Genomic DNA, 121,896 nt, shown 5'->3' with positions numbered 1-121,896 from the left:
CTCGTGCTCTACCTCAGTGGATGCACAGAGCTCCACTTCCAGTTTTTGAGTGGTTAATTTGAGATTAGAGTCTCACACGGACTTTTCTGCCCTGGCGGGTGGGATCCTCAGATCCTCAGATCTCAGTATCCTGAGTAGCTGAGATCACAGGCATGAGCCACAGGCACTCAGCTATTTTTTGTTGTTGTTGCCTCCTGCAAGTCTGAAGTGACAGGCAGCTTTTTATTGGTTTAGATGTATTTCACTAAACTTTTGAATGGGTTATCCTCAAACTACACTCCTCCAGCTCTCAGCTCCTGAATACCTAAGATTATGAGAGTGAGCCGTAGACACTGGTCTGAATATATTATTGTTTGGAAATCACAGGAAAGAATGTATAGTATAAATCACTTGATTAAAAAATCAAACAAGTATATATAATATGTAAGACACAGATGTTTTATATGAAGATAATATGTAACATATATACATATATATGTGTGTGTGTATACACACACACACACACATGCTGGTCTTGGGAGCTTGAGCCTGGGCACTGTCCCTGAACTTTTTGTACTCAAGGCCACTCCTCTACAACTTGGGCCACAGCTCTACTTCTAGATTTATTTTCCCACCCCCCCTCCCTCCGCCAGAGATCCTCCTCCTCTTCCTCTTCCTCCCCCTCTTCCTCCTCCTCTTCTTCCTCCTCTTCCTCCTCCTCTTCCTCCTCCTCTCAGCTTCAAATTTTTTCCCTCAGGAAATAGTTTATTTAAATCTTACAAATCATTCCCCAAATTAAAAGTGGACAGTTTAAAAAGGTGTCCAGTTGCTAATAGTCCATCCTTCTTTGTCCTCTGTCCCAGCTACAACAGAGCAGGGATCCCTGAGGATACAGTGTCCAAGGGCTGCCGGTGACAGTCCATAGGTGCATCATACAGCTCCTCGCTCTGCTCCATGAATTCTTTGTTGGCCTCTGTCATGTCCAGTTGTGGCATGGGATCTTCCAATGCAACATCTCTAACTTCTTCATATGTCAGCATGGTGCTCTGGGTATAGCCGTACTGGGGGTAGCTGTAGCTGTAACTGCCTGTGTTCTGGTCATAGCCCCACTGGGCATCGTAGTCTGGTACTGCTGGTAATACTGGTTGTAGCTGTAACTGTACATCTGACTACACTCCACTGGCTTTACACCGCTCTTAGACACGCCAGTCTGGTCCAAAACCATCTTGCCCCCCCTGCAGGAGGGGTAGACTGACGAAGAATTCATACAGCATTCTGTCATCCACCTCTGGGGTCTGGTTCCCCACAAAAAGGGAGTACTTGGGGCTGTTATCTGGTTGTTTCCCATAAGTGGCATAGTTCAGTTTAAACCGTTTTGCCTGGTCTGTCAAAGATAGCAATGCCTACTGTACCGGCTGTTAGAGGATTGAATTAAATGATCAGCTTCAATTTATATACTAGTCTTCAGTAATGAAGTTCAGAATGCCAAAAGTGCAGTGAGTTGGATCCAGCTATCTAAGACCAAATGATGGGGTTGGGAGTGTTCAGGGATGGATACATAAATTGTTTTTGCTGGGGATTTTTATTACCACTGTATTAATCACTCAGACAGCTGACCCTTTAGTTCCACTAACCAGAGGACACTTGCTGCTAGACACAACTTCTCCATTTGATGCCTGTGACTCCGAATCAGAGCCCATTTTACACAAGCAAGAGATTCAATCGGCAGGTTGCAGGAGATAAGAGTCCAGAGGCAGTTTTGTCCTTCATCCCTGTGACATCAGCTTATTTCTCAGAAGAGCTCGCAGCTTAGTTGTTCTCAGAAATGATGACCATCTAATGCAAAAATGTGGACTCCAGCTCCTCCTTTTCTGGTCCACTCTTGCAGACAGATTTTCATATGCCAAGATGACTTTTGCAACAGATTGCAACAGAATTTAAATTCCATAGATCACAATCCATACAGGGTCCTCCTTAGGATGTTCTTGCCAGGCCTCTGTTTCCTGGGCACCCACAGCCCCTGCTGACTTTTTCTTTCCAGACAAAAGAGGGATGGGGAGGGGGGGCAACAAAGATAATAACCCAGACCACAGTAGGTGAGGTGGGATTTTCTGCTGCAAAAGGAGAAAGACGAGATTTATGGCATTTGAACCACCGAAGTGTACGATCACTTCACAAGGAGCTTTGCTAAGGGAAACTGTTTCATTGATGGAAAATTACTGAATTGCTTCCAGTTCTTTGCAGTTGTGTTTCTAATTGTGTTTTAAAGCCCCAAGGCTTTGTGGCAAGGGTTGCAGCATGCATAAATAAAGTCACTTCATGACATAAAACCTTGTCAAACGCCAAAATCTGGAAAGGAAAGAAGAGTCAATTCAAATGCCACAAAGAGGAAAATATGTTGTTCTAGGACAAAGGATAACAAATGATTGAAGTGCATGGCAATTTTTAGTCTTATTTTCACGCATGTAACAAATAATCCTTTTTAAAAATTCTCTTCAGCACATGGGTACAAGAACATGACGTACCCAGGAAGTTCAAATGTCGATCATCATTATTAATACCCTTGGTTTCCTTGCCTGATCACTGCCAAGTAAAACAACCCATTAAGCACAAGCTGGCTGATGCAGAATAATGACCAGAAGCACAAGAATCCCAGATAGAAAAGGTCCACTCAGCTTTTCCATTTCCTGTAAGGAGACCTTCTCCACTGGCTAGGGCAGACCCTTGGAGGAGGCTACCTACCATAAGGTGTCCTAGTGACTGCTCTGTCTCACAAGCAAATATATTCCCTACCTTCTCTTGAATATGATGAAGGCAGACACTAGCACTCCTAAAGAGGTAAGGGTTATCTGCTCAGCCCTGAACAGACAGAATAAAAGGAGTCTCAAAGGGATGCTCCCAACTCAGACGCTGAGGTTTTCCTCTGGAAATGCAACCTCTATGTGGGGCCAGATGTGGTTTGGTGGTGTTTTCTCTGGGGTTTTTACACAGAGTCCTCCTATCTTTGTAGACAGTTCTCAGTCAGTTCTGAGACAGGAGACTGGAGCAAGAACGCTTTAGAGCCAGAGGTATGCAGTTTTTAGCTACCGTAGCCAAAGGAATGTTCCAACGAGGCATTTCTACCAGTGAGGCAAGCTAAGGGATTTTTTCCCCTACTTTTTGGAACTTCACAGAGCTGTGGAAGGAAGAAATGAGTATGATTTCCTTTTTCTCCTCAAAGATCAAACTCAGAGCCTTGCAAATGCTAGTCAAGTGCTATACCACTGAGCTATATCCCTCTTTCCCTTTTTGAGCCTGAAACAGGAGTAGGATTGTAACTACTATGAGATGACTTAAAAAAATATTTTAATGGCACCAGAGCCTTTAAAATCCTTGGAACACTTCTGAGAACTAATGTTTTTATTGGGACCTTTACATTAGCCAAACAGAATGTGTGTATGTGTATATGCGTGTGTGTGTATGCAAATTACACACACACAGTGCCAGCCATCTGCCTGGTTGGTCCTCATCTGAGAAGGATAGGAAGATGGAATCATTCTATTCATGGTTTAGAATAACTTAAGACTGCAGAGAAATAGACTTCAGTTCAACAGTCTGAAAATGGAAGAATCAGAATGAGGTTTATAGCAAGCCCAGGAATGCCCTTGACATTCAAACCATGTGCCATAGCCTTGCTAACTACCAGACTGTAATTCTACTCCCTCTGCCCTGCCTATGCAAGTTTTGGGCAGTGCAGTATTCAGCCTGAAGCCCTCACACCCAGGGAGGATTTTATTTTTTGGAGATAAGCCTAAGACCTAGTAGTACAGAGCTGATTTCAATCTCCCATAGCAGAGGCCACAGCATTTAAAATACAGAGTTAAAAAGCCAGGTACCCCTGCTCACATCTGTAATCCTAGCTACTCAGGAGGCTAAGTTCTGAGGATCACAGTTCAAAGCTGACCAGGGGCAGAAAAGTACCTGTGAGATTCTTATCTCAAAAACTGGAAGTGGGGGCTGGGAACGTGGCTCAGTGGTAAAGCGCTTGCCTTGCATGCATGAGGTCCTCGGTTCGATTCCTCAGCACCACGTAAGCAAAAGAAAAAAAGCCGGAAGTGACGCTGTGGCTCAAGTGGTAGAGCACTAGCCTTGAGCTGAAGAGCTGAGGGACAGCACCCAGGCCCAGAGTTCAGGCCCCACGACTGGACCCAAAAAAAAAAACAAAAAAAAAACTGGAAGTGGCACTGGGGTTCAAGTGGTAGAATGCTAGCCTTGAGCACAAAGAGGCTCAGGGACAGAGCCTAGGCCCTGAGTTCAAGCCCCATAACCAGATATATATTTGGATTTGAAGTTCTACTTTATCAGATTTATACAAAAGTGACTTAGCAGTTAGCCAGTAATTAGTTTCCATGTCAAAATATTTTTAAATGAATCTGTGGATCAGTTCACTGGAATGTACTCTGGATGCTCTTTTACAACAGTAAAACATTAAAGTGTTGGGCCAGTTTATCTATGAGTTAGGAAGTCTCAGTGTTACTGTAAAGTCATTAACACAACCAGAAAAATGTTGAAAACATTGACTTCCTATAATAGATTACTTGGATCATCATCTTCCCTGTGAGAAAAATAGTAAGCTATTGTCAGTCTCATTTTTAGAAAGTGAAAAACAAGATCCTTAACAGAAGCATTTAAGATCCTTAACAGAAACATTAAATGTAAACATTTAAGTAAACAAACATTTGTTTGTTTACCTTGTTAATTGGGGTGCCATCAAGACGGTATATTCCCTAGGAAAATTCTCCCTAGGAGAATTCCAAAGATTGAGAATATATATCTATATATCTGTACAATAGCTATCTATCTATCTATCTGAGATATGTATATGAGATACAAAGGATTTAAAAAATAAGAGTGCTAAATTAGATTTAGCAAAGAAAAGCCATTGATGAGAATGTAAACCATATAGTCACTTAACAAACTAATCAGCCATTTCTAACAAAGATAATTATATTTACCAAATAATCCAGCAATTATGCTTCTAGAAATTTTCCCAAATGAGCTGTAAATATGTCCATATAAAAACATGAACATGAAAGTGTACAGCTGAATGCAACCAGTATGTCCCTTGATAAGGGCAAAACCAATTGCAATGTAGTCATACAGGGAAATCATATTCAATATTAAAAAAGGAAAGAAGGAAAGGGAAAAGAAGTACCAAGGCACAAATAGATATGGAAGAATCTTCATCTTTCCTCCTCCTTTTCTCTTCCTCTTTTTCTTCTCTTCCTCCTCCCCATTGTCTATTTTGAGGTGCTTAGGGCCTTGTGAATGCTCTACTACTGAGCTACATTCCCAGCCCTGAGATGGAAGAATCTTCTCCTTTTATGCTGTTTTATTTGTCATTTATCTTTTTAGTTCTGGTCCTGGGGCTTGAACTCAGGAACTGGGCACTGTCCCTGAGCTTTTGTGCTCAAGGTTAGTGCTCTACTCTATTTTCTTAATTTTTAAAAAATGTTCACCTCTCCATTACTCTTTCTTATCCAACCGCTTTTGTTGTTCTGGAGAATAAACCCAGGCCCTCATGCTTGAAAATTACCTCTGAATCATATACCCAAGCCCTTTTGTTTTTCTGTTTTGTTTCTGTGATAGGATCTCATTCACTTTATCTACATGCCTCAAATTCATAGTCCTCCTATCTCCACTTCCTAAACAGCTGGAATTATGGGCATGCACAACTATGTCTAGCATGAATCTTCAGTACATAGTGCTAAGTGAAAAAGCCAGTCTAAAATGGCCATATAATATTATTTAAACTATATGATATTCTGGAAAAAGCAAAACTATAGTGACAATAAAAAGATTAGTGACTGCCAAGAGTTCAGGGTGGAGAGAATAGGTTCCTGAGTCACAGGGAACTTTTAGGGCAGTGAAACCTATTCTGTATGACACCTATTCTGTATGACACTGTAATGGTAGACACATGACATTATATTTGTTATAACCCATAGAGCACTACAATAAATGTAATATATTATGTCATTTGTAGATGTTAGTTAATAAAGCTGTAACCATCTTGGTTCATCAATTATAAAAATGTACTACACTAAATCCAAGATATGAATAGTAGGGGAAACTGCAGCATGAAGTAGAACACAGGATAGATAGGAACTGTCTATAAATAGAACATGTGCTTAGTTTATTAGCAACCTAAAACTTCTAAAAAGTGAAAAACTTAAACACACCTGTCTAATGTCCCATAGAGTAATAGTAACCTTTATTATTCCATTTTCTAAGTCAATTTGTAAATCATCTACAAACTTTAGGAAAGTAATTTGCCACCTACAATTCTACTGGTTTATATGTAAGCTCACCATGTGGACTCTAAGCAATAACTAGTAAGTGAGATGAAGGTTCATTTCACTGTGATGTGGTATGTGAGTAGGTCTCTTAGGCAATGCCAGTTAGACACTGAAAGTCATGCATGCAGTCATGTGCTGCTTTATTTATGAGTTTTAGTTTTTTCCCCAACATAATTACAGATCTTCTTTTCTAGAGTAGATGCTTTTGCTACATTTTTGGTCAATCATGCAAATAAATTTCCACATTATGATGTAGTCACTCAAACTGTCTCCAACTAGGAGACAGAAACCATATCAACTATTTTAACAGATAATATTCAATATGAAGTATTGCTGGAGTGGAAATGTAGTTCAATGCTAGAGTGCTTTACTGGGTATGTACAAGGCTCTAGGTTTTAACCCTAGTAACCACTAAAACACACAGGGAGAGAGAGAGAGAGAGAGAGAGAGAGAGAGAGAGAGAGAGAGAGAGAGAGAGTGTTTACCAAGTAGTAGGATTGAAAAGGCAAAAATAAGCATTGCGATACCATAGAAGGACTACCCAGGAAGTAATTTAGGTGTAATTAAGGGAACAGGCTGGATTATTGAACGTTCAAGCCCTGGGAATAGAGCTAGAAGATCTAAGATGCTGTTTGCCTGATGGCCTATGACTCAGGTTAGGGAGCCAGATAGCTGGATAGTGGTGGTACCACTGAGAGCTGCAGTAAGGCTAGTTTGGGGAATATGGATAATCTTCACACTGGCATCAATTGTTATTAGAAGGATCTTCCACTGCCTGAGTCAATAGCTATTTCAGAATGACGCACAAGAAGCCAATGGGAAGGAACACATACTTTGTTCTTAGCACCTACTTCCATCCCCCCTCCCCCACCAATGGCAGGAACAACCAAGGAGAAAGACAACAAGAGAATTGTGATTTAAATATGAAGCAGTGAAGACTGAGATGAAGTTGAAAAAAATATAGTTTAACAACCAGTCCATTGCTCTAACTGGACCAGTCGTACTCATTTGCTGCTGTGGAAAAGCATGGGTTTCGAGTGGTTGTTTTAACTTAATTTTATTGTCCATGTGATATACTGAGGGCTTACAGTTACATGCATAAGGTAGTAAATACATTTCTTGTTACCTACTCTCTCCTTTTCTCCCACTTTGTCTCCCCTCCCCCAGCTCCTCCCCTCCCCCAGCTCCACCCCTCCCGCCAAGTTTTACAGTTCATTTCCTATATATGGTCTTGTGAGTAGTGCTGTGGTTGGTTCACCCTTTGTCCTTTGTCTCACCATTTTGTTGTTCCCCTTCCCTTTCCTAAGTCAGATAAACGTATATACAATACCAGGGTACCAAATTCAAACAAAGTGACAACGGGTGATAAACCATAGGAAACAAACAAAAAAAACACAAAAGAAAAAAGAAATCACATGGTACATTGAAAACAACACCACCAAAGAAAAACTTCCTGTTTCCATGTCTTGGAGTTCATTTCGCTTAGCATCATCTTATATGGTCATATGTACATAGCTATTGAGCTATTCTGCTCATCTGCTAGGACTCTCCTAGACATATACTAATTATTACAAATGAGGGAAACCATGGGATCTATGTTTCTTTGGGCCTGGCTTACTTCACTTAATACGATTTTTTCCCGAGTCTTTCCATTCCCTTATGAATGGGGTGATGCCATTCTTTCTGACTGAGTATGCTCCATTGCCACTTTTTGTTTTGTATTTCAGTTTGAACCTCTGTTAGTGTGTTACTCTGGCAAATACTATTTTTTTTTTGTATTTCATTTCTCTAAAGGTCTGTTGCCTCATAAAAATAAGGACAAGAATGACTATCTCACAAGGCCCTTTACAAGCACTAAATAAAATCTTGAGTGGGTGCTGGACAGGTGCCACTGGTCCCAGAGACTTGAGAAGCTGAGGAGGAGGATCACGTGAGTCCAGGAGTTAGGGTCCAGCCTAGGCAACCTAAAGAGATCCTTGTTCTTAAAACTGGTTCCAAACTACATGGGGAACTGATGGTGTAATGCACAAGGGATCTTCGTGATGATGAAACTATTCTATATCTTGACTGTGTAGTAGTTATACAAACCTACTCAGGTAAATACACTGTGTAACACATTGTGTAAATATACACACAAACACACGTGCCTGAGTCAAGATGGGGAAATCTGAATACATTCATTGGATGACATTAATATCAGTATCTTGATTGTGATATTGCACCATAATTTCCAACAACATTACTGCTGAGAAAACCTGGAGGAAGCGTACCAGAGATTTTACTGTTATTTTTTACAAAAGAGGAAACCTACAGGTATCTCAGTAAAATTTCACATTAAGAAAATAGTACAATTTGTCATTGATGCTGAGACTACATTCAATGGTACACCTAACACATCAATATTGGAAAAATATCAGCTAAGGATATATTCATGTACGTTTTACACCACATTCCTGAGGACATATAAATGAATAGTTTGAGGTTTGAGGCTTGAGGCTAGTGGGTTTAATTTATGAGCATAAGTAAAAGCTGTATCACTTTCCAATGACATTTTAACGGTATAAAACTTAGTAAATCTGATATTTTGAAAGATTTGGAAAACTATTTCAGACCATACATGCAGACCTTGAAGCAACTCAAGTTATTTAGTCCCTGTCCATTTTAACCCATTTATTCAAAGTGAAACAAAGGAAATGGGCTCCTAATTACTACAAGCCCAAGTCATCCAGTGATTCTTCTAGATTCTCCCCCTCAGCTTGTGTTTGCACACAGCTAATAACCAAGCTTTCGTCCTCATTAAGAATGTCAAGATGAAGTGACATTTTAAGACACCCAGTTGGTCTCACAGGTAAGAAACTTTTACCCCCCAAAAATGTACTTCAAAAAGATCATGTGGAACAGCTTGAAAACTACTGAAATCCAGCTAGCTTCCTGCATAGCCCTATCTTCCTTCTGTGGGTTTATTCTTACACAAGTGTGGGGCATTTACTTAGCTTGAGGCACTTTCCTGATGACTGACTGGTTGAAACAATCACTTGTTTCCTATCAGTTGTCTATTATTAAACTAAGTCTGTGACTGAAGAGGTATCTGAACTAATTTCTTTGTCTATAGCAGGCTTCCTGGCTCAAGAAATGACTGAGAAGAGTAATAGAAACCAAGGCCAGGCTTTGTTTGTTTGTTTGTTTGTTGGTGGTGGTGGTAGTGGTCATTGGGCTTGAACTCAGGGTCTGAGTGTTGTCCCTGAGGTCTTTTGCTCAAGGCTAGTGCTCTACCAATTTGAGTCACAGCTCCACTTCCATTTTTTGAGTGGTTCTTTGGAGCTAAGCGTCTCACAGGGACTTTTTGACAGGCTGGCTTTGAACCACGATCCTCAGGTCTGAGCCTCCTGAGTATCTAGGATTTGACATGAGCCACAAGCACCCAGCTAGAGCTGGTTTTTATATAGCCAAAAAGAAAAAATTATCCTGAGAGTTTATTACTCATATCTCCTGTGATGCTGCATTGTGTGCCTGAGACTTTGCACATCTTTCCACCTCTAAAACTGCTCAGCCAGAAGCTGGAGAAGGCAAGGGATGGAGAAATTCTTTCCTTAATAGTTTTGTATTATATTCAAATTCATTTGATAGTCAGTTGCAGACTTCTGATAAACCATGCCCTATTAAGCCACATCTTTTTTTAAAAATTTTGGTGCTGGTTTTAGAGCTTTAACTCAGGGCCTGGGCATTCTCTTTGAGCTTTTAAGCTCAGGGCTGGTACTCTATCACTTTGAGCACTACTTGGAGTAACTAAGATTACAGGCATGAGCCATTGCTGCGGGATTAATGCCACATAATTCTAACATCGATATTAACAGATGGCTGTTACAAAATGGAAATGACATATTCCTTTATTGGACTTATGGAGTTAGCAACTTGATTTGAACCTTAAACAATGGCAATTCTATTATTTGCTCTGACTAGAGTGGGTGTTCCACAAATTCTTGCTTACAGAGCTATATGATAAGAAGTGAGAAGAAAAAACTCACATGGAGATATCTCCATTGGAATTCATTGAGAACAATTTGGCTTTTAAGAGACCCACCTCCTTTTCAAAAATACATTTCTATGATTGCCTTTATTTTAATTAGAAAATCTTCTGTCTCTACTGCAAGAACTATGAATACATCTCAGAACTTTCCAAAATACCTTACAATTGTGGCATGATGTCAAACCACTGTTAAAGACAATGGGGTGAGTTGATGCACCGGGAGAAAATCACACGCATGTCTGGGCTTCTTCCTCCCACAAGCTCTGTGAGAAGAGGCTGCCAAAGGTGTACAAAGGTCTGCAAATAACTGTGCTATTCTAAGGACACTCAAGCCTCTCTGTAAGACAACGAGACCTGTGCATTTGTGAACTGAATTCAGTGGTAAAAGAATATCAGGATCTAGCAAAGATGTTCCTAGAGGAGTAAAGTAAGTCATAATGAAATCAGAAATATATGGGTGTTTTTAGAAGTGTATAACTGTGGAGAGTCAGCAACATGCCAGAGTTTTCTGCTCAGTGCCACCCTTCCTCTGAACCCCACAGAGGCCTTAGTTTGGCCCTGATCCCAGCATGTAAATTTACCTCTCTACTCTTAGCGAGCTGTGTTTACCAATGACAGTTGTAATGATGGGTAGAGAGGAGGCAGAAATATACACACATACAACATTCCTAAAAAATCAATTGTAAGCCTGCCAGCTATATAAACATAATTTTAGCTAGTAATCATAAAACAAGGACAAAGTTGTCTTATGTAAGGATATAGAATTGGTTGGCCCAGTTGTGATTATCTGGAGGAAATGGTTTTAAGTCCCCAAGTTTCATGATGTCTTGTTTTTACTAATGGTATCATCATCCCCTTCCTATCATTAGTCAAACCTCAGAGATTCGTAAGCAGCTAGCCAATATGATCAATCAATTACTTTTCCTTCCTCACAGTCTCTCCTATCCATACCTGTTCGTTTTGGTACCTGTTAATGTTTCTTTAAACCCAAATATGGTGTTGGCCTTTGCACATTGCAGTTACTCCCTCTGAAAACTTATCCTCCTGATACCATTTCATCACAGCACTCTTTTGCTCAGAAGTGTTAGTGGCACATGCTTGTGTACTACTAGATAAAGGTCTAAATTCAACCAGGAATCCACAGGCTATAAAAATCTGGCCTGGAGTTGCACTTCCAAACTTATCTCTCCACATGAATTATATGCATTCCTCCCGAATGAGTCTATTCAGTGTCCCCGAAACATTTAACTCCTTCCTATTTCCTTTGCCTTCTTAAGGCTACGACCCTTGTCTGGGATGTCTTCCTGGCCACTATTTTATCATATACCCCGTATTCTCTGGGAAAAGCTCTTGCCTCCCCAGTTAAATATTACTCAGTACCTGGTTGGTCCTGTATTTGTTCTCTTAGCTTTGAACAACTTCTTCATTACATGTATCTAAGCTGTTACTTTTAAAGCTTAATAATTTGAAATTATGGCAGAAAGCTACACAATCCAGACTGTGACTAGTTACTGACCTTCATCCACTCATATATACATTCTGAAATCTGGTAGGGTCTATATGATGCATGGCTTCTAAATATTATGGAATTTGGTCTTAGGTGACAATACAGAGATATGCAATAATTAAAAAGAATTTAAAAGGCAGTCTTATACCTTGTTGTTCAAAGTGAGTTTCACAGACCAGTGGCATTGTATCATTAGGAGCTTGTTAGAAATTAGTAGTCTGGGGCTCTACCTTCACCTATGATTACGACTTGCATTGTAACAAGATTTCCAGGAGATGTGTGCATACTAAAGTTTGAGAAGAACTGAGACTATCCCTGCCTTTGTTCCACAGCAATTACATGACAAGGGATAGGAGGTAAAATGAGCTAATGGAAATTATTCCTAAATGTGAGCCAGCAGCAGTATGATTCATGTCATTTACCAGCTGGTCATTCTGGAAAAATCATTTAACCATTCTGAGCCTTGTTTGATGGGGGGGTGATTGTGAGGTTCAAAATAAGCAAAAAAATAAAAACAACATATGAAAGCAATTTTAAAAGTCATGTAAAGTTTATACATTGTTATATCATTATTAGTGCGTTTTAGCTTTTGCTTTGCTTGGGGCCACACAGCTGATTTGTGGCAGAGAGACCAGGACAGTGCTCTTTTGCCTTCCAGTCCCATTATGTGAGTGAGGCTTCACAGCCGCAGGCTCAGCCCTGGGCACTGCAAGGAGCAGCTGGAGCAGCGTCCTGAGAAAGGGATTCTATCATATGTCTCAGGAGTCTTCAAATGCGTCAGTCCCCTATGTCCCAGAGATTTCTGTACTAGAAATCTGTCTTAAGGAAATAAACAAAAATACAGATGAAAAATCTTAAGCAAATTATATTTACTGTGGATTTACCACAGTAAAACAATAAAACAACCCTGCAAAACAATCTGAATATCCAACAATAAGGAATGGTTAAATAACTTAGAAGATATCCTTAGAACAGTACATTATTTAACAAGAACTTTTCTTTAAGAAGAGTTTTTAGGGACATGAGAAAATATTTGATGTAACAGTAAGCCAAAAAAAGAGGTGAATCATAAAATTATATATTAAGTATGATCTCAACTATGTTTTTGAAAAGTTTGTGGGGAAAAGGCTACAAGGAATCCTAGGAAAAAATGAACAGTACTTGTTTCTGGAGAGCAGAATTTCTTGCTGTCTTTCATTTTATAAAATGGGGCTGACTAGGGAAGTGGCGCTGTGGCTCAAGTGCTAGTGTGCTAGCCTTGAGTAAAAGAAGCTCAGGGACAGTTACTCTAAGAAATGCACACCAAGGAAGTCAAGTTGTGTTTGTTAATTGGTAGCTGTGGCTACTTTAAAACATATATATATATTTTTTTATTTTATTATTATTTTTTTTGTCGGTCGTGGGGCCTGAATTCTGGGCCTGGGTGCTGTCCCTCAGCTCTTCAGCTCAAGGCTAGCGCTCTACCACTTGAGCCTCAGCCCCAATTCCTGCTTTTTCTGCTGATGTGGTGCTGAGAAATCGAACCAAGGGCCTCATGCATGCAAGGCAAGCGCTCTACCACTAAGCCATCTTCCCAGTCCCCTTTAAAATAATTTGTCTTGCTCTTCCTCCTTTTCCTCTCTCATTTTGAATAGAGAATACATGCATAAGATTAGATGGATAGATATACACATAGATTGCCCCACAGTATAGTTAAATATACAATATAAGCCTCCTTTCCAGGTGATTCACCCACTAAGGGGACTCACCTACTGGTTCAATTTACTATCAGTTTCTTTTACTCCCTTCCAGATGGAATGCATGTGTTTCTCTACAAAAGTAGCACAGTATGAGACTATGAGACTGTTTTTACCTCTTCCCTTTCTTTAAAAATTTTATTGTTACCTTTCTTTTTTTGTCAGTCGGTTGGCTTGAACTCTGGGCTTGGGTGCTGTCCTTCAGCTCTTCAGCTCAAGGCGAGTGCTCTACCACTTGAGCCACAGCACCACTTCCGGTTTTCTGAGTGGTTTATTGGAGATAAGGGTCTCACAGACTTTCATTCCTGGGCTGACTTTGAACCACAATCCTCAGATCTCAGCTTCCTGAGTAGCTAGGATTACAGGAATGAACCACCGGTGCCAGGCTTTTTGTTTCTATTAATGTGTTATACAGAAGGACTACCATTTCATAAGTCAGGTAATAAGTACATTATATTTTTGGACAATGTCACCCCTTCCTTTACTTTCCCCCAGTTTTCCCCTTTCATCCCTGCCCACAAGTTACATAGGTCATTCTCCACATAGTGTATACTGAATAGCATGATTGCATTTATTCATTCTTCCTCCCTCCCTTCTCCACAGGAGAAAAACCATGAAGCAAAAACAAACACCACGGCCACCACCACCACCACCATCAACAACAACAACAGAGGAAAAAAAGTCCATGTTTCCATTTCCTGGAGTTCCTTTTGATAGTGTTTTTAAATGTTCAGAGAATTTACACCTTTGTATTCCTCCCCTAAAGATATCCTCCTTTAGTGTGTCGTGTGTGAATACCTACAGTCCTGTATAGATTATTATGCCCAGTTATATTTTAGATTTTGCTTCCTCATATGAGAGAAAATATGCACCATTTGTGTCTCTGAGCTTGGCTTACCTCACTTAGCATGATTTGTTCTAAGTCTATCCATTTCGCCGCAAATAGCATAATCTTATTTTTTCCAATGGATGAGTACAATTCCATTGTGTTTATATACAACATTTTATTAGGCCACTCATCTGTTGAAGGGCATCTGGGCTATTTCCGTAGTGTGGCTATGGTGAATAGTGCAGCAGTGAACACGGATGTGTAAGTAAGTGTCTTTACTGAATCTGACTTGTAATGATCTGGGTAGATGCCCAGGTGTAGTATTGCTGGGTTAGAGGGAAGGTGTATGTTTAGTTTTTTGAAGAACCTCCAAGCCTCCTTCCAGATTGGTTGTACTAGTTTACATTCCCACCAACAGTGCAATATTACCTCTTCTTTTTTAAACTACTTTTTTAAAGGAAAAGCTCAAGAGAATGTGGAAACAGTCCTTGAGTCCAGATGATACCAGTGAACCTACTGGGGAACAATAGTTCTAGGACTAGGTTGACCAGGAAGTGGGAAAGCGGCATCTATACTCTTCCACAGACCCTCTCAGACAACATTGGGAATCCTCAGAGGACACACTGATTTATTGGTGGTATTTTCTCCCTCAGACTCTATCCCTAATGTTTGTGGAAATTAGGGCAATACCACCAATGTGACCGTCCAAATAGCAACTGTCTATGTATTTAAAAGTTTAGAAATCAAGCAAACATATGTGTAGGTAACATATTTATTCCTCTTACATTTATATCTTCCTAATGCCCTACAAAGTAATTTTAAATTTATTAAATATATTAAATTTTAAATTTAAGTTCACATTTTCAAAGTAACAGAAGACCAGTCTCTGTCCTGAACACTAAAGTCCCACTTCCAGCAACACCCTATCTGTTCCCTCTGGAATAGATACGGACCTGGCATGTATATTTTAAAGGTACAGTTGATACTCTGGAGATGAGACTTGGTGAAGAGATCTTTGCTGGGAGCAGGTGCAGGAAGCAGGTGCAGGTATCTCAGTTTCCACATACTTGGGGTAAGATCTGGTAAAAGTGAACTTTCGTCCTTGGATTCCTGGCCCCATGGGAAGGTTCTGTAGAGAGAGTATAGCTCTCCATCCCGCCTTGTGCAGCAACATGCTGCTGAAAAACTCCCAGCAACTTTTCTTTTATGTTTTCTTTGAAGACATTTTTGGCAACTCGTTGAATTTTCAATATTAGCATACATTAATTGTGCCAGTGAGGTCTCATTATATCATTTACACATGTAAAGAATGAATTCTGATCAAACTCACCCCTGATGTGACTCACCCTATTTCCACTCCTCTTTTCTACCTTCCTTTCTTTTTCCTTCCTTCCTTCCTTCCTTCCTTCCTTCCTTCCTTCCTTCCTTCCTTCCTTCCTTCCTTCCTTCCTTCCTCCCTCCCTCCCTCCTTCCCTCCCTCCCTCCCTCCCTCCCTCTCTTTCTTTCTTCCTTCCTTCCTTCCTTCCTTTTGTGCTGATACTGGGGCTCAAACTCTGGCCTAGAGCTCTCACTTATTTTTTTATTCAAGGCTAGAGCTTTATACCACACCTCCACTTCTGTTTTTTGTTTTTTGGGTTTTTTTTTTGCTGGTTAACTGGTTAGCTTTCAGGTTTGTCAGCCCAGAACTTCTACCTTCAGATCTGAGCCTTCTGAGTACTAGGAGTACAGTCATGAGCTACTATCACCTTGCCTTGTTTTCTTTTCATATATGCAAGTATATTTATCCTCATCCATCCTCTTCATTAGCGCTTCCCTCTAACTTGTTGAGATTTATCTCACAGCAAGTGGCTACAGGACTTCAACAAGTTATCCTGGTAAGTTACATAAAAGTACAAAGTAATTTATTTTTCTTTTCTATATATACATTTCAGTAGTTCATGTATTGACAGCAAAATTTTTGTTGTTCAAAATGAAAATATTTATGTTATTTTTCTGATCATATGAATATTGTATGTTATAGCTGGGTGTTGGCAGCTCATTCCTGTAGTCCTAGCAACTCAGGAGGCTGAGATCTGAGGATTGTGGTTTGAAGCCAGATCAGGCAGGAAAATCTATAAGACTCTTATTTCCAGTTAATCACCAGAAAAGTGGAGTGGAGCTATGGCTCAAGTGGTAGAGCAATAGCCTTGAACACAAAAGCTTAGGGACAGCACCCAGACCCTGAATTCATGCCCCATGACCAACAACAACAAAAAAGAATATAATTTTCTTTATTTTTAAAACCTAAATATTTAATTCTGAAAGATATAAATAAGAATGTTGGCTAGGTGGTACATACCTGAAATCCCAGATTCTCAGAAAGTTGAACTTGGAGGATCACAAGTTTGAGGCCAGATTTGGCAATTTAGCAAGACTCTGTCTCAAAATAAAGTTAAAAAATGGCTGGGAATATGGTTTAAGTGGTCATGTACCTGCCTAGCAAGTAAGGCTCTGAGTTCAAACCCCAGCATGGCTAAAATAAATAAATAAGTAAATGAATGAATGAATAAATAAATAAATAAAATTAGGGATATTAGCTCAATGGTAGAATGCTTGCCTAACATTCATAAGATCCTAGGTTCAAACCCCACCACTCTTGAAAAGAAATACATAACTTAAAAAACATATATGCATATAAGAAGGTAAAACACCTATGATTTCCCCATTTAGAAAGGAGCACATTTTATATTTTGAAATATGTCCTTCTAAACGTGTTTTACACACACATATGTTATGCAAAAGTGAGATGATTCTATCCCTGCACCTTTGTAATCTCCTTTCTCTTTTAACAATATATGGCTATTTTCCTTTTCTATTTTCTTCCTTCCTGTCTTTTGTTTTAGCTAATGTTGCCATCAGTAATGCCTATTGCTCCATATGCCACTTGAACCACAGCTCTACTTCCAGAGTTTTGGTAGTTAATTGGAGATAAGAGTCTCATGAACTTTCCTGCCCAGGTTGGTTTTGAACTTCAGTCCTCAGAACTAAGCCTCCTATGTAGTGAGGATTATAGGTATGAGCCACTAGCACCCAGCTTGCTTCAGTTTTTGCCAGTACTGAGTATCAGTGAGCTTTCTCATTTTTGCCAATCTGATAGGCAAAAGACTGGTAAAATGACAGCTCATATATTTTGCCTTGAGATAGTACTTTTGTTTCTTTTTTCTTTTTCTTTCGTTCTCTCTCTTTCCCTCCCTCCCTCCCTCCCTTCCTCCCTCCCTCCCTTCCTTCCTTCCTTTCCTTTCTTTCTTTCGCTAGTCCTGGGGCTTGAATTCAGGGGCTGGACACTGTCCTTGAGCTTCTCTTTGCTCAAAGTTAGCACTCTACCATTTGAGCCACAGCACCACTTCTGCCTTTTTGTTGTTGTTGTTGGTGGTGGTGGGTTCTGTTTGTTTGTTTTTTTTGGTACTGAGGAATTGAATCCAGGGCTTCATGCATGCTCAGCAAGCATTCTACCACTAAGCCACCTTCCCAACCCAAGACAGTCTTTTACTTAGTGATGTATTCAAGGAAATTATCTTGTAATTTATAACCATTTTCCAATTTTTGTTTGCCTTTGGACTTGGTCTGTGGGATTAAAAAACCATATTCATGTTTTGGATTGAACAACTTCTTTGTGATGGTTCTAATTTTGGGGGGAGGTATCTAATGTTTTAAATAATGATGGTTGATGACTATAGAAAACATGTTAAATTGAAAGTGTTTGACACAATCATGATACAGTTTTTTTGTGTCAGCTTGCAGATCTGTTGAATGACTGGCAGGGTGAGACAGGAGGCCAAGGGAGCGCAGAGGAAGTACTGAGGTTAGGGGAACTGGTTTCTCCTGGGTAGAAAGTGCTAGCTGAGAGATTTAGAGAAAGGGGTGGGGAGAGAGGTAGCAGCCAGTCTGGGGAGGAAGATGGAGTGGAGAGAATGAGATGTGGTAGATGAGGTGAGGGATGGAAATTTGAGGAAAGAAAGAAGTTAAAGATAACTTTTAGGAAGTTTGTCACAATGACAGCCAGTTCTCAGAAAGCCTGCAATAAAAACCACATTTCTACACCATGCTTGAAAGCTGGACCTGGACCTATTTTTGGATGCCAAAAGTGAGAGAAAAGCCACAAAGCTGGTGTTGATAAATTCAGGGCCAACCCAATCAGCCCTGGGGTGGTCCTGAGGATGACTCCCAACATTCACATCACTCTTAGATAAGGAATCTCAGTCATTTGGGTTAACTCTTCCTCTCTTAGCAGGAGTCAGAGACTGGTGCCAGTGAGCTGTCAGAGGAGGCTGGCTGGGGAATTTCAGAAAAGAGAAGTCATCTCTTTCTTACTTTGTGTGGGTGTGTGGGTTGGAGAGAGAGAGAGAGAGAGAGACAGACAGACAGACAGACAGACAGACAGACAGACAGATAGACAGAGATGGAGGAGAAAGATCCACCTTTAAACATGTAATAAAGTTACTTTATCCACCGTCTCTGCAGTCTTACCCCACTCTTTAGTCTTCCTGTTTTAGGAAATAATGAGTCTTTAATCATTTAGCATGTGGGAGTCAGATTTTCTTTTACTTGCAACTGAAGATATTCTGACACCCAAAGGAAAAGTTCAAACGTGAGTTTGAGCAAGTTGGAACTCTGGCAAAAGTACTGAATTCCTAAACATCAGAGTCTGGACTCACTTCATGCCAAATGTTTAGATTGGGTCTTTTCTGAAGAGCCATTCTGAACTGTTATGGTTCCTGGAACATGTTGTGTCCTCTCTTTCCTTAGGGTCTTTGCACACGCTGTTCCTGCTTCCCGGAATACTCCTCCTCTGCTGTGGCTTTATTAGGAGTCCAAGGCTCCAGAGAGATTCCCTGAGCTCTCAACTCAGGACGCGTTTATGTGTTCACACAGAGGCTGGTGCTTTTCTGGGCACAGTTCTTTTCAAGCAATGTGGAAACTACCCACATCTCTCTGGGAAGGCAGGGAGTTCATCAGCACTAGTTTCTCCATTTTCTCTGCAGTCAGGCATCTTGCCCTACTACAAGCTCAGTATTTGTTGAGCCCCCAAAGAAACTCTCACCAACCCTCCTATTCTCTACTCTACCCAGGCTGTGGACATCACTAGTCCATTTTCTGTCACTATGGTTTAGCCTATTCAGATAATTTCAAATAAATGGAAATATACAGTACATGTGTAGTTTCTGTCACTTTGGCTAATGTTTACAACATTCACCCAAGTTGTCACCTGTGTTAGTATTTCTAAATGTGACAAATCATTCTGCTGCATGGACCATCCCATTTCTTTATTCTTCAGTTTTTGAACATTTGGGTGGTTTCCACTTTGGGACTATGATGCAGAATGCTGCTATGAACATGTGGTACACATTTTTGTGTGAATATATGTTTTCTAGTCTGTGGATTTGATAATTTTTTTCAAGTTCTTGGGTTTGACCTTGTACTTGCTGAGCAGGTACTCCACTACTTGAGCCACACCTTCAACTTGTGTTTTGTTTTGTTTTAGTGATTTTTTTCCTATAAAATCTGTTTTTGCCTGGTGCCAGCCTTGGACCAAAATTCTCCTAATGATAACTCCAATATAACTGAGATTACAGGTACACACCACCATTTCTGTCTTATTGGTCGAGATGGGAGGAGGCTTACTTTTTTTGTGTGTTGGTTGTGGGGCTTGAACTCTGGACCTGGGCATTGTCCTTCAGCTCTTCAGTTCAAGGCTGGAGCTCTACCACTTGAGCCACAGCACCACTTCCGGCTTTTTCTGCTTACATGGGTGCTGAAGAATCGAACCCAGGGCCTCATGCATGCAAGGCAAATACTCTACCACTAAGCCACCTTCCCAACCCCGTGTCTTACTTTTTTTCTTGGGCAAGGTTTAAACCATGATACTTATGCTCTCTGCCTTCCAAGTACTTAGGATTATAGCATGTGCCACCAGAAACTGCTTATAAGAGGGACCAATAAACTTGGTAGAAAAACTCACAGATCAAAACAGAAAATCTTGCTAAGGCAGCTGGTATGCGACACAGTATTAAATCCTGGCCTTCCCAAACTCTAGTCTTGCCTCTCAGGTATTAATTTCCAGAGAGAAAGGCCTTTATGTAAAGATGTGGAAGCACCAGTTTCATCAAATGCTTGAAGACACAGGCTGCAGGTAGGTTTGTCTCTTTAACCCATCCTGTATCACACAAAAGGGCTTCGCCCATATGGACAAGAACTTCCATGACATTCAGAATATTTACCTCCCCCTGAAGGCCTCGTGCATCAGGGTGGTGGCAGTGACAATGAGCCTGAGGGTTTGGTGACTGAGGACATTGGAGACAGAGGACATTGGAGACAAACTTGAAATGCCTTACACAATAAATGAACAATGAAGGCTTGGGCAGTTGACATCACTAAGGGGGACCAAGCAGAACATGGGGTGATAACCAGTGGTGGTTCTGAGCTTTTTGGTAAGCATGGCTGATAAGATCTCTGGGATTCCCAGGAGACATTTTGGTGGGGACTACGGGTTCCTATCAATGCAATAAGAGCATGAGATGAGCATATCAGCAGTATTTGTATATTAACAGCTGGAAAATATTGTGTATTAATGAAATAAAATTGTTTAAAAAAACCGCTGGGTAGCTGAGGAATGAGGCAAACAAATTTCAGTTGAATGACTTTTAAAAACACATTGTTCTGCGGGGATGAATAACAGACCTATTAAATGAAGTTTTTCCACCTTAAGAGTCTTTGTTATTGTCATAGCTGATATATTAAAGCTGTTTAGTGGCCTTTCCCACCATAGGTTGTGTGTTGTTCTCACAGTTAGGAAATTTCCATTGCTTCAGAGGTTAGCTTTCCCACAGTGTTCCATGAAGTTTGGAGTTATAGATGAAAATGTTTTAGCAGCCAATGACAGGAAGTAAGCAGCTGATACAGCATGAAACAATAAAAAAATGAAGCAAGTTCAATGGGATCCAAGATGTTGAACCAACATAAAGCCCCTACAATAGATTGGGTGAAGAAAACTACATCCCGAGGGTCTCAAATGGACCCATGAATTCTGCCTTTTCAGCATCAAAAAAATGGGATCATACCTATATTTCAATTGGATTAAAAGCATCAAGCTCAGGCCAAGGCTGTTTGTTTGTTTGTTTGTTTTTTGGGTCCGGTTGTGGGGCCTGAACTCTGGGCCTGGGTGCTGTCCTTCAGCTCTTCAGCTCAAGGCTAGCGCTCTACCACTTGAGCCACAGCGCCACTTCCGGCTCTTTTCTTTTTTTTGCTTATGTGGTGCTGAGGAATCGAACCCAGGGCCTCATGCATGCAAGGCAAGCACTCTACCACTGAGCCACCTTCCCAGCCCCCAAGGCTGTTTGAAGATATTATGAGCTATTCTTCTCCCATCAAAGGACACTTTCAGACCTGTAAGAAATAATATAGTATTATTGGATACATTCTTGGTATATATTGAAGCACACTAACAGCTCAGGTGAGACATTGGGTAGGAGGCACACAAGAAGGCCTGATCACGGGGCTGGGAAGGTGGCTCAGTGGTAGAGCACTTGCCTTGCATGCTCAAGGCCCTGGGTTCGATTCCCCAGCACCACATAAGAAAAACGCCGGAAGTGGCACTGTGGCTCAAGTGGTAGAGTGCTAGCCTTAAGCTGAAGAGCTGAGGGACAGCGCCCAGGCCCAGAGTTCACCCCACGACGGGACCCAAAAAAAAAAAAAAAAAAGAAGGCCTGATCAGCAAAGTTACTATATTTCCTCTGTATTTAAGGAGGAGAGACTGAGGCAACCTATTTTTTTTAACCCTGTTGCCTATATCCTTTTTCTGTAGCTATCTCAAAATATCTAAGGCTGGATACTTTATAAAGGAAAGAGATTTATTTAACTCATAGTTCTGGTGCTAGCATTAGCTTAGGTTTGATGAGAGCTTCATAGTGAATGGTCTCAAATGGTAGGAATGTGTACCAAAGAAAAGACAACATGGCAACATAAAGAAGCAACAGACCAGGAGCCGGGCGCCAGTGGCTCATGCCTGTAATCCTAGCTACTCAGGAGGCTGAGATCTGAGGATGAAAGTCTGTGAGACTCTTATCTCCAATAATCACTAGAAAACTGGAAGTGGCGCTGTGGCTCAAACCATAGAGCGCTCGCCTTGAGCTGAAGAGTGCAGGGACAGCGCCCAAGCCCAGAGTTCAAGCCCCACGACTGACCAAAAAACAAAAACAAAGAAGCAACAGACCAGGAGGGCCGGGCTGTTTTTAATAACCATTTGTTCTTTCAGAAATGAATTCTTTCCTACTACAACTGGCTCCCCTCCTATTGGACAGCAGTAATACTATCATGAAGATGGAATCACCATAACCCAATTCTCCTTCTCTAGGCCCTAAAGCTTCACCATCTCAATACTGTTACAGTGAAACCCACCCATCTAGTGCTTTTGAGAGACAAATTACATCCAAATCTCAGAAGCTGGTTCTGTGAAGGGCCTGATGATATTTTGAAGGTGTCCTGATCTAGAGTTACTGGAAAGGGCTATGTAGGTCTATAGCACTCTCCCCTCAATAAAAAAAATCAGACAAGCTGAGTTTTGATGTGTTCTATATATTGTTTTTTTGCCTCTACTTGAAAGATTTGCTGCTTTAAAAATAAAGAGAGTAGCTGTGCACAGTGTCCCATGCCTATAATCCTAGATATTCAGGAGGCTGAAATCAGAAAAATTATGATTCGGAGCCAGCCTAGGCAAAAAGGTTCACAAGATCATCCTCAACCAGTAGCTGGGCTTGGTGGTACATACTTGTCATCTCCACTGCTGGGGAATCTGAGATTAGGAGGATTGCAACCAGGCCAGCCAGTGCAGAAAAGTTCACAAGACTATTTCAATTAAAACAGTTGGGTGTGATGGTACTTGGCTGTCAATCCAGGTACAATGCAAAGTAGAAAGTAGGAGGACTGTGGCCTAGGCCTGGTCCTAGGGAGAAAGTGACCCTTGTCTTGAACTAACCAGTATGAAAAGAGTTAGAGTTACAGGCTCAGTCATGCTTAGAAAGCATGAGACCCTAGTTCAAATCCCAGCACCACAAAAGTTAAATTGATTTTTAAGAGAAAGCAAATGGAGAGAGAGACAAAGACAGAGACACAGAGAAAATGAGAGAGTGGGATTGAAACCCACTGGGGTTTATCTTGAATACACGTCTGCAAGTGTTATGGTTTCTCAGGAGGAGCCATCTCCAGGCTGAATCCTGCACATTAATCATAGCCGCAGCAAACTCAGTTGCTGTTTTCCTTACTCACACCAGGAATTCATCTACTCCTGGCTTCTGACCCATGGTCCTGGCAACACTCGTCATGGCTGCTTTGTGACTGAGCCACATGGTGGAAAGTGAGCAGAGCTCAGTTTTGCTGGATCCATTGCATCAACCCCTGGCTGACCTCCTGCAATGTACATCCCACGTATGGGGGAGAAACTCTGGAGCCCAAGGAGAAGCAGGTTAAACTTCTGGCCTGTCCATTATTTGGGAAGCTCTGCTCAGCCAGCATAGCTGAGATGAAAAGAGCATCAGGAAGGAGAAATCAGCAGTTTCTCAAGGGAGGGGCCAGAGGATGCCACAGCCATCGGGCTTGGAAGCCCGGTCACCTTACCACTCCATGCTCTGAAAAGACCTTTGGAAACTGTGTGTCACGTTAAAGGTGCAATACTTGCCTTGAAACATTTTTTAATCTTTATAATCACACATTTTAACTCACTTTAGAATTTCTAATATTTTCCAAAACTCATAATGGAATAAAACCAGGTGAGGAACAAGGACAACCAGAAACAATTACTCATAGAAAAATAGAAGACAGGAACAACGGAAATTAGTGGCATTTGTAAGCTTAATCAGCAATGTATTCTGGCAATGCAAAAATCTAGTCAGTGAAGGCAAATCGAACCCAAGTAAGACCCTTGCCTCCTGACCAGCCTCCTCCACCCACACCTTGGGCTTTTTGTCCAGCTAGGGCAGCAAGCAGATGCATCAGTTCCTACTGGCTTCAATCCTGTCTGGCCAGTTCGGCACTCAGTATTTCCCAAGTCTCAGGCCTCCAAAGATCACACGTGGCATTACTTTGCCTATCTCTGCCTATCAGTGGATCTTGTACTTGCCTAGGTTGCACCTTGGTCCCCAGGTGCTGCTGCTGATACAAGGTACCAACCTGCGGATTCTCAGATTCTGTGTCTGCGGCTACTCTTTGTCTGCTTCCTGGTTTTGGTTTTTTTGTTTTTGTTTTTAATGGGTCTAAGTCCTGGCCCAGAGTCATCACACTACCAGTGGCCCCCCCCAATCTACTCCTGCCACTTCCCCTTCTACTATCCATTCATCTGTCACTATATAATGCTAGAATTGTAGACTTATTTTGAAACTTTTCAAGCCTAAAACCAAAGGCGAGAAAATGGTACAATGTCTACTTCCATATTTCACTTAGATTTACTAATTGTTAGCTTTTGCCACACTTTTTTTTTTTTTGGGTCCGGTCGTGGGGCCTGAACTCTGGGCCTGGGTGCTGTCCCTCGGCTCTTCAGCTCAGGGCTAGCGCTCTACCACTTGAGCCACAGCACCACTTCCGGCTTTTTTTTCTTTTTGCTTATGTGGTGCTGAGGAATCGAACCCAGGGCCTCAGGCATGCAAGGCAAGCGCTCTACCACTGAGCCACCTTCCCAGCCTGCTTTTTTCTTGTTCTGCACGTGCGCATGCACACACACACACACACACATACACACACAATTATAATGTGTCCTTTACTGTTATACATTTTCAATCCTAAACCAACCAAGGCTCATACATTGCATTTAACTGCATATGTCCTTAGTTGTCCTTAATCTAGACCAGCTCCATTGCTTTGAAAAAAACTTTTTGATATTGACTCTTTTAGTGGTGTTTTATGGTTGGGTCTCATAATGTAGTTCCGATAGCCCTGAACTTTTGATCCTTCTGCCTTAGACTCCTGAATGCTAGGATTGCAAGTGTATTTCACCATGCCGATCTCAATTTACCTGGGCAGTTTTGAAGAGTCCAGATGAACTGTGAAATACCCACAATGGAATGTCTATCTCCTTGCAATTAGATTCAGTTAAGCATTTCGGAGAAGTACTCTATTGGTATGACTGCATCAGGGGCAGACTTTGCTGAGTATCTACTTCCCTTCCTCTGTCCAGCACCACATGCTAACTGCTTCCACCATCCTTCCTCCCTAACAAAAGGCAAGATACAAAGGGTGGCAAAGGACTTGTACTTGACAGAACTGGGCTCCCAGATCATCTGGCAGAGCTACTGCCAACAGATACTACTCTTAATGATTCAGTTAGACTGGATGATTCTCACTGGACTCCACAGGTGAGCACTTAGATATACTGGGCTCTTGAAACTCACTGCCCAGTGGTGGTTTGGCTGAGGTCAACCTAAATAGACATGAATAAGACAGGGATTGCACAGAAGTAATGTCTCAGGGGCTCTTGTAGGCCAAAGGTTCTTATGTCTAACCTTTTCTATGTAGACAGAACTTCTAAACTCAAGTGGAAACTCCAAGCAAAGGGTGTTATTGGGATTCAGAAACAGGAAGGAAGAGAAACCAAGACTGCAAGTCTGGTTGAGGACAGGGATTTGGCAGACATTCATACTCTGTTTCAGCAAGGAAGTCAAGTTCTTCCTTGAAAAGGAAGTATGGGTGCAATTCAAAACGCTGTTGTCAAAACCCAAGTCCAGAAGTCCTCCAGGGTCAGGAGATAGTAGGCCAGGAGTTCCTCTGGGGCAGGAAGCCCTTCCTGCTGTCTGTGCATCTCTAAGCCTGAGCCACATGACTCATGATTGAAGTGGAACACACTCTATCCTTGCTTTGGAATGAATGGATAAATCATTGATTTTTAAAAAGCCAGGTACCCTATCTAAGAGTCGTATTTGATAGATAGGAAGCAAGAGTCACTATCTGTATATATTTAACAGGAAGAGACAACAAAATATGACTTTCGTTTTTGTTTTGTTGGTTCTTTGTTTTTGTTGTTTCAACAGGTTTTACAACAGAGCCCAGACCGGTCTTGAATTCATGATCTTTTTGTCACAGCCTTCCAATTGCTGATTGCAGGTATATATCACCATACCTGACTACAATGTAGCATTTGAGAAGTATAAATTAAGAATAACTCAACTGAGGAACATTAAAAGTTATTATAGTTCAGCCTCAACCCACTGACACCAGACTTTTCTTTTCATGGTGAATTTACCAGTGTCCTGGTTTTGTGTATGCAGTGACCCTTTGTTTAGTCACAGTGTAGCCAGGAATCTGCCTGCTTCATCAGTTACATGTTTGGCCTCAAATAGCGGAGATGAGGCTACAGGGATAGCCTTTTACCTTCAGCTGCATGATTGTACATGGTAGAAACAGGGGAAGACACGGACATACACTTATACAGTATCCAGTCCAGGCCTCTCAAAAGCCAGAGAGCAGATCCACGACTCACTTTTTAATATTATAAAGGCTATAAAAGTCCCAGAGTAAAAATCTACCCAGTTACAAATACAAATTGTATGGAAAGAAAGCCAAGATGCTCCTAATGGCACAGTTTAAGCATCAAGGTTTGGCACAATCTTTAGGAGGAAAGTTGGGTTGAATAATAAAGCTATAGACTGACTGCATTCACATTTGGGGAGCTGGAAGCTTCCAGAAAGATCTATTAGACGGACGAAGTGGCTCTGGAAGATCTCTTGCTGGTTATAAGCACCCTGCAGGGACAACATAAAAAAAGCTTGTCAGGTGATTCAGAAGAAAAGTATTTTTAAGTGAAGAGTGCAATCGGATTACCATCTCCACATTTAGAGATGAATAAAAAAGGCACAAAGAAAGGAAGTGGGCTGTACTGGGCCTCTCGTTAACTATAGTCCAGCTCTGCTTCCTTATATAGGTTTCTTTTGCACACATGCTCTTCGTTTAGGTTTCTAAAACCGATGGTTTTATTTATAGGTAAGCAAACCCCAATTTTTCTAAATTCTCACTAACGATGATGCTGGCCAGACTTTAATTTGTGTGATTTGCAGCCCCTCCTTTCTCCCTTCCTGTCTGAGTCCCTTGAAAAAACATGTGACCTCTTTACCTTCAGCTCATCAGGTCTGTAAAAACTTTTTTTTTTTAAATTTTATTCCTCACCTCCCATTTTCCCCCTCTTTTTTTTTTTTTCTTTTTTTTGCCAGCGTGTCAGCACATCTGAGCCCTCTTGATCCCTCTTGGCTGCATGGGCTCTGGTCCAGTTCTGTCCTTTTCCTGCTGTCAGCCTAGCTGGATTGCATCCCAGTAACAGTTCTGTTGCTAATGAACTGGCCAAGAGAACAAAACACTGCAGCTCTCCTGGAACTATTTTGTCATCCATGGTGGGTGCACATAAAACCTTGAGCTTTGGAAAAGAACTAGTATCACTGGTGTCTGCTTACTTATTGTAGGGTATCAGGACCCCTATTTCCCTTATGCCTCGAATGTCCCATTACAGAACTCATACAAATGACAACAAGTTAAAGGAAAACTCCACCCTTGTAGCATTTCCTCAACTTATTTCCCACTCCAGGACTGGCTGGCAGGACCAAGGAGGGAAAATTCTTGTATTTATAGCTGAGTGGATAGTGGAGCCAGGCTTGGCAGCTGCCAAGGGCTCTGCAAATCTTGGAACAGTGGGACTGAAAGAGCCCTTAAGGAGGAGTAAGGCCAACATTCACCTCGAAAGATTAGGAAGCCAGAACCAGAGAGGTTGTTTGGTGTTTTGGGGTAAATTGTGTCTTTCCGATGTTTAGATATTAAGATCCTAATATGGATTATTCTTCGATACCACAGAATGTGGCCTTATTTGGAGATGGAGTCTCTATAGAGGTAATTAAGTTAAAAGGAGGTCATTGACAGCCTGGCATGGGTGGCTCACACCTGTAATCCTAGCTACTTAGGAAGCTGAGATCTGAGAATCATAGTTTGAAGCCAGACCAGGCAGGAAAGTCCATAAGCCTCTTATCTCCAATTAATTACCAAAAAGCCCAAAGTGGAGCTATGGCTCAAGTGGTATAGTACTTAGCCTTAAGTGGAAAATATAAGGGGCAGTGTCCAGGCCCTGAGTTCAAGGCTAGGACTGGCGCGCGCGCGCGCGCACACACACACACACACACACACACACACACAGGTCATTGAGATGAGCTATAATTTAGTAATATTAGAGTCCTGAACAGAAGAGAAACTTGGGAACTCAGGGCCATGCATATAGAAAGAACATTGGACTATCTACAAGCCATAGAGTGAATGGGTCTTTTTCACAGCCTTCAGAAGGAAGCAAGCCTTGACTACAAGAACCATGAGACAATACTATTTAAGGCACTCAGTTCCTGGTGCTCTGTGACAACAGCTATAGTAATAGCCAAAGCTGGAATCTTAGTTCTACAGTGGCCAAGTGAGTGGGGTGTCCCAGAAATACACTGTGAAATTACAGAAAATAAGACTGCTTTTTGTGTGTCTGGGTGTGTCGATTGCGGGGCTTGAGCTCAGGGCCAGGGCACTGTCCCTGAGCCTCTGTGCTCAAGGCTAGGGCTCTACCACTTGACCCACAATGTCGCTTCCAGTTTTTGAGTGGTTAATTGGAAATAAGAGTCTCAAGGGAATTTTCTGCTGGGTCTGGCTTTGAACCAAGATCCTTAGATCTCAGCCTCCTTAGTAGCTAGGATTACAAGTGTGAGTTACTGGTGCCGGGCTATGACCGCTTTTTTTTTTTTTTTTTTGGGGTCCGGTCGTGGGGCCTGAACTCTGGGCCCGGGCGCTGTCCCTCAGCTCTTCAGCTCAAGGCTAGCACTCTACCACTTGAGCCACAGTGCCACTTCTGGCTTTTTCTTTTTGCTTATGTGGTGCTGAGGAATTGAACCCAGGGCCTCAGGCATGCAAGGCAAGCGCTCTACCACTGAGCCACCTTCCCAGCCCCTATGACTGCTTTTTAAGAGGGATAATTTGCCTAAGAATTTGGATGGTGAGGTATCAGTCTTCCATGCTGGTACCTGTGAATATAAACAGAGGCAAGATGATGCACCTAATCCCATCTAATCAAGTTTTGAAAACAACCCTATTGAGCTCATTTGACAGGGCCTAGGAAATAGGCATTTTCTTTTTACATTATTGACGTCATCATTAATTGTTATGGTCAATTCCTTAAAAAAATTACCTGGGCCTTTTATTCTTTCAGTATCTGAGAATATTATTAGCTTAGCCATCTAAACTTCTGTTCCTTATTTCTTATATAAACTGCGCTCCTTGTTTGTTAACAGTGACACTGATTTGGTTTTATTTTTTTATTTTTGGCAGGGTTTGAACTAGGGGCCTCTTGCTCCCTTGGCTTGCTTGGTTAGCTAGTACTCTACCACTTGATCCATGCCTCTAGCCCTGCTTTTTGCTGGTTAAAGATGGAGTCTTGTTGACTTTTCTGCCAAGGTTGTCTTCAAACCTTGGCTTTCCCATCTCAGCCTCCTGAGTAGCTGGGATTACGGATGTGAGCCACCTGTGAGTGTCTCTGATTTTTATTAAGTTAAATTCATGAATCGACTTGAATTTCATTTTTATTCAAACAATGGCAGTTATAGAGGAATATACTTTAGGAAAAGAGTGGCATGGATACTTTGCAGAAACTCTTTTGAGTAGAGTAAGATTCTGACCTCAAGGGAGTTAAAACATACCACCAACAAGGACAGCCTTTCCTTTTAAGGAAGGCTTTCTTCTAAAGTGAGACTCTTCAGGGTTGGGCATTAGAAAGTCAGGTGACTTGACAGAACTTGAGCAGTTCTGCCCTCTCTCATGTCTATATGTTGGAGGAGGGGTAAGCACAAGAAAGTATTTTTTTTTATTTTTTTATTGTGAAAATACTGTACAGAGGGGTTACAATTACATGAGCAAGATAATGAGTACATTTCTTATCAAGCATTGTAGCCTCCTCCTTTGTTTCCCCTTCCCATCCCTTCCCATCCTCCCCCCCCCCCCCCCCCCCCCCCCCCCCGGCCCACAAGAAAGTATTTTAACTCCCTGGCACAAGCTTAGGAATTTTATGGAGGAATCCTACTGGACAGGTGAAGAGCCGGAACAGGCACTGGATACCAGGATAAGGATTAGCCAACTGGTCCTAGGAGATTGTTCCATGAGAAGTCTTATGTTTCTGTTATGGCCTCACAGAAGTCAGGTTGGAGGATGTTGCCAGAGGCTGGTCATGCCCTGGCTTTACAATGTACAGCTTGTATAATTCCCTGTGCCACAGAGGGTGTTCCATGTGGGCGTATGACTAGTAGCTCCCAAGTTTGGTTTTTCATGACCTCTGTCACAAAAGAGGGACACTGAAAAGTAGCTTTTGCTAAATCAGAATATTAATGAAACCATGCCTTCTTACTTGATATGCATGTATAAAAATAGAACAATGAAATCTATTGAAATTGTTTTAAGAGAAGGAGGAGGCATTTCAGAGTGGGTGAATTTAGAGAAGGGGAGTACTTGGGTTTGAACTCATCGATTTGTATTTACTGAATCTGCAACTTGAGACATGCCCCAGTCCTTTTTCACTCTGGCTAGTTTTTTGTTGCTGTTGTTGTTTTGTTGGGGCCTGAACACTGGGCCTGGGCGCTGTCCCTCAGCTCTTCAGCTAAAGGCTAGCACTCTATCACTTGAGCCACAGTGCCACTTCCAGCTTTTCTGCTTATGAGGTGCTGAGGAATTGAACCCAAGGCCTCATGCATGCAAGGCAAGCACTCTACCACTGAGTCACCTTCCCAGCCCCACTCTCTGGCTAGTTTTGAAATGGAGTTTTCATTTTTGCCTGGGATCAGCTGGACTATGTGCTGAGGGAGTGAATTTGGAGTGAATTTGATTGGGGTACATCATATTCATGTATGAAGTAATACGATGTTGCCCCTTTGTAAAACTGACATATGCAAAAGCAGAATCAATTAACATTTCTTTCAACTGTGACTCTTTTAATATTGTTTTGAATTTTAAAAACCTAAGAATGACACAATTTCTATCAAATGGCATTTGAAAATCTCCAAGTTACTTTTTTGTCAAAAGGAGGATACACACACACACACACACACACACACACACACACACACACACACACACACACACACACACACACATTTCAGTACTGGGGATTGAATCCCTTGAACCACTTGAACTACTTGAACTACTTTTTGTTTTTCAGACTGACTTTCCAAGAACTGTCTTTGAACTGTGCTCCTGTAGTCCCCACCTCCCAAGTAGCTGGCTTGTCTGTGCCACCATGCCTTATTCCCTGTTTTTTTTTTTTTAAAATAAATATAATTTTATTGTTTTTTTTTTGGGTATTGTTATTATTTTTAAAACTATAATCTTATTGATATTATTAGGGTATGAGACAGAGGGTTATTGTTCACAATGCAGGTAATGTGTGTATTTCTCTTTTGGAAAATGTCACCCCTTCCTTCACTTTCCCCAGTTTTCCCTTCCTGTCCCTGCCCACATAGTTGCATAGTTTCATAGTTCATTTCCCACATAGTGTATACTGAATACCATGATTGCATTTGTTCATGCTTCCTCCCTCCCTTTCTGCATCCCTTTTTTGCCCCCTTGAAGCAGAAAAAGAAAAAAAAACTAAACAATCCACACAGACAACAACAACAACAACATAAATAACCCATGTTTCATTTCCTGGTATTCATTTCAATAAATAGTATTTTACACGTTAGGAGAGTTATGTCTTTGGTCTGGTATGCTCCTTTCATCTGGTTGTGTTCAAATATCATGTAGCTTCCACACATGAAAGGATCTAGCTTCCACATATGAAAGGATACATGTACTATTTGTCTCTTGGAACTGGGCTTACCTCACTAAACATGATTTGTTCTAGGTTTATCCATTTCCCTGTAAATGACACAATCTTATTCTTTTCTAATGGAAAAGTAAAATTCCATTGTGTATCTATATCCAAATTTTTGATCCACTAGTCTACTCTATGCTCATCTGATAACATTATCCTATATGTATAATAATTATTGCAAATGAGGGAAAACCATGGGATCTAAATTTCTTTGGGATTGGCTTACTTCACTTAATATGTTTTTTTTTTTTCTAAGTCTTTCTATTTCCTAACAAATGGGGCAGAGTGATTCTTTCTGATGGAAGCGGAGAATTCATATCACATTACTTGATCCATTCATCTATTGAGGGGCATCTGGGTTGGATCCATATCTTAGCTATGGTGGATAATGCTGCGATAAACATAGTTGTGCTGGTAGCTTTAGTATAGCCTTGTTCATGATCATTTGGGTAAATGCCCAGAAGTAGGATTGCTGGGTTGTAGGGTAGCTCTATGTGGAGTCTTTTGAGGAACCTCCATACTTCTTTCCAGAGTGGTTGAACAAGTTTACACTCCCACCAATAACGCAGTAGGGTTCCCTTTTGGCCACATCCCCTCAAGCATCTGTTGTTATTAGAGTTCTTGATTATAGCCATTCTAACTGGGGTGAGGTGGAAGGGCCTATTTTTTTTTGAAAAACATTTTTTTATTGTCAAGATGATGCACAGAGGGGTTATAGTTACATAAGTAAGGTAATAAGTACATTTCTTATCAAGCTTGTTACCCCTTTCCTCATTTTTTCGGCCTGTTTTGTACCCATACAAACTGCTTTTGTGATTATAGCTCTGTAGTAGAGCTTGAGGTTTGGGATGGTGACACTAGCAGCATTGTTATTGTTGTTTCCCCTAGAATTACTTCAGCTATTTGTGGTCTTTTGTTATTCCATATAAATTTTTGGATTATTTTCTCTATCTCAGTGAAGAAGGTCATTGGGATTTTGATGGAAATTTCATTAAATTTGTAGCTCACCTTTGGCAGTATGGCCATTTTCATGATATTCTACCCATCCGTGAACTTGGGAGTTCTTTGCGGTTTCTGATGTCATCTTTGATTTCTTTCTTCAGATTTTAATAGTTCTCATGGAAGAGGTCTTTTGCTTCTTTGGTTAGGTTTATTCCTATTTTTTTGAGGCTATTGCAAATGGAATTTTTCTGATTTCCCTCTCTGCTTATACACTGCTGATATACAGGCTACTGATTTTTGTGGGTTGATTTTGTATCCTGCTACTTTACCAAAGCTATTGCTTAATCTCTCTTAATAACATAATTAGCACTATTTTCCTCTGCTGTTACCACAAGGACAATTAAATTTCAACATAGGTTTGGATGGGGACAAACCACATCCAAACCATAGCAGTATGAAAAAGAATCTACTCAAAACTCTGGAATTTCAAACTCCTCTGCTCATACCCAATGTTCTCCTTTCATATTGAGAAAAAAGTTTGACTCCTAGCTCATATAATCCATAATAGTAAATTACAGATAGATAATGTGAAATACCTTATTTTTCTGTCTTGGTGCTGGGCATAGAACCCAGTGAGTTCACATGCTGAGTTCACAGAAGATTTATATATGCTAAGCCCACATTCTTCCACTGATCCATATTCCTAGTCCCAGATCTCAGTTATAATATCATAGGAAGATAATTTCCACTGAAATTTTAACCTCACTGCTTATGTCTATCCTGAAATACTCAAACACTGGACTAAATCCATGTACAAAGTGATTTATCAAAGAAATGTTTGGAGTTGTGGAAAACTGGAGATAAAATATTCCTCAAAAACAAATAAATTAAGATTCATCCTTATAGAATGTTAAGACAGTTTTTTTTTTTTTTAAATAATAGAGTTGGTGGCTCATGCCTGTAATCTTAGCTACTCAGGAGGCTAAGATCTGGGGATCATTGTTTGAAGTTACCCCAGACAGGAAGTCTGTGAGTCTATTATCTCTAATAAACTGCTCAGTAGTAGAGTGCTAGTCTTGAGAAAAAGAATCTCAGGGATAGCACCTAGGCTCTGAGTTCAAGGCCCAGCACCAAAAAACCCCCCCAAAAAACAAAAAAACACAACAACAACCAAAAACATCCGAACAAACAAATAGTAGGGTAATACAGGTCAGGTAACAATGGCATATGCTTGTCAACCCAGTGACCAAAGGAAGCACAGATAGGAGGATTACAGTTCAAGCTGGCTCAGGCAGAGAGTGGCACAGGTGGAAACTTTCTTAATAACCCAGAAACACAAGAAATCAAAGAAAGGTTGGACAAACGGGATTGCGTGAAACTGCAGAGCTTCAGCATGGCAAAGGACATAGCTATCAAGATCAATAGAAAGCCCACAGACTGGGAAATCTTCACTAGCCATACAATAGACAAGGGTCTTATATCTAAAATACACTTAGAGCTCAAAAATGTATTCCCCCAAAAACAAATCCTCAAAGAAATAACCACCTCATTAACAAATGGGCTAAAGACTTAAAGAGAAACTTCTCTGAAGAGGAAATAAGAATGGCCAATAGAGGCTGGGAAGGTGGCTCAGTGGTAGAGCGCTTGCCTTGCATGCCTGAAGCCCTGGGTTCAATTCCTCAGCACCACATAAGCAAAAAGAAAAAGCCGGAAGTGGCGCTGTGGCTCAAGTGGTAGAGCGCTAGCCTTGAGCTGAAGAGCTGAGGGACAGCACCCAGGCCCAGAGTTCAGGCCCACGACCGGACACCCCCCCCCCAAAAAAAAAAGAATGGCCAATAGATACATGAAGAAATGCTCAACATCTCTGGCCATAGAAGAAATGCAAATTAAAACAACAATGAGACTTGCCTTACCCCAGTTAGAATGGCTATAATCAAGAAATCTAGTAACAACAGATGCTGGCAAAGATGTGGCCAAAAGGGAATGCTACTACACTGTTGGTGGGAGTGTAAACTTGTTCAGCCACTTTGGAAAGCACTATGGAGGTTCCTCAAAAGACTTCACATAGAGTTCCCCTATGATCCAGCAATTCTATTCCTGGGCATTTACCCAAATGACCACAAACAAGACCATACTAAACCTACCAGTACAACCATGTTCACGGCAGCATTATTTACCACATCTGTTATGGAACCAACCCAGATGCCCCTCAATAGATGAATGGATCATGGATCAAGAAGACGTGGTTTTAATACACAATGGAATTCTATGCTTTCATCAGAAAGAATGATACTGCCCAATTTGTGAGGAAAGACGGAAAAAATCATACTGAGCAAAGTAAGCCTGGTCCCAAGAAAAGTAGGTTGCATGTTTTCCCTCATTTGTAATAAGTAGAATTGTTTAGGATATTCTTAACAGGTGATCACAATAGCTCAACTGCTAAATGTATAGGACCATATATAATGAAGCATATCAAAATGAACTCTAAGAACTGGAAACAAGAGCTTCTTATTATGTCACGTATGCAGTTATTGCTAATTTTTTTCTGATTTAGCCTTCTGTACCCTTTGTCTTGTATATAAGCTTATCTGATACATGGAAGGGAAAGGGAATCACATAAACAGCAGGACAAAGGATGAACTAATGCAACACAATGATAATCACTAGACACTATGTTGGAAATGAACTATACAACTTGCAGGGGGAGGGGAGTATGGAAGGGTAAACAGGAGAAAATGAGGAAGGAGGTAACAGTGTTTAAAAAGAAATGTATTCACTACCTTACTTAAGTAACTGTAACCCTCCTATTCACCACCTTTACAATAGATACATATTTTTAAAAACTTCTGGTAGGATGGCTCAAGTGATAGAGCACCTTCCTATCTAGTGTGAAGCCCTGAGTTCAACTATCAGTACCTCCAGAAAATATAACAACATTGGTGAACTTCATATTATACAGCACAGAAATATCTCTATGCATGTCATAATTTATTTGAATTCAGCTTTTCATTTGTAAAAACTACAAGTTGGACTAAAAAGCTCTTAAGATTTGGCTGAGGGTGGAGTTCACTGATAAAACTCTTGTGTAGCATGCACAAGGTTCTGGGTTCAATCTTCAGCAATGTAAAAATAAATCAAGACATAAAGACAACTTTAAGATTATTTTTAATCTCTTTCTATGGAAAGAAAAGCATAGCATAACACTCAAGAATTTTAAATAGCTCACTAAGAAAAAAATACTGGAATGCCTGGGTGTCAAAAATATTCTCCAAAGAATCCCTAAGCCCTATCTATAAGACCAGTATCAGAGGATGCTCCTCTTAACTCAGTGACTGCTGCCAATTAGAAAGGTTTCCAAACTTGCATATGTCAAAAAAAAATTCCTAGGGACTGATGAAATGGAAAGGATTTCATGTTTAAACAAAGATAACCTGAGATAGAGGAAGTTTTATTTCCATTTTTACTAATTTTCTATAACCACCTGAGAATGTAATAGTTCCGTGTTGGGATTATAGGAAACTTACTTGCCCAGCTTCCCCATGAGGGAAGCGGGTATGGAGCATTTGACTCATCTTTCAGGATTACTTTGAAGAAAGAGGACATTCAAAAAGTCATCTGAAAACAGAACACACCAATCCCAAAGGGAGGCTAGCAATACATTACCCACTGATAACACGAAATCCTGGATGTACTCTGGACAGTCATTTCAATTCTTTCTTACAGTCAGAAAGGCCTCTGAAGCTCATTTGAATCTGGAATTATTTCATATGTTGGGCTGGAAATTACAAAGGAAAATTTCAGAAAATTTCAAAGGACACTTTTAACTGCCCTTCATTAGACATAAACTCAGCAACTTACTTCTTAAGATTAGGTTGAATTTAGCACTGGTTGAGTCAAAATCTGCTTCTATCTCTGAGCAGTTCTTGCTGTTGTCAATGTAGCTCTGTGTGGACAGGAGAAGAGAATATGGCCCATTGTCTTACCAGATGCTAATTATGGTCTGGATTCAACAAAAACCATCTGTCCTCCACGAAGGGAAAGTAACAAGAGACACTGAGGCCAGGCTGAGCTTTTTGTGACGGGGCACACTTTTTTTTTTTTTTTTTTTAACTGAGGCTCACATTGTAGTTTGTGATTAGCAAGCAAAAACCAAACCAAAACAAAACAACAATTACGAAAGCTGACATGGTTTGTAGATTTTCTCTGCTAATGATAAAATCGCTAGCCAAATCTCAGAATGGAGCAGGGCAACTTGAGCCTGTATAGTTCCAGCTGCTCAGAAAGTTGAGGCAGGAGCATCTCCTGAGCTTAGGAGTTGGCAGCCAGTTTGGGCAACATAGGAAGACCCTGTCTGTCACAGAGTCTTCTTTAGAAAGAGGGAACAGACTTTGAAACAGCAAATTTTTGTTTACATTATGTATTTACACATGACACAATTGATGCTTCATTATTCTTTTTGTACCTCTGGGAAACATACAATAAAAGCAGTATCCAAGAACGCAAGCAATTTTATCATTTATAACCACTGATAATTTGATTGAAAGCATGAATGACTGAGATAGTATTGATGAACATGTAGAATAAACATTCAATATTAGGTTTCTACTTACTTGTAATAGAGTAATACTTTCACATTAATCTTGACATATTCACTTTTTAGGATTCTTTTCCCATGGAAGACTTCTGTTATGTACTAGGGACAGTAGGGTCTAAACCAGCTAAAATGCAAAGAAAAAAGTTGGGTGAATGCTTAGCATTCAATTTTTAAAACTTGGTTTTCAAGCTCTAGAACCAAGAAAGGAGTGTATCCCCAGCTTGCTGTATCCCCGCCAGCAAGGAGTACTGTAATTGTCTTTTGTTAATAACATGTTAGAAAATTGTTTTCCTTTGTTATTGTATAGCTGTTAGTCATTGTACTTTTGTGTGAATTGTTTATGTTCTTCTCCAAGTTTTGCACTGGAATATCTTGGATCACTCCTTATTTTCCGTATTAACATTCTGTATCATTCATACACAGTATTTTCCTAGGGTGAATCTTTTCTTATAATTAGTTTCTGATGTTTTGGACCTATAAGTGTGTGTGTGTGTGTGTGTGTGTGTGTATGTGGTGTGTGTGTGTGTGTGTATGTGGTGTGTGTATGTGTATGTGGTGTGTGTGTGTGTGTTGCTATAGATCAAACCTGGGCCTTATACATGCTAACCAAGCACTCTGCTACCTCCTCAGCTCCAAGTTTAATATTTTTATATAATAAAAGTTTCTTTTCCAATGTTACCTTTCTGCCAATAGGTAGGTGCTGGGGATATAATGATCAAAATAGTGTGGGAGAGACGAGTCACTCACAGGAGACAATCTCTGAGCAGTTGGGGGTTATGGAGAATGTGGTATAACTGCACTCAGAACACTACAGAAATGAAGCAAAGTCAGGGAAAAACCTTACCAATCTTTGCTTTATTTTCAGAGAATTCTCTTGAACTAACCTGATGAATTAAAACAATTTCTGCAAAAGGCTAAATCTGATTACCATGGAACATTATCCATGCTCTAGCAAGGAGGCAAAAAGTCATCAGAAATAAAGAGAATGATTTTTAAACCAAGTGAATAATTTTATTTATTTTTTGGTCATGGGGCCTGAACTCTGGGCCTGTGCGCTGTCCCTCAGCTCTTCAGCTCAAGGCTAGCACTCTTACCACTTGAGCCACAGCACCACTTCTGGCTTTTTCTGCTTATGTGGTGCTGAGGAATTGAACCCAGGGCATGCAAGGCAAGCACTCTATCACTGAGCCACCTTCCCAGATCTTATTTTATTTTTTATGAGAATAATTTTCAAAAGATTTAGAAAAACAATAAACTATACCTTCAGCAAGATTTCATATCAGAATTTAGAGGAGGAGGGCTGTAGATGACGACTTAGACTTGGCTTTTATACAACAAACTACTAGTGTATGTGAACATTAAAAACAATCTTTCTTGTAATCAGAGAAGTGCCAACTGAAACAGAACACCATTTAATCCAATCAGATCAGCAAACAGAATTCTGGGATAGGGACCTTTTTATAGTGACAGTGCGAGTACAAATTAGGATACTTTTTAAAGAATGTAATTTGGCTATATTTATAAAGCATTAAATTTATAATCTCTAACTTATCAATTCTACTTCCTATAAACTTTTATGTGAATAGATATAGTAAAAATATATACATAAGGATTTATGACTTGTTCACTGGCTTGCTCGGCAGGCACCCTACAACTTGAATGACACTTCTAACCTTGTTCTTTGCCAGTTATTTTGAAGATGATGTCTTGTGGATGATGCCTTCTGTACAGGCTAGTTTTGAACCTCTGTGCTCCATATCTGAGTCTCCTAAGTAGCTACTGGTGTCTAAATGCTAAATCCTTTTCCTTCTAGCTTTTACTTTTTTTTTTTTTCCCAGGGCCGAGGACTGAACCCAGGGCCTTGCGCGAGCTGGGTGGGTGCCCTTCTGCTGGGCTAAACCCCCAGCCCCTAAATCCTTTTCCTTCTAAATGCTAAAATATTTATCAAATAGTGCAGTGATGGGTTTTCTTTTAATGTCTCTTGAATTTTCTAGTTTTTCTTTTTTTTCCTTCTGTGCTAGAGATTGAACCAGGGCTTACTGCTGGCCAGTCAAGTTTGACCACTTATGGCATGTTCTTAGCCCAAATTTCTTTCTTTTCTTAAAGGACAAGTGTGTTTTTGCAACCTGTCTTGCTGTATTGGGAGAAATCTTCAAGTGGGAGGTGGTGAGATCCTGGTGGAGGACCAAGAGGCTTTGAGTACTCCAAGAGATAGTTGCACCATCGAAACCTGACCAAATATTGCACTTTGGTCTAAGGCCTGGGAGGTGCTGGGCCTGATGGGCAGCTTTGTGAAAGCAATTATTTCCTATTGTGCTTAAGCAATGATCTGATCAGAAAATCCAACCATGCACCTCTTTTCTCACTCAAAAGCCAGCTACCCATGAAAGCTGTCCTGATTGTGTTTTACCCGTTAGAACTTCTGAGATGCTGCGTACTGGTTCTGTCACCATATGAAATCCTGACTCCCTATCATGGCATGTCCAACATCCTGCTTGGAGATGTGCAAACTTTAGGAAGTTCCTGAGTAACTGAGAAAAGGGGAAATAATTTCCAACCTGAGGTTATGGTTTGTAAGCTGAAGTGTTATGATTTATGTCAACTTAGTTGGGTTATAGTACCAGATATTTGGCCAAATAAATCTGATCATTGTTATGAAAGTTTAAGATTAAACCTTCCATAAGTCAATTTAGTTGAAGTTCTTAAGATGACTTCGGTCCTCCTTCTGCTTTCATAGTTGGGTATAGCACCAGCTCTTGCCTCCAGCCTATAATGTATCCTACATATTGTTGATTTGCCAACCTCCTCAATCACACAGTTCCTTAAAAATCACACCACTTACCTCAACACTATATCCATTTCTCCTATTGGTCTATTCCCCTGGAGATGCTGGCTCATGTGATTCTTTGGGATGAATGAAATAGGAAGAGAGCAATAGGGTCATCCTCATTCTATTAGTATACATACACGAATCATTATTCCCCCAAGAAAATTAGGACTAAATGGTCATGGTTGGATTAAAAGAAGTATTATTTGCATTATTACAATCACTTTTGTTGTTGTTGTTGGTCATGGGGCTTGAACTGTAGGCCTGGATGTTGTCCCTTAACTCTTCAGCTCAAGACTAGCTGAGCCACATGGCCTCTCTGGTTTTCTTTTCTTTTCTTTTTTTTTTTTTTTGGGTCTGGTCGTGGGGTCTGAACTCTGGGCCTGGGCGCTGTCCCTCAACTCTTCAGCTCAAGGCTAGCGCTCTACCACTTGAGCCATAGCGCCACTTCCGAATTTTTTCTTTTTGCTTATGTGGTGCTGAGGAATCGAACCCAGGGCCTCAGGCATGCAAGGCAAGCACTCTACCACTGAGCCACCTTCCCAGCCCGCCTCTCTGGTTTTCTGATGGTTAACTGGAGATAAGAGTCTCACAGACTTTCCTGTGCAGGCTGGCTTTAAACTGTGATCCTCAGACCTCAGATCCTTAGCTAGGATTACAGGTGTAAGCCTGGCACAACCATTTGTTTTTGCAGAAGAAATCTGATGTATTATAGATGCAGTTTACTCAGGTAGTCTAGAACAGAGCTATGACTAGACTAGTTTCTCTAGGCTTCATATTTTTCTTACCATTCAAACATATAGATGGCTAGGTAAGCAGTCTGAGATAAAGGGGATGCAAATTTTCAGTTTTTAAAAAGGCATGGCCTTAGCCGGGTGTGGTGGCTCATACCTGTAATCCTAGCTACTAAGGAGGCTGAGATCTGAGGATCATGGTTCAAAGCCAGCCCAGGGAAGGAAAGTCTGTGAGACTATCTCCAGTTAATACCAGAAAACCGGAAGTGGCGCTGTGGCTTAAGTGATAGATTGCCTTGAGCTGAAGAGCTGAGGGAGAGCATCCAGGCCCAGAGTTCAAGCCTCATGACCGACAAAAAACAAACAAGCAAGCAAACAAACAAAAACATGGCCTTAATTAACCTTTTCAGAAGAGTTGGGAAATCAAGAAAAATGATACTAGAAGAAAAAAAAAAGAGTAAAAAGAGGCGAGAGCTCTTTATTAGCTTAAATGGCTCTGGAAAATTATGACTTTTCCAGAGATTTTTGCCAGAAGTGTCAATTGATTTAAATGTTTTTAAAGGGAGAGACCACAACAGTTTGCTTTCCTATAGAAATGGTCTTTTTAGGTGTTAGCTAACAATATGAAAGTTTAGAAGATCAGAACACTAAAGATTGCTCCTTATGGCCTCATGTGAGCACAGACACAGTTACTTGAGAAATCTGACCCTATATAAGAAGGAACCCAGCTTTTTCCTGATCTGAGGCCAGTTCTGAGGGCAACAGAATCTCCCAGCCAAATTCTATTATATTACACAAAATCCCAGAGATATTTTCAAAAATAATTCTAATTTAATTTCTTCTTATAAAAAGATAAATTGCATTCCAGAAAATATTGTTTGGATTATGAGGTTCCCATCAGTGCTGTTTTGCAATATGTGTTTATAGTTTCTGAAGTGAAGTCAGCAGCATATAACTATAACTATATAACTGGGTTGGGTTTATGCACATGTGGAGGCTATACTTCACTTTGGATCAACAAATGTTTGTTAACATTCCACTACCTATGTGTCAACTACGTTTGGATTTGGTTTTGAACATTTGAATAGGGATAAAAATGAGTTAAAAACAAAACCACAACTAGATTCTAAAAAGCAATGTTCGTAAAGAAAATATGCGGCATCAATATTTTCTTCTGTTAGCAATGAACTCAAATATCTGACATTCTTGAATATTTAAAACTAAAAGTTTCTGGAGAGAAGGTTTTATAGAATCTTTCTGTTTGTAAGACCTAATGTGTTACTAATTATTTCCTTTATTGCCCAATTGTGTTTTGCTATCCAAGATTCACAAAAACAAATATTGCAATATGTTAAAGATACAAAGAGAGAATAAATAACTCCATGAAATATCACCTCTATACAAATAAACTTTGGCATTTGCTATATTTAAATTTTTATTTAATTAAAAAAGATTAAACTACAAAAGGGCAAAGAAAATTAGAGCACAAAGAAGCTAAACACATTTCATCAAACATGTCTTAGAGGAAATTTATGCAAGCACTTAATAATATACATGAATCTATTTGCTGATGAACATACCAAAAGTAAAATTTGCAGAGCTATTAGTAGGAACCTGAAGATGTGTCTTTGAGGCTTTATAATGCAGTTATTACCACCTGTTCCTTAGGTACCAACAGAAAGAACTCATCTGCTTCTCCTTTAAGAGTTCTTCACAAAAACTGTCTTGCTTCATTTTAACTGTGTAGTTTCTCTACTAGATTAAAAGTACCTTTAGGATATGCATGAACGGTTACATATCTTTATGCATATCTTTATCTCCTCCAAAGCAATGAACATCACTGAATATCAATTATTTATGGAAATGAATACAAAACAACAAATAAACAACAAATAAAAATTCTCTTGGTAAAGTCCAAGAAGAAATAGAAAACTTCTCTACAGTTAGTGGTTGCATAGTATTTTCAAAATATATTTATCATAAATTTCCCTAATATAGTCCCTTTTTATGGATAAATTGTTCTTATTCCAATGAAATAGGGTAAGATTTGATGTGACCTGGTTTCCAACTTATTTACATTTTTTTGTCCGTTTGGGTTTAGTATTAGCATACTACATATCCATCCATAGGTTTTCTAAAGACCTTTTGAAACCCATTTAAAGAATTTAACTATAATGTCTTTTTTTGGTTAGCTGTGGGGCATGAACTCAGTTCCTGGGCAACTGTCCCTGAACTCTTTGCTCAAGGCTAGTGTTCTACTAGTCTGGGCCACAGCGCACCTTCCAGTTTTTGAGTTGTTAACTGAAGATAAAAGTCTCTTAGCGACTTTTCTGCCTGGGCTGGCTTTGAACCATGATCCTCAGATCTCAGCCTCCTGACTAGCTAGGATTACAAGTGTAAGCCACCAGGGTCCAGTGTAACCATACTGTCTTTTATGGTGAGATAAATGAGCTAAATTTAAACAAACTAAGGTTAACCACATCAGAACAAAGAGTGAAAGCATTTTAATTAGTTTAGAGATAAAAGGAGAGCTCAAAACTGTCATATTATTTAAATGAGCTCTTGTCATTTTAATATGTGAACTAAGAAACACTCACAGTTTTCTGACCATGTTCAATAACAAGCTAAAGAGTCAATCTCATGAAAAGAAACTTAGGAAGACAAAGCCATTCAGCTAGAAGGTCTAACATAGGATTTTAAAAGTTCTAAATTATTAACTCTTCCAAAAGGACAAAAACAATGATTCATACTCTTATGCTTAGAAAATAATGTTCTTGTCACTTTTTTTTTTTGCTCATGAAATAGGCAAAATCACATCAAATCACCTTAACACATACATTTAAATACATTATTAAAAAGAGGCAATGGAAACATACTTTTAAAGTTCTTAAAAGACAGGGGAGGCAACGAGGAATATAAACAGGGATTAAGCCTAGAACAGCTCTTAAAAGTACCCAGTTTTGAATCCTGTCAGTTAACTGAACAAGACAGAAGCCATTTATAAGTTCCAGAGGTTTAAGAGCACCTTGCACTACCTGTCCCTTATACTCCTAAGACAGGTTGACAAAGAGGTCAAGAATGTAATTCATGGGGTTGGAAGCATAGCTCAGGTGGCAGAGCAGCAGCCAATGAGTGAAAGTGTCAGGTAGTCTTGGATAAAAAAAAAAAAAAATCTAATTCACAATTTTCTACTTAACCTAAGAAAAGTCTCGACTAACAAAAACTTTTTAGACCATCTCCATAATAAACACAACTATGTTCAAAAGATGAACATAAGGTTTGTAGAAATGAAATGGCACAATGTTTGAGACTGACTCTAAAAATACTTCGGTGGAAAAAAAGGACACTGAATAGATACACCATGTCATCATTTTTGTTCATCTACATACTGCTCTGGAATCTGTATTATTATGACACATTTCAAAAAAAAAACAACAGAAATGTTAGCCTAAAGTTAGTTATCAGTAGTCTTGGGCTGAACACAGAGGCTATAGTATAGGGAAGACATTTAGCTTTAGCTTGGGAGAAAAATGAAGTGTTAGTTGCAAGAGTCCAGATTCCTAATCTTCCTTTCAGGTCTAAGTTTTCCTTGAGACATTTAACTCTACCCAGCCAGTTACAGGTGCAAGCACAGGGAGTCTCCAGAAGGTCATACCCTAAAGAGAATGAACCTATCCCTATGGCATAGAAATCACTTTTACCCCCAGAGAATGAGGATATACTGGGCATAGCCTCAACCTCCTTGCCCCTTCTACACTCTCTTTCTCTCTTGCAGGTCCTCAAATGCCCCTCCTATGCCCATTGGGCCTGTCATGACAATCTATGAAATTTTTGGGCATCCAAAAAGCCAAGACATCCCCTGTACTTTGGAGACAATCATTCTCATTCCTATGCTGAACTTGGGTCTGGATTTAGAAAACATACATCACCGGAACTGCATTAGAAATGAAGAGTCAGACAGTAACAAACTCTCCTACATTATTTTGTTAACATTTTCTGATCACGAGGTTAATACTGATACAACTTCTAAACTTTTGTTCTTCAAATATAGTCAGCTAAAAATTCATTTTATTAGCACTGATGCCATGGAAACTTCTTTTTTAAGAATGAGGTATTTGGTTTACTGTCTCAAACAGTAGAAGTTAAGTAAACTGTAAAAATGGTTTAGTAAGTAAATGAAAATGAATGTAGAGAAATAGAAAACAAGCTCTAGCAATATGCTATCATTATACCCTAAGAATCCCTGCTGTAGCCAAAATATATCCCTCTACTTCATACTTATAAAAAAAAAAAACAAAATTCTGCTGGGCGCTGGTGGCTCACGCCTGTAATCCTAGCTACTCAGGAGGCTGAGATCTGAGGATCGCGGTTCAAAGCCAGCCCGGGCAGGAGAGACCGTGAGACTCCTATCTCCAATAAACCACCAGAAAACCGGAAGTGGCGCTGTAGCTCAAGTGGTAGAGCGCTTGCCTTGAGCTGAAGAGCTGAGGGACAGCGCCCAGGCCCAGAGTTCAAGCCCCACAACCGACAAAAAAAAAACAAAACAACAAAATTCAGTAGGACTTCCCCTATATTTCTCCCAGAAAATACAAATAAGAATGAAGAGATGAGAAAGATCAAGAGTCTAATAAGATCATTCTTACTGCCCTTTTTCCAGTCTACAAAGAATATGTATTAATGCACCATTTCCCTTCTTTTCAGATTTTCTTAGAAAAACATTTAGAATTACAGCAACAATAGCATTTACAAGTGAGTTTATGTAGAACTGTTGTTGAGGTTCAAAATACCATGAAAGATCTTGAGAAAACTAATTTTCACATAAAAAACTGAACAATCAGGTTAGCCAAGCCCAAAATGATGATGAACATGTGAAAGATTAGTTTAGGCCATGTCAGACGCTCTTCTTGGTAGAGGGAAATTATATAGATGAGAGAAGGATATATGAATACAAAGGCCAGGCCACATGCTGCTCCTGAATATCTGCAAAATAAAAGCTTTTCAAGTTAATATTCATCTTATATTTTGCTTTTTATAATTTATAATTAAAGTATTATAAAATTTAAATATTACTTAGTTTCATATTGCAACAAAATTATTTTTATTTATTTGTTGCTGATATTTGGGCTTAAAACTCATTTTATTTGTTAATGCAAGATTATTATGTGCTGCCTGTCTTTATAGCATTTGCTTGACAAAGAATTTTTATTCATCCTTCAAATCTCCATAGTTCTTTGTGTTTCAGTGATGGTAGCTGCTCCCCCCAGAAACATTTGGAGATGGGCCTTCTATCTTTGATCTTTAAAAACTAATTACACATTCTGAGTTTATGTGAGAATGTTCATATCTGTTTAATAATGAGAACAGATGAGTGGCTAAGTGGCAGTCAGCATTATTACCAAAGATAGTAACAAAAAATATCTTCCTTTTCCAGTTTTAAGGAAAAGTTTATAGGAATTTCACAAGTCCATTATACTCATAGCTAATAATCTATTCTTGTTTCTTGTTTCTTCTTACTTTCTTGGGTAAGATTTTTTTTTTTATATATAAAGCAACTCTACTTTGCCATGTATATTAAGGGAGAACAAGCAGACCATTCTGAATCGAGTTTCCCATGAGAATCTAGGGTTACAAATTTATTATTAAGGAAACCTCCATCTTGGACCTAAGCTCTTAACTTTCTGACAATTAAAATAGCCTTGGCATATAAAGGACTTTGTGGGTTCTCCCAAGAAGCTATATACTGAAAATAACTATATTTCATATGATGAGAAAAAAGAGAGTGCAAGGTATATCTGAGGCTAAGAATAACAAGGCTTCTGGAGTCAGTTCTCCACTGGAAATAAACAGAAATGGAATTAAAAAGACAACTCAACTGATATCAGGGAACTGCATTTACAGAAGACATTTTTTGGGGGGGGTCCGGTCATGGGTCCTGAACTCTGGGCCTGGGCGCTGTCCTTCAGCTCAGCTCAAGGCTAGCGCTGCTCTACCACTTGAGCCACAGCACCACTTCCGGCTTTTTTCTTTTTTGCTTATGTGGTGCTGAGGAATCGAACCCAGGGCCTCATGCATGCAAGGCAAGCGCTCTACCACTGAGCCATCTTCACAGCCCCAGAAGACATTTTTTGTTTTATGATTTTTGTTTTATGATAACTGAGGTTTGAAAATAGAGAACTAAACCTGAACATTACCAGTTTGAAAAACGTATAGATATTTTATAAAAGTCAATCAACAGTGATAACAAGAGGAAAGGCCTAAAAAATAAAAACCAATATACAAGAAAGCACAATTCTTTATAGGCAGTACCTTATGATCCCTCCTATGTTTGGGTAGAAACAGGCCATGAGCACTCCAGCTCCCACAATAATTATATTAAGAATCAGCACGTGGAAAATGCTAGAGAACAGAGGTTAAAGAAAGAAAAATAAAAACAGGAAAATTATAAACACTAATGGAATGAAATTCATTCATTCTTTTTTTTTTTTGCCAGTCCTTGGGCTTGAACTCAGGGCCTGGGCACTGTTCCTGAACTTCTTTTGCTTAAACCATCACTCTACCACATGAGCCACAGCACCGCTTCTGGCCTTTTCTGTTTATGTCGTACTGAGGAATCAAACCCAGGCTTCATGAATGCTAGGCATACCACTAAGCCAGATTCCTAGACCCTTACTATTCTTTAAAATGAGTGTCTTTAAGCATCCTAATAAAATCACAGAGAAAAGAGACGGCAACATTATACAATGCTGGTCCTGAGACAGTAAAATTTTTTTAAAAATTCAATTATATAAATAGGCTAAATATTGTAGGCACAAACAGTAGTATGATCAGAGTTCATATTCTTTGATCTACAATTCCATTTAGACTATCTTGAGAAAATAACTATGGCCATAAAAAAGCTAATAAATATGTTTATGGAAAAAATAGAAGAATTCTAGATTTAGCAAGGCAACAATTTATAGTAAGAATTGTTAGAAACAATTTATTATTATGTAATGGTTAAATTTACCTAGGTAATCTAGAAAAAAGCTAGTTGGATTTTACTACACAAGAAAATCTAGGCAGGTGTGGTGACTCAGGCCTGTAAGATCAGCTTTTTCAGGAAGTAGAGATGGGGAAGATCACAGTTTGAGGCCAGCCCTGGGCAAAACCTTGAAATTCTACCTGAAAGATAAAGCAAAAAAGGGCTCGAAGTGTGACTCAAGTGATTCAGCACCTGTCTAATAAGTTAGAGACCTTGAGTTCAAATTCTAGTATCACACAAAAAAGAAAAAATCCAAAAGCATTTGAAAAAAAGAATTACACTGAAAAGACAGAAGTGCATGTGCAGGCATTATGATTTGAAATTTAAGGTAATATAATCTCTTTTCTACAATTAATATATTTGTTGTAAAGTGTTTATCATATTTCTAATAGAAAAATAAATATATATTATCAAGGAAAAGGTAAATAGAGGTTTTTATTTTTCAGACTTAACCACTTAAATCCATTCCCTGTTTACCACAAGTAGAATATTTGCTAAACACTTTAACTAGATATTAACAATACAGTTTGAGAATCAATTTTGGAAACAAAGATAAATGTAGACTAACAAATGTAGACTTGATGCTCAGAAAATAATTCTATTTCTCCCAAAAGATGATTCTCAAAAAAAACACAACAAAAACAAATGAATACATTAAAGTAATCTTTTGACCTAAATTATCAGAGGTTAATTAATTCCAGATAAGATTATAGAAAGAATTAACCATATGAAAAATTATTTATAAGTGGTTAGTCAGATATCCTGATAAATTATGAAGATAGTCTTCAAAATCTTCCTATTTATTCAGGAACTCCAAGAGTAAAATTGCCTCAGAATTTTGAGACATTGGCTGGGCTTTTAATATATTCCTGTGTTGGAAAAGGAAACAACTTTTTATTTTCCCAAATAGTAATTTTTAAAGTATGATCATGAAGTCCAGGGGCTTCCCAATACGCTCCTCCCATGAAGACTTTGAGATAAAAAAAAAAATCACTTTTATAATTAGTTGTACAAGATATTATCTGCTTTGCAAAAGCAATGTTGGATAAACAGTTGATCCCTTACCATGGATAGGGCAATTGCACCTATCTTTATTATATATTGTATTCTTTATTGCCAAATGTGACCAAAAGAAAAAAAAACACAAAAAATATTTTAGTAACAACGTTCTTGAAAAGATTGGGGCTAGAAGTCAGTGGCAGAACATTTGCTTAACATGTATAAGATTGGATCTCCAGCATTACTGAAAAAAAAAAGAAGAAAAAGAAAGTCTCTGACAAAGGAGTAAAAATTTTATTAAATCTCATACTTTGAATATTTACTTTTTTAATATCCTATGTGGTTAAGTGTTAAGTATATAATAAAGCATACTGAAGTACAATGGTTGCTTTGGGGAAAAATACTTGTGCAATTGAGGCCAAACTAGCTGTTTTCCCCTGCTTTAAATACTTTAAATACGACCAATGGTCATCCACACTTGGGAGTTTGGCACCCATTTTGTTTTTTCATTTTGTAAGACAGTATCATATTAAGCAGCAGAGGCTGGCCTGGAATGCACAATCCTCCTAATCCTCTTGCCTCTACCTCCCTGGTAGGCAGGTACCATCACACCCAGCAGATGTTTTCTTTTTTTTTTTTTCTTTTTGGTCGGGCCTGGCAGCTGTCCCTCAGATCTTCAGCTGAAGGCTAGCACTGTACCACTTGCGTGTCAGCCCCACTTCTAGCTTTTTCTGCTTATGTGGTGCTGAGGAATCGAACCCAGGGCCTCATGCATGCAAGGCAAGCACTCTACCACTGAGCCACCTTCTCAGCCCCCAGATGTTTTCTTTAAAATAAATGAAGAGTTATCACTTAGGAAAACACCTAGCAGAATTTGTTGGCAATGCTAACATTTAAGATTTCCTATAAAAATTAGAATTTTAAGAACTTACATTTGCTATTCTGAACTTGATATAAACGAAATGTGGATTTTAGTATATGGAAGATCTGCAAAATTTATTAAGCCAATATTGACCAAATGGTGTGTGTGTGTGCCTGGGCCTGAGCACTTCCCTGAGATTTTTGTACTTGAGGCCAGCACTCTATCACTTGGAGCTACAGCTCAACTTCTAGCCTTTTGCTAATTAACGAGATAAGAGTCTCATGAACTTTAATGGTTCATTTTAAATCTCCTTTATCCTCCTCAACCTCCTCAGTAGCTAGAATTACAGATGTGAGTCACTAGCACCTGGCAGAGACCAGTAGTTTTTTTTTTTTTTTTTTTTGTCAGTCATTGGCCTGAACTCTGGGCCTGGGCACTATCCCTCAGCTCTTCAGCTCAAGGCTAGCGCTCTACCACTTGAGCCACATTGCCACTTCTGGGCTTTTTCTGCTTATGTCGTTCTGAGGAATTGAACCCAGGGCCTCATGCATGCAAGGCAAGCACTCTACCACTGAGCCACCTTCCCAGCCCCAAGAGACCAGTAGTTTTTAATATAGCCAAAATTCAGATTATACATTGCGATCCATAGAAACTGTAACTTGTTATGTGTTGGCATGGTATCAACTAGCTGAAAAGGCTATTAAAAGTACTCCTACTTTTTTCAACTATGTGAATATTCGTCATACATTTAAATGTAGTTATAGTATATTAGATAATGCAAAAATGGAGAATCCAATTGTCTAAAAGCACTAAAGTGTTTTAGGATATAAAAGAAAAAAATTTGTATTTTTTAATAAAATATACATGCTAATGATTTTCTTTTGGCTATACTGGGGTTTGAACACAGGGTTTCCCATTTGCTCAGTATGCTTGGTTGGCTAGCATTCCTCAAGCCTTGCTTTTTGCTGGTTATTTTGGAGATGGAGTCTAATGGATTTTTCTGTTTGGACTGTAATCTTCCAGAGCCTACTTAGTAGCTAGGATTACAGGTGTGAGACACTAGCACCTGGCTTTATTATTTATTTAACTTATTTTTTGGAGACAGGGTCTCAGTATGTTATCTAAACTGGCCTTAAACTCAAGTGTCCTGCTTTTTAGCCTTCCAAGTAGCTGGTTACAAGTTGTGCCACTGTGCTTTACCGTACTGATTTTTAAGGAAATTAACAAATACCTAAAATTCCAAGTTGTTATTTTTATTTTTTTGTCAGTCCTGGGCTTGAACTCATGGCCTGTGCACTGTCCCTGAGCTACTTCTGCTCAAGGCTAGCATTCTATCACTTGAGCCATAGTGCCACTTCTGGCCTTTTCTGAATATGTGGTACTTATGGGATGAACCCAGGGCTTCATGCATGCTAGACAAGCACTCTATCATTAAGCCACATTCCCAGCCCTAAGTTTTTATTTTTAATGTTAAATATTGGTAGATATTATCTGCAAAATTTGAATCTTTAGATAAATGTAACTGCTATCAGAGCTAATTAACTATACTGGAAGGAATGAACTTTAAATCATTCTAGACAAGTGACTTCTATTTAAAGTTCTTCTGGGAAAAGGGCACCAGTGAGCTATCCTTAGTAAGGATTTTCATTAGATAAATTTTTATAGCAAAAGGATCAGTCATACTTTAAACTGACCTGTTTGCACAGTCATTTGTTGCTTGGCACATCTTGCTGGTCAAGAGAAGAGTCCTTACCTAGGATAAATGTCACCGAAGACATGGCCCAATAGCTGGACACGAGCCAAGTAGCCTAAGAGTGGGTACACAGTCATCATCTGGAACAACAGGAATATCCTTCCAATGAAGGACAGGATGTCACTGCTAGGGAAGTTGTCTAAAAAGTTCTAATCCAAAAAGAATGAGGTAATGTTAAATTCAATTTAGTACATACAAATTCAAAACTTATTTTAAACACAGGTGCTATGCAAATTGTGTTTTGAGAAATGATGCTCATCTACTATGTACAGCTTTTTTTTCTATGAAGAACAGAAATGGAAACTAAATGCTTAAAAACTTGTATGGAAATCTGATATTGGCATATTTTAATTATCTTTTATAATAGTTTCAATTTGCAACTGATTCGACATTAAAAGAACAACAACAAAGAAAATCTTGTCCTTTACTGCTCTATATAAGGTTCAAGCCCAATACCCAAAACTGGTCTTGTTTCTCCTCAACCCCTTCATTCAGTGCAGAGGACTGAATACAGGGCATTTTGCATGCTAGGCAAATACTTTACTATTGCACTATTTCATAGCACTTTTTCTGTTTGTTTGTCTTGGGTCCAGTCGTGGGGCCTGAACTCTGGGCCTGGGCGCTGTCCCTCAGCTCTTCAGCTCAAGGCTAGCGCTCTACCACTTGAGCCACAGCAACACTTCTGGCTTTTTTTCTTTTTGCTTATGTGGTGCTGAGGAATCGAACCCAGGGCCTCAGGCATGCAAGGCAAGCGCTCTACCACTGAGCCAGCTTCCCAACCCCTTTGTTTTTTTGAGAGGTCTCATTACATAACTCAGATTGTCCTCAAACCTGAGGACTGTCTCAGCCTCTGGAGTGCGGCACCATGCTTGACTTCCAAATCTGCTTTTATTATGTGTGCCTGAACTCAGTGCTTTGCGCTTCACTAAGAGCTTTTTTGTTCATGGCTGGTGCTCAACTGTTGCTGTGTGGCATTTTTGTTGATTAGTTGTAAACAGAGTTTCCTGGACTTTTTAGTCTGGGCTGGCGTCAAAGATTGATCCAGAGGTCTCAGCCTTTGGATTATGAATGTGAGTCACTGGCACCCTGGTGGCTCCACATCTGCTTTTAGTATATTTAATAGTAATTAAATTCAATGTTATATCTTCACTAGCTTTCTTGCTTTTATTCTCCTGAAGCACTGAAGCATTTCAAAGTAAAAATTACAGAATAAAGTAAGTATATCAATTGCCTAATATCATGTTTATATATAGTCTATTACCAAGTAGATTTATTTCTACATTCTTGTTTTTGGTGTTGTTTTTTGACACACAATCTTGACATGTAGCCTAGGCTGAACTAGTTAAGAAGCCCAACCTGGCATCAAATTCACAATTCTCTTGCTTCCAAGTGCTAAGATTGTAGGTATATGCCATCATACTCGGCTTCTACATTTTTCATAATCATCACATTAGTTTGATATCTAAAAAAAGTTAATGGCCCAAAAATATTTTCCTTCCAAATACAAATACCACAAATATTCCAATTCCCAAAGGAGTAGGCTTTTTGTGGGATTGTTCATATTAGGGAAATTTTCAGAAGACTTGGCTGCCAGAATAATATTGGAATCAAGGAAATCAAGAGAACAAGAACATTTTGAGCTTTCGTAACTGCAGTAACCTCTTCAGTAACCTCTTTTATTTTGAGATGAAAACACTATTAACAATCTGCTGAAGTAAGCCTGTAATTCACTAAATCACACTTTATATTGTACTACAGTTATCTGTGAAATACTTTTTGGGGGGAGGTAGTATAGGTCCTGAGGCTTGAATTTAGGGCCTGGGCATTGCCCCTAAGCTTCTTTTGGTCAAGACTAGTGCTCTACTACTTGAGTCACAGCTTCACTTCCAGCTTTTTGGTAAGTCTCATGGACTTTCCTGCCTGCGCTGGCTTTGAACCATGACCCTCAGATATCAGCCTCCTAAGTAGCTAGGATTACACATGTGAACCACTGGTGCCTGGCTAAAACACTATTTTTTGATTACTCATAAATTATTCATTCTCATTAAACTAAGACTACAGTACTCCTAAGTTTTTGGTGGACTAAATCAAATAAAATTTTACTTATGGGGGGCTGGGAGGTGGCTCAGTGGTAGAGCACTTGCCTTGCATGCATGAGGCCCTGGGTTCGATTCCTCAGCACCACATAAGCAAAAAGAAAAAAGCTGGAAGTGGCATTGTGGGTCAAGTGGTAGAGCGCTAGCCTTGAGCTGAACAGCTGAGGAACAGCGCCCAGGCCCAAAGTTCAGGCCCCAAGACCAACCCCCCTACCCTCCCAAAAAACTTTTTACTTATGGTAACTCTTAAGATTTTTTTTCTTTCTCTTTTTAACAAATTATCTTCATTTTTCTGTCTGCTACTCAGTATCAAAGTGGAATCAGATCTATCCTTAAAGACTGATGAGTCAAGATGAGTTTATTCAGGGCACTTCCAGATTTGTCATATGAAGACTGAGTAATATGTACATTCTCTGTGGAGGATTTATAAATCCATGAAAACTCTTAATAACAGTTCTCTACATAAAGAAAAATATATGTCTAATAGTTGTTGATTTGAGGGCTGGGAAGGTGGCTCAGTAGTAGAGTGCTTGCCTTGCATTCATTAGACACTGGGTTTGATTCCTCAGCACCACATAAGCAAAAGAAAAAAGCTGGAAGTAGTGCTGTGGCTCAAGTGGTAGAGCACTAGCCTTGAGTTGAAGAGCTGAGGGACAGCGCCCAGGCCCAGAGTTCAGGACCCACGACCGGACCCCCCCCCCCCCAAAAAAAAATAGTTGTTGATTTGAGCACAGCACAGTGCTTGAAGGTAATATATTATTTCAGAATCTGTAAGTGTAATACATTATTTCAGAATCCATAAACATCAAACAGAATACGTGTTATACTAGTTAATGGAAAAGGAGACCCAGAAAGGACAGGAAAAGTGCCAGATCTCCACATTACAAGCAGATGGTAGAGATGGTGTTCAAACACTGACCTCTATGATTTATATCTTGTCACTGTGTCATCCTGCTTACTATTCATCTAGGAAGTATAAGCAATCAGAGAGGTGCACAGTATCTTACCTGCTCAATACAATCTTTGGATAATGGAGGTGAAGGAAAAGAAGCAAAAACCAGGAATCCTATATACAGATAGGTTATTGTTACCAGCATATAAGCAATACACAGGTCCCTCACCTGTAAATATAGAACAAAATTCCCTGTCAATGTGACAAATATGAACTTATTTCTTTTACCTGGTATGTATGCTCTACGTTTTTTTCCAAATTCTTTATTGTGATTAAGTGCTTACATAATTCACAAATTTCACAGTATTGTGGGATAGTGATGCTTAGTTAAAGTCACAAACACATTCTAACTTTCATGGGGCAAATTGTCTATCGTGGTCTATAACATTTATGAGTTCTATGAGCTTTGACAATACAGTTATTTCTGCCTCACTGGGTGATATGTACATTTCTTTTGTTTTGTATAGCATCAGCTGTTCCCTCTTTCCCACTCGTTCCCTCCCTCCCATCACTGCCGTTGAGTTGCTTAGTTCATTTTGATCAATATCCAGTGCAGTTGATGGGTCCCACTGTTGTTTTTCTCTGATTTCTCCTGTGTGCTATACTTTTAACCTAATCTTCATAGAAACTTAAACTTCAAAATTAAAATCTACATAACTTATAATTAATCTGCCAGGGTTTTTTTTTTTAAAGCTACTTAGAGCATGCAGACTAAACTACTTTTTGACAAACTTAGGAAGTTAACACAAACTGTGGTTTAACAATATTGAAATTCTGGCTTTATTTCAAAAGGCAATTTATCTACCAAATTATAAAATATCTAACTATGATAATTAAACTAAAGGACAAAAAAGCTATAAGCCACCATCAGTGTGACTTGCACAAATTAAAAAATTCTTTTGTGAATAAGCTTGTACCATCAAAGCATGCCTAAACCTACTAAAATATTTAACAAAGAACAAAAAACTAATTGAAGAATAAGTATTAAAGATCAGTTTAATAAACCTAAACAGTAAACAAAGGAAACGAAAAGGCAGCTGTTCAAATAGCTGCACAATGTTATTACTGGAATCAGTAAACAAATACTGCCCATTAAACGAAGTGGATTGTTTTCTTCAACTGCTGTTCCCACCCTCCCGCCCTCACACAAAATAAAAAGCTCCAAGATATTTAATGCAGCCAGCTGTCGGATCCTAACAGAAGAGATTCCACAGCTTGCAATTTTCTTCCACCACATCTGAGGTTATAGCCAAACAATTCAGCACAACTAAACTGTGCCAATAAGTCGAAATCTTAGTGTTTTTCACTTAAAACACAAATTACTATGGACAAAAAGCTAACAAAGCAAATTAAGACATCAATCTTTTATAACACAATAAGAATTACTATGTATTTGGAATTGGGGAACATTCTGATTTTTCTAATTTTTTTTTTTTTTTGGTCAGTTGTGGGGCTTGAACTCTGGGCCTAGGCTCTTCAGCTCAAGGCTAGCGCTCTACCACTTGAGCCACCAAGCTACTTCTGGTTTTCTGAGTGGTTTATTGGAAATTCTGAGTCTCACAGACTTTCCTGTCCAGGACGGCTTTGAACCATGATTCTTAGATCACAGCCTTCTGAGTAGCTAGGATTACAGGCTTGAGCCACCAAGAGCTTGGCTCTGGTTAAATCTTTTTTTTTTTTGTCCGTTGTGGGGCTTGAACTCTGGGCCTGGGTGCTGTCCCTCAGCTCTTCAGCTCAAGGCGAGTGTTCTACCACTTGAGCCACAGTGCCACTTCCCGTTTTTCTAGTGGTTTACTGAAGATAGGAGTCTCATGGTCTTTCCTGCCTGGGCTGGCCTTGAACCTTGATCCTCAGATCTCAGCCTCCTGAGTAGCTAGGATTACAGGTATGAGCCACCGGCGCCCGGCTCTGGTTAATTCTTTAAATGCACCAAAACAATAACAGTACTTTATAAATTTGAATTTTCATAAATCCAATTAAAAAGCAAGTCACAACAAGCTATGAAAAATCTTAAGGTCTTTTCTAAATTGACAACTTGAAAACAAAACCTAAATTATATGGTGGCTACGCCTATAGTTTTAAAGATACACTGATTTAAAGTCATATTGATTCTAGCTCTCCAGACTTTGGAAAATCTTACTGCTTGGGGTTGAGGGATGGAAAGATGACCAAACCTCCAGGGATGGGTTTCAAAATCTTTTTAGTTCATGAAGCTCTACTGCCTATGGCAGCCTAGAATTCAGTCATTCAAGCTTTTGTGTGGGATGAAGAGAAATGAACCAGTCAACACTTATCTTCATACAAAAGGGTAGTAGTCTCCAATTATGATGTTTCAAAGTCATTTAACCCTCAATATAAAAGCCACTCAGAAGCAGAGATAGCCTTGTTAAAAAAAATACTGAGAGGCAAAACAGATGTGCCAAAAGGAAAGCTACATATAAAGAGGGACAGTCACCATTTCACAGGTAGTTAACTTATATATGCTACCTGATCACATATGTTGGTTTGATTTCCCATGGAAAAAAAGGTGTACCTTAATATACACTTTGGAAGAAAATGAAGATTCTGTTAATAATACTGTATACTAATTCTGTTATAATACTGTTCTTACACAGATCTCAAATATAGCAACTATTAAGCTACGTCATAATTGTCAGTTTTTTTTACTATAAGAATAAATCATGTTCATGACATAAAAGTTCACAAATAGAGAGGAAATGTCCCTTGATATTTAAATAAGAGCCAAATTTAATCATTCCAGTATCTTATAGGTATTTTTCTTTAAATTGGTCCACACCACTATTACAAGATCTGCTTCTTGGAACTGGTTCTTTTTTCATTTAATATTTCCAACACCTAGAACAACCCCTTGCACACTTCTCAAGGAAGATTTTAAAAAAATATAAAGAACATTACCTTCAACAGGCTATGTTCTAAGCTACCTCATTTAATCCTCATAATGATGTAGGTACAGTCAATTTCTTCATTTTAAAGATGAGCAGAGTTTAAGTGTAGCAAAGTTACAAAACCTGTTCACAGTTACAAGGTAAGTGGCTGCTGAATTCAATATCCAATCAAAGTCTATCTGGTTCTAAATTACATGCCCTTAGCTACTGTAATAGAGAGTTTTCCAGTCTGCAATGTACTTATATCATAGTTAATAAACAACAATAAACAAAAATGAAAACAAGTGTATTACAGCACAGTAAGAGATGCCAAGAGAAATACTAAAACCAGAACAAGCACAAGCTCTATTTCATAGTATTCTAACATACACTCAGTAGAACTGGATTAGGAATTGAACATCTGTTTCCATCTGAAAATATTCTAATGAACAGAAACGATGTTTTATTAGAAAAGCAGCTAAGGTTGAGAGTCATCTGGGAAACACATTACCTACGAATACATGAGACTTGCTGTTTTTGACCTTGAACCCAAGCTACATTGTAGTAGGTTTTAAAATATGGCTTCTTAGGTGAGGTGAGTGGCTCACACTTGTAATTCTGGCTACTCAAGAGTGGGACATTGGGATCACTGTGTGAAGCTATGTCAGGCAAAAAGTTAATAAGACCACTATCTCAATTAATAAGCTAGAAGCATTGGTGCATGGTTATGATGCATTTAACCTACATGGGAGGTAGAAATAGAAGGATCATGGTTTCAAGTTGGCCGAGGAAAAAAGCAAGACCCTATCTGAAAAACACACTAAAGGAAGAAGGGCTGAAGGTACAACCTAAGTTCAAGCCCCTGATAGCAAACCCCAGTACTTCCAAAGGAAGGAAAAAGATATGGCTTCTTAAAATCTTATTTTTTTTAAAAAAAGGACAAAGCTGTATTTTAGAAATGAGGCCCAAAATAAAAATTATATTCAAAGAGATACAAAAGTGACAATATAAGCTGGGAATATGTCAGAAAGCATATATTACAGGTAACTCCTCTGCTTCGGACTAGGTTTACAAAAAGGTCAAAAGTAAGTATGGGAACACATTCTGTTTGTCAAACATAGTTTACTACTTGTTCCATGTGCCACTCATAGTGGAAATAGTACCCAATGGAGCATTTACTAAGAAATATGACAAAAAACAACTACACATACCTACCTTAAACATATATATAAAACTTGTGCTGGTGAATGACCAAGTAAACTTACAGACTCACATGGAGCAGAGAAATATGAACATATTAAGATATAAAGCATCTCAAATTTGTTTTAAAGAACAAGGCAGAGAAGCACAACCAAATAAAGAGAGACTGAAACAGAAAAAAGTATATAGGTTCTGATTCAAATATAATAAACATCAAAAGGTTAATTCATATATACATAGTTATAAGGATTACATACTTTGGTGATAAGGAGTTTATGTTCAACCTACTAATTATTTTTGGTAAGCTAAGCCTTACTGAGGAATACAAATAATACCATGCTAAGCAACAGATATGAGTCAGCTGGGTGCTGGTGGCTTACACCTGTAATCCTAACTATTCAGGTGCCTGAGATATGAAGCACCAGGCAGGAAAGCCTGTGAGACTCTTATCTCCAATTAACCACCAGAAAATAGAGAGGAAGGGGGGCTGTGGCTCAAAGAGGTTCAGTGTTAGCCTTGATCAAAAGAGCTCAGGGACAGGGCCCAGGCCTGCATTCAACCCCCACCCCTACCCCTCCTTTTCCCCCTTCCCTTCACCCCACCTCCACCCTAAGGAAAAAAAAAATTAAGAATCAGGTGTGGTGATTAATGTCTGTAATTCTAACTAGTTGAAGGGAGAGTTCAAGAGGATTTGGTTCAAGGCCAACCTGGGCAACAAGCGAGAACCCCATCTCAGCCAATAGTTCGGCACAATGGTGTCAGCCTAGTACATCTTACACTGATTGCAAGGATTGTGGTCCTGACTGACATGTAAAAAGAGAGATTCTATGTAAAAAAAATAACCAAAACTATGTGGACAAGGCCAAAAGGGAACTCTGTTACTCTGTTGGTGGGAATGTAAACTTGTTCAACTGCTCTGGAAAGCAGTATGGTGGTTCCTCAAAAGACTAAACATAGAGCTATCCTATGATCCCGAAATTCCACTCCTGAGCATTTGTCCAATAGACCACAAACAAGACCACAGTAGAGCTACCAGCATAACCATTTTCACTGCAGAATTGTTTGCCATAGCTAAGATATGGAATCAACCCAGATGCCCTTCAGTGGAAAAACAGATCAAGAAAATGTGGCATATATACACAATGGAACTCTACTCATCTATCAGAAAGAATGATATTTAATGAAATGGAAAGATTTGGGAAAAATTATATTAAGCAAAGTAAGCCTGGCCCAGGGAAACATGTGTTTCATGATTTCCATCATTTGTGGAAGATAGAATGTGTGTATAAATGTACAAGTAAACATACTGGATGGTAAATAAATAAATATTATATACTGGGACATGATAAATAATACAGGTCTTTAGGCATTCACACAGAGTGAGACCAAGGAAGATCTTCTTAGGAGCGGAACACAAAGACATGTATCTATGTGCATTTGATCATATAAAATAGTATTTATTGAAATGACCTCCAGGAAATGGAAACAAGAGAGGTTATTTTATGTTTCTGTTTTATTTTCTTTTTGTCTTGTTTATCTGTCTTTAGGAGGCTGGGGGCACAGGAATGGAAGGACAAAGGGTGAGCAAATCTAGCAGTGATACTCACTAGACAATATGTTCAAAATGAACAATTTTTGGGACATCAGGAGGAAAAAAAACTGGGAGAAAAGGGAAGAGGAGACATTTAAAAAAGAAATGTACTTATGTAACTATAACTGACTTATGTAACTATAACTCCACTGTACATCAGCTTTATAATAATATAATAATAACAATACATGAGAAAAAATAATTAGAACAAAAAATGCTGGATGCATGGCCAATAAAAATGAAATGTGAGTTCAAATAATAATATTGTCCCCTCAAAAACAAATTGTTTAAATAGGGATACAGGTGGACCCATTCCAATAATGAGATGTACAAGATTCTATGTCGAAAACGAACTTTACAACTTTGGCGGGGAGGCAGAGGATGGGAGGACAGGGATGGTAAGGGGAAACAAAGGAGGAGGCAACAATGCTTGATAAGAAATGCATTCATTATCTTGCTCATGTAATTGTAACTCCTCTGTACAGTATTTTCACAATAAAATAAACTTATTAATAAAAAATAATATTGTCCCCTCACCTCCCCAAAAGGTTAGGTTTTACAACAAAAATACAGGAAATTAAGTTGAACTTGGAAAATTGGTGGTTAATTGGAGATAAGAGTCTCACAGACTTTCCTTCCCAGGCTGTATTTGAATTGTGATCCATGATCTCAGTCCCCTGAGTAGTTACTGTGTGAGCTGTGTGGTTCCAGGCTGACCATTTGCTTTTTTTCAATATATATTTTTTTTATTGTAAAGATACTGTACAGAGGGGTTACAGTTATATAAGTAAGATAATGAGTACATTTCCTTTTTTTTTTTTTTGTCCATTGTGGGGCTTGAACTCGGCCTGGGCACTGTCCCTCAACTATTCAGCTCAGGTGAGCACTCTACCACTTGAGCCACAGTGCCCCTTCTATTTTTTTCTGTTTATGTGGTTCTGAGGAATTCAACCCAGGGTCTCATGCATACAAGGCAAGCACTCTACCACTGAGCCACCTTCCCAGCCCCGAATGAGTACATTACAATGGGTCAACCTGTATCCTTGTTTCAGCATTTTTTATATCCCTTCCCTTCCCCAATTCAGAAAAATGTACATACAAGATTCAGGGTACCAGAATCAAATACAGTGAAAACAGGGGTTGTACGATGGGGGAAGAACATACAAAAGAAACAAAAGAAATCACATAGTACATTATAAGTACTTTAAAAACAACAGCAACAAAGAAAAAACCTCTTGTGTCCCTATCTTGGGGTTGATTTCACTTAACATCATCTTATCTAGTCACATGTACATAGCTTTTGACCTTTTCTGCTTGTCCCAGACATATACTAGTTATAAGGGAAACCATGGGACCTATGTTTCTTTGGGCCTGGCTTACTTCACTCAATGTATTTTTTCCCAAGTCTTTCCATTTCCTAACAAATGGGGCAGTGATCTATCTATCTATCTATCTATCTATCTATCTATCTATATCAGGTTTTCTTGATCCATTCATCTACTGAGGGCATCTGGGTTGGTTCCATACCTTAGCTATGGAGAATAATGGTGCGATAAACATAGTTGTGCTGGTAGCTTTAGTATGGCCTTCTTTTGTGATCATTTGAGTAAATGCCCAAAAGTGGGATTGCTGGGTCATAGGGAAGCTCTATGAACATTTGCTTTTAAGCCTTTGTTTTGAAACTGTTCCATAGGTGATTAGAGTTGATAAGTACTTTCCAAGTTTAAGGTGATAGATTCTCTTTCCTTAAGCTTCTCTGGCTGCACATCTAGAGTCTCTCAAATGGCAAAGTATCAACATTCCACAGTGAGCTCTTCTTTTTTTTTTTTTTTAACTGCACTTATGTTCAATTTAAATTTTGCCTTCAGCATTATCATATTGGCTTTACTATTGCATTTTCACCTTTGTTTGCTAACTCAATTATCAATATTTATAAATGCTATCTGGATTACTACGACAAGGGAACAGTACACTTGTAGACTTCAAAGTGAGAAAGACTTAGAAGTCAGGTCTGTTTAGTCACTAATCACGATGCGTACTTGGTTTTTACAAAGTGATTGGTAAACCAAAGGGCTAGTAGCTATTATTTAATATAAATAATCACAGTTTAAATCCTGTGGTATGGGCTGGGAAGGTGGTGCAGTGGTAGAGCGCTTGCCTTGCATGCATGAGGCCCTGGGTTCGATCCTCATCACCACATAAGCAAAAAGAAAAAAGCCAGAAGTGGCTCTGTGGCTCAAGTGGTAGAGTGCTAGCCTTGAGCTGAAGAGCTGAGGGACAGCGCCCAGGCCCAGAGGTCAGGCCCCACAACTGGACCCCCCCCCCCACCAAAAAAAAATCCTGTGGTAACTGAAATTTGATATAGGTCGTGAGGAGGGGGACCCTCATATATTTAATCTCAATTACTATCAAGATTTGTGCATGTAGGAATCACACAATGTGAGAGTAATTCAATATTTTGAAACTAACTAGAAAGACAAGTTAGTTATAATTATGATAAAAATAGGAAGGAACATTTAAGATTTAAAAAATGAGACCACATCAGATGCCAGAGGTTCATGCCTATTTCCTAGCTACACAGGAGGCTGAGATCTGAGGATCTAGCCTGGGTAGGTTATCTCTAACAACCAAAAAGACAGGAGTGAAGCTGTAGGTCAAGCAGCAGAGTGTTCGCTTTGAACAAAAAAGCTCAGAAACAGCACCCAGGCCCTATGTTCAAACCCCAGGACTGGTGAATGCAAACAAACATCAAACAGACACACAGACACAGACACAGACAGACAGACAGACACACACACACACACACACAAATACACACACACCTGAGACTTCAATAAAATTTTGTTCTCTATTGTTATGGAGATTTTGGTAGTAAAGTCTCTTTTATGAAGTACATTTTAATAGATAAAATGACTCAATACATGAGAAGCCAACTTTACAGAATGGGTTTCTTCTGGGTATTTGGTCTAAATTAGCATAATAAAACAGGCTGTAAATGTTAGGAGTAAGAGTAAAATTTCAATTTCTAATGTATGTAAAGTCATGTTGAACACTGACAGGTAGGTATCATTAATGCTGTTTTTATGGTCAAGGAAAATGAAATTTGAGGTAATATCACACAGTTAACAAATATAGCAAATCTAGATTAACTGAATTACAATTCCATTTACAAGCAACATGTCAGATGTGTATCAGTAAAAATGAAGGTGGAAGAGTTGCCTTCTATGCTTACATTGATACCTTACTTTCCTCAACTTATAAATCTTTCACCCTTACAATTACTTTGCCAAACTCAAAGCCTTCTCAGAATCTTCAGGTACAATGAATCCTTCCTGCTTTAGTGTTTTACTAACCATCTTATTAAACTTCTGCTAGTTTCATTGTGACTTTTATGTGGTAAGAAACTGTTCAACTGAGCTCAAAATCCACAGACATGGCAACAAGTAATTAACTTTGCTATCTAATATGGTAAGGTAGAAAATTAAGTAGGGTTTTTTTTTTTCTTAATTTGAGATCTTTCTCCAGTTTTACTAATGTAGGTATTATTTTGTAACTTCATTATAGTCAGAGAACATACTTAGCATAATTTCCTTTTAAATTTATTGAGACTTGTTTTGTGATCTATTGCAGTACAGTCTTGTAAATGATCCTGTGTATTTAAATACAATGTGGGGGATGGGAAGGTGGCTTAGTGGTACAGTACTTGCCTAGCATGCATGAAAACCCTGGGTTTGATTCCTTAGTACCATTAACCCTGAAAAAGCCAGAAGTGGCGCTGTGGCTGGAGTGATAGAGTACTAGCCTTGAGCAAAAGAAGTTCAGTGCCCAGGCCCTGAGTTCAAAAGCCCCAGGACTGGCATGCATGTATGCATGCATAAATAAAAAAATACAATGTGTTCTGTTGCTGAGGGAAGACTTTTTTTCCATTTTGTGTGTGATTTTGTGTGCTGGTTCTGGGGCTTAAACTCAGGGATTAGATAATGTCTCTGAGCTTTTTTTTTTTTGGTAGTTAACTGGAGATAAGAGTGTCACAGATTTTCCTGCCTGGCTGGCTTTTAAACCATGATCCTCAGATCGCAGCCTCCTGAGTAGTTAGGATTATAGGCCTGAGCTACCAGTACTTGGTGATAGAGGACTTACAAATATCATATCAAGTAGATTGATGGCATTTTTCATACTTTATATTCTTAACTATTTTTGTTAATTTGTTCTACTAATTACTTAGGAAGAGGTGATAAAATCTCCAATTTTAATAGCAGATTTGTCTGTTTTCAGTTTGTCAGTTATTCTTTTATTTCAAACTCTTTCACTAGGTAATACAGATTTAAGATTATGTCTTCTTGCTGAGCTGGTACTTGAGGAAAATTATGTAATGTTCCTTTTTATCTGACGCTACTCCTTGTTCTCAGGTGTGCTTTGTCTGATATCAATAGAGCTGCTCCAATTTAATGTTTATTGTTTGAATGGAATGTGTTTATATTTTAAAGCATGTAAGATTTTATTTATTTATTTTTGCCAGTCCTGGGGCTTGAACTCAGGGCTTGGACACTGTCCCTGAGCTTCTTTTGCTCGAGAGTAGCACTCTACCATTTGAGCCACAGCACCACTTCTGGTTTTTTCTGTTTACATGGTACTGAGGAATTGAACCCAGGCTTCATGGGTGCTAGGCAAGCACTCTACCACTAAGCCACATTCTCAGCCTAGATTATATATATTTTTTAATGAACCTTACAATTTCTCTTTTTTAATGCCAGTATTAGGACCATTTGTAAATATAATAATCTTGTAATTTGCTTGCTTAGTCATGTTTATTTGTTGTTTTCATTTCCCTATTTTCTCTTGGATTAGTTGGGTGGGTATTTTTACAAATATAAGTTAATCACCTATACTGGCTTATTAGCTATACTTCATTTTTTTAAGTGACTGCTTTACAGCAGAGGCTGCAAGCAGTGGTCATGGATCAAATCTTACCCATTGTATGTTTCTGTAAATAAAGTTTTGTAGACACAGCCACCATTCAGTTCCTTGTCTATAGCTGTTTTCATGCCATAATAGCAGAATTGGGTAGTTGTAATAAGACCGTATTACCTACAAGAGCCTACTTACCTTCCAAACTTTACATAAAAAGTTGGACCACTGCTCTATAGCTTAAATTTAAAAATTAAGATGTTGAAACAAACTGAATAATTGTACTCCCAATATAAAGTGCTTTAATCACTCAGTTAATTGTGCAAATACTCACGTTGTTTTCTTGGTTCTTGTTGGTTTTCAAAAGTGTGATAATGCAATTATGAATAAAGAAAGCAAGAGTAAGCACTCCAGTCAGCTGTGGAAACTGAAATCTTAGCTCTAGGAGAAAAACAAAAATGTTAAAGCTGAAACATAGGAAACAAACTTAGCTGTTTCTATTTGTCCCTGGAATAAGAATATTAATATGTCTCTGCAAAGTTCCTCAAGATCAGTATTCTACTAGGCAGAGTACTTGCAAGTAGGTCCCTTATATCAGATATTCCTGTTTGCTCTCATACACTCAGTAAATGGCAGAGCAGAATTCAAATTCAGAGTCTGTCTGACTCTAAAATCTTTCACTTTTCTAAAATATATATTTACCAGAAAACTACTTCTACAAAAGGAATCATGGGATGAAAATTAGTCACTTAACATTCTGAATTGCAAATCAAAAAAGCACTGGTTAAAAAGAATAGAAATAAATGCTCATTTAAATGGGACTAATTAAACTAAGAGTGTTGAAAAATGGTATACATGTTTAAAAATTAGGATATTGGGAAAGACTTTATGCTATTCAGATGTTCATGAGTCATACAGTATCTGTAATGTGATTTTACTTTTATTTCTAAAAATATGCATATATATATAGATAAAAATATACTGTAGGGGTATTTACAAAAATACAATTAGCAAGATTTTATTTATTTATTTTTTTTGTCGGTCATGGGGCTTGAACTCTGGGCCTGAGCGCTGTCCCTCAGCTCTTCAGGTCAAGGTTAGTGCTCTACCACTTGAGCTACAGCACCACTTCCAGCAAGATTTATTTTAAAATAACTATATGTTTTAAATTTTGTGCAACAATACACAATTGTTCAAAATAATAATAAAGTGAAAAATGGTTTTTAACTAGGATTGTAATCTGATTCTTGTCTAATTCAGAAAGATGATATCCGCTGGGCACTGGTTGCTCACGCCTGGAATCCTAGCTACTCAGGAGGCTGAGATCTGAAGATCATAGTTCAAAGCCAGACCGAGCAGGAAAGTCCATGAAACTCCTATCTCCAATAAACCACTAGAAAACGAAGTGGCTCGTGGCTCAAGTGGTGGAGTGCTCGCCTCCAGCTGAAGAGCTGAGGGATAGCGCCCAAGCCCAGAGTTCAAGCCCCATGACCAACAAAAAAAAAAAAGAAAAAAGAAAAAAGAAAGATGATATCACTGTTATCAACGTTCTAACTTATCAAACTAGAATGGGAATCCTGCTTTTTTTTTTTCCAATTTAACTAATGAAAATGGTTTCTGAGAATATTTTTTAAACCTGTGATTCTTTCAAGCAATGTTACTGAGATAAATTCATATAGGGCTCACTAATACCAAGTACACTATTAAATTTTTTTTTTTGTATATTCAGAGTTGGGCAACCAAAGCCATAGTACTTATTCTTTTTCTATTGTGAAAAAATATTCCACTGTATGGAATATCACACTTTATACACTCATCAGTGACAGACACTGGCTATTCTGACTAATGTCGCTACAATGTATACATACACTCTTGTGTGAAAAATATGCCTTTTTAAAGAACATACCATTTACATTGTGATTATTATATAATAAAGAAGATAGGTATATTTCTCTTCAAAGTGGTTTTAAATAGGCTCAAAACCTCTGATTATTTTCAGACTGTTTATTCTTTTTTTAAAATCAGGTCCTGGGACTTGAACTCTGGGCCTGGGCACTGTCCTTTGCTCAAGGTAAGTAATCTACCACTTGAGCCACAGTGTCACTTCATGTTTTTTTGAGTAGTTTATTAGAAGTATGAGTCCCATGGAGTTTCCTGCCTGGGCTGGCTTTGAACAAGGATCCTCAGATCTTAAGTCTCCTGAGTAGCTAGGATTACATGTATGAGCCACTGGGGCCAGTTAGACTGCTTATTCTTTTGAAAATGCATATCAAGCGTGAATATAAGCAGGGCCTGAGGGTGTAAAACACTAGCCTTGTGTTTGATTCCATTATAGAGAGGAGAGGAAGAGAGGAGAGGGGAGGGGAGAGGGATGGAGGAAAGTGGAGAGAACAGAGAGAAAAGGTGGAAAGAAGATAAGGAGAAGATAATGCAATACATGTATCTGAAAAAAGACTTGTATCCAGAATATATATCCTATAAATCAGTAAGAAATATATCAAGTAATTAAATAGAAAATAATGAGTGAAGACTTGAAGAGTCAATAGTTAATGAAAAGTCATTATATTATGAAAAGTCATAGAAAATGCAAATGAAAACCATAAACTGATACCATCATATACCAGAAAAGCCAGATGAAAAAGACAGAAAATACAAGTGTTGTTGAAGTTGTGGAGCAACTAGACTATAAAACAGTGCTGGGAGAAATGGAAACTGGTCCAACCATTTGCAAAGTTATTGGGCTAGTTCTACTAAAGCAGAACACCTTTGACCTAGTAATTCTACTCCTAGATACACACTCAATAGGAAAGTCATATGTTCTCCAAAAGACTGTATTAGAATAATCATAAAGGGGACACAGGAATAACAGGAGGAAGAGTGATCAAATCAAGTAATTACATTCAATGTACACTATGTAAATAATGAGCTATATAATTTGTAGGTAGGGACGGGGGCAGGGGGGACATAGGGGAAAGCAAATGAAGGGGTGACATCACCCAAGAAGCACCGTACTTATAACCTGACTTATGAAATTGTAACCCCTTTGTACAATTCCTTAAAAATATCAATAAAAATAAACCTAAAGAGTTAAAAGCTGCTGGGCACCGGTGGCTCATTCCTGTAACCCTAGCTACTCAGAAGACTGAGATCTGAGGATCGAGGTTCAAAGCCATGAGACTCCTATCTCCAATAAACCACTAGAAAGCCGGAAGTGGCACTGTGGCTCAAGCGGTAGAGCGCTAGCCTTGAGCTGAAGAGCTGAGGGACAAGCGCTCAGGCCCAGAGTTCAAGCCCAATGACTGACCAAAGGAAAAAAAAAAAGAGTTAAAAGCTGAATACTACTCAAATGTCAAGTGGTAAAAGATAAACTGTGGTAAATTGAAAATAAAACATAAAATGAATTACAAACATATGCACCAATGTGGATCAACCTCACATGATGTTAACTGAAAGAAGCCAGAATGCAAAGAATATTTATTGTCTATTCCACTTATATGATGTAAAAAAAGGCTGAGATATGGAGAGTAGCCCAGGAAGAATTCCCTAGATTTTCCATTTCCAAAATAAACTGCAAAAAAGCAGGGTTAGAGGTATGGCTGAGGTATTAAAGAGTCAGCTGAATGAGTGTGAGTCCTGAGTTCAAAACTCAGTCTCACTTCCCCCACTACATGGAAAACAAAACTAACCTTCCTTTTTTGAGAACCTACCTGAAAATTACCTAAAGCAAAAGGGCTAAGTGGCTAAAGTGGAACAGCACCTATCTCGAAAGAACAAGTCTTGAATTCAAACCTCTATTCCACAAACACAAAGCAAAACACCCTCAAACCTAAAAATAAAAACAACGTTTGGGTCAGAAATGAGAATAGCAGTTATTAGTGACTGATAGGGGCTTGAGAAAAACAGACATTATAAGCTTTGTTCTGGATGCTGGCTGTATAATGTGTTCCATTTGTGAAATTAACCACGATGTACACTTGATGACATAGTTTTATACATAAATATTCTGCTTTGATAAAATTTAATAAAATGACCTAATTCATTTCTGCTCCTCCAGAAAGTTTTATTACTTTCATATTATGCTTGTCATATACTTTTCAACTATATATTCCCTTATTATAACTGTACTTTTAATTTTGACTTTATACAATCAATAGTGTTTATTTTTACTATTATTATCTATGTAAGCCTTAGAATGTATTAAAATGAAATTTCCTTTTATATAAAAATACTTTCAATGACTTGTTTTTCTGAGAAAATACTGTTTTCTTTTTTGGTTCCCTAATTTTTTACTTCTTCCCCAAACTTTCCAAAAGAATTGCAAAACTCCTCTATACTGGTGCAACATATCAGAAATACTTTGTATTTTATATTCTTGGGAAAAAAAATCCCTCCTGGGGCGGTCTGTCTACCTACTGTAATCTGGTCTGGCTGCACACTAGGCCAGTTACACAATTGTTTCCTATGATTTCCCTTCACTGCTTCTCTCTTTATGTTGCGTTAGTAGGATTTAAGATGGAGTAAAATAAACACATTCAACCATTAGTTATTGAGTACTTGCTCTGTGCCAGGAAGTATTATGGGACTTGGGGATACAACAATAATACAGAAGTTTAAAAATAAGAGTATTCCTTTTCTTGGCATTAACATTACAGTAAAAGGAGAGCTAAGAAAAATACACTGAGACAGGTATTCCTTACCATCTGACTTTTCACTATATGAATTCAAGAACTAAAAAGATTTTGCAAACTTTGTTTTGAGAAGTCTTTTTTAAAAATCTCAACTTTCGCTTCTTTTCGAAACTTAAGAACCAAGTAGATTACAACTTGGTATTTGCCAATATTTCAACGTATCAAAATCAGCAATTAATAGAGTTTGATAGTCAAGTATATCTGTATATATGTTCTGGTAGTAATAAGAGCTCTAAAGAAAAAACAGGGCACAAGAAGGAAGAATGGGTATAGGCAGTTGGCCAAAGAAGTCTCTCTAATGTTAACCATCTTTATATTTGAGAAAACAGAAAGGCATTTCACACACAGTAAAAGCAAAGCTTCCAAGTTAGAATCTATGGTAGTAAAAAGCACAATTCTGAATACAAGAATATACACTAATGATTCAATCAGAACTATAAATGTAAATTTTCATCAGGACAGTAAAGGTTCACTTCTTGCAAAGTTCTCTGACTTTTAACAAGCCTCAACTGAGAAGGACTTACGATATTTTTTTCATTCTTGGGAAATTTCTCAACTATAATGTAATTAATTTCAGAATCCTAAATATTAAAACAAGATTTTTAAAAATTCAATATTTCCTTTTCATATCCTTTAAAAATGAAGCAAAGTGGGACTGGAAAGATGGCTCAGTGGTAGAATGCTTGCCTTGCATGCATGAGGCCCTGGGTTCTATTCCTCAGCACCACATCAGCAGAAAAAGCCGGAAGTGGTGCTGTGGCTCAAGTGGTAGAGTGCTAGCCTTGAGCTGAAGAGCTCTGGGACAGCCCCCAGGCTTGGAGTTCAGGCCCCACGACCAAAAAAGAAAAAAGAAAAAAAAAGAAGCAAAGTGAAAAAAGTGAGCCATATCTTTTTAAACATTTTAAATATGTTTTCTGAATAACTGTTTGTCCTTTCCCTTCTATTTCTAATGTAATATCATCAGCAGAAACTTTCATCACTAAGACTCTTTATTAGTCACAATAGACCCAATTTAAGAAAATAATGCCTTAGACTATTTTTATCAGTCAATGAAAGAACTAGCTTAAAATTGTCATTTTCAGTGTCTATTTTCAAACATAATTTTGGAAAGAAGAATGCCTTTCAACTTCTTTACTTCCTTTTTCCTGAATCTATAATAACTTTTAAGTCTTTGTAAACTTCTGATAGAATTGAAAATCAAAGCTAATAGTCAGATGTTCTGAAGAAAACTAGCATTAGTAATATAACCAACTCCCAATAAATACTTATTCCATATACCTAGATAACCCAGGAATGTAACAAAGAAATGGGGTGATAGGTAAACATAAGTACAATTTTTTGTGTGTGTGCATGTGCCAGTCTTACAGCTTGAACTCAGGGCCTGGGCAATGTCTACAAGCTTTTGAGCTTAAGGCTAGTGCTCTACCACTTGAGTCACAGCTCCACATCTGGGGTGTGTGTGTGTGTGTGTGTCTCCACGTCTGGGGTGTGTGTGTGTGTATGTGTGTGTGTGTGTGTGTGTGTGTTTAACTGGAGATAAAAAGTCTCATGGGCTTTCCTGCTTAGGCTGGCTTCGAACCACATTCCTATATTTCAACCTCCTGAGTAGCTAATTACACGCATGAGCCAGCTACCAGTGTCTGATCACAATTACAAGTTTTGAAAGGCACTGAATAGTGAAGTGGGATGGAATCCTATACTGCCTAAATAGATGAGGAATAGAAAAAAACAAACAAAACAGTGTTTCTAAACCAACAGGAGAACTATGAACTATTTTTTCAATTATTAGTTTTTAATATACTAGCTCAACAATCACTTTATTTTTTGATCTGTCCCCTCATTTGGTATACTCATGGTTTCATGGTGCTTTTGTCATGTGCCAATTATTCTAAATTTGGGAGAAACTGAAGAAAAAAAAGGAGCAAAACATTTAATAATAACAATTTTAGGCTAAAAATAGTAATATTAAAAAATACATAGGGAGAGCAATGGTTTCAATGAGTATTACCTATATACATCACTCTGTTCTAAGTCTCTGAAATTCTAGTGGTCTTTTTTTTTTTTTTTGGTGGGTCATGGGCCTGAACTCTGGGCTTGGGTGCTGTCCCTAAGATCTTCAGCTCAATGCTAGCGCTCGACCACTAGAGCCACAGTGCCATTTCCAGCTTTTTCTGCTTATGTGGTGCTGAGGAATCAAACCCAGGGCCTCATTATGCGAGGTAAGCACTCTACCACTGAGCCACCTTCCCAGCCCATCTAGTGATATGTTTTTTAGAAGACTGTAATGAATAAGTACTTACTTTTTAAAATTGTGTAACTTAAATAAATATTAAATGTCAATTTGCAATGACAATGGCTACTCCTAACTGCAAGGAATCCAAAGAAATCCTATTTTAAGTCCTACTTTAAGCCTAACAGCACTAATGGAAATGTTCAGAAGAAAAGATGCTATTATTTGTAGTATAGTATATATTAATAAAAATTACATTATTGTAACTTATTAATTTTTATTTATTAAAACAACTTACCTGGTACAAAAAATTCTGTTGGTGTAAGCCAATGAAATTCCAAATGAAATCCCAAGCGAATAGCCTTCAAGGTAACAAAAAAAATCAAATACAGAACAGATACTGTGCCTGTAAGAAAAAAAAACAAAACAAAAACAGAAACTGCTGTTTATATCTCTTTTTTTTTGGGGGGGGGGGGAGGGTGTCCAGTTGTGGGGCCTGAACTCAGGGCCTGGGTGCTGTCCCTCAGCTCTTCAGCTCAAGGCTAGCACTCTACCACTTGAGCCACAGCGCCACTTCCAGCTTTTTTCTTTTTGTTTATATGGTGCTGAGGAATTGAACCCAGGGCCTCATGCATGCAAGGCAAGCGCTCTACCACTGAGCCACCTTCCCAGCCCTGCTGTTTATATCTCTATGTGTTTTACATACTATTTTAAAAGTCAAGCTTTGTTTCCATGTTTTCACCTGAGTTTGGATCACTTTTAGCTTTATTGATTATCCTTACTAAAACCTAGCTGGGATCTAAAAAAATAGAATAAATTGTGTCAATTACAAAGAAACAAACACAAACTTGGTAGTTAGCCAAAGAAGACCTGAATGAAAATAGTTCCTGGAAGTGGCGCTGAAGCTCAAGTGATAGAGCGCTCGCCTTGAGCTGAAGAGCTGAGGGACAGTGCCCAGGCCCAGAGTTCAAGCCCCACGACCGACAAAAAAAAAAAAAAAAGAAAATAGTTCCTATACTGCTGAATGGAAGACTCTTTAATACTTATAAGCTGAATTTGGTGTAAAATACAAGCAAGGAGTCCGTCACAAAATTATAAAAATTAAAAAAGATTTTTGAAGTAGTGAGGATCAAACCTATTATCTTGCTCATTCTCTCTCTCTCTCCTCTCTCTCTCTCTCCCTCTTTTGCAAGCACTGTAGTACTGAGCTACACTCAGGAAGCCTAGAATATACTTAAAAGTTATAACTGCAGAAGAAAGGGATAGAGAAAATACCAAGAAAAAGGACAAAAGCAGAATATCCTAAAGGAAATGGAGAATAATCAACTTGATTCCAAGTCTGGTGACTGTTTTGTCCAACCGAGAAAAGCCTTCTATCAGTTTATGTACTTTAGAAAGACTTGTTCCACTGGAAAATCAGCAAGCAAGTCAGGAAACCACAAATGAGCTGTATAAGCTCTACTGTGGGTTTAAAGATTAGCTGATTCAGAAAGGATGAAAACAAGAGGTCAGGGCTTATATAACCACATTTTTCTTTGTGTTTATGGTAGCTTATAGTGAATTCCACTTTGTGATAAAGAGACATTATTCATTTTTCTGAAAACTCATCCACATTTTGCATTGGCATCTCCTGGTTCCTTATGGTAATAAATAATCTGATTATTATATACTACAGATGTCTTACAGGGAGATCAGATCAAGATAGACAAAATCCTATAGAGTATTTGGATCTACCAATTATTTATAAATGATTCTTTGTATTTTTTTTCCCTATTGCCAACTTAAATGGGATCAAAATGTTACTTTTGTGATTTCAGATTAACAGGGTTTACAGAAAGATGTCTGCTCCTTTAAAAAATAAGAGCATTCTAAAATAGAACAAACACTGAGGAAGATAGAAAAACACAGAATAGAGCTGGGTGCTAGTATCTCATCCTGCAATCCAACCTATGGCAGGCTGAGATTGGGAAGACTAAAGTTCAGAAAAGTCTCTATCTCAATGGTAGAAGCTAGACTATGATGATACATGCCTGTCATCTCAGCTATAGACAAAAATAGATCATGATCCAGGCATATACCCAAGCCATGGAAGCAAGCTTCTATATCAAAAATAGCCTGTGCAGAAAAGGAAAGGAAAGAGGTATGACTTAGTGGGAGGGTACCTGTCTAGGAAGTGGGTGCTCCTGAGTTTAAACCCAAGTACTAAAAAAAAGAACAGCAGAAAAAAAAAATCTGAAAATCTGAGCTAAGACTGGAGTACAGCTCAGTAGTAGAGCACTTACCCATCATGTACCAGGCTCTGGGTTAGAGTGTCAATATGAGCGGCTGAGAGGAGGGAAAAAGCATCATCTACTAGAGAATAATCTCCCATGCTCAAAGTCAGGTGATAATTGTGTATAATACTCAAATAGAAATTACAGGAAAAGACATTTCTTTATTTCCTTTATTAAGTCATAATATCCAACTCTTAGAAATAGAAGAATCAGGGCTGGGCAGGTGGCTCAGTGGTAGAGTGCTTGCCTTGCATGCTCGAGGCCCTGGGTTCGATTCCTCAGCACCACATAAGCAAAAAGAAAAAAACCAGAAGTGGTGCTGTGGCCCAAGTGGTAGAGCGCTAGCCTTGAGCTGAAGAGCTGAGGGACAGCGCCCAGGCCCAGAGTTCAGGCCCCACGACCGGACCCCCCACCCCCCCCCCCAAAAAAAAGAAAGAAACAGAAGAATCACATAATATTCATTTGATCACTAATTTAGAATGGGAAACCAAGTAACTCATGGCTCAAAATGCCAAAAAACAAAAAGAGACTTGAAATAATCATCTATATTTTTCTCTGTGCTAATCGATACAGAAAACAGAAATAAACAAAAAAGACTACATGGATAAACACAGTAAATATAGATAAACAACCCTGGAAGGCAACTTTTTCCCTTGTTAAATATTTTCACAGGATTGACCATATATATGTTCTATGACACAGAGGTTCCACAACTTAGTCTTGTGTCTTACCTAGGATATTAAATTTTGAAAAAAACGATGGTGATTTAAAATTGAGCAGTGGCAGGAGGAGCCCTATAAGGTAAAAGGGTACTGTCTTGGATTTATTCCACCACTTTGCGAACTGTTCAACTTCCGTGTCATTGGTGAAGAAAATCAGGGAGCTGTTGTCAGGATGGCCACCACTCCCAGCATTTGGACAAATCACTGTAATGAAAAAGCATTGTAATGAGAACATTACAAAATCCAAAAACTACGATCTCCTTTCTGGAAAAAAAAATAAAGAAGGTTATATTTAGGCACATTAGGACTCCACCTAAAACTAAACAATGAAAGCTGAGGCAATCTCAAAAAAACTTGGAAGTATATCCTTAACCTCTACTGGAAACTATAAAAATATCCTTTTAAACATTTTTTGGCTCCATTACCAGAGAAAATATTAAGCTATAAAGTATTTAGTCTTATTTGTGTAATAACGTAAGAAATATCATATAGGGCAAATGCTGTACTAACAACTCGTACAAAGACCAAACTGTTAAAATAACAAACAAAACCAATGATGGAATAAAAACAGTAGAAATAGTTCTCATGGTATTACAAAAAACCCAATCATTCATTAAAAGTTGGGAACTGTGAATTTTCTCAGTAACAGTCTGAAACAGTTCTGGAACTCTATCAATGATATGTGATAGACACCTAAGAGTATTCAGATAACTGAGACACTGATCTATAGATAATAATTTTTCCTATTAAGAGTATAAAACATTCTTACTTGGTTTCTAATTTCACAATAGAGCTTTTGCTAGAAGTTGGGGGGGGGAAGGGAGTTATTTGTTTGCTTTTGTTTTAGAACTGGTGCTGGTACTTGAACGAAGGACCTTGAACTTTTTGCTTGGTTTGACCCCTTAAGAGCTGGCACTCTACTGGTTGAGCTATACCTCTGAGTCTAGGATTTTGCTGGTTAACTGAAATTAAGCATCTGACTTTTTTTCTAGCTTTGAACTTTTATCCTCAGATCTTAGTCTCCTGAGTAGGTAGGAGTCAGCTTTTTGTAAAGAACACACCCTTTCCTATACAAGAGATTGAATATAGGGCATTTAGCTTTTTTTTTTTTTTTTTTGGGTCCAGTCATGGGGCCTGAACTCTGGGCGTGGGTGCTGTCCCTCAGCTCTTCAGCTCAAGGCTAGCGCTCTACCACTTGAGCCACAGCGCCACTTCCGGCTTTTTTCTTTCTACTTATGTGGTGCTGAGGAATCGAACCCAGAGCCTCAGGCATGCAAGGCAAGCGCTCTACCACTGAGCCACCTTCCAGCCCCAGGGCATTTAGCTTGTAGGCAAGCACTCTTCCATGTGAGCCATACCCCCACCCTTTTACTTTATTTTATATTTAAATTCTATTTCCAAGATAGGGTTTCAACAACTTTGCCCAGGCTGGCCTTGAACAGGAGGTCCTTGTGCCTTTACCTCCTGAGTAGTTGGGGAATGTAAGTATGTACCGCATACTCAGCTTATAAAAAATCTCTTTTTAAAAATATAAGCAATAAAAATTTACTTCACTTGGAAGAATGCTTAATCTTAGTAAAAATAAATATATTATGCAAACATCAAGCTTTCACTTTCCAAAGTGAAAAGAATATTTATTATTAATTGTACTTTGAATTTTATTCTCCTCCCATATTTTTCGTGACACAAAGCCTAACATTTCAGTTTCTTTCCTTATTCTCTCAACACATTTTTCTTCTGGTAGAATTTTGTTTCAGACTATGAAAACAAACTGCCTGAATAATGAATTCTGACTCTGCCACTTAACTAACATGTGTTCTTGGGCAAGTTAACATCTCTGTGCCTTGCATTCCTTATTTATAAAGTGAAACTAACAATATCACCTTTTAGGGCTCCTGTAACATTTAGAACAACGTGTATACATAAACCTTAGCTGTAAATTTCAACACTAATTGAGTTGGATTGTTAACAGTCTTATTTACCATACTGTTCAAATGAACCCCGAGATATGGACACAAGACATCTTTCTTTGTTGTTGTTTTTAATGTACTATGTGATTTTTTTTTTGTTTCCTTTGTATGTTCATCCCCCTATGGTATATCCCCTGTTGTCACTGTACTTGATTTTGGTACCCTGCATCTTGTATATACATTTGTCTAATTTAGGGAGGGGAAGGGGAATAACAAAACACTGAAACAAGGACACAGGATGATCCACTATAACAATGATATCCCATAAGACAGTATATGAGCTTTACACCTTCAGGCGGGATGGGGGAAGAAGAGGGAGCGGGGGAGGGAGGTGGAGGAGAGAAGAGATAATGGGAAAACAACAAGGGAAGCGGTAACAATACTCAACAAGAAATGTACTCATTGCCTTACTCATGTAACTGTAACCCATCTGTACAGCATCTTTACAAAAAATAAAATAAAATAAGCATCAAGTGGTGGTAACAACATAAAACACTGCTATGCAAAGTAAATTGATTTTACTGATGATACTCTACAAATTATCAATGTAACTATGATTATTTATGATCTTAATTACTACCTATAGAAGAAGAGAGATACTAATTAAACTATAGTTTCATCAACATTCATCAAAATAGCATTACAGCAAAATCAATTTCTCTTTAAGCCAAAGATACTATTTGGTCTTTTGAAAATTCTGGGGGTGAGGACTAGAAGGTCTGTATGTATCCATAGAAACAAAGGCTAGTTCTTCACTCACTCATTTTCTCATGTTAACAAATGATGGGTTATTCAGGTTTTATTAAGGAGCAAAGTATGACACTGGATGGCAAACATTGCAATGTACACAAGAGGGACTATTGTCTTTTCACTATTATATACCCCCAGTTTCTAAAACAGCTCCTAACACATAATGGACTTTATATATATAAATATATATATATTATATATATCTCACAAAAGTTTTAGGTGATAGTCAAGATTAATAGATAATTATTAACAATGTTATATTAGTAATTATGCTCATTTTTCTTTCTTATTACTTCCATATTGAATTAAAGCCACAAGGGCTTCTTTTTTAAATTTATAATTTTTTTATTTTTTTAAATTTTTTTTGGTTCTGAGGATGGAATCCAGTCCCTCATATATGCTAGGCAGGTGATCTAGTACTGACCTATGCCTCCAGTTCCATGCTCTGTGTGTGTGTGTGTGTGTGCGCGCGCGCGTGCATGCGTGTGTGTGTGTGTGTGTGTGTGTGTGTGTGTGTGTGTGTGTGTTGTGGGATTTGAACTTAGGGCTTTGTGCTTGCCAGGCAGGTGCTCTACCACTTGAGCCATGCCCCCTGCCCTTTTTGCATTGGTTATATTTGATATAGTCTCACATTTTGCTCTAGCTATCTTGGATTGCTTCCTGGTATGTAGCTAGTATGACAGATGTGAAGCACCTGGACTTTTTTTGGTTAGTTGTGGGGCTTGAACTCAGCCTGGGTGCTGTCCCTGAGCTCTTCAGCTCAAGGCTACCACTCTACTACTTGAGCCACAGCACCACTTCCAGTTTTCTCATGGTTAACTGGAGATAAGAGTCTCCTGGACTTTCCTGCCTGAGCTGGCTTTGAATCATGATCTTCAGATCTCAGCCTCATAAGTAGCTAACTACTTACAGGCCATGGGTGCCCAGCAGAACTAGCTTTTTGTAATGACATTTTTTTCCCCTAGGGCTTGCCTGAAACTTACTACCCTTACTAACTCAGCCTCCTGCTGAGAAGACAGGCATGTTAAACTGCACAAACCTATTTATTGTCATGGGTCTCATTAACTTTTTGCTCAGGCTGGCCTTCAATCTCTTGATTGAAGATCACTCTCTTGATCTCTGACTCTTGAATAGCTAGGACTATATAGGCATGAGGCACTGGTGTCCGGACCCAAATATGTACTTTTAATAAATACTTAATTAAATAATTAAATAAATTAATAAATATTAAATATTTTGGAGCAAAAGCTTCACATTATTTTTCCATATTTATTTCCTTCTGCTCCATTATAGGAAATTATTTTATATGTTACAAATTTGCATAGCCTGCTGGGAAGGTGGCTCAGTGGTAGAGCGCTTGCCTTGCATGCATGAGGCACACATAAGCACCACATAAGCAAAAAGAAAAAAAACCAAACTCCAGTACTACAAATTTGCATAGCCTATATATTAGTCATTAAAATAATAAATATCTAAAACTAAAGAGACAAACTGAGATGTATGCTCTGGACATCTGAAACAATCATAAGTGATACAAGCCTTTGAGAATATTGATTATTTACAGGTAAATATGGATGTTTTGAAAGCATCTATGAGTTGTATAATATGGAGAAGTTAAATCATTATTGGAGAAAGATGGTAAATAAGGAAACAAATAAATCTCAAACTACTTACCAGGATTGCTATTATTGGTTCTCGGTATACTGTCTGTGTCATTAATGTGATGAATAAAATCTAAAAATTAAAAATAAAAGTTTAATAAAGAAGATGATAAACTATATTACTGTCAGCCTTTTACTTACAGAGATGCTTAAAATATATACAGTATCATCTAATACACTGAACCCAAACTACTTCATCCTTAATTTTGCTTTTACCTTCTACAGTTTTTTTCACTTTTAGGAATGATAATGTCATTGTTTTCAGCTTCATTGAGGTGATATTTTACATGATGGAACATTTAAAAAAATCTACTTTTTAATGGTAAAGGACTGAAATATAGATTATATATATTCTTTTCCTATACTACATCAATTTATGTACATTCATCTATACTTTATATAATGTTCTCAAGTATGCAAAAATGGAAAACCTTTTACCATATACAGTTAAACTTACTTGGAAAATTACTAAAAAGGTTAACAAAGCACTATATATAATTTTATATAAACTTACTTGGAAAAGGGTTTATAAAGTACTGTATATTCTTTTATCTATTGAGAGCTGTATAGCAATTATGTTCAAAAGAACCATACTAAAGAAAGTAGTAAAGAAAAATGCATATTCAGGTTCCTGAACATACATATATATATAAATTTATATCTATATTATATATATTTATATAAATATTTATATATTATATATTATATATATATTTTTTTATCAGTCATGGGGCTTAAACTCTGGGCTTGGGTGCTTTCCTTGTGCTCTTCAGCTCAAGGCGAGCACTCTAACACTTGAGCCACAGCGACACTTCCAGTTTTCTAGTGCTTTATTGGAGATAAGAGTCTCACGTACTTTCCTGCCCGGGCTGGCTTTGAACTGCGATCCTCAGATCTCAGCCTCCTGAGTAGCTAGGATTGCAGGGGTGAGCCAATGGTACCCGGCAACATTCATATTTTATAGTGAATATAAGACTGAATAACAATGTTCTTTCTTACAATCCTGCCTCCAAAACAAACAAGATACTCATGTCTTCCACATCTCATGTGCTGGATTTTATAAGTGTGTATAAAAACACTTAGCAAAGAATGTGCTTTCTTGTTAACCTGTAAGGTTTATTTTATGGGATTTTAATTTTTGGGGGGGTCTGCACTGATGATTGGAATCAGGGTTTCATGTTTGTAAAGCAGCTGCTCTACCACTTGAGCCATGCCTCCAGCCTCTTTATGCATTGGTTATTTTGAGATACATTTTTATTCTATGCCTGGTGAGCCTGGGTTGCAATTCTATTTGTATTTTCCATGTCATTGAAGATGACAGATGTGTACCAGTGAATATTTTGCTTCCCATACAGCTGGGGCGATATTAAGAAGGATCCTTGCCTAAAATTGTGATTCCCCTATCTTTGTCTCTTAAATATCAAGAATAGCACACTTGAGCCACCACACACCATCCCTGGGGAATACAATACCCAGACATTGTGCTTTCCTCATAGCTGGGAAAACAAGCACATGCCACCATACCCCAGCCATTAATTAAGAAAAAAAAAGTCTCTTGCAAGAAAAAGCTAAAATATTTTATGGCTATGCTGGAATTGAACCATAATCCCATTTTGCCTCACAAGTAGCTAAGATTACAAGTTTGAACCACTGTGCCCAGTATGATATTAACCTTTTATAACTGTAGTGACAATTATTTGAAAGTATTTGCTGTAAAACCTAAATGAGATGATAAAAGGTGTTCAGTTTTAAGGTGATGAAAATAAGTTAAATACAAGACTTCTATATTTTAATTGTACCATATATTTCTCAAACTAGAAAAAAAAGCATCAGTATAATGTTCTGGCCTTTTATAAAAATCTCTAAGTATTATTTAGGATTTTATAAGTTATGAAAGTTCATCATTTCTTCATGCCAAACAGTTATATAAGACTAGTAAAACCATGGTATCAAATGTACTGGGTTGAAGGGTCTCTTTCAAGAAATGAAAACCTACCAATAGGAATCTCAAAATGTGCCAATATTTGGAAATAGAGATTTTGTAAATTAAATCAAATTAATATGAGGTCATACTCGATTAAATGGGCTCAAAAGTCAGTAGCTGGTGTCCTTATAGAAAGAGTAATATGTTCACATGGTTATGTGTTTGGACACACCCAAAAGGAAAACAGCCATGTGAAGATTAAGGAGAAATTGGAATACAGTTATTTCCTAAGGAATGCCAAGGATTAAAAACAACTAAGCAAGAGAGGAATCATTCTTAAAGCCTTCAGAGGGAGCAGGGCCCATCTGGCATTTTAATTTGACCTTATACTCTCCATAATTATGAAAGAAAAAACATTTTTTAAGCCACTAGGTTATAGTAATAGTAATTTGTTACATCACCATAGGAAAATAGCATAAGAAGCTAGCTAATATCTCTTATGAAAAGAAGCTCCTGTGCATCCAAAAAGCAAATGCAATCTAGTCAGGAATTAAAAAAAAAAAAATCAACCATGACTACTAAACAAATCTGTTTATCCTAAAACAAAAGAAAGGTTTAGATTTGACAAATATCTCTCTTTAATTAAGCATATTAATAATTTAAAGAGAAAAGGAGGATCTCAAGAAATGCAGATTAAGTGCCTGATAAAATTCAGCACATATTAATAAAATACTTAAGGAAGCCATATGCATAATATTTTAAGTTACTAAAGGGTGCTGGATACAGTGGCTCCTGTTTGAAATCTTAGCTACGTGGAGGTAGAGGTTTGAGGCCAGTGTGAGCCAAGAGTGCAGGGCCCACCCTCCCCCCCACTTCAACCAACAGATGAGCATGGTGGCATGTATCTGTCATTTCAGTTATGTGGGAAGTATAAATAGAGGAGGATTGTGGTCCAGACCAGCCTGTCCAAAAATGTGAGACCCTATTAGAAAAATGACTAAAGTAAAAAGGGCTGGGGACAGTACACAAGTAGGAGAGCACTCTGCCTAGTGTGAGGCACTGAGTTCAAACATCAGTACCACTAAACAAACAAAATATAATTATACTAGAAAGATTTCCTCAGCAACAATATAAAAATGTGTACTATCACTGCTTCTGTGCAACTTTACATAAAGATGATATACCAGTCCACATATATACACATGCATGTATTTATTTAGAAATATGTATATATATACATAAGTGTAATATACATGCAAACCATTTTAAAATAACTAGACAGAAAGTAGTCTTTTTTATTCACATTCTAAATCTTTTGCAGTGCAACTACAAAATTAGAATCAACAAGAATCCAGCAAGTTTCAAATTAACATAAACATTTATAACTCAGTTATAAAAATAATCATTTAGAACTCAGGTGTGTATATAATACCAACCAATAATTTGAATAAATAATGAAAAATACTATTTCTGAACAGATAAAAATATTGTTTCTTGATGAAAATGTGTCATATATACATGCATCCATTTGTCAAAAAGATCTGACAAAAGATATTTTCCCTTTCTTCTTTTGTGTATATTTCTTTCTTTTTTCTTTTTTTCTGGCAAAAATGACTTTTTTTCTTTTCATTTTTCCAATACTGGTGATTCAACTAGGGCCTGAAGCCTATGCTAGGCAAGGTCTGTATCACTTGAGCCATACCCTAGCCCTTTTGTTTATATTTTGTTTTTGAGATAGGATCTTGCTTTGTCTGGATGTCCCTGGACCATGAACCTCTTGCTCAGCTTCCTACATAGTAGGAATACATGCATGAACCAATATATATAGTGGATTTGTCTATTTTGGTGAATGAATTCTATCTAATAAAGAAAACTATGCATGTAATAATAATTAAATTGGTAATATAACATAGATCACACTTTTTCAATGAAGGCAAAATTCCAAGAGGGAGCAAATTTATTCCCAGGGGAGAAAAATAAACAATTTTTTTTACATGTAAATCACAGATGCATGTGTAGTTCATAAAAAAGCTTTACAGTGCATCTATATTAAAATTTCATAAGAGGTAAGATTAGGAAAAAAATTTCTAGAAAAGCCCTTAAGGGAGCAATAATGAAAAAAAGGTTGAGAATCACTACTGTATGTGATTCTTGACTAGTACAATGCTGACAACTGGTGAAGCTGGGTGAGGGGGGAATATGATGTTTTCTTGTATTATTCTGGTTTTATATATGTTTGAAATTACCTGTAGTAAAAAGTAAACATGCCAAATATGAAATTCAAACACTTACAAAAACGGCTCTAAGAAAAAAGTCTTCTTGGGCTGGGAAGGTGGCTCAGTGGTAGAACACTTGCCTTGCATGCCTGAGGCCCTGGGTTTGATTCCTCAGCACCACATAAGCAAAAAGAAAAAAGCCGGAAGTGGCGCTGTGGCTCAAGTGGTAAAGTGCTAGCCTTGAGCTGAAGAGCTGAGGGACAGTGCCCAGACCCAGAGTTCAGGCCCCACAACCGGACCCAAAAAACAAACAAACAAAAAACAAACAAACAAAAAAGTCTTCTTAAAAGTCTTCTCTAGACTTTTGTCAAGAAAATTCAGAAGAATTAAGAAAGATATGGAGAATTATATGATGTCACATTCATAGGTAGGAATACAATGTATATAAATAACCTCTACACACCTATAAATCCAATGCAATTCTTACTAAATCCTAACCTCCCTACCCAAATCACATCAGAGTGTACTGACTGAAAAAGAAATCAATGTTATGTCAAGGCAATTCTAACTGTATTGTTCTAGAACTTGACAAGTTGATTGTAAAATGTGTGTGAAGAGTTATGGGTAATAACAAATGGGGGGAAAAACAAATTTGAAAGTACAATTAAAAAACTGAATAAAACTGGACACCAGTAGCTCATGCCTATAATCCTTGTTACTCAGGATGCTGAGATTTGAGGATTACCTTCTGAAATAGAAAAACCATCTATATTCATGGATAGAATCAATATTGGAACAACATGTAATATAAAAATATCTAATTGAAAAAATGATATGAAAAAACATTTGGTTTGAATTTCTAATAACACTGCTCAGAATTCAAGTAGTTGATTTAAGCAGATTATAATTCTGTGGAATGTAAATAACATATTAATAAAATAAATTCTATTATTCTTCCTAATTTTAGATCAAATGTGTGAAAATAAATGAATAAAATTTGTTTTCCCTACAGTCTACACATCAAGTTCTATATCAACAAATACCAATGACTTTTATAAAATTTCCTGTTACAGTACAAAAATTTTGTGGTGAAGCCTGAAACAATGCTTACAATATCTGCTCAGTGATAAATATATTTTGTATTAGAGATTTTGAATATTATTTCTTGAAAATGCTTGAAATTATTGTACATGTTATTTGAGTTAAAAAAAGAATATAAGCTAAATCAAGTATATTTTCAAGAATTATACACTTTATTTCTTACTTTACATTCCTAAAGTCACAGAATTTAAGATTGGAACTTAAACTGAACAGTAGTAACTGTATTTGAGAATATAGTAAAGCATATAATATTGATACTTACTAAAAATAAACTTTCCAGTATTAAAAAGAAAATTAGACATAAGCACCCAATAAACTATCATTGCTCCGATGAGAGATACCAAGGAGAAAAGGAGACTGGACCACTGCCCAAAGTGGCCAAAATAATGTCTGCAGACATCTGGATATTCCCAACTGGTGGTATCTAATGAACCTAGGTGAAAACAGAAAGAAAGAAAATAATCATATTTCATATTCATAACTTGTTTTCTCCTAATTAACTCAAGATATTTAGCAAAACATCCTGGGTACTTTACCTCCAGAAATAAAAGCAGTTAGAATATAAAACAAACACAAAAATAAATTATTTAATATAAATGAGTTGAAAAACTTTATAGCAAAATAACCTTTTATAATTTACAAAAGCAAGCAATAAAGCAAGGATAGACAAACCCACTAGTATGGATAGAAAACACTAATAGATGACATATATAGATAAAAATATGAACGAAAGTTCTCTCAAATCATAATTTATTTTTTGGTTGCTTGTGGGGCTTGAAATCAGTGCCTGTGCACTGTCCCTGAACATCTTTGTGCTCTCTACCATTTGAGCCATAGAGTTCCTTCCAGTTTTTGAGTGGTTAACTGGAGATGAGAGTCTCACAGAGACTATTCTGCCTGAGCTGGCTTGGAATAGCAATCCTCAGATTTCAGCTGCCTCAGTGACTAGGATTATAGGTATGAGCCCAGCTCAAATCATAATTTAAGTCACATGTCAATTTAATGAACAATGAATTAAAATATTAACAGAACAGTTAGAACACAATGTAAATGTCAAAGGTTATATACTTTTGTATCAACTAAAGAAACAGAAAACACAAGGACACTCTTCTAAAAATCATTTAAATATTGAATTGGAAAGAAATTTAAAGAAAATTACAGATAAAGATCTAATATGTCATATGAAGAGCTCAGCAGAACTATGAGTACACTAAGGGATTTGTGCGTAAGGGGGCAGGAATATAAATAAATAATATACTTAAAGAAAATGTACTACTTTTAAAGTACTGAAACAAAACAAAGATGGAAACACATAAAATAACAGCAAGCTTAAGATTTCAGTATCATTCATTCATAGCTATATAGATCATAGAAATAAATTTTATAATTGGCCTCTTTTTCAATTATGTGCTGAGCCCTGCAGACTGTAAGCTGTAAGCATGCTTATCTATATCACTGAGTTTATACCATTAGTCCAGAATTTTCCTTTTTCTTTGAAAACTTTAAGCAATTATTTTACAAGGAAGCATGAAGCAGGTATAAAATATTTTAGGGAAGTATCAGAACAATGCAACCCAAGGAATTAACTAAACATAAAAAAGTAGAACAATAAACAAACACATAGAGTTATCATATATAGCTGTTCAGTTATTACAAGATAAAAACTACAAGTCAGGCACTGTGGTTCACACCTACAATCCCACCTACTTGGGAGGCAGAGATCAAGAGGATTATATTTGAGGCCAGCCTTCATCTTAACAAACAAGGTGGGCATGATGGTAAATGTATATAGTCTCATCTATATGGGAGACAAGGTAAGAGAATTAAGGTCTAAGAATGGTTCCAGGAAAAAAATATGAAACACAACCAGGAAAGCAATTATAAAGAAAAAAGGGACTTGAAGATGTAGCAGAAGGGCTGGAGTGCTTGCCTAGTAAGTCCTGAATTAAAACCCTAGTATCAGAAAAAATTGAGCAGGCTGGAAAGGTGGCTCAGTGGTAGAGTGCTTTCCTTGCATGCATGCTGGGTTCGATTCCTCAGCACCACATAAGCAGAAAAAGCTGGAAGTGGTGCTGTAGCTCAAGTGATAGAGTGCTAGCCTTGAGCTGAAGAGCTGAGAGACAGTGCCCAGGCTCAGAGTTCAGGCCCCACGACTGGCAAAAAAAGAAAAAAGAAAAAATTGAGCAAGGCTGGTAATTCCAGAACTTGGGTAGCAGAGGCAGGAGCATGAAGAGTTTTTATTCTTATGAGGAAATTAGTACCAAACTAAATGTATAGTGCAAAAACTCCCAGCATTTCTGAATTTCAAAGGGAACCATCAATATATAACTGATTAGTTTGACTGAAAAAGGAGAAAAATTTTTAAATGAAAAGTAGGTAATTGATACACATATGTATTATACTCATTTGGATTTGCCTCAATGGGAAAATCTTACTAACACCATATGAACAATCTATTTTCATTGTGTCAGATTCTTACATATCATAGTCCGTGATTTTACCACTCTGTAGCAGCAATAAAGTGTTAAGAGGCCCATCAACACGATGACACCCATTCCAGTAGTAAATCCAGCCTGTTTAAAAATATAGGACATAGTTCATCATGTAAGAATAAATTCATATACCACCATGTTGTTACCCTAAACAATCATGATAAAAATCTGACAATAACTATAATTATTTCATTTTCTTTATAGAAGTCTATGAATTATATAAACTTACAATATAAAGAAAAATAATTCAAAGTGGTTGTTACTAGTTACTAGTGTTGTTACTAGTATTATTTTGTGGATACCTGGTCTCACTATGTAGCCATGATGGCCTTGAACTCACAACCTTCATGTATTTGCTTCCCAAGTGCTTGAATAATAGGCATAGAAACAATTTCAGATAAAAATGTGCTGAAGCTGGGAACTAGTAGCCCATACCTCTAATTCTGGTTACTCAGGAAGCTGAGATTTAGAAGATCACAGTTCAAAAGCTAGCCAGGGAAGAAAAGTCAGGGGAGACTCAATTTCAAAGTAACCATCAAAAACCTGGGCTAATGTGGTGGCTCATGAACTGAGCAAGTAAGCTGAGCAAATATGAGACTTTGAGTTCCTTTCTACCATAACAGCAAAAAAAACAAAAACAAAAAGGGTTCTGAAAAATTATATTACCTGTTTAATGCCCCAAGGAATACTTAATATAGATGTTCCCATCATGGTATTCCAAATCATAAAACTGAAAACAGAGTAACATAAGAATAGAGAATCAGTTTCTTCAAGCATTTTAGTAAAGCCAAAACGTAATCAGTAATTTCTATTCACACAGCGTTTAAAAATATATTACTCACATGGTGACTAAACTATTGTTTTTCCCATGTCCTTCAGAGTAACTTTGGAGTTTATAAGCAGAACCTAACGGACTATATACATAGCACTCCCCTGGTGTTGGAACTACATGATCTGGAGCAACCTAGAAAAATAAACAGAAATGACAGAATCAGTATGTGTTGGTTCCTATGTTCTTTCTCCTGGAATATTCCTGTTTTTCTTTAGGATTTCAAATTTCTGAATAGCTCATATGTAATAATTTTTATAAGCAACTAAATTACTTATGTACATATATTTTTAAAGATTTTAGATGAGCAATGATCTATATGTTATGATTTATAACTTATGGCTCAAACTGACCTTCAATCTGACTTTACTGCCCTTCCCTAAGAATGTTTTTAAGTTCTTAATGGTTAGAAGACAAAACAAAGGGGCTTGGAAGGTGGCTCAGTGGTAGAGTGCTTGCCTTGCATGCATGAGGCCATGGGTTCAATTCCTCAGAATCACATAAGCAGAAAAAGCTGGAAGTAGCACTGTGGCTCAAGTGGTAGAGCACTAGCTTTGAGCTAGCGCCCCAGGCCCAGATTTCAGGCCCCACAACCAACCAAAAAAAATAAAAAAGACAAAACAAAGAACAACTTTTGACAGTATGTAGCCTGCAAAGTCTAAACATACAGTATCTGGTCATATCACTATTGTTTTTTATCTAAAAAGGGATATTGCCAAATAGGAAAATATTATACACATGTTTGAGTTTAGTTCGGGGTTTTACTTTTTCAGAACAGTTCTGAAAACATTTTTCCTTTGTATCTTCAAACATAAAAGTTGAAGACATGAAGCAGAATCTTACTATGTTTTTAGTCAAAGATGTAAGGTACTACTTCAAAAGCATTTTATCTTCCACGGAGCTCTTGGGATAGGGGATAGATAAGAGGAATTTATTCCAAACATCTCCAGGCTATTGTCAGCAAGGAGATATTTTCAAATATCTTATGTCAGGCCAGAGAAGACTGAACTAGCTTGAGAGCACATGTATTAATTACCATCTTTGCGCATCATGCTGTCCTTGGAATACAGCCAGAAAAGTTCAACCAGTGGGAGTTCCCTTGGTTTATGTTGTTCACTGTTCATTTCAACTCCACTTTAGACAATTAGCAATGCTTTGCCTCTTACCAGTGCCTTGTCTGCAGGAGTGGTGAGCCGGCTGTAGTAATGAATCCTCTTGTTCATGGCAGAGGCATGGTCACTAACCCTCTGAATGACATCATTCACATTGACGATGTTTGTGGGCTCTATATAGAAAGGCCTAAAGAAGGGAATATATGCTTGACAAAAAACACTCAGGCAAAACTTCTGGAAGTCAGCCATTGAAGAAAATGACTTCTTGTCCTCCATGAAAAACTGGATGTACAAAGGCAAGGATTCACTTCTCACTTTTGGTGGGAAAAGAAAATGTCACAAAAGTAGCATTATTCTATTCAGAAACTATAGCTTTTTATCACATAATGCTTTTATTTTAAACATATTTTAATCTTAAAAAATTTCACAAAAGAGGAGACAAGAGCTTAAATCAGTTATTAAAAAGAAATACAGTTAAGAAAAAGTTTAGAAGCTATCAGTTTCCAACATGAAGCCCTGACAGAAACAGCTTTGACTAATATTTCAAAAGACTTCTGGAACAAAATCAGAGAAATTACAAATAAAACTGTTCCTCTGCTGAAAAGTCTCTTTCCTAATAGGTCCAAGTGACTCTCTGTGATAAACAAAATTCCTATTCCTCAGTTCATGTGCTAATGACCAGTGATCTCAACCATTTTCTCATGACACTTAGCCAAAATAGTATCAAATGGAATATTGGGACACTATATTTTGCTTTCTTTTACTTTTGAGGATTTTGGTAATGTGCTCTATTGTACTGTTATTTATATATATGCTTCCTACCATAAGTGTATCCAATGAACTGAAGATTCTGGTCTTCAATCATTACATTCAGTCAGTACTATCTTTAGCTCCTTTTGAAAGTTCCTCATTTGACTTCTAACCTTCCACTCATACTGCCCAAGATGCAAAGACCAGAGTTGCATGAGACCAATATATTCCTTTGTTATGTCTCAGACCTCTTGAAATAATAACTAATACTGTTTCATAAACAGAATATAATTTCCCATTTTGTAACATACAAACATCAAAATAATGGAAAAAAAGATTTATCACTGATTTCATGTAATTCCTTTACGTTTAGTGATTCTGAAAGAAATTTAAAATATATAAAGGTATGGTAACAATTTTTGAAGGCATCGTTAACCTACCCTTTGTGGGAGGCACTTGAAGGAGCAAATGATTAAAAATTTAATTTGTTTTTCTAATTGTGATATCTGAGGAATGATAGTATAGATGATGAATTTAGTCTTTCTTTCTAATTAGTATATAAATCTGACTGTTTTATTATTATTTGCCAAAATAGCATCTAAATATAAAGGGAAAAATTAAGAATATGTAAAAATGGTGAGAACAATCTGGTTCAAATCAATGAATATATAAATAGTTCTTAAGAAAGGATATTAAATGGAGAGGAGATCAAAATGACATATCACAAATACCAAGCTTTTACTCCTAAATGTATTCAGTGGTATCAATAAACTTCAAGGGAGATATTATGAAAATAAATAGTTCAGTGGCCAAATAAACAATCCCTACTGTCCAAATCATTATGATATATTATATAATTTAGATCTCTACTACAGCACTCAGTGATGCTAAGAAATAATGTAAAAATATCTAACAGAGGGTTCAATCATACTTGGCATCACAATCTATAGTACATTCTCTTCTTGCAAAAACAGTGCTCCAAAGATTTCAAGAATGCTTACATAAAACAAAGATTGGAGCTTATAGGTTTCTAAAAGAGACAAGTACAATATTGATAGAAATTGTCTACTTCTAACTTTTGCTAAAAACTCAATGGTATTAATATCAACCACTAAGTTGGGTTGAAGGTCTGATGAAAAGCAGTTCAGGAAGGGCTAAATTTCGTGGCTCCTGGCCTCTAACAGAAGTGTTAACTGTACCAGTTGGTTGGCTTGGGTACTCTGAGAGCAGAATGAATCTGAAAGGTTTTCTTTTCCAACTGTTTTCATCGGGATGCTGAGTGCCTGTTCAAACAAATATTTTGGAATCTTTTCAAAACAGATTCTCTATAAAAACATACAACTCAGCATATTTCACTGAGTTATTAGAAACATGTGCCTAAAGCTTCATTTAAGAGAGTGAAAATATATTCTAACATGAACTTAAGATCTTAAAATCCTTTTAAAATTAAGCAATGCTACACAGAAAATAATGCTCAGAATAAAAGACTTGAGCTTTTAAACAGTTTCACATCACTTCTCATCAATGTTACTTCCTACTTGATATGAAGTTCAGTTGTACCACACTGAAAATAAAGAAATTATATTTGTCTTTCCTTGTAAATATTTATATCATGCCACAGGGCAAATGTTTTAATACTAAGAAAAAAATTGCAAAATATTTAAAAATATGAGTCAAACTTCATGTGTTCATTCAATACACTTACAAACAGAAAAACAGTATTTCAACTAACACCTTTTCTGAGTTCCACTCCTTAAATTCCTTAGAAATTTCTGGCCTTTAAAACTGTCTCCACCCTTCTACTGACCAGTTAGGCTTCTCAGAAGTTTAACACTTCCACAATGCTTTAAAAGATTAATACTTTGTATTAGCAAAATGAGTTCCTTTCCCATAGCTTAGTCCACTCCTTCCCTTCTCCACAGCTTAGCATGCTCCCTTCCTAGGCAACACCAGGCCCATGTAGTAAAGGCAGTAAATAATCAACTTCCAGCCCCCTTTACCTTAGGATGGTACTTCTCTGGAGAAGCTACCACCATATAAGGTAATAAGAGCCCCTTAGAGTGACCTTCAGGACTAGACAGCTGCAGGACCCCTTATCTACTACTTGGACGGCAGCCATAAATCCTAGTCTGCCATGATGAAGCCCCTGGCCCACACGTCCACACCAGGGTCTCTGCCTCCTAGCCCCTTCTAACCCCCCCTAAACCCCCTAAGTTATATAAGTCACCCCAGACAAAAGCCGGTGCTTCTTCTCATTCCTCCCTTGTGAGAAGGAGTCTTGCCAGTCCCCCCTCTCCTTTGTTCTATGTACCTGTATGTTTGCATGGTTCTCTGGCAAAGTCTATTAATCTTAATTTCCTAACACTTTGAGTTAAAACTGTTCATTTATTCATACTCCCACAAAAGTTGAGTTATTCTAACACCTGACAGATTGGGATAATTTGTTAAAAAGTGAAAAGGAGCCAGGAGCCAGTGGCTCACACCTGCAATCCTAGCTACTCAGGAGTCTGAGATCTGATGATCACAATTCAAAACCAGCCCAGGCAGAAGAGTCTGTAAGACCTATCTCCAACCAACTACTCAAAATAAGCTGGAAGTGGTGCTATAGCTCAAGTGATAAAGCGCTAGCCTTGAGTAAAAGATCTTAGGAACTTTTGCCCCAATATTGGCACAAAAAAGAAAGAAAGAAAGAAAGAAAGAAAGAAAGAAAGAAAAAAAGAAAGAAAGAAAGAAAGAAAGAAAGGAAAAAGAAAATGCCATGCAAGGGCTGGGAAGGTGGCTCAGTGGTAGAGCCCTTGCCTTGCATGCCTGAGGCCCTGGGTTCGATTCCTCAGCACCACATAAGCAAAAAGAAAAAAGCCAGAAGTGGCGCTGTGGCTCAAGTGGTAGAGCGCTAGCCTTGAGCTGAAGAGCAGAGGGACAGCGCCCAGGCCCAGAGTTCAGGCCTCAGGACTGGACCCAAAAAAAAAAAAAAAGAAAAGAAAAGAAAAGAAAAGAAAATGCCATGCAACTAAACATTCAAATAGTGAACAAGCTGTACTTGCTTCTACCAGCTTGGCAAAACATTTTATGTCTGCCAAACACCTTTTCAATTAAAAAAAAGGCAGAAAAAGAACTTAATCAAGCCTCTGCACCTAAACATTCCTTATTGCTATTAGAAAAATACTGGTATTCTCTGACTTGTTGACATTTTTATCATTTCTTCTGATTCCTATACAACATCATAGTTCACAAAAAGCCTTGCTCTAAACCCTATCGTTAATGGAGTTTGTTGCCATAGGCTAAACCTGTAGACAGGGTTTTCTTTATCTTGGCTAATTAACTGGTTCTCAAATTTATTATGTAAAATTATTTAAGTCTCAACCAAGTATTAAGCATTAAGTGACACATTAAACACGAACAAGGTATAGAACTTCAAGTATCTTAATAGTAACCTGGCTGGAGGAAACAGGTAACTAAGCAATTCTGATCCAGAGAGAAAATGAGACAGGGAGAAGGGTAGTGCTCATATACAAACAAAGGAGCAACAAAGGGGAGAGGCTTGTGTGATGGGGAACACACAGAAAACAGAGCTAAACCTTATCTAGCAGACCTCTGAGGAACTTATAGTTTAGCTGAATCTCAGCAGATAAAAGGAAGCTGGAGGGGGGGGGCAGGGAAGGTGGCTCAGTGGTAGAGTGCTTGCCTCACATACATGGAGCCCTGGGTTCGATTCCTCAGCACCATATAAACAGAAAAAAACTGGAAGTGGCACTGTGGCTCAAGTGGTAGAGCGCTGGCCTTGAGCTGAAGGGCTGGGGGACAGAGTCCAGGTCCAGAGTTCAAGCCCTATGACCACCACCACCACCACCACCACCACCAACAACAACAACAACAAAAAGGAAGCTGGGTTCTGGTGGCTCATGTTGATAATCTTATTCAGGAGGTTGAGACCTGGAGGATCACGGTTTGAGTAAGCCCAGGCAGAAAAGAATATTAGATTCTATCTACAATTAATTAGCAAAATGCTGGATGGGCTGGAGATGTGGCTCAAATAGTAGAGGGCAAGTTGTGAGCATGGAAGCTGAAAGTGTGCAAGACATTAAGTTCAAACCCAAGAACTGCAAAAAAAAAAAAAAAAAAATTAAATCATGAAAGACTTAGCCAGGCATGGGAAGAAGAAAAGGAAGGTGTTTCAAAAAAGAAAAAAAAAAAAAAAAAAGGAATGGGGTGTGGCAGTTCAGTGTATGCATATAGCATATACAAAGACCTGGGTTCTATTCCTAGTGCTTGACTCATGGATGTGTATGTAATGCATGAGTGTGCAAAAACATACACACTGTATAAATTGAAGAAACGAACAAGATATACACTTATCTATATATACCTGAAGAAGTACACGGAAGATTTCACATACTAACAAAGGATTTAACTCATTTCTCAACTAATTTCTGCAATTTTATAGATATAGATTCAAATTTTTCTAAGTTTAAAAACTTTCAAATGAAAAATTTAAATGGCTTTTGAACCTGTTTGTTATTAATATAACAAAAAATCAAAGAAATAAGTACAAAAGTAAATGACATTAGCAATAGCCTAGTATTTATAATGCAGATATTAATATTTAAATTAAAAGTGTTTAGAAGTGTTTAAAGTATTTAGAAATAAATGAGCTGGGTGCTGGTGGCTAACACCTGTAATCCGAGCTCCTCAGGAGGCTGAGATCTGAGGCGGTTCAAAGCCAGCCCGGGGAGGAAGAGACTCTGATCTCCAATAAACCACTCAGAAAACGAAGTGGCACTATGGTTCAAGTAGTAGAGTGTTAGCCTTGAGCTGAAGAGCTGAGGGACAGTGCCCAGGTTCAGAGTTCAGGCCCCATGACTGACAAAAAAAAAAAGAAAGAAAGAAAAAAAAAAGAAATAAATACATGAATTACAAGCTGGGACTGTAGCTCAGTAGTACAGCATTTGCCCAGAATATGTAAAACCTTGGGTTCCATCTGTAGACCTGAACAGATAGGTCTCAAAAGAAGAGCTATAAGTAGCCAATAAATACATGAAGAAACGATGTTAACCATAAATGGAATGTAATTCAAAACTACATTGAGACATCAACTAGTTAGAATAGCTATCAAGAAAACAAGCAACAACAAATGCTGGGGGAAGGGACTCTCATACACTGTGGGAAGGAATGTAAAGAAGTGCAGCCACTACAGAAATAAGTATGGTCCTTCTTCAAAACACTAAAACCCAGAAATACTGTATGATCCTAGATATATAGCTGAAGGAATATGTCACCATATAATAGACATACTTGTTTATCCATGTTTATTGCAGCAATATTCACAATAAATTCACCTATGGAATCAGTCTTTATGCCTATCAACTAATGAATGAAGAAAATATAAATATACACACAATGAAGTATTATTATTCAGCCATAAAGAAAAACAAAACCATACCATTTATAGGAAAATGGCAAGAGATAATCATGTTAAGGGAAATTAGCCAGGTTCAGTAAGAAAAATATTACAAACTTTCTGTCATATACAGAATTTAGATGGAAAAAAAGACATGAAAGTGGTAGTAGTAGAGAATGAATATAATCAAAGTACTTTGTATATGTGTATGAAAAGGTCATAATGAAACACATTATTTTGTACAATTAAAAAAATTACAGAATCCAGGCACCAGTGGCTTGTATCTATAATCCTAGCTATTCAGGAAGCTGAGAACTGAGGACCACAGTTCAAAGCCAGCCCACACAGAAAAGTACATAAGACTCATCTCCAACTAATCACCAAAAAACTGGAAGTGGTGCTGTGGCTCAAAATTGTACAGCACTAGCTTAGGGACAGCACCTAGGCCCTAAGTTCAAGCCCCATAGCCAACAACAACAACAAAAGACAGAATAACATTTTCACTAAAAAAAGGTAAAAAACAAGATGACATAGCATACCCTGTTTATGTAAAGAGCACGAGGAATGCTATTTTAAAAATCCACTTCTATGGGGCTGGGAAGGTGGCTCAGTGGTAGAGTGCTTACCTTGCATGCCTGAGGCCCTGGGTTCCATTCCTCAGCACCACATAAGCAAAAAGAAAAAAGCCGGAAGTGGCGCTGTGGCTCAAGTGGTAGAGTGCTAGCCTTGAGCTGAAGAGCTGAGGGACAGCGCCCAGGCCCAGAGTTCAGGCCCCACTACCGGACCCAAAAACAAAATAAAAAATAAAAATCCACTTCTAGGGCTGGGAAGGTGGCTCAGTGGTAGAGCGCTTGCCTTGCATGCCTGAGGCCCTGGGTTCGATTCCTCAGCACCACATAAGCAAAAAGAAAAAGCCGGAAGTGGCGCTGTGGCTCAAGTGGTAGAGCGCTAGCCTTGAGCTGAAGAGCAGAGGGACAGCGCCCAGGCCCAGAGTTCAGGCCCCATGACCGGACCCAAAAAAAAAAAAAAATCCACTTCTATCCTAGTGGTTTATCAGAGCACTTGAAATGTTACCAATTAGAAAAATCTTGAAACTATAGGTTAGGATTTTATATTTTTAGGACTCACCATGTTAAAATGTAAAAATATCCATGGAAAGGTAACCGAGTAGGTCTTTGATACGTAAGATTATTTCCATCTTAATATCAAACTGACAAAAGAACCATGAAAGAATACAACAGCAAGGAGTAGAAGAAAAATATGGTATATGAAGTGTTCTTCAGGGGTTAAGCCTGAGTGAACTCCAGTCTTAGGTAGCACTGACAATACAGAGAAAGTCACTGAAGTCCTAGGCCTGAGGCAAAGTAGAAGAGGAAACAGACTGAAAAAAGAAAGGGAAAGCTTAGAAAACAAAAGCACCATTTCACAATTTGGTTGAAGGCTGGCTGGAATGGCCAACTCCCTCAGGGCATAGTCCCAGAACAGCACACAATCCTGAAACAATCCAGAATACCAGTTCTATCTTTGGTTACCAGAAAAATACCAGCTCTATCTTTGGATACCAGAATGTCTGGAGAACATAGAAATAAAAATTCTTAAACTGGTACTGCTAATACTCGACGTGGAAGATATTGAAATCTTTATGTTCTTTCTGTCTCTATCCACTTTCCTCATTCCACCCCCAAATAAGTGAAAGACAAGTGAAATGATGAGTGAGGGAGGCATGCTGGTAAAAATGTGGACTATATAGTTTGAAAAAGCCCCACAATGATCCAAATGACTCTACATGTGTCCTTCCCCTATAAAGACAAGCCCCTTCATCTACCTAAGTTTAGACCTCACATAAGCAGGTTGTGTGCTTGGTGGCTCACATTTGTAACCCTTGCTACTTAGGAGGCTGAGATCTGATGATCAGCAATTCAAAACAAGCCTAAGCAAGAAAGTCTGTGGTACCATATCTCCAATCAACCAGCAAAAAGTGGAAACTGGAGCTGTGGCTCAAGTGGTAGAATGCCAGTTTGGAGCAAAAAGGTTAAGGGACAGCACACAGACCAGAGTTCAAGCCCTGGTATTGGTAGAAGAAAATAAAAAAGTTCAAATGATAAGTAGATCCAATATATTCTCAGTCCCCAGCAGTTACTAAAAGTCTAAGTTTGAACCAATATAAGATTTTTGACTGCCATCTAGTGGAAAATATAGAAAGCCACACAAGCGAACCTATTTTAGAAGCATTAAATGCTTTTCTAAAGTGAAACAATTTGCAAAGTGTAATACTATAGATAAGAAGATTTTATGTAGCAGGGGCTGGGAAGGTGGCTCAGTGGTAGAGTGCTTGCCTTGCATGCCTGAGGCCCTGGGTTCGATTCCTCAGCACCACATAAGCAAAAAGAAAAAAAGCCGGAAGTGGTGCTTTGGCTCAATGGTAGAGCGCTAGCCTTGAGCTGAAGAGCTGAGGGACAGCGCCCAGGCCCAGAGTTCAGGCCCCACGACCGGACCCCAAAAAAAAAAAAAAAAAAAAAGATTTTATGTAGCATAAGCATGGATGCTATTAACAGCACTTAGCAATAACTATTATTTAACTACTATTTAGTAATAGTATTGGTTGCAACTTATATAAAAAGACACAAAGAACACTTCAAATCGATCATTTTGCAAATATGTAAGGCTAAATTAACCTTAATCTAAAAAGGCAAACTTTTTTTTTGTCGGTTGTGGGGCTTGAACTCTGGGCCTGGGCGCTGTCCCTCAGCTCTTCAACTCAAGGCTAGCGCTCTACCACCTGAGCACAGAGCCATTTTTGGTTTTCTGGGGGTTTTATTAGAGATAAGTCTCGCAGATCTTCCAGCCCTGGCTGGCTTTGAACCGCAATCCTCAGGTCTCAGCCTGCTGAGTAGCTAGGATAATAGGCGTGAGCCACCGGTGCCCAGCAAGCAAACATTTTCAAGAAACACAAAAATGACAGAAATGGTACTTGGACCGCACCAAAATCAGAGGTAACTCTAAAATGACTGTGAACAGTTCTTTAAGTTGGTTTTTCTAATGGAAGATATTTTTTTCCTCTATGTGCCTTTATATATATACATATAAAGAAATCCATACTTAAACAGAGACAATGGTTTAAGATACTCACAGTTTTTTTCCCCTCACCAAATAGTTTCTGTTTTCTTAAAAAGAAATTATTTTACAAGCTAATTAGCATTCAGAACTAAGTTCCTATATGTATTTGCCTTCCTTAAACCATGCTTATCCAGGTAAGTGTGCCATGATTGTAAATAGTTGATTCCCTTTGATTTTCAAAGGTTATAGAAAATCCAATTCCATTTCATCTACCCTGTTTTCAACTATCTGAACTCCTGCCAACTTATTGTAATGGAATGTACCTGAATGACCTATGCCCTATTGTCACAGTGGTCAATTGTTTATCATAGAATTTAGAGGTTTCAAGAAAACCCTCAGCATTTAGTTAGCATTCGTACATATACTCACTGACTGAGTCACAAGATTAAGTTCCTAATTCCTTTTCTGGAGCCACTATAAATGACAATGACAGTTTTTTGTGTGATAAATTTAAGTTTGCTATCTCAAGCTGCAAAAAAAGACTAAAAAATTAAGTATCTAGAAAATGGAAACAAGATTATCCAGAAGAGTTTATACCAATCCTTTCATTTCCTAGACTGGGAATCAGTGTAAGTCTTAACCAAAAATAAGGATTCTACTGACAGGGACTAGGATGGTATACTGACTGTTAGGTGTCTACCTAATAGTATCTGCCATACTGTGTCACTTCAAGAACTCAGTTTCTAAGTGGGCAATATGTACACTTATACAAATTGTATTATATATATTGACTTTTTAATCAAAAGGTAGCATACTCTATATTCTGGTCTGTACTTTTTTCACTTAACAAAATAGGTTGAAGACTTATTCCATTCTGATATGTAATAAAGCCACCTTTTCCTTTTTAATAGATGAAAAACATTCCATTGTATGAATATGCTATACTTGTCTAGTCCTGAAGGAAAACACATTTTGTTTGCCTTCAATCTTTGCTATAAAAAATTATGACAATAAGCACCCTTGTACATTTGATAGTGTGAGTTAGTGGTTAGTAATTAAACTGCTAATTCATATCACCTTTGGAATTGGCTGCTCCCATTATGGGGGGAATTCTCACTGAATGTACAGATTAAATTTAAAGAGTATGACATCTCTATATAGTTTATTTACGGGGAGTAGAATATGCCTTATGTTTAACTACTTTGGTAAAAACCACTTTATTGAATTCTTTTATCTTTTTTTCAACAAATTCTTTTGAATTTTCTACATACAAACTGAAATAAAATTTAATCTCAAATTATCTTAAACTGCTGTTTAAGTACAATAAAGAGAGAGGTTATGTCTGTTACTTTTACTGCTCTGTTTCTAGCCCCTGGCATATTAACATGCGTACATTGATATACACTAGAGTGAATTAAATGAATTCATCTTACTTTGCAAAACTTATCTCAACCCCTTTCCCAACAGAAATATTTAGTTAAAAATAGTAATATTCATATCCTCCTACCTAGATATACAAACATATTCTATAACAAATTAAGGTTTTATCATCAGTTAATGTGTTTTTAACTCTTACCTTTTGGATCTTAGATCTGATGAATCAAACTGGATATTCATAGAACCAGGATTTATTTCATGATCTTCCTCTGAGATAAGATGTCTAGAATCTCTGTCCACATTTGCCATTTTTCTCAGATTCTAAGCACTGAGGAAGGTAGACCTATATAAATCAGAAAATATAAAGAATTTTTAAAATATATGTATAAGAAAAGTATAGGAATTTGCTAGGTTTTTTTTTTTTTTTTTTTTGAGACAAGGTTTCACTATGTTGCTTGGGCTGGCTTCAAAGTCCTGGATTGAAGCAATCCTCCTTGTATAGCTCCTGAGTAGCTGAGACTATTGATGTGCAGCTATCATGTGAAGCTGAATAATCTTAACTAAAGGAGAGGTCTGAAATGTTTATCAGAAACTTGCTAACATGAAATCAAGTTACATATTTTTCAGCTTAATGAGAAATAGGACAATCCATTTCCAGGAATAAAACATAATAGTTCTATTTGGATCTGACACTGAAAAAAAAAAAAAACTTTAAAGATCTTTTGAAAAGCTTCAATAGGCTATCCTTGGCCAAAGTTAATAAAACTAGAAATAGCTAAAGGAAACTGCTGCTTCTTTGAAAGGATTTTTTTTTTTTTTTTAGGTTGGGTCATGGGGCCTGAACTCTGGGCCTGGGCGCTATCCCTCAGCTCTTCAGCTCAAGGCTAGCACTCTACCACTTGAGCCACAGCGCCACTTCCGGCTTTTTTCTTTTTGCTTATATGGTGCTGAGGAATCGAACCCAGGGCCTCTGGCATGCAAGGCATGCACTCTACCACTGAGCCACCTTCCCAGCCCCCTGGAAGGATTTTTTTGTACCAGGAGAGTCTGAGCTGTTTTCAAAGTTCAACAATAAGTATTACAGAAATAGGAGAAAAGCCGGGCGCCGGTGGCTCACGTCTGTAATCCTAGCTACTCAGGAGGCTGAGATCTGAGAATCGCGGTTCAAAGCCAGCCCGGGCAGGAAAGACCGTGAGACTCCTATCTCCAATAAACCATTAGAAAACCGGAAGTGGCGCTGTAGCTCAAGTGGTAGAGCGCTTGCCTTGAGCTGAAGAGCTGAGGGACAGCGCCCAGGCCCAGAGTTCAAGCCCCATGACCGACAAAAAAAAAAAAAAAGAAATAGGAGAAAAACTTAAGACTTCATATAAAGTAAGGATAATAGTGAATTTACTATCAGATTAGCTGCTGGCTTAAATGACAGAGTACCTTAGGGGCTGGAGGGGAGAGGGAAGTCCATAGGAATCCCTCATAGCCAGATGACTGGCTCTAACGTTTATAAACAAATTAGTGAAAGATTTATTCCCAATTTAAAAACTTTATTTGGGCCAGGCTTTGGTGGCTCATAACTGTAATCCTAGCTACACAGAAAGCTGAGATCTGAGAGTTCCAGTTTGAAGCCAGATCAACCAGACAACTGTCTAACCAGCAAAAAGACAGAAGTGAAGGTGTGGTTCGAGTGTTAAAGCGTCATTCTTGAGCTTTATAAAAGCTAAGCAAGAGCACAAGGCCCCGAGTTCAAGCTCCAGTATTAGCACACACAAAATTTTTGTAGTTGACTCTTTAAAACACAGATTGAGAAATCTACTGTACTTGTTCAAATATACAGTATAAGAAATATTCTTCAATATAAGGTATAGTCAAGGTAAATTATTGAAATTCACTAATATGGAAAAAATGAGATAAAGTTAGTGTTACTGCATGAGAGAAATAAAAAATAGAAGTTTCATCTTTCTAATCCAATTTATAAAATAAGAACTGGCAGTTCTATTAAATTTCTTTCGTTTAAAAATGGCAATTTGATTAAAATTATTAAAATTAAATTCAAATTAATTAAAATAAATCAGTTAAATTAATTAAAATGAACATTCATCCATTAGAATAAAAGATACCTTTTAAATTTGGGCATAGCAAAGGAGTTAAAAGCTTAAGGAAAGATATAAAACTTATATTATGTAAGATTTTTGTCATAGCTTTACAAATAGTAAAAGCAATGCTTTTTGTGTGCCAGTACTAGGGTTTGAGCTCAGGGCTTGAGCACTGTCCCTTAGAGCTCTACCTCTTAAGCTCCATTTCTCTTTTTGGTGTTTGAAGGCTCCAAACTTCAATCCCCAGATCTTAGCTTCCTAAGTAGTTAAGATTATAGGATGGAATGACCAGTACCTCCAGCTAAAACATTCTTTTGACTGAAAAGAATTACTTTAAAAATAGGCTGGAATAGCCAGCAGGGGCGCTGGCTGGTGGCTCATGCCTGAATCCTAGCTACTCAGAAGGCTGAGATCTGGTATCGTCAGCTGAGCAAGAAAGTCTGTGAGACTCTTATCTCCAATAAACCACTCAGAAAACCGGAAGTGGTGCTGTGGCTCAAGTGGTAGAGCACTTGCCTTGAGCTGAAGAGCTCAGGGATAACGCCCAGGCCCAGAGTACAAGTCCCACAACCAATCAAAAAAAAAAAAAATTGGCTGGGAGCAATGGCTCAAACCTTTAGCTGTAGTTCTAACTACTTGTAAGACAGAGATTAAGAAATCAGTTTGATACTACAAAAAAGGTCTTGAGAATCCATTTAAACTAATAGTTGGCAAGGTGGTACACTACTGCTGTTTCAGTGACGAAGGGAAGCAGTAATATATCACAGTCCAAGCAAGCCTGTCCATAAAGACTTTGTAGAAAACAAACCATAAAAAAAGGGCTGGCAGAGTGGCTCAGTGGTAGAGCATTTGCTTAGCAAGGGCAAGGCCCTGACTTCAAAGTCCAGTACGAACAAAACAAAATCCTTCAAAATTGAAAAGATGATTGCAAGGAACCCTGTATCCTTTCACCAAAAAGAATAACATAGGTTGGGGTTAAAAATCACTGGTAGGGGATTTGTGTATCATATGTAAGGCCATGGTTTGAGCCCTAAGAAGAGGAAAAAAGCAAAAGGAAGAACAAGTTGGGAAAAACTCATTCTCGAGATCTAAAAACACATAAAAGTATTTTTAAATATAAAATTCATATGAACAAACATTTAGAACCATATCAAGCAATACTAATCCAAGCAACTAAACCAAGCAATACTAATGAATTTTCTTGAATTATTTTTTAACTTCTTTTTAGGTATATCCATCCCTGTTTTTATTATATATTTTTTAATTGTAAAAATACTGTACAGAAGGGTTATAGTTACATGAGTAAGTTAATGACTACATTTCCTATCAAGTGTTGTTACCTCCTCCTTTGTTTTTCCCCTATCATCCCTTCCTTCCCTACCTCCCTAACTTCTTACCACCCCTCCCGCCCCACCACCAAGTTGTAAAGTTCATTTTCAACATAGTATCTTGTACTTATTTGGGGAGGGGAAGGGAAATAACAAATGCTGAAATAAGGTTACAGGATGACCCATTGTAACAATAAAATATACAAACACTATGTTATTTTTTAACTTAATGAAACTAAACTTATTTAAACTTTTATATTTTGGGGACAAAAAAAATCATCTACAGAGTTGCTAAGAAATGGTAGAGAAAAAATGTGGAACTAAGGAATAGGAATAATCTTGCTCCTATATCTCCAATGACCGATTAAAAAACCTTCAAAAACAATTACCAGGGCATTGTTTTGTTTGAATTACACACAATGGTAAATTTAGGATATGGTTTATTCTGGTTCTATTAAGTCAAGTATGGTGGCTGGCAGCTCACATAGAAGCCTACCTGCATTTAATCTTAGCTCTATCCAAAGTAAACGGGACTCAAGAAACAAAGGACAGCCACTCATTTTGTCGTATCCTTGTTAAATGACTCCATGCTCTTTATCACATATATGGTATTTATATATGCACACAATGTAGGGGAGCTAGGAGGAAGACCAGAATAAGTGGGAAATGGAACAACGAACAACAAAGGAGCCCATCAGCTGCACTGGACATAGATGAAAAAGAACTAAGCAGCCCAAAGACAGCGATGGGAAGGGAGAAATTAGAGGGAAAGAGGGAACAGCTTACACTAAGCAAAAGGAAAGAAATGTAAACATCATCTGATGTGGAAGAAATAATTGTATTGTCAAAGCTCATAGAATTCATAAACTTATAGACCATGATGACAATTTGCCTTGTGAAGGTTAAAATGTGTTTGTGACTTTAAGTATCACTATTCCACAGTACTGTGAAATATGAGTTCAAGCCCCACAACCAATAACAAAAAAAAAACCCAAAAAACTAAGCAGAGGGGAAAATTAGAGCTGTGCAGCTAATATCATATAGACGAAAATGTCAAATAGTCTATCAATGACTCAAATGCTAACTGCTTCTATGACAATTTGCAATAAGCGTAACAGATGTAATTACAACATAAACAGATTCATTTTATCAATCTCTGAGTTTTAAGATAAAGTCCCAGATGCAAAACTATTAAGTCAAAGCTAAGTTCTTGAATAATGAGTCCCTAATTGTTTAAGACTTCGTTTAATAAAGGGTCCTGTTATGCTTAAGTCTTTGTATCACTTACAAAATTCAATTGAAGTGAAACATAAGTGCCAATATTAATATTAAAAAGATGGGGCCTTTCAGAAGATGACTGAACTACCAATGGTATTAGTATCTTATTGATAGGCTGAAGAAACTAGCCAGGTCCCCTTTGTTTTTCTGTCCCTTCTACCCTGTGAAAACAGCAAGAACGTGCAATCTTGGGAGCAGAGACCAGTCCATTACCAAACACCAAACCTGAGTGTACCTTGATCTTGGAATTCTAGATTCAATAATTGGTCGATATAAATTTCTCCTTTATATATTACCCAGTCTCTTATAAAAACAGGATGAACAGTCAGTTCCAAGGGGACATCAGTAGCTTATCTAATTTGTGTGATATTTTCCAGTTTTATTTAAAACAGTGGTACCTTGAGAAGCACTTATATCCCTACAAAGGACATAGAGAGCAAGAAAGCTTGTATCACATTATTTTTTAAAGGTTTGACTATAATTATCAGTATATCTGAAAGCCTGTCAGTTCTTTCCATACTAGACTCAAACTCCCTTTCACAATTCTTTGCAAAGGTAAACCTGTAGAATCTAGGTGAAGATGTTAGGATTGACTGGCAATAGAATAAACGAAGTTTGTTCCCAAACAAATATGACAGTGGATCTAATACACAAATATTTATGTTCTTTCTCAGAGGATGAAAATTAATACTAATTTTCATCTGCAAATGTTATAGACTTTCAGATATTTTGAGTTTGGTTTACTAGCCAGGGATTTGCAAAATCTTTTCTGCAAAGGGCTAGACAGTAAATATTTAAGGTTACATGGTTTCCTTAATTACTCAACTGTGCTTCAGCATGAAAGGCAATGTGTAAAGAAGTGTATATGGTTGTGGTCCAACAAAAAAGAAAATAGATCCATCAACAGATAGAATCTGGCCATTTTACCCACTATTATATACCAATACAAAAGCTATGGGGCTGGGAAGGTGGCTCAGTGGTAGAGCACTTGCCTTGCATGCATGAGGCCCTGGGTTCAATTCCTTAGCACCACATAAGCAAAAAGAAAAAAGCCGGAAGTGGCACTGTGGCTCAAGTGGTAGAGGCTAGCCTTGAGCTGAAGAGCTGAGGGACAGTGCCCAGGCCCAGAGTTCAGACCCCACGACCGGACCCAAAAAAAAAAAAAAAGCTATGGAACACCATAAAAAAGGCAAACTAGTGGAAGTAGTTATGATATACATATTTTCTTCTCTAAAAGCCTGTTACTGCCATAAAAGGAACGAATAAATGTATCTAAAATTTTTTCCCTAGTTAGTAGAAGCTATTACACTCTTCTAATCTAACATGCTTCTAATCTAATCATTTAATGCTTCTAGAGGGCAATGTGAACCTATTAAGAAATTATCAGAGGTGGGTCTGTAATCCTAGCTACTCAGGAGGCTGAGATCTGAGAATTGAGGTTTGAAGTCAGCCCAGGCAGAGAAGTCTGGGAGACTCTGATCTCCAATTAACCACCAGAAAACCAGAAGTGAAGCTGTGGGTCAAGTGACAGAGCACCAGCCTTGAATGAAAAAGTTAAGAAATAGCCCAAGCTCATGGCTCAAGTGCTAGATTGTCAGCCTTGACTGAAAAAAGGGAAAGTATGCAGGCTCTGAGTTCAAGTCTCAGTATCTGCAAAACATTACCAATCCAAGCAATGTTAAGTACTAAAAAACCTGTTTCGACATCAGAAACACTAAATGTTCTGTAGTCGAGTTTAAGTGATAAAAATATCAGCAAACGGCTGAAATTGGTGTATATTACAAAATATAAGGCCGACAGGAAATTCTAACAACATATCTTTAAAAAAATATTGTATTAGCAGGGCACTGGCTTACGTCTGTAATCTTCCCTACTCAGGAGGCTGAGATCTGAGGATCTCGGTTCAAAGCCAGCCAGGGCAGGAAAGTCCGTCTGACTCACCTCCAATTAACCACCAGAAAACCGGAAGTAGCACTGTGGCTCAAGTGGCAGAGTACTCACCCTGAGCCCTTTAGCTCAGGGACAGTGCCGAGGCCCAGAGTTCAAGCCCCACGACCGACAAGAAAAATAAATAAAATTGTATTTTTTCAACTTGTAATTCAATTTTATATTCTCATTTTCCGATGCTGGGCTTACCCTTTGTTGTATAGACAGGATATCACAAAATCACAATAGCATATTTTGTGGGTATAAAAGGTACACTGTATTGAGATTGTAATAAGAAATTTATTGTTAAATGATCTCAGAACGCTATAAACTGGGAATGGGAAGGTAAATATTTTCTTAGAGGCATTAAAGACTAAAGGTATAACATCTTTGATATCAACTTTTATCATTAAAGTTTGTTTATAATGTAAAGTGGTTTTGTTTTTTGGGGGGAGGGGGGGGAAGGTCCGGTCATGGGCCTGAACTCTGGGCCTGGGCGCTGTCCCTCAGCTCTTCAGCCCAAGGCTAGTGCTCTTGAGCCACAGCGCCACTTCCAGCTTTCTTTTTTCTGCTTATGTGGTGCTGAGGAATCGAACCCAGGGCCTCAGTCATGCAAGGCAAGCGCTCTACCACTGAGCCACCTTCCCAGCCCCATGTAAAGTGGTTTTTAATTCGTTAGTGTTTAGTCTGACCTACTGAGAAGTTAAAAAAAAAAAACTTCAGCATTTTCTTATTACTTTGCATATGTCAGATATTTGCCATGTCAGAACATATTAAAAAGGAAGTGCACATCAGTTCGCAGATCTACTAATAGCACTGGACAAGGGACTGTCAAAGAGTCAGGATAATTAGGTTCCGGCTAAGTTGGCTATGAACTGATGATTGGTGATGAATGAGAGGGGTTTCTCCAACTCGGTTCCCTGAGGTGGAAGTGAGCAATACACGCGCTATCCATAAGCCTCCAGTATTGGAGGACCGGGAACAAACCACGCCAGGCCACCCGCAGTTAACAAGCGAGTTGCCCAGGAAGGCGGACAGCGGGCTGCACGCGGGCTAACGCGTCTCGGCCCTCCTCCACCTCCAGTCCTAGCACGGGTGCCTACGGGCTTCCTCCCACCCCCACCTCTAAACTTTCCCACTCGACATAAAAGGGCGCTTCCAGTTCTGCAACTCCCTCGATCTCCTCTCACCCCAGCTTCAGCGTGCTCCCTTGTGGTAACCCTGTCATTTCCGAAGGCTCCAGCAGACGCCCGTTCTCTCCGCCCCGCCGACTCCCGGCTGAGCGCAGCGCGCGCCGCCACCCCGGGCCGTCCCCGCGGCCCGGCTCGGATCCCCGCTTCTCCCCGAAGGGACAAGCCCATCCCGGTGACAGCCGGCGCGGCGGAAAACTCATTTCCACCGGTCCCCGTCGGCTCCCCTTCCCGCCCTCACCGGAATTAGTTTGCCCGCGAGAGACGGTGCTCCGCACAAGCAGGCCAAGCCTTCCACCTCAGAAAGACGGGGGAAGAGGCGAAGACCTCTTTCCAAACCTTGCAATTCGCGGCCCGCCGGCTACACGTCCCCCAAACAGGAAGAAGCAATGGCCTAGCCCGCAAGGGCCGGCGGGGGATGTAGTCCAGGGTGCGCCGTGCCCGCGGCCAAAGTCCAATCCCCGCCTCTCTGGACTACGACTCCCAGAGGGCTGCGCGGCTGCTGGTGCTCCTCCTTTCGAGCCCCGGCCAGGGCGGGTCCCACCGCTGGCTGGTGTTCCAGTTCTTTGGGTGCTGGGGCTGGTTTCGGCGAGAGCGACGGAAGCATCTAGCCGGGAAGCCATCTCTTGCGGCGTCTACCACCTCAGACGTTGGGAAATGCTGATGGGCCGTGTCTCCCTCTAAGGCTGATTTTCTGTATATCTCTCCTGACCGGCCTTTGTGGCTGGTGTTACATGTATTGTGGTCACACGCTTGGGCCCTGTGGACGTCAGGAGAAGCAGGTTTGAGGGGCAAAAGTTGGTTTGGCATGCTTCCTCTTTCTTCGAGACTTTTTCAATGGTAAATTAGTGTCTAAACTGAAGGGGGGACTTTTGGAGAATATTAGCTCCTCTTCCCAGCAATTTTTCCCAAAATCAACATAATACACAATCTAACAACGTAAAATAAACGTGTTCCTTGGGGAAGACTTGCTCAAGATAAATCCCTGTAAACCATATAGCAACCCATAAGCCCTGTCTACACAGTAAGCCAGTGGCCCTTTAAAGAAAGAGGAAACCTGTAAAAAACAACAACAACAACGACAAAATAACAGCAAACCCACACTGTACTATAATATGATAAAAAGTTAACCTTAAGTAATTTACTTATAATACTCCTTTTTAATTTTTAGCACAATTCTGTGAGTGTATTTTATTCATATTTTACAGTAAACAAACAATCTTAAGGACTTTTAAATAAGTTGTCACCACCAAGCAACTTTGAAGTGGCAGTATATTTGGAGCATGGACCAAGGTATTATCCCAAAGTCTGAGTTCTTAAACTCACACCAAACACCATCTTTATCATTCAAAGCTTGGCAAATACAAGTAGGTGATTTAGTGAATGTTGTATTTAAGGGAGATAAAAATCATTTTGCTGATGATGTTCTTGTTATAAAACTTTTGCAACTGCTATTTGGCCTTTCTTTCAAATCAGCAGTATGTTCTTTTGATAGTGTCAGTGATAGCAAAGTTTTCTTCTTTCTCAGCATTCCAGGAAGGGAAAACAATGTAAAGCAAGGCTAGAAAGGACAAAGTAAACAAAGTGATATCAACCAAAAAGTGAGAGAATAGGGAAGTGAGAATATCTGTCCCTCTAAAGCAATGAGAAACTAGCAAAACTGTCAGCATCATTTTTTACTGTGTTCTTTGTCTCACTCAAGAGACACATCTGAGAATCACAATTCAGAGCCAGCCCAGTCAAGAAAGTTTATGAGACTCTTTATTTCCACTTAATCACCAAAAAAGCCAGAAGTAGAGCTGTTGCTCAAGTGGCAGTGCACTTGCCTTAGCGAAAAGCTAAGGGATAGTGCTAGGCCCTGAGTTCAATTTCCATTCTTCCTCCCTTCCAAAACAAGAATAATTCTGAAGAAAACGTTGAACTAATAATGAAAAAAATTACAATAACTAGAGAAATGAGGGGGAAAAAAATACTTGCTGAACTTTGGTAAGGGAACTCTTCGGTAATTTTCCACTCCCAGATTGGCAGTGTCATTGAAGATGAAGCCACATTCATAATACATATCACAAGCACCAAAGAACACAATTGACTTCTTTCTCAAGGAATTGTAAGTTGTCAATTTGGGCCTGTCTAGTGGTTATCTGAAAGTTCAACTTAAGGCCTTAGCTTTAGTTTTACCTGCCTCAGTATTCCTCAGGGCAGTTTTGTGTAAAGGATTGTATCACAGCCTCTGCCACAGAAGCTAGATATAATTTCAAGCAAGCAATACATAAACCAAAAAAATCTTGAAAAAGGAAAGGCTGAGGAAGGGCTTATTCGGGAGAATTAAGGCTTTTCTGGGGGGGAAATCTACAAAATTATGTGCATGCCCTGTTCATGCTCAGAAAAGTTCTCTGAATGTCTTAAGTTTTCACCTCTGGTTCACTTTCAGGCTCTATGCAAGTGTAAGGTGAAGGTGTGGCAGTGAGCTGCCAGGATAAAGCATTGAAGGAGTGCCTCATGCATAGTTATTGTCCCCCTTGTGATTCCAGCTATGGAGGAAGTATAAATAGGAGAATGTGGCCTAGGCTAGCCCAAGCAAAAATTCCAGACCTTGTATCTATGTTAGTGGGTATACAGTACATGAAACCTTAAAGGTACTACTCATAGGTTAGAATTCATTACCATACTTTCAGTAAATTACTAGATAGAAGCCAATACGAAAACAGAATACCAGGAAATAGAAGACTCATACAGTACTAAAACTAGACAACATACACTTACAGCACACACTACCCAAAAGCAGAATACATATTCTTCTAAACTGCATATGGAACATTCACAAAAATAGACCACATATTTAGTAAAAAATTAGTTTTCAAAGTATATATATATATATATGTATATATATATATATATATGACACCCAAAATGGAAAAAAGCATATATATAGGTGTATATATATATATATATAGAGAGAGAGAGAGAGAGGGGGAGAGAGAGAGGGAGGGAGAGAGAGAAAGAGAATATCATTTAGGATGAAACTAAAAATACAAATCAATAAAATTGCACATGGAAAGGTTTCATGGAAGAATATAGAAAATGCTTTGAGATAGTTTGGTATGGTGGTGCATATCTGTAAACATAGCTACTTGGGATGTGGAGGCAGGAGGATCAGGTGTTCTCAGAGAAAATTAGTATCCTAGCTTCTGTTCTTTATTTCTGTGCCACCATGAGGTGAACAAATTCCTCCACCACATGCTTTTGCCAAGATGTATGCTTCATCACAAGCCCAAGTCAGGGGGTAGTCTCTTAGTTGTCCAGTAGCCTCTTGCACAGAGTGAGCTGTGAAATCTTATTTTGTTCTTATAAGTTAGCAAGAGTTACAGTCCTGTGGCTTTAAAAAAAGATACACATGATCAACATAACTGTTGATTACAGTGATTTGTGCCTGTTTTTTGTTGTGGTCTGTGTTTCTAGCAAGCACCCTTCTGGGTGTGAGCTTCTGTAACTTGGGGCTAGAGAGGGTGTGGGGGAAGGAGGGTTTGTTTATTCCTAGTTAACTGTAGTATGCCATTAATCTGTAAAAACAGACTAATAGTTAATCCTTGAGATAGGGAAAGCAGTCGAAAGGAGAAAATGCTGAGAACTAGGTCCCTCTGAGGGAGAGCAGCTTATGTGTGCTTTCCTTGCAAGATTGTTCTTACCACCCCTTCCCCAGTCTCAGGAGGAAGAGTGAGGAGCAAGAACTATGTACTTGTTGGGTTAGCAGGGTTTTGCCATGGACCTATGTGCCACTCCTAGTTTAGCAACTTACATACAGCTGAGACCAAGCCCACAGTACTTCAGCATCACACAGAAACCTAAATACTGTGGGACAGACAAGTTTTGGCCTACATCTAACCAGTCTTGGAGTGGATGGGCCTGGCATCCTTGTGAGACTCAGATGTGACCCACCCTAGCACTGGCCACTTGGTGGCCCACAAACTTTCTACCCCTCTCCCCGCAACCTCTAGCAGCACAGTTATCCTTCAGTACTGACTGACAGAGCTTAAGACCTGTTCCAGCACCATGCATAATTTTGCGCTATGTTGGGGTAGACTTACTTCAGTTTGTGTCTCTGCCACCTGTGGTATAGGCCTGGGTGCCCCTTGTGATTGACAGGTATGACCCAATTCAGTATCAACTTAGGTAAGGTAGTCAGGGAACTGCCTTTACCAATACTACTTCAACCTTGGGTAGAATAGCATGGGAAAGAAATCACTTGGGTAATAAGCAAAAGACTATGCCTTAAAATTCAATGCTGGGCTGATGAAAACCTAACACTGGGTAGGCAAATACTCACAGCCTCCAACTCCAGTGTGCCTGTGGATTCAGCTTCATTGAACCTCTATTCTTGCCAGCATCATCTACAGCTGGTTCAATCAGTCTTAGCCTATTAGTTCATCTCAGCAGTTGGGAGCCTTGGTCCTACTCTATTGTTCTTCCCCTCACCTGTCCTCACCCCCCCCCCCCCCCAGTCCTGGGGCTTGCACTCATGTCCTAGACTCTGTCCCTGAGCCTCTTTGTGCTCAAGGCTCACTCTCTATCATGAGCCACAGTGCCACTTTTGGCTTTTCCTGAGAAGTTTATTAGAGATAAGTTTCTCATGGACTTTCTTGTATGGCTGAGATCCTCAGATCTCAGCCTCCTAAGTAGCTAGGATTACAGGCATGAACCACCAGTGCCCAGACTTACTGTTGTTCTTGTCTTGGACCGTTGTGGGTTGTATGACACAGAATTGTGGTGTCAGATTAAATTCCACAGTTCCTAAGCATAGGTTTGTGACTATAGATGAGGCATTTGAATATACACTGGCCCTGGGGAGAGGCTTGCATGGATGGACTTTAAAGGTGCTTCCATAATTCATACAGAATAACACATCCATTGAAGATTTGGGGGCAAACCTTCTGGTACTGATGCAGTGACAATACACCAGTAGCAAGATTCACAGCCCTCAACTTAGGATGCCACCTAGTGCTGAAATAGAAGTGATTACAGGTTAGGAGAAATAAACATTTTACTTGAATTTCTGGAAAGATGGGCACAAACAAGCCAGATTCTGGAATAAGCAGATACGTTCTCAGATGATGTCATATATCACTAAGCATGAAAACCATTCATAGAACACAGTCATTGCAATGGTCAGAATAAAGTGTCAGAAACTGAACAGATAGTAAGCAGTCCAGGTGAATGCTCAGATAGAACATTGAAAAATGTTCTATCTGAAAACTATCTGAAAAATGTTCTATCTCAAAAATTTTAAGGAAACTCATCAGACTTTGAGAGAACACAGAGAAATAATTTAATACTCTAGTGGAAAAAAAGTAGCAAAAGAAGCAAAAAGTCATTGAGCTAAAATTATACTAACTGAACTTCTAAAAATATCTTAAAGCATCAATAAGGTAAAATCAACAGGAGAAAAATCAGTGAGCATGAGGACAGGATATTTGAAAACATAGAGGAAAAGTGATAAAAGAAGAAAGATGATTGAAGAAAGCCTTTAGGAACTTTAAGATTTTATTAAAATAGCAAATAGGGACTGGGAATGCTGAAGGTGTCAACAGATGCACATGGATCCTCATGTACAGCTAGTTTCCAAGTCCTTAAGTGAATTGTCTCTCCTGATTTTATGGCATTGTGTAGGTCTCTTTCTTGAATCCAGACTGGCCTGTGACTTTTGTATAACTAATAAAGAATGTGGCAGAGGTAACTGTTTAACTTCTTTGCTAGATCTGAAAAAAACCTTGCAGCTTCTTCCCTGTGTCTTGAAATAGTGTTTGTTTAGTTGGAATGCTCTTTTTAGAGATAGGGAACCACCATACAAAGTGTGGTGAAGACCATATATGAGGAAGTTCAAGCTAGTTACTTGCAGAGAAAAATGCAAAAATTGTTCTAGCCATCCCAGCCCATCTTAGATGTTTAAACACATTGATATTGAACTGTCAGATGAATCAAGGCCCAGTCAACATCTAAACGTACTGCAGAAGAGGTCCTACTGAGCTCCCTTAATCCACACATCTATTAGAGATAATAGTTTGTTTTAGAGCAATAGGTAACAAAATAATATTGTTAACTTTGATCACTTGGTTACACTAGTATCTACTAAATTTCTCCATTGTATAATTCTTATTTATTTTATAGTTGAAAAAATAGAGATACTTGAAGATCTTATGTCTCCTTTTTCCCTCAAAATTTCAATTAAGTTTTTTTTGTTTTAGCCAGTTGTGGGACCAGAAGTCTGGACCTAGGCACTGTCCCTCAGCTCTTCAGCTCAAGGCTAGTGCTCTACCACTTGAGCCACAGCACCACTTCTGTTTTTTTCTGCTTATGTGGTGCTGAGGAATTGAACCCAGGCCTCATGCATGCAAGGCAACCACTGAGCCACCTTCCCAGCCCCTCAATTGTTAGTTTTAATAAGCTAAATCAAATGTTACTGATAGTTGCAAAGTGATGGTTTAAAAAAATCTTTTATTTGTTCTGCACTTATTAATTAGTATTCTACTATAAGAAAGATTTTCTTTGTTCATTTATTTATGATCAATATATATTATGACTTATTTTATTCAATGGATTATAATGTTATTATCTTTCTTGTCATTTGATGCTTAAATTGTCTCATATTTGGTCAGTGAGAACCTATTTTCTGACTCCTTATGCTTTGGTAGTTTTTAAAAGTATCCTTGCTTTTTTTCAAGGAGATTAGTTTTTTGAAGAGTCCACAATCTGTGTGCTACCATGCTTATTGCTAAAAGCATGGTCATTATTTCTAGAAATGATTTTTCATTGGCACTTTCAACTCAAATTTAGGTGTACAGACTTATTTCTGAACTGATTTTATATTTAAATTTGTTATCACAATGAAAAAACTTAGTTCTTAACATTAATATACAGCACTTTGTCACTAATAATATTGTTTCTAAAATTGTTTTTTGCCTTTGGATATATTCCACTAGGGACATATGGTCAGATTATTGTTATTAATTAATGCTAATTAATTAATTTAGCAATGCTGGAGACTAAATCCAGGGGCCTCATGTGTTATAGCAAGAGGTTTTTCTTTTAGAATATACACCCAACTCTTGTTTCTTTTTTTTTTTTTTTTGGCTCCGGTTGTGGGGCCTGAACGCTGTCCCTCAGCTCTTCAGCTCAAGGCTAGTGCTCTACCACTTGAGCCACAGCGCCACTTCCAGCTTTTTTTCTTTTTGCTTATGTGGTGCTGAGGAATCGAACCCAGGGCCTCAAGCATGCAAGGCAAGCACTCTACCACTGAGCCAACTTCCCAGCCCCCCAACTCTTGTTTCTTGAGACAAGATGTTGCTATGTAACCCAGGCCAGCCTGGACTTCAAGATCCTCCTGCTTTGCTTTCTTGGATTTTTTTTTTTTTTTTTGGGTCTGGTCGTGGGGCCTGAACTCTGGGCCTGGGTGCTGTCCCTCAGCTCTTCAGCTCAAGGCTAGCGCTCTACCACTTGAGCCACAACGCCACTTCTGGCTTTTTTCTTTTTTCTTATGTGGTGCTGAGGAATCGAACCCAGGGCCTCATGCATGCAAGGCAAGCGCTCTACCACTGAGCCACCTTCCCAGCCCTCCTGCTTTGCTTTCTAAGGGCTGGGATTACAGCCATGCATTAGCATAACTGGCTAAATTGCTATAGCTTAAGTCACTTGAAATAATTCTTCTCTGTGTGGCTAAACTACTAATGGAATATGTGTTTATTTGTTTCTGGGTTGTTCTTTATATTTTGATTTTATTTTGTTTTATAATTTGGTGTAACAATCCCATATTTTTATAATCAAATTTACTGAAAGAGTTGGGTGTCAGTAGCACTTATCTATAATCTTAGCTACTTAGGAGGCTGAAATCTGAAGACTGTGGTTTGAAACCATCCTGCAAAGTCTAAGAGCCAAAAAAGTTGAGGACGAAAGCAGAGGGGCCTGAGTTCAAGTCTGAATTTATGCTTACAATAAGCCAATAAGAGAACTTGTTTTGTGTGCTAGCTTCCTTTTACTATAATTAAACACCTGCAAAGAAAAAAAAAGGTTAGCTTTTACTTACAGTTTTGGTGTTTCCAGTCCATGACTGATTTAGTCCCACTGCTTTGGGCTTGTGGGTGTTAGCACATCATGGTAGAGTATATGAAAGAGTAAAATTGGTTACTTCATCAGCCAGGAAGGAAAAAGGAAGAGTTTGGTGTCCTACAAATAAAAGTGATATTATGGTTCAAATTGTGATAGAGACATGCCAAAAAATCTTGGGAGTGTGATTAAAGGGCCTCCTCTGGCCACAGTCTTCTTTAAGTGCTCCCCACCCCCCTTCCCCAATAATGTAAGGACCTGCCATAAGGCCTTCTTAAAGATAATCCAGCATTTCCAATAGTACCACTGGGGTCCAAGCCTTTAGCTTGTGGACTTGTGGCAGGCATTCAACTTTCAAACAACAGCAGATACCAACTATGAAATGCAGGATGGATGATAATGTTAGAAAATAATTTTACAATTACTGTAACCATCAGACAAAAGTTATCTGTAGATACTAAAATCAGTATTTGGATAATAAAATCAGTATTCCACCCCGTGTGTGTGTGTGTGTGTGTGTGTGTGTGTGTGTGAGAGAGAGAGAGAGAGAGAGAGAGAGAGAGAGAGAGAGAGAGAGAAAGAGAGAGAGAGAGAGAGAGAGAGCACCAGAGAGAGAGAGAGAGAGCGCCAGAGAAAGAGCGCTGTAGCCCTGCTTCTTGCTTTTGGTGGTTAATTAGAGATAAGAGTCTCCTGGAATTTCCTGCCTGAGTCGGCTTCTAACTGTAATCCTTAGATCTGGGCCTCCTGAGTAGCTATGATTACATATGTGAGTGCAGGCACCCAACTCAAATGACTTTTTAATTATAAAGGATAAGTACGGTTTTTCATTGTACAGTAAAGTAAATGGGGAGACAGCACTTAAGTAATCAAAATTAACATCATCAGTGATGGCAAAGCAGTGTCATGTGCTTTTTGATGCACTTAATACACTGGGAACAAGATGTGATGTTACACAAACAGCATTACTGCCAAAATGCATAATCTAAATCTGGTTATTAGGTGACATTAGGTCCAAATTGAGGGATGTTGAGATAGGAAATTGCATGTACTATTTACTGTCAAATAAAAATACTAAGTCTAATGCACGCTCTTCTTCTGTACCTGTTGCCTCTTTTCTTTCTCATGAGTATTTTATTATTATTTTTGCTTATTCTTCTATTAAAAACACATTACTTTGCACTGGCTTTTTCTCCTAATAATGTGTTTTAATAGTCACTGCCCAATAGTATGTAGAGATAATCCTCTTCCTATTTTATGACTGTAATCCATTGGTAGAGGTTCTTCTCTGCTGTTGAGGTACATTACAGTTGTTTTTAGTTTTAGCTTTTAGCTCTGCAGTTAATAATTTTATGTCAAATCCTGTTGGGTTTTCTGGAAGCTAAATTCTTATGTCAGATTTGTCAATCAAAGGGCAATGAGTGTGATTTTGCTAGACATTGTCAAATTTTCTTCCTTCAGGGTTATAACACGAAGCATTCCTAACAGCAATGTGCCTATAACTTAAAGTTTCTCTAACATAGTATATCATCTAAAGTTTGCCATTCTAATAGAGGTGTAAAAATTGTATCTCGGTGTTCTAATCTACATTGTTTTTAAAACAAATGAAGTTGAGCATTTCTTCAAGTGTAGGGTATTTGCTTTTTTTTCTATGAATTGTTTATATTTTCTACCCTTTTTCTTTATGGTTGTTAATCTTTTTCTTTTAACTTTCCGATGTTCTGTGTTGATAGTTTTCTTTTTTACTTTTAGATGTTCTCTGTATTAATGGTGTTAATCTTGTTTCTGGGTATATAGATTTCCAGTTTATCACTTTTTTCCCTTATTGTGATTGTCTTTATCTAATTATATTTCATAAAATTGTTCATTTTGGGAAGTGGTAGAGCACTAGTCTTAAGCTGGAGAGCTGAGGGATAGCACCCAGGCCCAGAGTTCAAGCCCCACAATTAAAAACAAATTGTAGGGCTGGGAAAGTGGCTCAGTGGTAGAGTGCTTGCCTTGCATGCATGTGGCCCTGGGTTCGATTCCTCAGCAGCACATAAGCAGAAAAAGCTGGAAGTGGGGCTGAGATTCAAGTGGTAGAGTGCTAGTCTGCAGCTGAAGACCTGAGGGACAGCTCCCAGGCCCAGAGTTCAGGCCCCACGACCCACCAAAAAAAAATAAAAATATATATATATTAAAAAAGTGTTCATTCTGGAGTTTTGAGTCATGTAGAAACTATAGAGGAATTCAATATTTTATTTTAATAAATTTATAATTTTGTTTTTATATTTGAATTTGTTACCCTGTTAAATGTTGTGAAGAAAAAGTTCAATTGTGTATTTTTTTCCTGTATGGTGACCAAGTTATATAGAATATATAAATATATATTAGTTATACATATATAATTTGGTTATATAGAGAGCATTTTCATAAAGAAGCAGTAAAACAATATCAAGGACTCCTAAGAGGTTTCCTAGGTAAGAATTGAAAACTCAATAAGGTTTTCAAACAAGTAATGTGACAAACAATATGACCTTGGCAATGGCAGTTTCAGTGAAGCAATGGGGCCTAATGTCAGATAGCAATGGGTTGAAGATAGAAAAAGGATGAAAAATAGGTAGCCAAGTGTATATAACTTTTTAAAATTTTTTATTGAAATTAAGTGATTATATAAATTTCACAGTATTGTAGGATAGTGATACTTAAAGTTACAAACATATTTTAACTTTCACAAGGCAAATTGTCATTATATTGGTCTTACTGTTTGTGAATTCTACAAGCTTTGACAGTATATTTAAGCTCCCAAATTAATAATCTTTTTATTAGGCACTGTATAAAAGATTCAGAATTCTAAAAGGTAGGTTCCAGGCAAAAAGGGTCTTTAGTAAAACACCTGTCATTCAGGGTATCCAGGAAAATAGATACCATTACACATATTTAAGATATGAGGAATTTTTTTGTGGGAGTCAAAAAATGGTACTGCATATAGAAGAAAAATATGGCTGTGGAGGAGGGTAGCTTAGGAAGTAGAGTAAAATGGATTTTAGCAACTTTTTGCCCTGTAGGTTGGTGTGTTTGTGTAGGGTACGACAATCATCAAAGTATCTCGAAGCTCTGGCCCTTGTTATACCTATTTTACCAAGAGAAATGACATAAGTTGCCTAAAGTCATATAGCTGATAGATGGACAATCAGTGCAGAATTTGCAGCCAGTTGCTGGTGATTTCTTTTATGTTTGTAAGCTTTAATACTTTAGTCTGAGGAGGAGTAAACAAAAAAGTATTAATTCCTGGTCAAGTTCACAGATATGATTGTGCTCAGTTCTTCTCCTAAAGTGCTTTCAAAGAAAAAAATATCCAGGATAAGACAGCAATGACATTCAAAAAACACTTTTCAGAATTGGGTGCCAGTGACTCATGCTTGTATTCCTAGCTACTCAGGAGACTGAGATCTGACTATCTCGGTTCAAAGCCAGCCTGGGCAGGACAGTCTGTAAGACTCTTATCTCCAATACAGCCACTCAGAAAAACCAAAAGTGGCACTATGACTCAAGTGGTAGAGAGCTCACCTTGAGCTGAAGAGCTGAGGGACAGCGCCCAGGCCCAGAGTTCAAGTCCCATGACTGACAAAAAAAAAAGGGTTCACATTAAATGTATTTGTAACAATATTTAGGGAACATTGAATGTATTAGGTCATCTAACACACTCAAGGTATAGTTGATTACAGGTTGGAACTTTCAGGAACACTACCTGAACTCAAGGCTGGTTTCCAAACCAGAATCTCAATGTATTATTTCATAATAGGGAACAAGTAATATTGATATATCTTATTCATGTCACCTTCTTTCCTAGTGTGAAGGTACTTGGGAAGATGAGTCATAGTCATGAAATTGCTAAGTGAGTATATAATCAGAATAGAATGATGATGCATACCATTACTCACAATGGAGAACATCTTTCTTGTGACCTGTCCCAGATCTTTGTCATTTCATTTGTCTTTTCATTGTATCACATCATAGGTATTTGAATACCATATTCATGATTTCTGCCATTCCTGCGTATTCTATTTTTCCTTATGTTACAATTTGAAAATTAGCATCTTTCTAAACAATATCAGTTCTGAAATTTGGTATGCTACTATGGTTTTCTAATACATAATAAAGTATAAATACAAAAGTAGCCATCAAAGTAAAAATTGTCTATGAATTGCTTAAAGATTGTTGTGCTATCTCTACCACACATTAGTGAATATCACCTTAGACATTATTGAAAATAACAAAGTTTGTCTCTCTAAACCAAGGGTTTGTTTTGGGTGGTAAAAGCCTTATGACATCAAAACTGTAGATGGGATTATGAATTCAAATCTAGGAGCTCTTTTTCAAAGTGAAATATTCAAATAATCTAGGTCACTGAATACTATAAAAATCCAAATGGCCTATGGCAGAAAAATGATTCCCCATCTCTACCCTGTTTGCTATGCTGAAAGCCTCTCTGTAGAATTTCTTCCCTATATTGGTTAATTAGTAAGATGGTATCTTGAAGGCATTGTCTTCCCTACTTGCTTCATTTTGTATTGATTTTTATGTGGCTCCAACCTATTATTTTGTGTTTTATTTAATATATGGTTTGTGTAGAGAAGGTATTTAAGAATGAACCCTTATGTCCCCTTCCCCCCATTTGAGGTAATATTCTTTTTGCCTACCGGCAGATTCAAATTTTACCATGGTGTTAAGTCATGCATAGTCCATACGACTTTCAGCAATAAAATATTGTTCAAAGTGGAGATAATGCTGAGAACATAAAAAGACAAAAAAAAAAAGCAATTTATCCGTATTAACTTGGAGAACCTAGAACCTCTAAAGTGTAAAGTGTCTTAACTATAAACTTTTTGTAAAACGCACTTCTATAAGAAAACTATTGTCCTACTTTATTACACAAGATTTTCGGAAATTGTAAAAACTTTGTATGATAAGGCTGTCTTCCTTCAGCTAATGAATCTTTTGAGATAGGAGATTTAAAGTTTTGAATTCCAGTTGTCACTGAATTGTTTTCATTGGACTATTCCTTGCAATGGTTAGTTTTACTTTTATTGCTCTGTGTATGTGTTGCTGGGGTTTGAATTCAGGACCTCATGCCTGCGAGGCAAGTGTTCCATCACTTGAGCCATGTCTATAGCCCCTTTTTAGCTTGAGCTATTTTCACATAGTTTCTTGTTTTTCTTTTTAAAATTTTTGCCTGATGCTGGCTTCTGAGGACGATCTTCCTGCTTATGCATCTCCCATTAAGGAGGACCACAATCGAGGGCCACCATCCTGGCTTATCTCTGTAGATTTCTGTCTGGTTGGCTTCCAGCCTCTTGTGTCACCTGAGTAGCTGGGATTACAGATATGCTAAATTACACTTTTAAACAGCCAGTTGTGCTTATTATTATTATTATTTTTATTACTGGAGAAATGGGGGGAGGGGATACTGTCAGTCGTGGGTCTTGAACTCTGGGCCTGGGCGCTGCCCCTCAGCTCTTCAGCTCAAGGCGAGCGCTCTACCACTCGAGCCACAGTGCTACTTCCGATTTTCTAGTGGTTCATTGGAGATAAGCGTCTCACAGACTTTCCTGCCCAGGCTGGCTTTGAACCGCGATCCTCGATCTCAGCCTCCTGAGTAGCTAGGATTACAGGCGTGAGCCACCAGAGCCAGGCAATCCCCCAGCATCGCCCCTAAGGATATAAACCAAAGACTAATCCCTGATGAATGATCAATGCTGGGACCGATTTCTGAGTTTCTTCTGGATCCAGAGGCAGC

The 121,896-nt window shown here is 38.3% G+C and overlaps 1 protein-coding gene, 1 long non-coding RNA gene and 1 pseudogene across 6 annotated transcripts; all 3 read right to left on the bottom strand.

Moving 5' to 3' along the window:
* Window positions 1-729: 729 nt before the first annotated feature.
* Window positions 730-25,438, bottom strand: LOC122117109 (annotated as a pseudogene).
* Window positions 25,439-26,492: 1,054 nt separating this feature from the next.
* On the bottom strand, window positions 26,493-40,868 carry LOC122117213. The gene is made up of 5 exons (XR_006149110.1): window positions 40,682-40,868; window positions 37,856-37,963; window positions 37,104-37,188; window positions 36,909-37,020; window positions 26,493-27,177 (listed from the first exon to the last, which is right to left on the bottom strand). It is a non-coding gene; the product is annotated as an uncharacterized LOC122117213 (long non-coding RNA).
* Window positions 40,869-46,054: 5,186 nt separating this feature from the next.
* Window positions 46,055-108,392, bottom strand: Slc38a9 (solute carrier family 38 member 9). Of its 5 annotated transcripts, none has more exons than XM_042691041.1 (15): window positions 108,268-108,392; window positions 100,417-100,560; window positions 89,690-89,822; window positions 88,537-88,658; window positions 88,361-88,424; window positions 87,682-87,775; window positions 85,465-85,635; window positions 79,975-80,034; window positions 75,590-75,784; window positions 72,884-72,991; window positions 66,002-66,108; window positions 55,139-55,252; window positions 52,036-52,184; window positions 47,707-47,796; window positions 46,055-46,380 (listed from the first exon to the last, which is right to left on the bottom strand). In XM_042691041.1, the coding sequence occupies exons 2-15, from the start codon at window positions 100,524-100,526 to the stop codon at window positions 46,215-46,217; spliced, it is 1,683 nt and encodes a 560-aa protein (XP_042546975.1). In that variant the 5' UTR covers window positions 100,527-100,560; window positions 108,268-108,392; the 3' UTR covers window positions 46,055-46,214. The 5 variants fall into 5 exon arrangements, with proteins under 5 accessions (XP_042546975.1, XP_042546977.1, XP_042546976.1 ...); XM_042691043.1 differs by having other exon boundaries at window positions 100,417-100,555; window positions 108,365-108,388; XM_042691042.1 differs by lacking the exon at window positions 108,268-108,392 and adding an exon at window positions 108,027-108,102.
* Between the last annotated feature and the right edge of the window lie 13,504 nt (window positions 108,393-121,896).

The sequence above is a fragment of the Dipodomys spectabilis genome, unplaced genomic scaffold (assembly GCF_019054845.1).
Source record: "Dipodomys spectabilis isolate Male_0828 unplaced genomic scaffold, ASM1905484v1 ptg000140l, whole genome shotgun sequence".
In the NCBI taxonomy this organism is placed as follows: Eukaryota; Metazoa; Chordata; class Mammalia; order Rodentia; family Heteromyidae; genus Dipodomys; species Dipodomys spectabilis.
This window is presented reverse-complemented; position numbering and strand designations above follow the sequence as displayed.

Coding starts and splice junctions, on each gene's coding strand:
- Slc38a9 (XM_042691041.1), bottom strand. CDS start 100,526: ATGGCAAATGTGGACAGAGATTCTAGACATCTTATCTCAGAGGAAGAT. Junction 88,659..89,689: donor CTCCTGCAGACAAGGCACTG/GTAAGAGGCAAA, acceptor TTATTTTTCTAG/GTTGCTCCAGATCATGTAGT. Junction 88,425..88,536: donor AACAATAGTTTAGTCACCAT/GTGAGTAATATA, acceptor CTCTGTTTTCAG/TTTTATGATTTGGAATACCA.